Source organism: Plecotus auritus (assembly GCF_963455305.1).
Source record: "Plecotus auritus genome assembly, chromosome: 6".
Classification (NCBI taxonomy): Eukaryota; Metazoa; Chordata; class Mammalia; order Chiroptera; family Vespertilionidae; genus Plecotus; species Plecotus auritus.
This window is the reverse complement of record NC_137773.1, coordinates 35,525,949-35,633,222: the sequence shown is the minus strand read 5'-3', so window position 1 is coordinate 35,633,222 and position 107,274 is coordinate 35,525,949. Positions and strand designations below refer to the sequence as shown.

General features: G+C 40.1%; 2 protein-coding genes across 11 annotated transcripts; one reads left to right on the top strand and one right to left on the bottom strand.

Annotated features, from left to right (window-relative positions):
• Positions 1-29,930: 29,930 nt before the first annotated feature.
• On the bottom strand, positions 29,931-85,084 carry CDKL3 (cyclin dependent kinase like 3). Of its 6 annotated transcripts, none has more exons than XM_080672829.1 (13): positions 84,964-85,084; positions 79,991-80,170; positions 75,263-75,457; positions 71,145-71,323; positions 58,316-58,428; positions 56,334-56,473; positions 52,291-52,379; positions 45,815-45,968; positions 45,395-45,723; positions 44,127-44,220; positions 34,563-34,725; positions 33,181-33,278; positions 29,931-30,012 (listed from the first exon to the last, which is right to left on the bottom strand). In XM_080672829.1, exons 2-13 carry the CDS (start codon positions 80,153-80,155, stop codon positions 29,944-29,946), a joined length of 1,788 nt encoding a protein of 595 aa, XP_080528955.1. In that variant the 5' UTR covers positions 80,156-80,170; positions 84,964-85,084; the 3' UTR covers positions 29,931-29,943. The 6 variants fall into 6 exon arrangements, with proteins under 6 accessions (XP_080528955.1, XP_080528953.1, XP_080528956.1 ...); XM_080672827.1 differs by lacking the exon at positions 84,964-85,084 and adding an exon at positions 80,589-80,735; XM_080672828.1 differs by lacking the exons at positions 29,931-30,012; positions 84,964-85,084 and adding exons at positions 30,918-31,013; positions 80,589-80,735.
• Positions 85,085-85,118: 34 nt separating this feature from the next.
• On the top strand, positions 85,119-106,193 carry UBE2B (ubiquitin conjugating enzyme E2 B). 5 transcript variants are annotated; one of them, XM_080672840.1, is made up of 7 exons: positions 85,119-85,200; positions 85,513-85,581; positions 87,707-87,787; positions 89,883-89,908; positions 93,911-94,000; positions 97,285-97,373; positions 99,173-99,722. In XM_080672840.1, exons 2-7 carry the CDS (start codon positions 85,538-85,540, stop codon positions 99,299-99,301), a joined length of 459 nt encoding a protein of 152 aa, XP_080528966.1. In that variant the 5' UTR covers positions 85,119-85,200; positions 85,513-85,537; the 3' UTR covers positions 99,302-99,722. The 5 variants fall into 5 exon arrangements, with proteins under 5 accessions (XP_080528966.1, XP_080528962.1, XP_080528963.1 ...); XM_080672837.1 differs by lacking the exon at positions 85,119-85,200 and adding an exon at positions 105,712-106,193 and having other exon boundaries at positions 85,398-85,581; positions 99,173-99,311; XM_080672839.1 differs by lacking the exon at positions 85,119-85,200 and adding an exon at positions 105,712-106,192 and having other exon boundaries at positions 85,408-85,581; positions 97,312-97,373; positions 99,173-99,311.
• Positions 106,194-107,274: the final 1,081 nt, after the last annotated feature.

Sequence of the window (107,274 nt, the reverse complement as noted above, 5' to 3'; positions counted from 1 at the left end):
GCTTGGATATCTTAGGATCAAACGTCAGTCTGGCTGTGAATCTCTTTGGGGTTTGTAATGTTTTCACATTCCACTGTCCCTGCATTCACAAAAATATTTTGCCTCCAACCATATGCTAGATCCCATGCCTGGGAGAGAGAGGGGGGGGTCTTCCAAATAGACAAGGTATTCTGACCTGGTGGAGCTTGTATTCATTCTCCCAACAGTACTCTTTAAATGATCTGGGGATAGATAGGCAGAAGAGAGATTATGATGTCCACAGGATCCGAGAGAAGCTTTGCATTTAACCTTAAAGCACCAGGCAAAAGCTGAACCTGGTCCCCTGTCTTCTAGACTCCCTACCCTAGAGGGGAGTGCTCGCTGCAGCTCTAAGCGCATCATCCTGACCAACAAGCTGAAGAAGGCCCTGGGGGCCCAGATCAGCCAATGAGGGACTTGAAAATTCTTCGTTCAAGACAACCTGCTTGGCCGGGCCAACTGGCTTGGCCTTACCGGGCTGGAAATTGCAATTCTACTTTCCCTTCTTACCTCCCAGTAGTGTGGCCCAGGAGAAAGTAACTTAGATCTACTCCCCCAAAAGGTTATACCTAATTTACTAGTCTGGGGGGAAAGTTATTTTAGCTCAAGTCTGACCATTTTTTGCAATTAGCATCCCCAAATAATACAGGAGTAAGAGTTAAGACCATTTAGAATGAATGAGGAAAAAACGCATCACTAGGTGCCCACCATTATAAAGACATGTCCAGTGTGCTGTCTTATTCTTCAGGTTTACTGGTACCTATCTCATAGGGCAAGAAGCAGACAGGCACTCAGAACAGAGAAGGGACTTGCCCACGGTAGTGATCAGGATTTAAAATTTCATACTCCCAAGTGCAAAGTCTTAATCTCTCGCACACAACTGATCTCCAAGGACTGAAATTTGACAGGGTCTATATAATTTCCCTTTGCTGGAGTTCTTATCTAGAAAGGTAGGATGATACTAGTTTTGTCGATTAAAAAGTATTGAGCACTCTCTATGTACTAAGATTATAATGAGTGGGTTTTTCGAAGGTGCTGTGAGCTCCCTGTTGCTAGCTAGCAATTAATGTAGGTATTATTTATTTTCTCTTGATGCAGATTACTTGGCTCACTTACCACCCCAAAATGGAGGGAAGATATAATTATATATACTTAAAACAGCCTGCCAAGTAATTAGATGCCATGACTTAACTTCTTAAGCAATGAATTCTAGGAAGCTCTTATTAGCATTCAAACAGTGGAGTAAAGCCATGATAATAAACAATATAGAACTAAATCAGAATGTCTTTAGAAGAAATCTAAGATGTTTTCTTACTCTGTAGAACTCAAAGTACCTCATGGATCTTAAAACTCAGCGTGATTAATCTGGTTTTGACTAATTGGCCTGACTTTCTCAATTCTAGAGCAAGGGAATACTTTGAACAAATTTAAAAATGAACAACATATTTTTTTAAAAACTCTTGGCAAAAATACAGAGTGAATAAAGCAAATGTGCTTTGAAAAAGAATCTTTGCTCAGAAGACAAATTCATTATGCAGCAAGCCTGAGTGTGCGTATGATATTTAAACATAGCTATAAATAAAAATCATCTGATGATGGGGGTGGGGTAAGAGCAAGATAACCTTGACCAAATAGCTTCATAATAGGCACTCTTTAGCCAAGGTATAAAAATTGACATTAAACATAGAGAAGGAATGATATGTATTTTGTCCGCCATTCTCTTGGCCTTATGTGAGGTTTATTTTGTTGTTCCTTCCAGGTCCCTGACTTCTAAAGTTACTGAGACAGAAAGTAGAGCTTTGTAGGTGAAGAAGTGGCTCTGGAATCTTCTTTGAATTCTGGTTCTGTAACTGCCTAGGTATGTGAAATTTGGCAAGTTACCTAACTTCTGAGTCTCAATTTTCTCTTCTATAAAGTGAGGATAATTGTAATAGTCAAATTACACGGTTCTTCTGAGAATTAAGTGAAATTATAAATTTAAAACACCGAACAGTATATAATAAATGACCAGTGAGTGTTAGATATTATTTCTAAGTGGTCTCTGATTCTTTTTCTCCTCTTTATATTTTTCTTTATTGATTTCAAAGAGGAAGGGAAAAGGAGAGAGAGAAACATCAATGATGATAGAGAACTATTTATTTATTTAAATATATTTTTATTGATTTCAGAGGGGAAGGGAGAGGAAGAGAGAGATAAAAACATCAATGATGAGAATCATTGATCAGCTGCCTCCTGCATGCCCCCTACTGGGGATTGAGCCTGAAATCCGGGCATATGCCCTGACTGGAATCTAACCATGACCGTTCATAGATCAATGCTCAACCACAGAGCAACACTAGCCGGGCGGTCTCTGATTCTAAATATCCCTTAATGCCAATTGGAGTCCCTCGATGCCTGCTATGAAATACATAGTGGTCTTTGGAAACAAAATAATGGTATCATAATGACACAGAGCCATTGGATGAAGTGGAGGGAGAAAATTCAAGCAATGAGAGGTAGAGATTAAACAAAAAGAACACCCCTCTTTTCCCTTGCTATCAAGCAAACATTCAGAAGGCTTGTGCAGAGAGAGTGTCACAGGATTAAATCCAAGAATTAACACAGCCAGTTTTATGCTCTTGTTGGCTCAGAATCTTATATGTGAAAAGGTTGCCATATCTGATAACATGTTCTTTGCACCAAGACCTTCTATCCCCAGAAGCCCCAAAATAAAGACCTGAGCAGAAAACATCTTAGTGGCTCTGCCTGTGAGAAACCTGCCATGATCTGACCAATTAGAACTGCCCAACAATCAAAAGATTTCTGGATTCAGGATATGTAATGATGTTTGCATCTCATTGGTATCTATCCCTGTTCCTCTCCTTTGTGGTTTTCAGAAAAATTAAACTTCACTGCCCCTTCACCTGGAATTAGAATTTTACAAATGTGGCCAAAATGTTGTGGCCAGGAACTCTGCCATAGAAATAATATTGCCCTTTCCCCCAGCTACTACAGTTTGGCTAAAGAAAAATTAAAACAGAAATTACCATGTCCCATGGTAATGTCCCTGATGTCCAGACATTATTCTCAGTCACAGAGGAAATAAAAAAAAAAAAAGTCTCTGGAATGGAAGGCAAAGTTCATCACTCCAGAAGACTTGGTAAACATTCAGAATACTGCCACCAACTTTGTACCTATTAAAAATCTTATCATAGGAGTATGTTTATTGACTTAGAACATTATTCACATTATATTATTAAGTGAAAAAGTCCCTTATAAAACAGCATGTGGATATAATCCTAATTTTATTAAATATGTATTATAAATACATGTTTATAGGAGACTTCAGAAAGATACACAGTGAGGTGTTAACATCAGTTGCTTCTGGTGAGTGGGATTGTTTTCTATTTTCATTTTAGTTACTTGATTCAACTGTAATGAAAACATATTACTTTTATACTTGTGCAAAGAAAATCTTCAAAATACCTGAGTAAACTTGACAAGGTAACTCTTTGGGGAATTACAGGCCCAAAGAACATGTAGCAACAGTTCTGTTAAATTTTCACTATGCCCTAGAATATTACTCAAGGGCCCGCACTTGTGAAAAGACGTCTCACCTCTCCTGTGGCCTTCTCACATGGTTCCTCACAAAGCATTTCAATATGACCTTTTTTCCTGCCTCGCCTCTCACTAAAAGCTCTTCCCTTCAGCTCAATCAACCCCTTACTCTTCCAGACCAATGCTGTGCTCATCCATTTCATTCCTCCTTTCACCTCTTTGCTCAGCCTGTCCCTGTTCTCCAGATAGTCTCTTGTAGCTATATTAACCCTGCTTGTCATTCAAGACCAGTTTAAGCTCCACACCCGTTGAAGAGTCCTCTTTCCTGCCTCCAGGTCTCTCTGGATTGGGAATTAGAAGACCAGCAGGAAACCCCAAGAATTTGATGCAACAGAACGGAGACCTGGCACTTTTCTGAGCTGAAGAGTGTGAATGGAGGACTTCTTGGTGAACCATGTGAGGTGTTCCCTAAAAACTCCCAGAAACACTATGGCGGAGGGGGGCATTTTGCAGGGAGCCAGAGGGGAAAATCTGTTTACATTTTGTTCTTTATTTTCCAGATTACCCAGTAAACCAGTGCTCTAGCTTGACTCCAGGTAAGATTTAGAAATCAGATCCCCAAAGCAGGTGAATTTGCAAGCATAGAGGCATCTGAGCAATGGTTTGAAATTTATTTGCAAAGATAGAAAGATGGGGCCATACTGCTCTCCAGTCTAATGGAAAGAAACATTTTGGTGTATCCCCTCACAGAAGTGTTAAGCTGGTAGAGGGAACACTGGGCAGGGAGACATCCTTGACTACCAGGTACTCACTAGTATGTGATCATCCTTAAATTCTGAGCATGGTGGATGGTAAGGGAGTTAGGTCCACAAACAAAAGAAGGAACTGAAAAGAGATGGCCGATGGATAATTGGTTCTTAGAGGAAGGATGCTAATCAGTTATCTCCATCTTTGGAGGAACAAACAAGAGGAAATGAACCTCTGTCAAGTAGTAACAATTATAAGGCCAGCACTTATTAAGCACTAAGCACTTACTATATGTCAAGTACTTTTCTAAGTGCTTTACATGTATTCCATCATTTATTCCTCACAATTTATGAGGCAGGTACTATTATCCTCATTTTAACAGGTGATGAAACTGAGGCATAAAGGGATTAAGTAACTTGTATAAGTAAAATAACATGTAAGTAGAGTTATTGAGGTCAAACTTAGACAGTCTTACCTCAGTGACCAAACTCTTAACTACTAGACAGCATTTAGCATCAGATCACAAGTGATTTTCATGAAAGGAAGACTCTGACCATTGGACCATCTAACACTTTCATTGCCTAGCAATCTCCAAGGATAGAGCAATAACCAGGATCCTTAAAGTTTGCAGCTTAGTGAGTGGCCTGTGGTCCAGCCCACCCCATCAATCCTATTCCCTAAATATATCTATCCCATACCCTCCTCCACTGTCTTCTGCTTGTACCATCCCCTTCTGCTCCCTTTTCTTTCCCTCTCTCCCTCCCTCCCTCCCTTCCTTCCTCTTTCTTAAATCCTCACCTGAGGATATTGTCCCATTGATTTTCAGAGGGTGTGGAAGAGAGAGGGAAAGACAGAGAGAAACATCCATGTGAGAGAGACACATAGATTGGTTGCCTCCTCCTGCACGAGCCCCAACCAGGGCCTGGGCTGGGGAGGAGCCTGCAACTGAGGGCGTGCCCTCAAACCCTTGTTAGTTTATTTTGTTGTTCCTTTCAGGTTCGCAGGCTGACACTCTATCCACTGAGCCAAACCGGCTAGGGTTGCTCTCTTTTCTTGATGTACCCTCTTTCTTTTTCTCCTACGTCTCCATTTGTCTAACCTACTGGGATAGCCCATAGGTACAGTTTCGCTCCTCTTTGGGCATCAGAATAAAAAAAGGCTTGCCAAAACCGGTTTGGCTCAGTGGATAGAGCGTCAGCCTGTGGACTGAAAGGTCCCAGGTTCGATTCCGGTCAAGGGCATGTAACTTGGTTGCAGGCACATCCCCAGTGGGAGGTGTGCAGGAGGCAGCTGATCGATGTTTCTCTCTCATCGATGTTTCTGACTATCTGTTCCTCTTCCTTCCTCTCTGTAAAAAATCAATAAAATATATTTAAAAAAAAAAAAAAAAAAAAGGCTGCTGGTCCCTGGGCTCATCCCAACTTCTGCCACCAACAAGCTGTCTGATCTTGAGCACCTTCTTTCCCATCAGTTTCCTCATCCAACAATGTAAAGACTGAGCTATATTGGTGAGTTCTAAGTTATGATTCATGGGTGAATTCAGGGGGATCCATCAATTCCCAAAGGATAATGTATAGGAATTTTTTAAATTAATATTCTTACTGAGATAATTTTAGATTCCCATGCAGTATAAGAAATAATCTGAGAGATGCCAGTTTCCCAATGATGATATCTTATAATACTGTAGTACAATATTACAACTGAAATATTGATGGTGACAATCCACCTATCTCATTCAGATTTGCCCAGTTTTACATACACTCACTTTTTGAGGTGTGTGTGTGTGTGTGTGTGTGTGTGTGTGTGTGTATTTACTGCTATAAAATTGGGAATTTTCTCTTGCATGTGCTTTTTTTCTGGGGAAAGGCTCTTAGCTTTCATCAGATTCTCTCCAGTATCAGAGATGCAAAAGGTGGTTGAATTCCCAGCTCTAGGAATTCTATAAGACTACACCCAAATGTCTAGCTTTCTATTCCAACAGCCACATTTAATTAGCACTTACCACATGGCAGATGTAGGAATACATGTGGGGAAGAGGTGATGGGAAGAGGTTCAGAGAAAGCAGGATAAACCCAAAGGTGCATAAAACACAGTCAACTGAGCTTATGCCCCAGCAAGGGACAGATAATCCAACAGGTAAACAAATCATTTGTTAAACAGGTACAGAAGGAGAATGGCCTTGTTGCCTGGGGCAGCTTGGGAAATATTTTCACAAAACCTGATGCTTGAGCTACATCTAGAAAGATAATCCAGAATTCTTCAGCTAAGAAGAGAAGAAATATTAAAATCACTCCATCTTAAATCATATCTATTCTTGATGTTTTGAAGAAAACAGGAAACCATGCCCACATTTGTTTATTTTACGATGTTAAAGTGTCAAATTCTTTAACTCCCATGTGTTGGTGTTGAGCCCAAGGGATTTTTTCCCCCTGAGTATATTTTCCACTGTCTTGTCCAATTTGGATACTAGATCCTGCCTGCTCAGCTTGAGAAAGGTATTTTATCTCTGGCGCCTTGATCACATCAGAGCTTATATTTAAAGCATGAGTGATGAGAAGAGACTGAAGTAAGTTCCTGGCTCTGTCCCATCCCTAGATGCACCCTGGAGCACCCTCCTTCTCCCCACACCAATGCTACAGTGGTTGGTGGGAGTCAGAGTTGGCCAGAGCCGTAAGTAAAACATCTTTGCTCTCCAATCAATTCTCCAGTCACTGGGATCTCCTTTCCCACTAGCTCATCAGAAAACCTCAGGGTCTCCCCCATGTCTGCCCTCCCCATGTTAGATGGTTGACTGCCTTATATGAGCTCTGGTTCAGACACTTGAGGGTCTCTTTCTCTGTGGATTGCAGGTTCCACATCAGGTTCTTCAGTTCCCAGTACTATTTTCAGGGAGATTGTTTTCAGTGGAATCCTCACTGCATAAGGTAGACCAAAACCCTACTCTTGGGCACACCCTTTGAAGAACCCCCTACAAGCTCCATTCAAGGCACCACTTCTTCTGACTTCTGTGTCTTCATGCTAGTTATTTAATGCCCTAACCCTCAGTATCTTCATCTATAAGATGGGGATTATAATAGTACCATCCACACAGGGCTATTTTAAGCTTTAAATAAACCCATGTAAAGTTCTTAGCACATAACAAGTACTCTGTCTATATTTGCTATTATTCTTAACATCATTTTCATAATAAAATTTTTATTGTAAAATAATTAAGGATCACTATAGAAAATTTGTGAACTACTGACAAGTTTAAGGAAGAAATAATCATAATATCCAGGGATGAGTGTTATGTATTGTTTTGATGTGTAGCCTTCCCAGCTTTTGTGTGTGTGTGTGTGTGTGTGTATGGGTTCATGTTAAGAATGTCTGTTCTGAAACCTGATTATTTCAACTGATATATCATATACTTAAATACTCTTAGTACATAAATACTCTTATTCTGAGAATGGCAATTTCCCCAAGCCCTTTCCAACCCTAGGGATCATTGAAAATGTTTGGCCATTTGATAAGAAAACAGCTCACTGCTGTTTAACTTTGTGGCAAGGTACTGACTCCTCTAAAAGCTGAGAGAGAAGGCATTGGCCTCAGAGAATTGTACCCAGTCTGATAACTTCAGTGACATTTCCCCAGTGGCTCAGTTGCTTTCCCATGTCCTAAAAGAGGTGACACAATTGGAAGGAGGAGTGAGGGGGGCCAGGATGGGAAACAAGCCCAACTCATCACAGTGGAAGCTTGTCTCCTGATCCCAGCCCCTGCCAGTGTCAGATCACTCCCTGATGAAGCAGGCATTATCTCTCTTCCACCTCCCACCCGAGAAAAGCCAGTATAATGCTGCCCTTTGTTATTTGAATTGATAAATTCAAACCTCTTTCTCTGCTCTGCAGTAAAAGAACTTTCTATTTTGGGCTTAGTGACATAGCCAAAACTAAGTGGAGAGCAGCAGGCTGCAGCATGAGTTAATAGTTTTTCTTCAAGGGAGAGAATCCACAGGCAAACAGAGGACTTTCCAAAATACATTTTCTGCATAGCAACATGCAGCCTATTTGCTGTCTTTCTGCTGACAGATATATTTTAAGGTTCATTGGAACACTGTTTCTCTGCCTGAAATTCCCACATTGACCTAGGGTCCTGGGTTTCAAGAAGCCTCCAAACTGTGTTCCAATGACCCATCTGCTGCCAGCCTTGTTTGGATACAAAAAGTGGATGCAGGATTTATAGGGAACCAGGCCAAACAGAACCAAGAGTTTTCTTTTCTTCTTTGCAGTCCCTGTTCTTCATTATCATAGCTGTTACAGTTTTTTAAAAATATATTTTATTGGCTTCACAGGGGTCCCGAGGGCCCTGGCGGCAGTGGCGGTGGCAGAGGAGGCCACCTGGGCCACGGTCTCCACTAAAAATTATGTGTGTGCGTGTGTGTGTGTGTGTGTGTATGCATATGTATATGTATATGTGTATATATTATTGAGTTTACAGAGAGGAAGGGAGAGAGAGAGTTAGAAACATCGATGAAAGAGAAACATCCATCGGCTGCCTCCTGCATGCCTTCCTTCTACTGGGGATGGAGCCCGCAACCAAGGTACATGCCCTTGACCAAAACCGAACCTGGGACCCTTCAGTCCGAGGGCGCACACTCTAACTACTGAGCCAAACCATTTAGAGCATACCTGTTATAGTGTTGATTAAATCCCCAGCGAAGTAAATGCTTTTATTTCTTTATGTTTATGCCCATCAAGATAAGAACCAGGATAGCATCCCTGAGTTTGATAAGAGCAGGCATGTTAAAAGACATCTCACACAAGTCCAGATATCAGTAAATGAGATTCTTAAAAAAACACCCTGTAATCCTGCTGATCAAGTCCTGAGCCAACCTGCCTTTGCCCCTTGGTTAGCATCCTGTGACAGACATAAGAAGTGGCAGTCCTCACTCAAGGTCAGCTGAAGAGGCTTAGATTGAGTCATCCAGGACAGCTCCTTTAAATGGGTCAGATTTAAAGTCCATCAGAAATTCTCAGTGACCATTCAGGTATATCTAAACCTTCTTAAATGTGTGTGGAGGTAAATCAAATACCTAAGTTATAAATAAAGAAAGCTGTTATTTTCATGCTGATGTTTCCTCAGCTTTCAAATGAGGATAATGACAACACAAACTTCTAAAAGGGAACAGAAAGCTTAATTTATGATTTTTCAGGAAATCATCAATGGAATTTTCAGATTTCAGGGAGTAAGGTAGATGCCAGAAATCGAACTATTACTGTATTTCTGAAATGTGTTTGTGAATTTAGAACTACACTTCAATACTTATAGTAAGCCTGGATAACAGTCAATCATGCCAGGATGTGAGCCACACTGAATACTATTGTCACTATTATTCTCGTGCACAATCCTATAGAATAAAACCCTAATATGCAAATTGACCTAACAGCAGAACAACCGGTCACTATGATGCGCACTGACCACCAGGGGGCAGACGCTCAATGCAGGACCTGTCCCCTGGTGGTCAGAGCGCAGCTCAGCCAGAAGCCGGGCTCACAGCTAAGGAGCAGCGAGCAGGTGGGCAGTAAGGAGCGAGGGGTCCTGGACTGCGAGGGGGCACAGGCCAGGCTAAGGGACCCTCCCCCCCCCCAGTGCACGAATTTCATGCACTGGGCCTCTAGTTGTAAATAAGTAAGGAGGTGGGCTTTGAAACAACACAGGGAAACAAAAGTACAAATCAGCGGGATGCATTAATTAACATCAGCGGTGGGAAAACAGTGACCACAAAGTGGGCCTGTGACATAAAAACCATAATGTAAGCTTGGCATTAGAAAGAGGAGCAAAAGTTAAAACCTGGAGATGGCTGCCACATGACAGAAAGATCCAGAGGTTCACAAATGGCCTGGCTGCTTCACCCAGGACAAGGTACCCACCATCCAGTGGGGCCTGGCTTCTCCTTCTCAGATGCCTCAGCATAGCCTCATCCCCTTCCTTCCCTCATACCAGAAATACAGCAACCCCACAGTGCCTGTTCCCATAGTGTCTCTTGGTTAGATCTCCATTTCTATGTCCTAAGAGTCACTAGTTCACATCATTGGCTTGTTGATGCTCTCTTTAAAGAGATCTGGAGTGGCTTCTATCTCATGTGAATCCAGAGTCAGCATTGCTCCCTGCTGTCAGCCAGGCCCCTATTCTTTTATCATTAAGAATGATGGAGACCACCCTAGCCAGTTTGGCTCAGTGGACAGAGCGTCGGCCTGTGGACTGAAGAGTCCTGGTTTCGATTCCATTCAAGGGCATCAGGCTCCTCCCCAGCCTGGGCCCTGGTTGGGGCTCATGAAGGAGGCAACCAATCAATGTGTTTCTTTCATATCAATATTTCTCTCTGTCTTTCCCTCTCTCTCTAAAAATCAATGGAAAAATATCCTCAGGTGAGGATTTGAAGAAAAAAAAACAAAAAACAATGATGGAGACCAAGAGTAAATTTTAAGTGTTCTCACCACAAAAAATAAATGATAATTATGTGACATGATGCAGCTGGTAATCATTTTGCAATATATAAGTATATCAAATCAACATATTGCACAACTTAAACTTATACAATATTGTATGTCAACTGTATCTCAATAAAGCTGGGACAGAGATGGGGGGTAAGAATGATGGAGACTAGAATTAGCTCCAGGAGCTCACTACAAGGTCTCAAGACTGCATTTGGATTCTCAGGCTACCCTTCCTCCCTCCCTCCTACTTAATTTCAAGTCTAAGGTATGCTATGTTTTTTTTTTGTTTGTTTGTTTATTGGATTTTAAAGTCTCTTTCTTCTGAGAGGCTCAAAGTTCATAAAAAAATTTCAGGGAGCAGTTACTTAATAATGATCAAGAAGTTATTTTGTCACCAGATGACTAAGCAAGAAGAAATAGACCCAAATTAAGTCAAGGAAGATTTCAGTTGACACCTGATGAAATATTTGACGAAAGATGAAACACAGGCTGGACTAGGCCACAGGCAAGAAAATGGGAACTTCATATCTTTCCAGAGCCCTTCAAGGAACAGACAGAGCAGGAGACTGCATAGTCTAGACTTGAGGCAAGCCTGCCTGCAAGCAGGGGAAGGCCAAGGTTCCTTTTGGATCTGGTAACACTTCAGAAGAGTGGCCAGATGCTCTAGCAAGCTGAATTTTTATTAACAACTGAACAAGAACCTGTTCCTAGAGGAAAAAGGAGGGCTGAGAGCCTGTCTAGGATTCCAAGAGCTCAAATTACCTGCTAGGTCTACCCCTGGAGCCCTAAAGCCTGGTTCATTTTCTTAACCACTTTTAGGGGGCCAAAGAAGGGGAATCTTAAATGTTAAAGTCCATTTAGTGGAAGAAACTTTCAAATAGTCAAATAAATCTTGCCTGTTGTGTCAAAGTCATATTTGTCAGTTATCCATGCAGAACTACTTATGAAAATTTTCTCCTAAAGAAAACTTCCTGAAGGTATTGAACAATGCCAGAAGACAGGGGTCACTGCGGTTCCCGGTGAGCTCAGCAGAGCTCAGAGCCAGCCCTTTCCAGATGAGAAAGTTTCCCTTTGTTGCCTCAGCCAAGAGCTAAGGAATCCTGGGTCCACATACCAGGCTCCTTAAACAATGATGAATCTACTTCACTTCCTCCTTTATTTCCTAACTAATAGTGTCATTCCAGTTTCGGTATGGAGGCCAGAAAGGGCTGACGATGTCACCACTTCCCCATAGGGGTTCACTCAGTCATCTTAGCAGGTTGCTTAAGAGGTAAGCCACCCTCCCCTAACTTCCTTTTGAAAGCCCAAACTAGAGATTATGGTTCTTAAATGAGGCACTCAATTTATTTTGCAACTGTTGAAATTTTTCAAAACAAACCTCCAAGGTATAGGACTTGGGTGGATGTGGGGAGTTGGCCAGCACTACTGAGACCTGGCTTTCAGTATGAGCCCTGCTGCATTCAGGGCCTTTGGATAACCTTTCAAATGATGCTATGACATTTCTCAGCAATAACATTTTCTAGAACTCTATACAAAAAGAGGAAAAGGGGTAGCAGTTGTTACAGAAGATTCTGGCCTCAATTTCACCTGCTCAGAAGAATTAGAGCAGTGTTGCAACCACACCAATAAGACATATACCCTCCTGGGCCAGGCCCACGTCTCCACCACTTAGGAATGAAGTTTGGAACAACCACTGGGTCTCTGGGGAACATGGTTGCCATTCATCCCCATTTCCCTCTTTTTCTCCTCTATCATGAGAGATTATTTATATTTTACGGGAAGAAAAAGTATGATGTATTCATTCCTCATTGCTTCAGAGAGAATCACTGTTGGTGATTGAATTGAACTCTGATGTTTCTGACACAAAATCCAACATTTAGATAATCACCATCTCTTTGCAAGCCTTTTGAAAAATATTGGTACATCTGTGTGATCTCATATCTTTAACATTTTATTTCATCATTCCTGAGAAATCATAGTACTCCGGGCCATGGAGTGAGGGGCTGGTTACATGGAAAGTCCTGCCATGATGAGATTACTAACTTAATGGAAGAGACGAGCTGGAGGAGAAAAAGCTCTAGGAACACAGATAAAAGGCACAGGCAAATGAATCACTGCTCTACAGAGTTAGTGTAGGCTTGAAGACATGTGAGGGACTGAATAGTGTACTATGCATTAAGAAGAGAAAATACCAAAGGTGAAGTGATTTAGAACTACAAATTACCAGTTATAAAAATAGTCACAGGAATGTAAAGTACAGCATAGGGAATCTATAGTAATAAAAGCATAATTGCTAATTAGACCGGATGTCCTTCCGGGTGAAGCCAGGGCTATGAGGGAAGCCTGGGTCCTGGGTGCCGAAGGGAAGCTGGTGCCGGCAGCTGGGGGAAAAAAGGCCTACTCTTACATGAATTTTGTGCATTGGGCCTCTAGTATAGTTGATAATATTGTAATAATTATATATGCTGTCAGGTAGGTACTAGATTTATTGAGGGGGTCACTTCGTAAGTTGTATAAATGTGTAATCACTATGTTATACACCTGAAATTAATATAATATTGCATGTCAACTGTAATTGAAGGAAAAATTTAAAATAATAGAAATTACTGGGTATGCACAAATTTCTAAAAATAATTCATCAGTATTTCTCCTTTTTTGCTATAATACTCAACTCAAAATCTAAACATTGCTAATTCTGCCCTCTACTTACAGTGATTATTTTTAAACTTTTTTTTTTAAAATATATTTTATTGATATTTCAGAGAGAGGAAGGGAGAGGGATAGAGAGCTAGAAACATCGATGAGAGAGAAACATCGATCAGCTGCCTCCCGCACATCCCCCACTGGGAATGTGCCCGCAACCAAGGTACATGCCCCTGACCGGAATCGAACCTGGGACCCTTGAGTCCACAGGCCGACGCTCTATCCACTGAGCCAAACCGGTTTCGGCGAGTGATTATTTTTAAAAAGATGTATAATTTTGCCCAGCTGGCATGGCTCAGTGGTTGAGTGTTGACCTATAAACCAGGAGGTCATGGTTCCATTCATATGCCAGCTTGCAGGCTTGATCCCCAGTGTGGGCCGTGCAGAAGGAAGTCGATCAATGATTCTCTCTGATCACTGATGTTTCTCTTCTCTCTCCCTCTCCCTTCCTCTCTGAAATCAATAAAAATTTAAAAAATAAAAAATAAAAATATGCATAATTTCAAACATATTTAAAAGTAGGCGCTTTGTAAAAGCTAATAATTATTCACTAATTTATATAGTGAAGAGTATAATGATCACCCAAGCACACATTATCCAGCTTCAACAATCATCAACTCTTGGCCCTTATTTTATCTGCACTCCCAATGACTTCCCCCATTCTGTGCTATATCAAAGCAAATAGTAGGCATCATATAATTTCATCTATAGATATTCAATATGTAGCTCTAAAAGATAAAAGTCTTTTTTAACATAATCACTCCCATACTTGAAATTAATAATTTGATAATATCCAGCCCTAACCGGTTTGGCTCAGTGGATAGAGCGTCGGCCTGCGGACTGAGAGGTCCTAGGTTCGATTCCGGTCAAGGGCATGTACCTGGGTTGCAGGCACATCCCCAGTGGGGGGTGTGCAGGAGGCAGATGATCGATGTTTCTCTCTCATTGATGTTTCTAACTCTCTATCTCTCTCCCTTCCTCTCTGTAAAAAACCAATAAAATATATTTTAAAAAAATAATTTGATAATATCCAGGTAATCATGTTTTAGGAAGCAAATAAAAAATGTTAACCAGTGGGGAGATGTGAAATACTGCCATTCCCACAGGCACTGTGGTTGAACATGGCATGTCTCTAGCTTTGCAGATAAAACCTCAGAAAGTGATGAGATCTCATAGTCGATCTAATTTTTTTAGAGGTCCTTTTTTTTTTTTTTTTCTCCCAGAGGGAAGGAGAGAGATAGAAACATCAATGATGAGAAAGAATCATCGATTGGCTGCTTCCTGCACATGTGCCCTGACAGTGAATAAAACCATGACCTCCTGGTTCATGGGTCAATGCTCAACCACTGAATCACACCGGCCAGGCCAACCTGATTTTTATTATGTATTTATTCTGCACTTCAGGATGAGAAATTATGAGATGAAATCCCCACTTAAAAAAAATTAGAGAGCCTGCCTCCTATGAGTGATTCCCTTTGGACAGTGGAGACCATGTAATTAGCCAATGTCATGATGTCATCTCACATGTTGCCTCAGAGCTACACACATAGCTCAGGAATGTGAGTGAGCAGTGTGGGCAAGGGAATTACTTGCAGACCCAGAGCAATGTGCAGAAGCAACAGTGTATGAGAGTTTTCCAGTTCCTAATTCTCTTGGCTTCTGTTCCTTTGGAAATACTTTCGGAATTTATTGGACATGTAATAACATTTAGTGGCATTCATAAGGGTTAGAAGAGGAAGTAGAGTCATGTAAAAAGGATTTTCGTTCTAAGGAATATATATATATAATATATATAATATACATAATATACAATATATAACATATAACATCATATGTCATATATCATAATATAATATTAGTATAATATACATATAGTATAATCCAGATTATACTATATATATGCTCTGTAATCCTTTGTAATGGATTGTAATGTTCCTTTAAGAATATTACACAAACATAGGTTGGCTTATGTATTTCCCAAAGACTTTTAGGAAAAAAATTCTCTAAACCTAAATCTATTTTTAAAGCTTTCAAACAAAGCACTTTCTGTAAAGCTAATTTATGTGCTTTGTGTCTCAATTTTTGAGCATGGTGTTTTTTTCTTTCTTTCTTAAAATTAAACAATCCCAACTAGGCTTGCAGGAGGAAATCACATGTTCTTTAGTCTGTGCATGCATTTTCATTCCTGTCCCCCACTACTGCAATAGCCATCTATGGTTTTTAGCCTTTTCTCTTGCCCCTTTCTACTGAGTTGTCTTCCTAAAGCATATGTTTATTACTGCCACTTCACTAATAGGCATTTAATGCTTCCATCACCTTCCAAAACCCCCCAATTCCTTAGTATAGCATTCCAGGTTCTCTGAGATCTGCCCTGTCTTATAGGAACCACCTTATTTCCCCCTGCTCTCCACTCTACACATACTCTGTTCTCCAGCCATCAACTAGTAAATGTTTTTTTTTACTTTTATTTTTTTTAGAATATATTTTTATTGATTTCAGAGAGGAAGGGAGAGGGAGAGATAAAAACATCAATGATGAGAGTGACACATCGATTGATTGTCTCCCACACACACCTAGAATGGGGCCAGGGATCGAACTTGCAACTGAAATACTTGCCCTTGACTGGAATCAAACCTGGGATCCTTCAGTCCGCAGGCCGACACTCTCCACTGAGCCAATCCGGCTAGGGCAGTAAATGTTTTTAGAACATGGCCCATGTTTTTCCAAACACTGAACCACTGACTTCACTTTCTAGAATAAAAGTATAGCATACCCTTCATGTCAAACTACTTCGAATCCTGGCTCTGTCACCTACCAGCTAGGTGACTTTGATAAAATCACTTAATCTGCCTGAGCCGGGAGTTTGAAGACTTGGTTGTATTAAGCAAGTCAAATGCTTAGCACAGCGCCTGGCACATAATAAACATCCAGTATATGATAGCTCTTATTTCAATTTATTAAGATCATTCTATCAAGAGACACTACCCCTTGAAGCCTTTTTAGTTCCCCCAGCTGAAAGTCTTATCTCCTTCCTCTAGGATCCCACAAATCGTTCATACCTCTTTCTCAGCACTAATCACTTTCTGTCTTGTATTACTATTGTTATTTAGATATGCATCTCTGTTCCACTTTACTAAATCCCTGCCATGTACTAAATGCCATGGGGAATAAAATATGAAGGAAACTTGGTTCTTTGCCATACACATGCTCACACTCTAGTTAGCAAACAGAAACAGACATTGACAACTCAAAAATAATTCAGTGATGTTTGTTGAATAAAGCTGTGGCTCATTATGATATCAATATTATGATTTTGTTTCCCTGAGGGTCTTTTACAAAAGAATCTCCAACTCTGAGCTAGATTTTAGCCCAGGGACCATTTCTCCTACTACTAAATAGAATATTCCTCTTGAGAGCAAATACAGTGAAATACAATCGAACCCAGCTGAGTTTAGGGGACTCAAGAGAAAGGCAATATCAGTGATGTCAGATTCGAGTGATACGATCAAACTATGACTTCCCCTGTTCTCAAAGCTTTTGCCAAAATAAATACACAGTGTTGGACCTAAAATATGGCACAAGGCTAAAGCACTTCTAGTCTCCTTTTCCTGATGATGCCGTTGTGATGTGCATTCTTGGTGTATGTATAATTCAAGGGCAGACCGGATGGTGAAGGCTGCATGTCCATGCTGCCTCCTCTCACTCTACCTATGGATAGTCAAGACCATGAGGTCAGTGACTACCACTGGGTTTCATCTTGGGAAAGCTGGCAGTCCTGACTACTGAAGTCCTAAATCTTTTTTTTTTTTTTTTTTTTAAATATATTTTATTGATATTTCACAGAGAGGAAGGGAGAGGGATAGAGAGCTAGAAACATCGATGAGAGAGAAACATCGATCAGCTGCCTCCTGCACACCTCCCACTGAGGATGTGCCCGCAACCAAGGTACATGCCCTTGACCGGAATCGAACCCGGGACCCTACAGTCCGCAGGCCGACGCTCTATCCACTGAGCCAAACCGGTTTCGGCTGAAGTCCTAAATCTTTATTGTACTAAATGAAACTATAAGTCAGTGCCAGGTTGTCAGGGTCAACAAGACTTCAAGTGAGACTGCTCTGGATGCTGCCTCACCCAAATACCTGAAGATAAAATAACACCTACAACAAGAAACAATGCAACTGGACAGCATATTTTGACCGTGTGAACTGGGTACATGTCATCAAGACGGCTCCTAATGAAATAATTGCTCTGGGCTGCCAAAAACAGGACTGGCTTGTTCTTCTGGGCAGAGCCAATCACCCCCTTTCTCTTGCCGCCCTCTACTCCACGTTGGCTGAAGACTATGGTCCTGTGGCAGGCCTAGGCTGATTTCTTCACTCTATCGCTAAAGCTCTAGCTCTGTGGGTAACTGTGGAAGAGAAAGCTTTACTCAACTATGGGCTGTTTTGTGTTTATGAAACATTAAAAAATTAAATGTATGGTCAAACAATGGGCCTAAATGTTTTAAAGACAGTTCATTCCCAGAAAGCTAAAAATATTATAAAATCCCTAATTACATCACACATTTTAATCACAGTATCAAACAGTATTTCCAGCATTTGTACATACTTTCTCTTTTTTCTTTTCTTCACAACTGAGTATGCCATCTGGCATGTGACTAAGAATCCAGATGAGGCTAAAGATTCACTGCTCTTAGTGCCCCTAAGGTGCTCATTTTGTCTTAACGATATCACATTCATGAGAGTCAAGCTTCTAATCACTAGCACCAGCAGCTTCATTTTTCCACTTCAAATAAATTCTTGGCCCTGGCCTGGTAGCTCAGTAGGTTAAAGAGTCATCCCAATATGCCAAGGTTGCAGGTTTGATGCCTGGTCAGTCAGGGCACATATGAGAATCAACCAATGAATAAAAGGAACAATTCTAATATATAAAAACCCAGGGTCCGTAACATCCAAAACAACCGAAGGCTTGACCGACTGGAAGTCAGCCCTGCAGTCAGTGCTGGGTTGCCATGGCGACCCAGCACTGACTGCCGAGGGGGCTGCAGATCAGGCCCGGGAAGAGAAAGGCAGGATCTGATCCACAGCCTCCATGGCAGCTGTTGATCAGCTGTTGCCTCTCTCTTTCTCTCTGGGCTTCGCTAGCAGCCACGCCTCTCTTTCTCTCCGGGCCTCTGTGGGGGCTGCTAATCAGCCCTGCCTCTCTGATCAGGCCCAGAGATAGGCCCAGAGATGCTGCCTGGCATAGAAACCAACCAATCAGAACCAAATCTGGGTGAAGTGGAAGGAGCCCATGGCTGCCTAGGAGGTGGAGCTTTTGACGCTGACTGACATAGAAACTGACCAATCAGAACCTAATCTGGGTGAACTGCGAAGGCAGAACCGAAGGTGGGGGCTGAGGAGGGGTTTTAAGGGCAACAGCTGTTTGGTGTAAGGTGTAAGAAAGCGGTTCAATTTTTTAATGACCGGTTTGGCAGTATAGTGCATATGGCTGGCTATCAGTCTGGATATAGGGATTATGTATTTTTGTCTGCCAAGAGCATCTCCTCCTGCTGAAAAAGGCTCCCCCGCATTTAAGCAATCCTATCCTATATAATCTATCTATACTAATAAAAGGGTAATATGCTAATTAGACCAGGTCAACCGGCCATCTTCCGGACATCCGACTTCCTTCCGGACAAAGCCATGGTGGTGGGGGCTGAGGCAGAGAGGGCAGTTGGGGGTGAGATCAGGCCTGCAGGGGAGGGCAGTTGGGGGCAAGATCAGGCTGGCAGGGGAGGGCAATTAGAGGCAATCAGGCAGGCAGGTAGGTGAGCGGTTAGGAGCCAGCGGTCCCAGATTGTGAGAGGGGGCAGGCTGGGCTGAGGGAACCACCCCCCCCCATGCACGAATTTCATGCACCAGGCCACTAGTAACTTGATGTTTCTCTCTTTCTCTCCCGTCCTCCCTCTCTCTCTCATCCCCTTCTCTGTCTCTAAAATCCAATTTAAAAAAAATCTAACCCTTTCTTAAAAAATAATTCTTATTTTTTATGTATGTTTTCATTTCTTTTAGAGAGGAAGGGAGAGGGAGAGAGAGAAGCATCAATGATCAGAATCATTGACTGGCTGCCTCCTGCATGCCCCCTACTGGGGATCAAGCTCACAACCCGGGCATGTGCCCTTCCAGGAAATGGAACTATGACCTCCTGATTCATAGCTTGACACTCAACCACACTGAGCCACACTGGTTGGGCAATAATTCTTATAAGAAAGAGAAAAATATTCAAATTGTCATATAAGTACCACTGGGCCAACAATGAGAGCAACACTTTAAGACTCTGCCATGAATGCAGTAGAGGATGTCAGACTGCAGTAGCCCAAATGATAAAAGAGAGCCTTAATATAAGACAGGTGGACTAAGGAGAAGTTGTAAGATCAGTGAGTACAAAATTAAAATGAGTGAAATATGAGGGATGCTTGTTCTATTAAAACGACCTTTGTATAGCACCTCTGGGTTACATCCTACTTCCATGTACATTATCTGATTTGGTCGTCACCTTACTTTTTCATCTCATCCCACACCCTTCTTCAGTTTCAGGGAAGAACAAGGTGGGTAAGATGACAGAAATCAGTATTTGCTTAGCATGAAGTATTAGTAAACAAAGAAGTATTATCTATATCTTACTTGATTTAATACATATTGAGTAACTACATAACCATCTAATGGGTGTTAAGAGGAAAGATTTATTACAGGACTTCTTTACATAGGTATATAAGAGGGACAAAACCCAACATTATCACAGAGTTAAATGATTATCAATGATGTACACACCAGGCATCTTTGGACATGGCTGCTGGTTTCCATAAGTCGCCTGAAGAAGTCTAGATTCTCAGCCCATCAATGGAGCGAGCAACTGCCCTTTGCAGAATGAGATCCCCACACAGGTTAAGCAGAACTTCACCCAATGCCTTGCCAGAGTAGCCCATCAACAATTCTTAAAATATTAAAACAGAAGCTTGATTCAAGAAGAATGTAAAAATATGAGAAATATGGATAGTTGACCACTGATTAGATAATTGGTGGTATTAAAAAACTGTTAATAACTGTAATAAAGGCACATAGTTATCTATATAATAAAAGCATAATATCCGGGTGTCCTTCCTTCCAGACAAAACCGCAGCGGGTGGGGGCTGCGGCAGAGGGCAGCAGAGGCCCCCACTTACCCCCCGCCCCCCCCCAACAGCTGGGGGCAGGGGCCAGGACCAAGGCCCTTGCACGAATTTCGTGCTTCAGGCCTCTAGTATATATATATATAAACAAACAAGCATGCAGTACCTATTTAGTCAGGGGCACTGACCTCTTAAAAAAAAAAAAAGAAAAGCTATTTGGCTCAGTGGATAGAGCAGTGGCCTGAGGAGCGAAGGGTCCTGGGTTTGATTCCTGGCAAGGACACGTACCTTGGTTGCAGGCTCTGCGCCCTGGTTGGGGCGCATGCAGGAGGCAACCAATGAATGTGTTTCTCTCACATCGATATTTCTCTCTGTCTTTCTCTCTTCCACTCTCTCTAAAATCAATGGAAAAATATCCTCAGGTGAGGATTAAAAAATAAATAAAATATAAAATAAAAGACTGTCTTTTAAAAAAAGAAGAGTTCTGGAAGACTCCTACTCTTCTTGGATTAACTTCCAAGAACAATACCCATCTTTACCCAACCCTCAGCTTGTAAGAATTGCTTTATATGTTAAAATATTTTTATGAAAAAATATTTCTATCAGGTTTAAGTAATGACAATAAAATCCTTTGAACCCAAGGGACATAAGAAACCTAACATTACTAGCACCACTGAATCGCCAGGCACACTCTCTCCAATCACATCTCTAGCAGATAGAGCTGCTATTCTGAATTTTGTGTTTATTATTCCTGGCCTTTCTTTATAATCTAATCATATAATTGTCTATTTTAAGGTATAGTTTTTGTTGTTGTTTTGTTTTGTTTGCTTGTTTTTGGCTAATCCTCATCTGAGAATATTTTTCCATTGATTTTTAGAGTGGAAAGGGAGGGGAAGAGACAGAGAGAGAGAAACATTGATGTGAAAGAGACACATTGATTGGTTGCCTCCCACATGTGTTCCAACCAGGGCTGGGGATCAAGCCTGCAACCGAGGTGCCCTTGACTGGAATTGAACCCAGGACTCTTTAGTCAGTGGGATGACATTCTATCCACGTAGCCCAGTGGTCAGCAAACTTTCTTTTCCTTCCTTCCTTCCTTCCTTCCTTCCTTCTTTTCCTTCCTTCCTTCCTTCCTTCCTTCCTTCCTTCCTTCCTTCCTTCCAAATTTTACTTTATTGATGTGAGAGAGAGAGAAACATTAATGTGAGAGAGAAACATCTATTGTTTGCTCCTGCACATGGCCCGACGGGGGATAGTACTGCAACCTGGTTATGTGCTCTGATCAGGAATTGAGCCTACCGCCTTTTGTTGTACAGGACGATGCTCGAACCAACTGAGCCACACTAGCCAGGGCAACAATAGTATTTTCTTACTTAATCCCAATACAATAATCAAAAGCAGGAAATTCACATTAATATATTACTACTATCTAATTCACAGAACTCATTCAAGTTTTCCCAGCTGTCCCAGTGTGTTTTTCGTAGCAAAATACTCCAGTCCAGGATCATATGTTTTATTTAGCTTTCCTATCTCTCTTTCTTTCAATATGGAATAGTTCTTCAGTCTTTTCTTGACTTTTATGGCCTCCACCATTTTGAATATTACAGCCCAGTTATTTTGTATAGTGCCCCCAAATTTTAGTTTTTCTAATATTTCATTATGTTTAAATCCAGGTCATGTATTTTTGGCAGGGATATCAGAGAAATAATGTTTTTTTTAATTGTATCCTGTCAGGTGGTAAATGACATCAATTTGTCCCATTAATGAGAATGTTCACTTTGACCAATTTACTAAGGTGTTTTCTAACAGGTTTCATCTCTATAAAATTACTATTTTTTCCTTTAGAATAAGTATATCGTGGTAAGATACTTTGACACTCTGCAAATATCCTGTTCAGTTTTAGCATCTATCAATAATTCTTGCCTGCATTAATTATTAGTGTGATGTCTGAGAATGGGTTTCATTTTAGCTATTTTTAGGATTTAAGCTATTTTTGTTCCCATTTTCCAGCTGGGAAAACTGAAGCCTTAGAGCACCACACATATATGCCCCAGCGGAGAAGTGGTAAAGGCATGATTGGACTCTATTACTCATCTGTACTCGATGGCTTTTAATAAAAATAGAATGTTCATTTAATAAATATTTTTAAAAAGAAGCCCCAGGAGTTTATAGGTATAGTTTCAATAAATAGTCTGATACTACCAGATATTGTTTGGTGGATAGAAATGAAAGAAACCAACTTTTCAAACTCGAATCTATCAAACAATAATCCAAGGAAGACTATTGATGGCAGGCAGAATTATTCCATAATAAATCTTGCTTTTAAAGTTTTTCATAAGGCATCAGATTCTTTCAACATTGTAATAAACAGTTTGATGTAATAATTATTAGCCACAAAGAAATTACTCAGGGACGCCCAAAAGATAATGGCTGAAATTTATATAAATAATCTATAGATTGGTTTATATGTCCTAAGACTTTAGAGTCATTCATCTGAGGAAACCCAACTCCTAACATTTTAAAAAATATATTTTTATTGATTTCAGAGAGGAAGGGAGAGGGAGAGAGAAATAGAAACATCAATGATGAGAGAGAATCATTGATCGGCTGCCTCCTGCACATCCCACTTAAATGTTTGAAAGATTGAGCCCCATAACCCGGGCATGTGCCCTGACCGGGAATCGAACCGTGACCCCCTGGTTCATAGGTAGACGCTCAACCCCTGAGCCACACAGACCAGGCCCTTGCATGCATTTTTATTGCATCTCTCATCTAGAGGAGCAAGAAGCATTGATTTAGAGCAAAAAGCATTAATACGTTAGTACCCCATCTCCATAGCTAGTTCAGTCTAACAGGGGACAAATAGTGTTGTCCAGTTACACCAGGGCAGAGACTGTCTCCAGGTCCTGAAAATGCTGGGCCCTTAGCTCCCTCTGGAGGAGGTTAGGACTATTTGACTTCAAAGAAAACCAGATTCACCTTTACTCTTTGGCAAGAGTGGCATATAAACTATGTAATAGCCACTGGATACCTACAATCTATATACCGCTATGCATTAAATGAAAGCTAATTTGTAACAGCAAGAACCTTAAAATTAGCTTGAAAGTCAATCTCAGGCAAACTTCATTTCACAGGTTCATTTATTCTTTTAATACTGTTATGTATCCATTTAACTAAGCAAAGAAATCATTTCACTTATTCTAAGCCGAGAGCTAATTGAGAGACTTGCATAACACTGAGAGTACTTAACACAATTTCCCACTCTATAGCAAGTATTAAGTGTATTAATTTAAGACTTTCCTGGTCCCCTGACACACAGTGGCTAAAAAATAGGAATGTGGTGACTGTAGGTGGAGAATGTGAAAATCTGACCCATATTCTGTAACTCACTTTGCAGAGCATTATTTCTATTTACTCTTTCACTTGTCTTATCTGAATTTCCTTGTCTTCTTTCTCTTTTTTACTTTCTGAAAAACAATTTTTCTAACTTATCTGATATTCCATGGAATTCTGTTCCTAACATGCATCCTTCTGTTATCTTTCTGTAATTAAGTTTCAATTCCTTCATTAAAATACTAACAAACTGGAGAACCCAGATATCGACCCAAACCACTATACTCAATTAATATTTGACAAAGGAGGCATGAACATACAATGGAGTCAAGACAGTCTCTTCAATAAATGGTGTTGGAAAAATTGGACAGATACATGCAAAAAAATGAAACTAGACCACCAACTTACACCATACACAAAAATAAACTCAAAATGGATATAGGACTTAAACATAAGACGGGAAACCATAAAAATACTAGAGGAATCCACAGGCAGAGAAATCTCAGACATATGCCGAAGCAATTTCTTCACCGATACCACTCCTAGGGCAATGGAAACTAAAGAGAAAATAAACAAATGGGACTACATCAAAATAAAAAGCTTTTGTACAGCAAAAGAAACCATCAACCAAACAATAAGAAAGCCCGCTCTATGGGAGAACATATTTGCAAATGTTATCACAGATAAAGGTTTAATGTCCAACATCTGCAGGGAACTTATACAACTTAATAAAAGGAAGATAAATGATCCAATAAAAAAATGGGCAACGGACCTAAATAGAATCTTTTAGAAAGAAGACAGAAGGAAGGCCAAGAGACATATGAAAACATGATCAAAGTCACTAATTATCTGAGAGATGCAAATCAAAACGACAATGCGGTACCATCTCACACCTGTCAGAATGGCAATCATCAACAAATCAACAAATGACAAGTGCTGGTGAGGATTCGGAGAAAAAGGAATTCTTGTGCACTGCTTGTGGGAATGCAGACTGGTGCAGTCACTGTGGAGAACAGTATGGAGTTACCTCAAAAAACTAAAAATGGAACTCCCATTTGACCCAGTAATCCCACTTCTAGGAATGTATCCCAAGAAACTAGAAACACCAGTCAGAAAGGATATATGCACCCCTATGTTCATAGCAGCACAATTCACCATAGCTAAGATTTGGAAACAGCCTAAATGCCCATCAGCAGATGAGTGGATTAGAAAACTACGGTACATCTAAACAATGGAATACTACGCTGCTATAAAAAAGGAATTCTTACCATTTGCAGCAGCATGGATGGACCTGGAGATTAACTGCCTCCCACACACACCCCCACCGGGGATTGAACCCACAACCCAACATGTGCCCTGGCCAGGAATCAAACTGTCCACACTGGCCAGAGCCTGGGTGTTCTTAATAAAGTTTAAATCAGACTATGTCACTGCTGTGCTCAAAACCCCCAATGCTTCTCATTTCACTCAGAGTAGAAGCCAAGACATTACAGTAACCTACGCAGCCCTACACAGTATGCCTCTGGCCCCTCTTTAACCTGATTATGTCAATGAAAGAAAAATACCACATGATCTCACTCATTTATGGAAAATAAAGAACATTATAACCTGATGAACAAAAAGATAGATACAGAGGCAGTAAAGCACCGAACAGACTGTCAAATTACAGCGGGAAGGCTGGGGAGTGTTGAGGAGGGAGGGTAAAGAGATCAACCAAAGGACTTGTATGCATGCATATAAGCACACCAATGGACACAAGACACTGGGAGGGTAGGATGAGGGCATGCAACAGTGGGTAGGGGAGGCTGGGGGAAGGTCAATGAGGGGGAAAAAAAGGAGCTATATGTACTACTGTATGTAATACTTTAAACCAGGCGTCCTCAAACTACGGCCTGCAGGCCACATGCGGCCCGCCGAGGACATTTAGCAGCCAACTCGTCCCGGGCCCGCAGTGCGCATAGGAATTTGTTCATAGTTTTTTTTTAAAAAACTATAGTCTGGCCCTCCAATGGTCTGAGGGACAGTGAACTGGCCCCCTGTTTAAAAAGTTTGAGGACCCCTGCTTTAAACAATAAAAAATACTAACAAACTGTAAGCTCAGCTGATCTCCTTCACCTGTAAACTCCATGCTGGATCACTGCTACTTAGTCCTTGAACAATGAATAATAGCCTGCTATAGAGAGCATATTCTACCAATAAAATCATCCCATATTTTTCAAGTGATTACTATATAAGGTGCTTAATAAATTCATTCATTAACAAAACAAAAGTTTTGCTACATGCTAGGCACTGTTCTAGGCATAGGGAATACAGCAGCAAACAAAGCTCTAAATCCCCACCTTCAGGTGCTTCCTATTTTCGTGGAGGGAAACCATTAATAAACAAAATAAGTAAAATACATAGCTTGCTAGGTAGGGAAATCCTATCTAATAAAGAGGAAATATGCTAATTGACCATCACTCTGTCACAAAGATGGTTGCACCCACAGCTGAGGCCAAGTTCCCATAAGGAGCCTTAACAAGCAATCAGCAGGGACCTGAGGCTACACCCTCCCCCGCCCCCATGGGGCTTGACAGGGGACCTAGGTCACGCCCCCTGCCCTGGCATCAGGCTGGGGCACCTCAGGTCACTCCCCCCACCCTGGCGCCAGACCAGGGGACCTGAGGCCATGCCCCCCACCTGGCAGGGCTTGACAGGGGACCTCAGGCCGTGCTCCCCACCCAGCAGGGCTTGACGGGGGAACTCAAGGTGCACCCCCAGTGCTGGGTCAGGGGAACTCGGGCTGCGACCCCCGCCCAGCAGGGCTGGACGGGGGACCTGAGGCTGTACCCCCCTGCCAGTGGGGCTTGACGGGGGACCTGAGGCTGTGCCCCCCTCCCGGTGCCAGGCCGGGGGAGCTGAGGCTGTGCCACCCCGCCTGGCGAGGCTTGATGGGGGACCTCAGGCCATGCCCCCCCACCCAGCGGGGCTTGACAGGGGATCTCAGGCCATGTCCCCCAGCTGGCAGGCCTTGACGGGGGACCTCAAAGCATGCCCCCCGCCCCGGTCTGGGCTGGGGGACCTCAGGCCATGCCCCCTGTCCTGGAGCCAGGCCAGGGGACCTGAGGCTACGTCCCCTGCCTGGCGGGGCTTGACAAGGGTAGGACTGGCCAGGTCTGGATCTAGCCCAATGGGGGCGGGGGCCGGCCAGGTCTGGGTCTCACATGATTTTGAGGCGCATGTGGGTGGGCGGGGACTTGACTCTGGGTCCTGTGGTGCGCCCCAGACTCTGACAGGAGAAAGGTTTTCATATACATTTTACTAGTTTTCTTTCATCTTTGACACTTCTATTATAGAGAAAGGGCAAATAGCAATATTAAATTATTTCCTCTAATTAATCCCCTTTTAATGGGCATGAATTTCATGCACCAGGCCACTAGTATTATATGAAAAAGTAAAAGGGGGTTATGAATGGAGAAAGTTGTAACTTTAAGTAAAAGTGGTAGAGAAGTCTTCATATATGAGTAAAAACCAGTAAAGAGGTTGTCATGACCAACAGGAAGGAGGTGAAGGAGGGAATCAATCATGCAGTCACCTGGGGAGAAATTTCTAAGCAGAGGAAATAGCAAAAACTAAGGTTTTAAGGCAGGAACATAGCTAGGAACAGCAGAGGTCAGTGGGCCTAGAACAGAATGAGCAATAGGGAGAGAGCAGCAAATCAGGTTAAAGAGGGGCCAGAGGCATACTGTGTAGGGCCACGTAGGCTACTGTAATGTCTGTGGCTTCTTCTCTGAGTGAAATGAGAAGCATTGGGGGTTTTGAGCACAGCAGTGACATAGTCTGATTTAAACTTTATTAAGAACACCCAGGCTCTGGCCAGTGTGGAGAGTTTGATTCCTGGCCAGGGCACATGTTGGGTTGTGGGTTCAATACCCAGTGGGGGTGTGTGTGGAAGGCAGTTAATCAATATTTCCCTCTCACATCAATGTTCTTCTCTCTCCCTCTCTCTTCTTTTCACTCTAAAAATCAATAAGAATGTATTCGAACAAAACACCCAGGCAATGAGTTGGTAAAAGAATGAAGGTTAAACAAGGGTATAATCAAAGAGATCAGTTAAGATACTACTACAAAATATAAACAAAAAATGTTGTGAATAGCAGGAGGGTAAAAAGTAGTCAAATCCTGGAAATACTTTAAGGGTAGAGTTGAAAGGATATGGAGCATGAGAGAAAGAGAAAAGTCATGGATTATTACAAGGTTTTTCTCCTGAGCAATTGGGAGAATGGAGTTGCCCTAACCTGAGATAGGGAAAACACAGGCAGAAGTAAGAGATTAGGACCTTAATTTTGGACATGTTAGGTTTGAGATACTTATATATTTTAGTGGAGCTGGCGAATGGGCAATTGGAAATCTGAGTCTGGAGTGTAGGGGTCAAGTCTAGAGACAGAGAATTGAAAGTTATCTATACTAATAAAAGGGTAATATGCTAATTAGACTGGATAGACCAGACGTCCTTCCAGACAAAGCTGAAGTGGCTGTGAGAGCCAAGGAGGACCGGCAGCCATGGTGGCCGGCAGTGGCAGCAGCAGCGGGGTGATGGGGACGACGCCTTCCCCTGATCAGCCCGGTTGCCTCTCGCAGAGGGGGACATCCCCTGAGGGCCCCCGGACTGTGAGAGGGGGCAAGCCAGGCTGAGGGACCTCCCCCCAGTGCACGAATTTTTGTGCACCGGGCCTCTAGTCAGTATATAAATGGTATTTAAGCCTGGCTTGTGTGGCTCAGTGGTTGAGCATCAACCCATGAACCAAGAGGTCACTGGTTTGATTCCTGGTCAAGGAACATGCCTGGGTTTTGGGTTCAATCCCCAGTAGTGGGTATGTAGGAAGCAGCCAATAGATGATGTTTCTCTCTCATCAATGTTTCTACCTCCCTCTCTCTCTAAAAATAAATAAAAAGAAGAAATTATAAAAGGTATTTAAGACCATGTATCTGGATAAGCTCACCAAGGGAGTGTAGATAGAAAACAGAATAGGACTAAGAACTGAGCCCAAATACTTGATGTTTCATTCTCTGTCTCTCCTCCTCCCTCCCACTCTCTAAAAATCAATGGAAAAATATCCTCAGGTGAGGATTAAGAAAAAAGAAAAAATAATTAAAAATAAAGTAGAACAACAAATTGATGTTTCTCTCTCTCTAAAATAAATAAAAATTTAATTAATAAATAAAAGATTATAATATTATAATAAAATTATGCTTTCCTTTGTTTTTCATGTCTACTTTTAGTAAATAAAAAAAATCAGGTAGTGTTCTGGTAAAACACCAGATAATCCCATTTTATTGTTTTTTTGTTTGTTTTTTTAAGAATAGGACAATTGAGAATTTTGGCACTATTCTTCTTTTGGGTTGTATATAATTGGGTTTTATTAGATAGAAAGTGTTTGTAGCACATAAAAAGCACTATCTGATGGAACTAGAAAACTGAAAGAGTGCAGGTAGTTGTTTAAAAGGATAAAAGAATTTAACATTTAAATACCATATAATTTATAGATATTTTATAAATATTATAAATACTTCCACAGCTGACTAACAGAACATATGTTTAATCATTTAATGTTAATGAACAGCTTTTAAAACAATGGGTCAGATATTTCATGAAGAACTCACTTCAGAAAGCCTGAGCATTCTAGGGAATAATTGACATTTAAAGTTATGTGGCTAGCAGAGGGCAGAGATCAGTATAAGTACAGTGTGTGTCATATGACAGGATGTGTTACCTACTCAGTAATCATGGCAAGTAAAGAGGCAGGAAGACAGATGACTTTAATTCCAAATCAGAGCATCACATCAACAGAATTCTTAGAAGAAAGATGAAAACAGTGAATGGTTTGCTAACAAAATGAAGTTGGATGATGCTAATGCAGATGAATGGCCTACTTACAGCTCGTTACATTTCTATTGTATATAAAATAAAAAGGGAAGACTTGCCAATTTGGATTTTAAGATTTAGAAGACGCTACCCCCAAAAAATCTGCTCCTCTTCAAATTCTTCTCCGAACAATGGCCATCTCCACCCTAAAATTAGAAACCAAGCCAGTAAGAACCAGAGATAAGAATGTAAATATATATTGCCAAAACTTTGCCTATTAATGTTAAATTATATGTAACAACATAGTCTATCAAACTACTAAATGATAGACATGCTGGTCAAGCCAAAAGATTTGCTTCAATGCTTTGCTCAATTTCCATCCTTATTAAACACAACCTTCATGATACGTTTAAATGCTGTTCCAGAATGTTCAGCGTAGAATCAAACTCATGTTTCATTCTTATCAAATATATTTGTTTGCTAAGAAATATCTGGTGCTCCCAGACATTGGAATCTTATTTTATTACACATTAAAATTTTTGTCCTTCTGTAATTACAAAGTTTTGAGCCTAAGCTAAGAATGACCACTAATCAAACATGACTGAGATAATCTATCATCAAAATTATATGACTTGCCCGGCCGGTGTTGCTCAGTGGATTGAGCATCATTCCATGCACCAAGAGGTCACTGGTTCGATTCCCAGTCAGGGCACATGATCTGGTTTCAGGTTTTGGGCTTGATCCCCAATTGGGGGCGGGGGAGGGTGCAGGAGGCAGCCAATCAATGTTTCTCTCTCATCAATGTTTCTATTTCTCTCTTCCTCTCCCTTCCTCTCTCTCTAAAATAAATAAAAACATTAAAAAATAAAAATAAATAAAAATTATATGACTTAATATAAGCTGTAGTTTTATTAGGATATACCACTCAGGCAATTTTTTAAATAAATTAATGTTCAAATTAAGAAAACATAAATAATTTAAAGATTAATAAATTTAAAAACAAATTTAGGTGAATATACATATAACTACACAGAATTTATTATATATTTGTAGAATTATCTAGTAGCATTTTTTGCATATAATATTTAAAAAAGTATTTTAAAAAACCATACAGTGATTCTGGGATTCCCTGAATTTTCAGCTGCTGCATTTTCTACTCTACATCTGGCAGGTTCTTCTTCTTTTCAGTTTGTGCATTTCCTGTATTCTAAAAAGTAAATAGAAACAAGGACCTTAATTGAGGAAATGGTGAGTCTTTGGCTAAAGAAATACTTATAGCCACAGATAAGTACTTGTGCTTTGCACCTGGAGGCTGTTTCATAAGGTGCAGGGAGACTATCTAGCAAAGTATTCTTCATTATCATCATGAAACAGAGCTGAAGGTAGTTTTTGTATGGGCACTTAACCTCTCTTCCTAATACACTCTTTAGCAGTAATTTATGGTTTCTCTCTAGATCATAGAGTCTATTCAATGCATGCATGTGCTATTTCAGTATCCATTTAAGATGCCTAAAAGAGTTTAATGTACAACTGGGAAGCGCCTGGATCTGATTAGGTAATTCAAAAACAAGTCAGTGACAGAGCCAAGAATAAACAAATAAGTTGCTAGTACCTCTTACGTTTTTAAAGACATGTGATATTTTTTTTTTGCTCTAAACTAACAAACTACCAACTCAAAATTTAGGAAATATTCTCAATTCTGACATTAATTTATTGTAAGTGTCTGAAATAGCCTTAGATGCAATTTCAGTCACTTGTCAAAACTGCATTTGAATGGGCAATACAAAAAAATACAACCACCATTGGTAACTTCTGGTTATTACTTTTTTTTTTTTTTGTAATTATTTCTAATAACTTCAACTGTTTCAAGGTCATTCTTTAAAATGCCATCTTTTTAGAAGTTCTACACCATATGAGCAAGAAGGAATTTTCCCTTCCTATTTACTTTTGTATTTTAAAATTACAGAACTATCTTAAGAGTTCTTTTCTTTTTGCATTGGCATGTAATTGTAGTTCCAGAGGGGCTCTCGAAGGACAGTGGAATAAATACATAATAGCACATTACTAACATGCCCAAACTCAGGAGTTCTAACTCACCAATCATTCAAAATATGTGCAAATGGTGTGCTGTTCAACATCAAGTCACACAAATTTAAAGCAACTCTATTACTTTTTATAATTAACTAAAAGATGACCACTAATGGCTTTCATGTTCTATCTAGAAAACTTCTCCATTCTGCAAAATAAACTGAGAGTTCTTAACAAGTTCTAGACCAAGAATAAAGTATACTAGTAAATGTCACAAGAAATATACCTAACAGTGTCTGATAACTGTTTTACTTGAATGTTGTAGAGATTGAACAGACTTAGTTAAAATACCTTCTTAAGTAGTTTCAGATCAGAGTTTCTTCATTTTTCTAATTTACTCAAATTTCCTTGATAGGTATGTGCTAATTTTATCACGAATAATAATGTAACCAAGCTCTGGTCTGTGTGGCTCAGTTGGTTGGGTGTTGTCCCATGCACTGAAAGGTTGCTGGTTCCATTCCCAGTCAGAGCACGTGTCCGGGTTGGGGGCTTGATCCCAGGTAGGGGGCATGCAGGAGGCAACCCTCTCACAACAATGTTTCTTTCTTTCCTTCTCCCTTCCTCTTTCTAAAAATCAGTGAACCATTATTTTTAAAAATGTAATCAATTTTATTTTAAAAATAAGAAACTGAGATAACAAAGTTGCTGACCTCACGAAAATAGAAGGCTATGCGATTTAATTCAGTGGGTGCTCTGCACAATCCCCTTCTTTTAAAAGAATACTTTTAGAGAGTATTCATTTGGATGTTTAGGGCTTCAGATTTCCAAATAAAATTCAAGACTCTCTCTGGTGGGTTAGGCCGGGACATTTCAACAAGATTAGCTGATAGCTAGCTAAGGGCAAGTATTTGTGAAAATAGGACAGCAGGTAGACAGAAGATATTTGGGAACAAATTGGAGGGGGAAAAAAACAGGAAGAGGCTCAAGACAAATCTGTTCTTATGGCCAGTATAACCATAAGTTTATACCATTATTCATTTCCTCTGGCATAGGTTACTTGCCCAATGCTTGGTAATACACATAACACATACTCCTTTTCCTGAGTACAACATTCTAATCACTTCAACATTCAAATAAAGGCTGGTATTCACTACCCTCCCCCCAAGAAAATTATAAAAACTTTAGTAAGTAGTTATTCTGGAAATATATATATATCGGTTTCTCCAAAGATTACAGAATGTTTAATTTTTACATAACTTTCCAATGATAATAACTAAGTTTACACACCAAGTCAAGGATTCTAAACAGCATTCCTTAGTTAAAGCTATAAACAAAAAATGTTTTACCTCTTGTTTTTCTTGATTTGGGTCCACATTAAGTAAAGTTGGTATTTTAGATGAATCTGTTTTCTTTGATTCCCTCTTCGGCACTTTTATCTGTTTAACTTTTGCAAAAATATATACAACAATGACAACTTACTATTCTTACATTAAAATTTTACTTTCCTTTTTAAGAGTTTCAAATGGAAATTCTGATGACCACTTAGGTCAGTTCCTCACTTTATTGTAAAGGAACTGAACAAATTATGAGTTGTAATGGTAAAATGCACCCATCATAAATTATTTGTTTTATAACTTTACAAATAATATGTCATTAAAAAAAGACATGTGTTGCCCCGGTTTGGATCAGTGGATAGAGCATCAACCTGCGGACTGAAGGGTCCCAGGTTCGATTCCAGTCAAGGGTACATGCCTGGGTTGCAGGCTTGATCCCCAGTGGGGGGGGGGGGGGGTGCAGGAGGCAGCCAATTGATGCTTCTCTCTCATCATGGATGTTTCTATCTCTCTCTCCCCTCTCCCTTCCTCTCTGAAATCAATAGAAATATATATTTTAAAAAAAGAAGACATGTATTTTTAAAATTCTGAGTATAATTGTTAAATAGATCGAATAATTCCTCTTGAACTGTACAAGTACTATATTCTTGCTATTATATTAAGTTTTCACAAGGTGTCACTGTTCTTCAAAGAACATAACATTTACTCTGCCAAAAATGAGTTTCATTTTAAGAAATGAATACCTGTTATAAATCTTTTTTTAAAATATATTTTATTGATTTTTTTACAGCGAGGAAGGGAGAAGAATAGAGAGTTAGAAACATGATGAGAGAGAAACATGGATCAGCTGCCTCTTGCACACCTCCTACTGGGGATGTGCCTGCAACCAAGGTACATGCCCTTGACCGGAATCGAACCTGGGACCCTTGAGTCTGCAGGATGACGCTCTATCCACTGAGCCAAACTGGTTAGGCCCCTGTTGTAAATCTTAAGCTACTAATTCCTTGGATTCCTGAAGCTCATATATAATTCCTGCCATTATATGGGCAAATAATCATGGGTAAACATAGGAAATTGATTTGTTCCAGATCATATACTGAACCAAAACCACTTTCTTCAAATACTGTTCTAAACATTTCAACAATACTGAGCTAATGAAATATTTAACTTTTAAAGTTTTCTTAACATTTCTTTAAAATTTTCTCCTTTAAATCTCACCCCTTATTTGATGATGGTGCGGGGGGGGGAGGGAATCCTCATATGCTGAAAATATTTTTCACAGTAATTTACTATTTTCTACCTAAATCACATTATAACATGCAAGTTATGTTACAAAAAAGGTTTTGTGGAAGATTACATTGGGAGATTTATAATGCTACGAAACAATTATGTACCTTCCATTCTTTTCATTTCATTTGATTGTATTATGAAAGGCAATTTTGGGAAATGGAATTCTTTCCTATCAGGTCTGGAAAAATTCAGCTTCCTTTTATTTCCACTTGCCATTTGGTCACTTTGACTTGTCCGCTCACTAAATATACCTTTTTCCATTTGGCTCTAAACAAACAAATAAGCAAGAATTAATTTGAAGAAAAATGTGTAACTATTCAATGACAAGCCTAGAATTATAGCCATTCAGATTGTATAAGGAATGCATAACAATGCCTTCTAAAAGAGAATACCAATAAATATATAAACAGATTAAAGTTCAATAAAAGTTTCATAAAGCAATCATTATTTTTAGTATATTGAATATTCTGAGAATAATAGTCTTGACCATGAGAACCATAATCTTAACTTTTAATTTTTAATCCTATTCATTATACTCTGACTTTGGACAAATTGCTTCAGTTCATTTTATTAAAAATTTACTTTTCTAGCCCTCACCAGTGTGGCTCAGTTGGTTCAGCATCATCCCATGCACCAAAAGATAGCAGGTTCAATTCCCAGTCAGGGCACATGCCCATGTGGTGGGTTCAATCCCCAGTAAGGGTGCATATAGGAGGCAACCGATCAATGTTTCTCTTTTTCTCCCTTTTCCTTCTTCTCTCTCTAAAATAAATAAAAACATATTGTTATTTTTAAAAACTATTTTTCAATTTAAAAATAATGTGCTCTGGACACTGGGAAAACCCAAAAGGAAAATAAATTACTTGTAAACTCAGCATTCTGGAAAACCTTTTATGTTTTCTGATGTTGCTCACTTGACAACAGATGATAAAAACTTTCCAAGGTTAACTGAACTGTCTGGCTTCAAGGTGAAGGCTGAAGGAGCAGCTTTCTCCAGACTCAAGTGCTGGCAGAGGCCATTGTTCCTCTGCTCATTCCCCCCAGAGCTGGCAGGCCGACTTCATCTCTGAGTCTCCATCAATCTAGCTAACATGTTTCCCAGCCCTGGTGATTCCCTGAAGTCCCACTCACCCAGCTTGTAGGCCCATCCAAGTTGTTTCCATTCAAACAGCCTCTCTTGCCTCACATTTCAGACTTTCCTAAAATCTCACAGGTAGCATCTGGCCTCTGTGTACCCCATATCTTTGCTAAGTGGCCCCACGCCTGCCTCTAGTAGCAGCCAGCCTCGGATCACAGCTTGGCTTCTCCTGGGCACCTCTAAGCTCAGCATAAGTAACAGCTATTGGCAGATTGCTCGATAGCTCATGCCGGGTGGCCCCAGGTAGGGCACAGGTGGTAGCTGACCCAGTGGATAGCTTCAGACCACAGCAGATTACAACCCAACCACCTCCATTAGTGATACACTCAAGGGGCAGACTCAGTGGGCATCAAACCCCACTGAAGCAAGTCCTTTTCCCTTAGTTTCTGCTGGTCCTGGAAGCTGATTGGCCCGGGGAGTCAATCTCTCCCAGTGATGTGCCAACAGCAATCAAGGCTCAACTACAATAGGACATTGCACACAGCCCACACAGGGGCGCACCTGGAGTGCTAAGCTTGGGTGACTGGGGAGGCTTCACCAATGGGCCCTACAGGACACCTACCAAACAAGGCCACTTTAACAAGTCCAGGAGACATGGCAGCCCTACCTAATACATAGAATCAAACACAGGGAAGCAGCCAAAATAAGGAGACAAAGAAACAGGTCCTAAATGAAAGAACAGGAGAAATCTCCAGAAAAAGAACCAAATAAAATGGAGGCAAGCAAACTACCAGATACAGAGTTCAAAACAATGGTTAAAGGATACTCAAGAAACTTAGTGAGAACTTCAACAGCATAAAAAGTAATATGAAAACCATAAAAAAAGAGCCGATCAGAAATTAAGGATACACTAACTGAAATGAAGAATAAATAACAGGGAATCAACAGTAGAGTAGATGAAGCAGAGAATCAAATCAATGACTTAGAATACGAGTGAGCAGAAAACACCCAATCAGAATAGTAAAAAGAGGATCCAAGATGGCGGCGTAGGTAAACACCTAAACTGCTGCCTCGCACAACAATTTCAAAACTACAACTAAAAGACAAAACGTCTATCACCCAGAACCACGGGAGAGCTGGCTGAGTGGAAGTTCTACAACTAGAAGGAAAGAAAAAACAGCATTGAGATGTGCACAAGCGCTGAAAAGCTGAGGTACGGAGGCGCACGAATTGGGCTGGCGACGGGTGACTGGGAGCGCTGCTGTTTTCAACCCGAAGGGAGATAAGCTTCCGTTTACTCCAAACTCCAGTTTCTGGGGAGACACAGGAGACCCAAACTCCTACGGGGAGAAGCTGGACTGTCTGCCGTGGGGTCGGAAAGTGAGGGAGGCTTGCTTGCAGGGCTGCACGCAGGAATAATTGTTTATTGTGCTGGGGCACGGGGTGTGGGACGAGGGGACACGGTTGGAGACACAGAGCCGGCTTACTGGCAGCCATCGCTGTTTGCCACGCCCTAGCCTGGTCACGCCCTGAGACCCCGCCCCGCACAATCTACGAACCCACCCAAGCTCCAAGCAGCGGCTTTAGCATGTGAATGGCCTGCCCTATCGCAGCCTAACCTAGCAAACTTGCAGCCTGGGTCAGACAGCTCCAAAACCTCCAAACCCCAAGCAAAGAGGAGAAAACTGTAGTTCTCGCTGTAGCTCCTGCTGGGTGGCCTCAAACAGTAGCTGACCTGCACCCCATTGGAGATCCAGAAGCCAGTGTACCTAGTGGTCAGTGTGAGACATCAGATTTCAACTCCTCACATCCATAAGTGACACATTCAAGAGGCAGACTCAGTGAGCACCAAAGCCCCAATGAAACAAGTCCTGCACCATAAGCGTGTCTCCAGCGCAGCAGTTCTTCCATTATAGACACAGCAGGTCTTCACAGCCAATTGGCCTGGAGGTCAATTCCTCCCAGTGTACCAACAGCAATCAAGGCTTAACTACACCAAGACTTTGCACTCAGCCCACAAAGGGATATACCAAAGGCGTCCACCTCAGGTGATTGGGGAGGCTGAGCTACTGGCCCCTATAGGTCACCTACCACACAAAGCCACTCCATCAACAAAAGGAAGCAACAAAATGCGGAGACAAAGAAACATGTCACGAATGAGAGAAATGGAGGAAAGCAAACTACTGGACGACATAGAGTTCAGAACCACATTTATAAGGTTACTCAAGAATCTTCTAAAAACCGCTGAGGAACTTAGTGAGACCTTTAAGGATCTTAATGAGAATGCCAAAAAAATGGAAAAGGACCAGTCAGAAATTAAGCATACACTGTCTGAAATAAAGAATATACAGAAACTCAACTGTAGATCAAAGGACCCCAAGAATCAAACCAAAGATTTGAAACATGAGGAAACAAAAAACACCCAACCAGAAAAACAAAAAGAAAAAAGAATCCAAAAATATGAAGATAGTGTAAGGAGCCTCTGGGACAACTTTAGGCGTACCAACATCCGAATCTTTGGGGTGCCAGAAGAAGAGAGAGAGCAAAATATTGAAAACCTATTAGAAGAAATAATGACAGAAAACTTTCCCTACCTGGTGAAAGAAATAGACTTACAAGTTCAGGAAGCACACAGAACCCCATACAAGAGGAATCCAAAGAGGACCACACCAAGACACATCATAATTAAAATGCCAAGGGCAAAAGACAAAGAGAGAATCTGGAAAGCAGCAAGAGAAAAATGGTTAGTTACCTACAAGGGAGCACCCATACGACTGTCAGCTGATTTCTCGGCAGAAACTATGCAGGCCAGAAGGGAGTGGCAAGAAATATTCAAAGTGATGAACAGCAAGAACCTACAACCAAGATTATTCTACCCAGCAAAGCTATCATTCAGAGTTGAAGGTCAGATAAAGAGTTTCACAGACAAGAAAAAGCTAAAGGAGTTCATCACCACCAAACCAGGATTACATGAAATGCTGAAGGGTGTTCTTTAAGAAGAGGAAGAAGAAGAAAAAGGTAAAGATAAAAATTATGAACAACAAAATGACATCAAATACATACCTACCAACAAGTGAATCTAAAAATCAAGTGAATAAAAATTCTGAAGAACAGAATGGACTGGTGAATATAATAGAATCAGGGACATAGAAAGGGAGTGGACTGACAATTCTCAGGGGGGAGGGGGTGTGAGGGGTGTGGGAAGAGATTGGACAAAAAGCTTACACCTATGGATGAAGACAGTGGCGGGGTAAGGGCATGGGGTGGGGTGGGGCATCAGGTGGAGGGGAGCTATGGGGGGGAAAAAAAGAGGAACACCTGTAATAATCTAAACAATAAAGATTTATTTAAAAAAAAAGAATAATAAAAAAAAAAAAGAATCCAAAGAAATTAGGATAGTGTAAGAAGCCTTTAGGACAACTTCAAACACACCAACATTTGCATCATGATGATGGAAAACTTCCCTACCCTGGCAAAGAAAACAGACATACAAGTCCAGGAAGCACAGAGAGTCCCATACAAGACGAACCCAAGGAGTCCCAAACCAAGATACATCATAACTAAAATGTCAAAGGTTAAAGACAAAGAAAGAATCTTAAAAGCAGCAAAAGAAAAGCTGTTAGTAACCTACAAGGGAGCTCCCATAGGATTGTCAACTAAGTTCTCAACAGAAACTTTGCAGGCCAGAAGTGATTGGCACAAAATATCCAAAGTGATGAAAAGCAATGACCTACAATCAAGAGTACTCTACCTAGCAAAGCTATCATTTATAATCAAAGGACAGATAAAGAGCTTCCAGACAAGAAAAATTAAAGGAGTTCATCACCACCAATCCAGTATTATATGAAATATTCAAGGGTCTTCATGAAAATGGAAATAAAATAAAGAAGCTGGGGTACAAATACGTATAAAAGACAAAACAGACTTTAAAACAAAGCCAAAACAAGAGACAAAGACCCAGCAACTCCACCTCTGGGTATTTATCCAAAAAAACCCAAAACACTAAATCAAAAAGACATATACATTCATATGTTATTTTTTTATTACACTTTAAAAAATATTTGTTTTTATTGATTTCAGAGAGGAAGGGAGAGGGAGAGAGAGATAGAAACATCAATGACAAGAAAGAATGATTGATTGACTGCCTCCTGCATGCCCCACACTGGGGATCCAGCCCACAACTTGGGCATGTGCCCTGATCCTGAATTAAATCATGACCTCCTGGTTCATAGGTCAAAACTCAACCACTGAGCCACGCATGCCAGGCAGCATTCATATGTTTATTGCAGCATTATTTACAATAGCCAAAATAAGTGTCCATCAATGGATGAGTGGATAAAAAAGAAATGGTGCATGCTGGCTGGTGTTGCTCAGTGGTTAGAGTACAAGCCTGTGCATTGAAGGGTCATGGGTTGGATTCCTGATCAAGGACACACACCTAGGTTGCAGGCTCGACCCCCAGCCCTAGTCGGGGTGCATGCAGAAGGCAACCAATCAATGTGCACCTCTCTCTCTCTCTCTCTCTCTCTCTCTCTCCCTCCCTATTTCTATATTTCTCTCTCCCCCCCTCTCCTTCTTCCCAGTTATACTCTAAAGGGCAATGGAGAAAATGTCTTCGGGTGAGGATTAACAACAAACAAACAGAAGTGGTGCATATATACAATGGAATATGATTTGGCCATAAAAAAATGAAATCTTGGTATCTGTGGCAATATGGATGAACCTAGAAGGTTTTGTGCTAGGTGAAATAAGTTAGTCAGAAAGACAATGCCAGATGATTTCGCTTATATTTGGAATCTAGAAAACAAAATAGACAAACAGAACAGAGGCAGACTCATAGATGCAGGGAGCACTTTGACGGTTGTCAGGTGAAAGGGGGGTTGGAGCAATGGGTGCAAGAGATCAAGGGATTCAGAAATGCAAATTGGTGGTTGCAGAATGGTCATGGGAATGTGGAGTGCAGCATAGGGAATATAGTCAACAATACTGTACTATATATGGTGTCAGATGGATGCTGGATATATTGGGGTGATCACTTTGTATTAGATAAATGTCTAATCTCAAGGTTATATACTTGAAGCTAATATAATATTGTAGGTCAACTGAAGTTTAAAAATAAAAGGCCATGGCTGGGTAGCTCTGTTGGTTTGAGCGTCATCCCAAGATGCCAAGATTGCAGGTTTGATGCCTGGTCAGGGCACATATAAGAAACAACCAATGAAAGCACAAATAAGTGGAACAACAAATTTATGTTCTTCATTCTCTCTCCCCCTCACAATCAATAAATAAAAATATTAAAAAAGACTATCCTTTAAAAAACTTTTTAATAAAAAGGAAAAGAAAAACATTCCTAGGTTAATGAACAATCTTCCACGATGTAATATATAGTATCCCATTGTGTAGATATACTCTAATGTACTTAACCAGTCACTTGCTCTTGGATGAATTTGTGTTTTCAATTTCTTATTATAATAAACTAGGGGCCCAGTGCACGAAATTCGTGCACTGGGCGGGGGGGGGGGGGCATTCCCTCAGCCCAGCCTGCCACCTCTCACATACTGGGAGCCCTCAGGGGATGTCCTACTGAGGCGACCAGGCTGACCAGGGGAAGGCACCAGCCCCATCACCCTGCTGCTGCAGCCACTGCCAGTCACCGCAGCCACCAAGGTGTTTTCATCAACAAAGACTCCAGTCCCTTCACCATGAAAAAATGACAACTTTCTTTAGGCATTTTCAAGATGTCTCTTTCATAGGATATGACATTTCTTTATTTTTTTTTTTATCCTCACCTGAGGATATGTTTCCATTAATTTTTAGAGAATGTGGAAGAGAAAGGGAAAGTCAGAGAGAAACATCAAAGTGAGAGGAACACTTTGATTGGTTGCCTCCTGCATGAGCCCTGACCTGGACTCCAGCCAGGGAGGAGCCTGCAACCTAGGTACATGCCCTTAATCAGAATCGAACGGGACCCTGTGGTCGGCAAGCCTAGGCATTATCCACTGAGCCAAACTGGCTAGGGCAGGATATGACATTTCTTAGCCCTCCAGCAGCGGACCTTCCTTTTTTTCTCCAGGAGTGTGGTGGAAAAACCCTAGATCACCTTTTTGGATTCTTATACCCAAGTTACTAAGAATATTACCAGTGGCAAACAGGGAGCTTAGCTAATGAGCGGTCAGAAAAGGTATTTCCTCTGTAGTTCACACCCATCGCCTCTGATCTCTGGCTCTGCCCCTGCCAAGGCCTAAAGCCTCCGGGCCTGGGCAGGGGCCCCCCAGCTCCCTCTGATAGCCAGCTCCACCCCTGCCAAGGCCTAAAGCCTCGGGGCCTGGGGTAGAGGCCCCCAGATTGCCTGATAGCCCAGCTCCGCCCCTGCCCAGGCCCCAAGCCTCTGGCCTGGACAGGGGACCCCCAGCTCCCTCCGATCGCCCTGATCCGCCCCTGCCCAGGTCCCAAGCCTCTGGCCGGGGCTTGGGGCCTGGTCAGGGAACCCCCAGCTCCCTCCGATTACCTGGCTCCGCCCCTGCCCAGGCCCCAAGCCTCTGGCCCAGGCTTGGGGCCTGGGCAAGGGACCCCCAGCTCCCTCCAATGGCTCAATCGCCTGGCTCTGCCCCTGCCCAGGAGCCCTTGGCTCAGTCCCTTCCCAAGTTGCTCAGGAACCACGGGAGCTTACCTCGGAGTGACCTGGTTAAAGTTCCCGGGACCCAGGCTGCTGGGCACTGTGTATACAAATTAACCTCCATCTTTGTTGGGTTAATTTGCATACTCACTCTGATTGGCTGTCGGCATAGCGGAGGTATGGTCAATTTACATGTTTGTCTATTATTAGGTACTAGAGGCCCGGTGCATGAAATTCGTGCACGGGCTGGGGGGGGTGTCCCTCAGCCCAGCCTGCACCCTCTCCAATCTGGGACCTCTTGAGGGATGTCTGACTGCACTCTCACAATCCAGGACTGCTTGCTCCCAACTGCTCGCCTGCCTGCCTTCCTGATTGCCCCTAACCGCTTCTGCCTGCCAGCCTGATCACCCCCTAGCCACTCCCCTGCCAGCCTGATTGATGTCTAACTGCTCCCCTGCCAGCCTGTTTGCCCCCAACTTCCCTCCTCTGCCGGCCTGGTCACCCCTAACTGCCCTCCCCTGCAGGTTTGATCGCCCCCAACTGCCCTCCCTTGCAGGCCTGGTCCCTCCCAACTGCTCTCCCCTGCTGGCCTGATCGCCCACAAGTGCCCTCCCTTGCAGGCCTGGTCCCTCCTAACTGCCCTCCCCTGCTGGCCATCTTGTGGTGGCCATCTTGTGTCCAATGGGGGCAGCCATCTTTGACCACATGCGGGCAGCCATCTTGTGTGTTGGAGTGATGGTCAATCTGCATATTACTCTTTTATTAGATAGGATAGAGTGGGGGCCAGCTGGTTTTCCCTGAAGGGTGTCCTGGATCAGGTTGGGGATTCCCTTGGGGTGTGGGGTGGCCTGGGTGAGGGGCCTGTGGTGGTTTGCAGGCCGGCCACGCCCCCCAGCAACCCAAGCAAAGGCCCTGGGATCTGGGATTTATTTATCTTCTATAATTGAAACTTTGTAGCCTGGAGCGGAGCCAAGCCTTCCGCTCCTTCTGTGGTGGCAGCCATTTTTGGGGGGATTTATGTATCTTCTATAATTGAAACTTTGTAGCCTTAAGCAGAGGCCAAAGCAGGCCAGGGCTGCGGAAACTTGGCTTCCTCCATCACTGGGGGCAACCCTAGCCTCCTGCTCTCTCCAGCTCCGTGGCTGCCGCCATTTCTGTTGGGATTAATTTATCTTCTATAATTGAAACTTTGTAGCCTTATGCAGAGCCCTGGGCTGGCCAGAGTGTGCGGAAAGCTTGGCTTCCTCCATCGCTGGGGAAATCCAAGCCTCCCTCCTGCTCTCTCTGTGGCGCAGCCATTTTGGTAGGATTAATTTGCAGACTCGCTCCTGATTGGCTGGTGGGCGTGGCTTGTGGGTGTAGCAGAGTAATGGTTAATTTGCATATTACTCTTTTATTAGATAGGATGATAACACTGTGGTTCAATTTTTGAATAGTACTTTCCTATGTTAAAAAATGAGAGAATGAACAACACTGATTATTTTTTTCTAGTGAAAAGTAAAATGTTTTCTTTTGGCAATTGCTTTAATCTATAAAGTAAGGTATTAACATTTTTGAGGTGAAAAAAATAAAAAGTCAAGCCATGGATACAGACAATAGTACAGTGAAGGCCAGTGAAGTGGGGAGTGGGGTACAGGGAGTCAATGGGGGGGGGAAAGGGAGACATCTGTAATAGTTTCAACAATAAAGATAAAATTTTTAAAAAGTCTTGTGACTTTTAAAGGTGAAAAATTTAATACACACACACCCTCCAAGTAACACACTGAATACACAAATCAAGTTAAAAGAAATTAACTAAAATTGTGAAGACACTAAGGAAATGATGGCTTATTTTCATCTCAGGAGGGGAAAAAGGAAACTAAAAGTATATTAAAAAAATATTAGTACCCCAGAGATGGAGAAAAGGGCAAGGGGACCAGTTAGAGGAATAATGTTGAAAGAGGCCATAATTTAATGATTAGCTTCTTGCCTTACTTGAGTGGGACCTGTATCCTCTTGCCTGTTATTAGCCATAACGTGTCCAATAGATTGTGAAGAAGTATGTCTCTTTTTTGCTCTTTCAGTTAACCTATTATTTAAAAACAAGTAAATAGTTATTAGAACTCCCCAGAAGCACTTCTGTTTTAGATTCAACAATGAATAAGTTATACCATTCATTTTGCCAAAATACAATTGTCAGTCTTTAAGTGCCAATTGCTCTAAGTAGAGAGGTGAAAACAGAGGAGAACAACTCAGTTATGACTAACATCACTGGTAACTATATTGTAGGGTTATTCCAATTGGCTCACTTGGTGCCTTCTATCTGATCTGAACCTGGATCTTTGAATTTCTGGGTTTCTGAATTTCTGAACTTGCTGTCCAAAGCTGGTTTACAACCATGGTTATTGCAGCAATAGTTTTTGGGTCACCTCAAGAACAACTGAGCTCTTGCTGTCTGTAACCTGCTGAGCCTTTCAACTGGCATAGACATGTCCACCTAGACACGTCCACTTGCCCACCTCTGCAGAGCACTAAGTTTCCCAGTGTATAGCCCAAATCAGTCTGGTAGGATCAGCTTGGGATATTGAACCTAGTCTCCTTCCTTATCTATATATATAGTAGTTTCCCTAAATTTAGAACTGGCCCTGATGCCTTACTAGAGAGACCTTGCCATCCCTCACACTGCCCTTGATTAACAGACTGATGCACCATTCTCTCAATCTGTATTAGTAGCTAAAACTAGCCCAATATGTTGGTTTCCTCCCAAAATATTTGACCTTGAAAGACTATTTGACTATAAAAGGTTATTCTCAACTACCCGCTCTCCATTTAGAGAATTCGCTCTAATACAAAAATAAAGCTTACTTTGTTATACCAAGGCAGGTCAATACCAGGACTTAGGACATATCACCTTTTTTTCTCTCCAAATGAGAAGAAATGTTTCTAAGGTTTTGTGTGTGTGTGTGTGTGTGTGTGTGTGTGTTTTGTCTGTTTAGTTTTTGTTTGTTTGTTGGAAAATTGAGGCTTTTCCAAAAAGCATTAGTGAAAAATTAAACTTCCGTATAACCGAGAAAAGTTAATTTCTTCTACAGTATTTATAAGAAGGACTCAGTAATGGCCCATTGTATGATTATAATTTCAATATGTCTTCAAATTCAGTTTACATACAGATACTATGAATCTGATTCTTTGAAATACTATTATATAGGAACATTGTATTACTTAGGTCCATTTCCTTCAGTCTCTTTTCTGTTAGAACTCACCTTGAATTGGAGTGGGAGAGATTTGAATTGAGATTGGAAGCCATCAAGTTACTGCTAGTTAGGTTGATGGGTGGCATCATCATATTACCTCCAGCATGTGGATTGTCTTTCATGCCAATAGAGTTAGTGCTGGGATTGGCAGGGTTTGGTGGTTCATTGATTACAGATTTTATATTTTGAGACACAGTATGAGCATTTTCAATTGCATCTGATTGACAATGTCCACTTTCATACTCTGTCTTTTTTGGTTCTAAGGTATCTACTTTTCCTCCTTTGACTTTAATAACTCTGGTTTTTATTTCCTTGGGCTTTTTCTCTTTTTCCATTTCCTGGAATAGATACACCCAAAATCTGAGTCTGTAATTTTTATCATTAGTGTGCTTAACTATGTCACTGATTAAAAAGAAAAACAGTTTTTACCTTTCCCAAAAGTGAAGTACGTAGAAGTGTATCAGTATACATTGTTTTTCTTTCATCTTTCATAAGTTCATTTTCTTTAGAATTCTCCTTTGACTTTATGAATGAATTGACTTTTGCTTCTTGTAGTAATTTAGCTCTTAGTTCTGGTATGAATCTGATAAAACAAGCAATATTAACCAATAATCTTTTTATTTATGTAGATAATTTTATCTTTAATAGACCATTTAATCAATTAATTTACATTTCAACCACAGAATAAATTAGTAATCAAGAATGCATGCCCAAAATAGCCCAATATTTATTTACCTAATACAAATTTCTTCCTGGTAAAGACCCATCTTTCAATTTTGCCATGGCAATTTACTATATAAAACTTTTACAGCGAGAACCAAGATGGCGGCATAGGTAACTGCCTGTACTCGCCACCTCCTACAATCACATAAAAATTACAACTAAAATACAGAACAAGTATCATTCAGAACTGCCTGAAAGCTGGCTGAATAGAAGTCCTACAACTAGAGAAGTAAAGAAAGATAGAGACTAGTAAGAGGGGCAGAGGCAGGGAACAGGCTGGTCGGACACCCACATGTGCCATTTTTTTCATCATGAGGCCGTCCATGAGGAGCAAGGGATCCCAGCCCCACACCAGACCCCCAGCTCAGGGTTCCAGAGCTGGGAAGAAAAGTGTCCGAAACTACAGGCTGTAAAAACCAGTAGGGATTGTGACTGAGGGAATCAGAGGCTGCTGGAATCCCAGGTGTTCCCCTTAAAGGGCCTGAACACAAACTTACCTGGTCCTGCTTCTGAGCTCCAGTGCCAGGGGGACCCAGACACATATGGGGAGGGACTGGATTATCTAGCATCTGGGCAGAAACTCAGAAGTGGCTTTCTCCCAGAAGGGTTTGCTCACAGGGGTCATCCTTCCTGTGCTGGGACCTCCCCTGTTTCAGGGCTGACTGGAAGCTATGTCTGACTCTCCATTAGCCTGGAGCACAATGTTTGCTCCACCCTGGGGATTCCCTGAGACCCTGTCCCATCCAATTTGCAGCCCCACCCAAGCTGTTTACAGCAGCCTTTCCATATGAATGGCCTGTTCTGGCTCAGGCTTCAGACTTTGCTAAAATCTCTCTTAAAAGCTGCAGCTGGTGACAGCTTGCCCCAAACCTATCAATAAAAGGCCTAAGACCCAGCACTAGCACCAGCCTGCCTTGCTTCACAGCTGGGCCTCGCCTTGGCCTCCAAGCTCAATACAAATAGCAAATAGCAGCCATCTGAAGATCCCTTTGTAGCTCCTGCCAGGTGGCCCCAGGCAGTGGATGACTGCACCTTCCAAGAGGCCCTAGAGCCAGTGCAGCTTCAGGCCATAGCAGATTACCAGTATAACTCTACACATCCACAAACAACACTCAAGAGGCAGACTCAGTGAGTACCAAAGCCCCACTGAAGCAAGTCCTGCTCCATAGGGGTGTTTCCTATACAACAGCTCTCCTACCTTAGTCACAGCTCGTCCTCACAGCCAATTGGCCTGGAGGTCAACTTCTCCCAGTGATGCCAACAGCAATCAAGGCTCAACTATAAGACTGTGCACACAGCCCACATAGGGGCACACCTAGAGTGCCCAGCTCAGGTGACTGGGAGGCTAAGCCACTGGGCCTAACAGGACACCTACTACACAAGGCCACTCTACCAATTCCAGGAGACACAGCAGCTCTACTTAATACATAGAAATAAACAAGACAAGCAGCCAAAATGCGGAGACAAAGAAACATATCACATAGGGAGGAAAAGAAATGGAAGCAAGCAAATTACTGGATACTGGGGGGTGTACAGGAGGCAGATAATGGATGATTCTCTCATCGTTAATGTTTCTCTCTCTCCCTCTCTATTCCTCTCTGAAATCAAAAAATATATATTTTTAAGTGCCAAGAGTTAAAGACAAAGAGAGAATCTTAAAATCAGTTAGTTACCTACAAGGGAGTGCCCATAAGATTGTCAGCCGATTTCTCAACAGAAATTTTGCAGGCCAGAAGGGAGTGGCAAGAAATAGTCAAAGTGATGAATAGTAAGGAGCTACGACCAAGATTACTCTACCCCAGCAAAGCTCTCATTTAGAATTGAGGGTCAGATAAAGAGCTTTACAAACAAGAAAAAACTAAAGGAGTTCATCACCACCAAACCTGAAATGTTGAAGGGGATTCTTTAAGAGGAAGAGAAAGAGGAAGAAGAGAAAGGAAGAGGAGGAGGAAGAAGTGGTGGAGGAGGGGAAGGAAGGGGAGAGGGAGGAGGGGAAGGAAGGGGAGAGGGAGGAGGGGAAGGAAGGGGAGAGGGAAGAGGGGAAGGAAGGGGAGAGGGAGGAGGGGAAGAAGAAGAAGGGAAGATGAAGAAGGCTCAAAAATATGAACAATAAAATGGCAACAAATACATATCTATCAACAACTTAATCTAAAAATCAAAGTAAATGAATAAGAAATCTAATGAAAAAAATAAACTGGTGAATAAAATAGAATCAGAGGCATGAAAGCATGGAAGAGACTGATGAATCTCAGAGGAAAGGGAGGAGGGGGAGCATGAAGAGATTAACCAAAGAGCTTACCTATGGATACAGACAGTAGGGCTGGGGTGGGGCCGGAACAGGGTGGAGGGGAGCAATGGAGGAGAACAGGGGGACATCCGTAATACTCTCAACAATAAAGATTTTTAAAAACTTTTACAAAATAGACTTAGCGAAATTAGATTTCTTTTGTGATGCAAACTTTACTCAATACAAATTCTGCTTTTAATTTTGATAAGTATACTATTCTTTTTAAAGGAAGACTCAGGTCCCTTTGTCCTTTTTGTGGTTCTTTAAAGTAATAGCATTTAAAAGATAAACTGACAAGTTTCTGAAATCTTACTCTAGAAAAATATTTCACACCCTAGCTGGTTTGGCTCAGCGGCTAGAGCTTCGGCCTGCATACTGAAGGGTCCCAAGTTTGAGTCCAGTCAAGGGCACATGCCTGGGTTGTGGGCTCAATCCCCAGTTGGGGGCATGCAGGAGGCAGCCGATCAATGATTTTCTCTCATCACTGATGTTTTCCTCTCCTCTCTCTCACTCTCTCTCTCTCTCTCTCTCTCTCTCTCTCTCTCTCTCTCTCTCTCTCTCTCTCCTTCCTCTCTGAAGTCAATAAAATATATATAAAAGAAAAATATTTTCAGTACAAAATGTAACAGAATATCAACATTGAAGGGAGATGGTTTTAGTTTGACCTTCTTTTTTATTTTTTTCTTCCTGACACTGGAACCCTGGGTTGGGGGGCTGGGACCCCTCACTACTCAGTAGGGACCTCCACAGCTGAGATATCCCTCCCGATTTTTATTTGCCGCATTTGGATGTGGGATCAGCCCGTTCCGAGTCTCCGTCCCTTCTACCAGTCTCAATATGGCTTCTTCTTTAACTCCCTATTTGTAGAACTTCCATTGAGCTATATTTCAGGCAGTTCTGAATGATGTTTGCTCTCTAATTTAGTTGTATTTTTTATGTGGTTGAGGAAGAATTGGGTACCACATTTACCTAAGCTGTCATTTTGACAGGAAGTCCTATTGGTTGCTTCTTGTATATGCCCTGACTGGGAATTGAACCCACAAAGTTGGCATATTGGGACAATGCTCTAACCAACTGAGCTACCCAGTCAGGGCTATAATCTTAATTTTAACGTATAAATCAGAGATGGTAGCAGAACAGGAAAAAACAGACTATTCTGAGTCAGAGGTCCAAATGGGAAAAAAGTTAGAAATCACTGATTATTTATTTAATGTTATTTCTGGCCAATGATGGCCATTGCAAATGTTTGTAAAGAACTTAGCACACATCCTAGGATATAGTAACTGTGTAATTAATGTTAACTGCAATTATTATTTTTAAATATTTTTTTAAAATACGGAATGCTTCACAAACTTGTGTATCATCCTTGCGCAGGGGCCATGCTAATCTTCTCTGTATTGTTCCAATTTTAGTATATGTGCTGCTGAAGCGAGCACTGCAATTATTTTTATTATTATGACACCTGTAAGTCTACTACCGTGTTTCCCCGAAAATAAAACATCCTCTGAAAATAAGACCCACTTACAGGTTTCCTTCTGAGTGAAATATAAGGCATCCCCCGAAAATAAGGTCCCCAGGCTCTGTCTCAGAATGAAAATTAATTTACCGTAAACTGGTCACTAGGGCCACCCCAACTGGCGTCTAGCAACCAGTGACGTTACCTGGAGTCCTGACGTCACTGCTGTGTGGAGGCGGAGCGGAGGTCGGAGTGAGCGGTGAGCGCGGGGCGGGAGAGAGGAGGAGACTTTTGCAGATGCGTGTAGAAGAACAGGAGGATTAGAGCGGACGGGACACGGCGAAGGTGGTGAGTGCTGGTCTGTCTCTGGTGACACTACCTGATGCTCGCTGCCGCCTTCATGACTGAAGGTTCTCAGTCAGTGGCAGACCCTGCTCCAGCCCAGATCCAGGCCCCAGCAAGCCCAGTGACAGTCCCCAGGCAGGCCCCAGGGGGTAAATGTCTGATAAAGGGGTAGGGGGGATGTCTGATGAAGGTGTTCAGTGGCACAGGGGTGGGGGGAGGGGGATCACTTAAAATGACACAGGAGGATCAGAGGGGGCAATCAAAATGACACAGGAGGATCAAAAGGGGTTACTAAAATGGTAATCCCCCCTGATTCTCCTGTGCCATTTTGATTCCCCCCTCTGATCCCCCGTGTCATTTTGAGTGACCCCCCTCCCCCCACCTTGATACCCCAATTCCTTTTTTTTTACCCCTAGAAATGAACGCAAAAAGAAAAAGCTACTCCGTGGAATACAAGAAAGGAATCGTGGAAGACTCTTGGGGCCAAAATCTTACTGCTTTCTGCAAAGAGAAGATGTTGAGTATCCGATTGGTCTGAAAATGGCGAGCAGAGTATGGTAACCTCATTGAACAAGTGGACAAGGGAAATGCTAAAAAGCGCGTGTGGATCAGGTCGGCAACCATTATTTTCCGAGCTGGAAGACCTGATCTGTGAATGGGTTGTTGACAGGAGAGCAAAGGCTTTGGTTGTGAATAGGGCTCAGATTCAAGAATTTGCCCTTGCAATGGCACCACAGTTTGACATAGCCCCCGAAGACTTCAAAGCATCACAACACTGGCTGGATAATTTCCTTCAGCGAAGTGAACTGTCTTTAAGAAGATCTATAACATTGTGTAGGTTGGAAAATACTCAAGTTATTAAGCAAGCACTTGCATTCAAGTCCTTTATTGATGATGCTGACTTCTCTAAATACAGTCTTTCCAACATGATTGCTATGGATGAAACTGCAGTGTTTATGGGCCAATCATCTCAAACAACAATTGAACAGCAGGGTGCCTCCTTAGCATACATTCCCTCCACTGCTTACGAAAGTGCACGTGTTTCCTGTATTTTGGCAATTCGTCTGGATGGCACTAAAATCCCACCTTTAATCATTTCTAAGGGCAAGAAGGAAAAGATTGAACGTGTTTTGGGCGTTTTTATTCCTGAAACTGAAAAAGCCTGGGCCACACAAGCAGTTATAAGGAAGTGGGTCAATTTAATGCTGCCACTTTCTATGCAAGGGAGCCAAAGAGGTCTGCTAGTCTGGGATGCAGCCAGCACTCACTGCACTAAAGACATGAAGACATTTCTTCACGAAAGAAAAATAGATCAGATAATGATTCCCGCAGGAATGACGGCCTATCTCCAGACTCTTGATATTGCAATAAACAAGCCATTCAAAGACAATTTGCGCATGGAAATTAATGGCTACATTGAAAATAGAATGGAGAGAAATCAGCGTGGAAACTTTGTGAAACCTAAACTGCAAGAAGTTGTGACTTGGGTGAAGAATTCATGGGAGAAAATCACTGAGAGTTGCATTGCAAATGCACTGCGAGCAGGCTACCTTGACAAGAAGTACTCATTTAAAGACAGTGCTATTGCTAAACATGAGAGATTTGGTCCACTGATTCTGAAAGAAATGGAGTCACAAGAAATTCACCAGGAAATTCAGGAATTGGATTGTTATGATGATGTTCCAGAAGATGATGACATGATTGTCATTGAATAAATGAGTAAATTCTTGATACTGTAGGATTCACAGTTTTTCTGGTTTGTGTTGACAACTACCGTACTATCGTACCATATACAGGTAATAAATTTCCTTTATTTTCATTTAACAATAAATGTGTACCATATTCTTCTTCATGGAAAAATAAGACATCCCCTGAAAATAAGACCTAGCGTCTCTTTGGGGGCAAAAATTAATATAAGACACTGTCTTATTTTCGGGGAAACACGGTATATATCTAGTCAACATAGGAACTCAGTAACTTTTCATTAAATTGAATTTTTCTGTTGTGTAACAATAACCTATGTAGCAATTTTCATGCTAGTGAAATTTCCTAATACAAAACACTTAGAAGTCTACAGTCACTCAAAATGCTTACTTTTCAATAAATCCATCTCTAGTAAAATACTCATGACGCAAAAGATCAGCAGATGATATTCTCTCAGCAGGATCAATTTGTAAACAAGCCTAGAAAATAAAAACAAGATTAAATAAGCTCTTAATAGGGCTCTATGAAACAAAAGTTTAATTTATTTGATGAGAATAAAAGTAATTAATTAACCAGAGCTAATAGCATTCTTGAAAAGATGGAATTAGACCTCAGGAATTTCTGACAATGAGTTCTGATCATTTATTTTCCTAAGAAATTTGTACTTGTAAAGCATTATTAGGGGTTAAATGCCCTATGATTCTAGTCAAAACAGAAGCGTTTGTTTTAGCTGGCATTTGCAGAAATTTAATTAGGTTCTATTGACTCTCTTATCAGCCTAGAAAGTACTATACATTTTAAAATTTGGTAAGAGGCCCTAACCGGTTTGGCTCAGTGGATAGAGCATTGGCCCACAGACTGAAGGGTCCCGGGTTTGATTCTGATCAAGGGCATGTACCTTGGTTGCAGGCTTGATCCCCAGGAGAGGGTGTGCAAGAGGCAGCTGATGGATGTTTCTCTCTCATCAATGTTTCTAACTCTCTATCCCTCTCCCTCTCTCCCTAAAAAACAATAAAAACAAAATATTTTTTAAAAAAATAAAATTTGGTAAGAGGATAGATTTCATGTTACATGTGTTTTACTACAATAAAAGAAATTGACTCAAATGTGAAATTGAGTCCATTATTTACCTTATAATGTGGGAATACCTAGATCCTTAAAACTGCAATTAGCTAAACATATGTGTTTATTTTGAAAACATCATAGTAATCCATCAATAAAACTTACTAAGAAAAATACTGAAAGGTTTATGCAAGTCATAGCTTATTAGAGGCAGTTAAATTAGTCCTTCTATGAATATTCCTATCTAATAAAGACAGAATATGCAGATTGACCATAACTCTGCAACAAAGTTGGCAGTGCCCACAGCCAATAAGGAGGGAATATGCAAATTGACACGACAAGGCAAGAGGCCAAAGGCGGCTCCGGCTGGAGCGAAGGCGGAAAGGCAGATCCGGGCCGGAGCAAAGGCGGTGCCAGCAGCCAGGGGAAGGAAGGCCTATTCTTGCACGAATCTTCATGCATTGGGCCTCTAGTATAATTCAGAAAATTTAAAAACATTCCCTGGTTTGGAAAATGTAAAATATGATACTTTGAGAAACAAACAGGCAGTTCCTTTAAAAAATAAACATACAGCCCAGCTGGCATGGCTCAGTAGTTGAGCATCCACCTATGAATCAGGAGGTCACAGTTCAATTCCCAGTCAGGGCACATGCCTAGGTTGTGGGTTCTATCCCCAGTGTAGGGTGTGCAGGAAGCAGCTGATCAATGATTCTCTCTCATCATTGATGTTTCTATCTCTCTCCCTCTCCCTTCCTCTCTGAAATTAATAAAAAAATATATTTTTTTAAAAAATTAAACATACAGCCCTGGCCTTTGTTCCTCAGTTGTTAAGAGTGCCGGTCCACGCACCGAAGGGTTGCGGGTTCAATTCCCAGTCAAGGGCATGTACCCACGTACCTGGATTGCAGGCTTGATCCCCTCTTTCTCTCTTTCTCTCCTCCACCTCCCCACCCCTGACCCTGCTCCCTCCTTCTCCTCCACTCATCCTCAGGTGAGGATTAACAACAACAACAAAAAAGAGAGATTATTTCTAGTCTATTAAATCAGCAAATATTTTTCAAAATTATAACATCTAATGCTAGATGAAGAGTGGGAATTTATATCCAATGCTACATGAGAGAACTTGAGTATAAATCAGTAAAATCTTTCTGGAGAAAAAAACAGCAAAATACAACAAAAATTCTAAAAAGTATAAACCCTTTGCCCACTACTCACACTTTTAGAAATTTATCCTAAACAAAAATAAAGCAAATTCAGAAAGACAGATATAAAAGATGTTTATTGTAGCTGAAAACAAATGTCCAAAATTGCAAGATCAACTAAATACACTATGGTATGGTCATACATTGAAACACTATGCACCTACAGAAAATTATGATGTAGTTCCGTATTTGCTAATGGTAATATGTTTATAATATTATAATGCTAAGTGAAGATAAACAGTTTACATAATAGTATGTAAAGTATGGTACCTTTTAAAAAGCTTAAATATCTCTTTTTTTTACATAAACCAGTAACTTAGTCATTTATTATCAAGTATTATGTACTGAACATAATTGTATATGCTATACTTTTATACAACTGGAAGCTCAGTAAGTTTGTTTACACCAGTATCACTACAACCACATGAGTAATGAGTTGTGCTATAATCTGGCCTTATAATGATTACAACATCACTAGGCATTTTTCAGCTAGGTTAACAATCTAGGAATTTTTCAGCTAGGTTAACAATCTAGGAATTTTTCAGCTCTATTACAATCCTAATGGATCACCATATATGCAGTCTGTGGTTGACCAAAATGTTATGTGGCACATGACTGTATATATTTCCCATTGTACCACAACTCCCATGGCTGGAAACTGTTAGAGCTGACGTTTACATGTATCAGGTCTGTAGCCAGAGGCAGCACTTAAAAAGCATAAATTTCTAAGCATATATTTGTTGGGCAGTCTGTAAGTATCTAAACCAAAATGTTAATAGTAAGTAATATTTTCCTGGATTATGGGAGTTAGAAAAATCTTCTCTTTTTTCTCATATATTTTCTACTTTTTCTATAATCATTATATATTTTGTGTATAATTAAAACTATGAAATAAAAAAAGAAATTAAACTGAAAATGTAGTAAACAAATCTGATCCTTAATAAATTCTAGTCTCCAAGTACCAATAAAATATATTTTTTCCTTCAAGAATAGTCTTTAGATATTACATATGTTTAAGTTTATCTAAATAACAGCAACAATATCAACATTTGTTGACAGTTTATTCAAGGCCCTGTGCTCAGAACATTGCCACCATTACCTCATTTAATCCTCTAGCCCCAGAAAATAAATAGTTAATGTTGTTTTATAGCCTAATAAACTGAGGCACAGAGATTAAGTGACCTGCCCAAGGTTACAGAGCTAATTAGTGATAGAGCTGGGTTTTAAATGTAGTTTATGTATTCCAGAGTCCCTTTTTATAAACACTGCACTGTACTTGCTTTGAAATTTAGATAACCACTTTTTTTTTTAAGGGCTATACATTAGGAATAAGATACCTTAGTTCAGGGGTGGGCAAACTTTTTGACTCAAGGGCCACAATGGGTTCTTAAACTGGACCGGAGGGCCGGAACAAAAGCATGGATGGAATGTTTGTGTGAACTAATATAAATTCAAAGTAAAGGAGCGGAGGGGAGAGCAAGAGAACACTCCGCTCTTTCGGCTCCGCGGGCCAGATAGAACAGCCGAACGGGCCGGATCCGGCCTGTGGGCTGTAGTTTGCCCACGGCTGCCTTAGTTGATGCTGGGAAAGAAAATTGGCTGGATAAAAGAAATTAGTAGGAAGTTACTTTTCACATTAAACTCTCTTACCTTCTGAACTTTGCAGTGAGTGTATAGGTATATTTATTACCTAGTTTAAAACAAAATTTAAATTTTAAAATAATTTAAAAGTGCTATAAAGTTTTTCCCCTCCAATTCAAGTTGTATTTTGGCATTGGTGTGTCTTCAAACAATATTACAACTGTAGCTGCCAAAGGCATGTAGATACCTTAGGATACCACTGTACACAGAATAGATCCCTAATTTGGGTATTAAAAGATGGTTATAAACAGGGTAAGTCCTTAGAATATTTCTAGTTTATCCATAATTATCATTAAAATTGGGATAAACTAAAAATAATAAACATGATTATCCTAGTTGGCTTTCAGTTCTAATAGTCTAGATATTTTACTTTCTCTGAGCTTAACACAAAAACAGGAATATAGTAACTTTTAACAGATACCATTACTTTTATGAATCCTTTTAGAATTTCATTGAAGTAATATCCTAAAACTGTATTATAATTTATGCAAATTTCCCAGAAACAAGTCCTTAAATCTCATAACATACATGAACTATATCTGCTAACAATCCATTTAGCTTTGGGTATTTTTTTCTTGCGTTCTTGGGGTGTTGAACTTGAGGAAGGACCACCCCTGCAAAAACAGGACTCTTGGAAAAGAAATTCTGCAAGTGAGGTGTCAAATTACCTAAAAAGAGAAAAATATATAAGAAAACACAGAAATTAGTCTAAATCAAAATAATCAAATTGCTATGTGGTCTTTATTATGTTACTAAAAAGAGATAGTAACAATTACGTTATTTTAATTAATTAATTATTTTACTTTTTGTTTTGTTTTGTTTGTTAATCCTCACCAGAGCATATTTTTTCCACTGATTTTTAGAAAGAGTAAGGAAGGGAAGGGGAGAGAGAAAGAGAAAGAGGGAGGGAGAGAGAGACAGACAGACAGGCATCATCGATGTGAGAGAGACACATTGATTGGTTGCTCCTGCACACACCTCAACCGGGGATTGAACCTGCAACCCAGGCATGTCCCCTTGACTGCACATTGAACCCAAGACCCTTTGGTGCGCAGGCCGACACTCCAACCACTAAGCTACAGTGGTTTTTAAGTTGAACAAGGAACTATCTGAATATAGCATAAAAGTTAAAGTTTCCCCAGTAATCTGTTGATAGCACATAGACAGTACAGAATGTAAAACGACCAGGTTAATTTTCTTTTCACAAAATAAAATATATAATATGTAATGCTATCAGGATAAGCAAATCTAAACTTTTACATATTTCCATATGAGTATCTAAATGGATTAACTAGCAACTGTTAATCAAAAAAGCCTTACTCAGAAAAGCTAACATATTAAAATTATTTAGATATTGCAAAGAAAAAACAAGGCTATAGAGTAGTAGTAGAACTATAAATAGGAGTGGAGAGAGCTAATTTCTAGTTAGTACCAGTTTTGCTATACAACTAGTTCTGTGACCTTGGGCAACTCTCCTCCCACTCTGTGCCTTGGTTTCCTCATCTGTAAAAGACAAAATGGATCCCATCATCTCTAAGGTTGCTTCTAACATTAATCTCGTTAATCTCAGAACATTAAAGATGACACAAAAAAGTGTGATGCTTTAAGGCTCTAAACTATATCTTTAATCAATATTTATCCAGATTTCATGGTTTTTATAGTTGTTCACAGTACCTTTCTCATGATCCTGTAATTACATGTTTATGTATAGCTTCCCCACCACATAAAGGGCTCCTCCAGCTCCTCATTCATAAATATATATACATAAAAAATTATTGAAACTTCATGAGCAAGGATATCCATCAAAATGCTTGGTTGCTCAAACAGATAATCAAATAATTCAGTTTTCATCAAATATATTTTTGAATAAGTTATTTAGCTATTTGGTTATCTACTATAGTTAAAAAAAAAGTTTTCTCAGCAAATAATTGCCTTTCTATCTCCAAGTGCTTTTAAAAAGCATCTAAATTAAATCTGTTATTTAAAAGTCCTTGAGATATGCAAATATTTATTTCTTTATTTTAAATTTCAGAGAAAGATAGAAACATCAATGATCAGCTTCCTCTTGCACGCCCACACTGGGGATTGAACCCACAACCTGGGCATGTACCCTGACCAGGAACCATAACCTCCTGGTTCATTGGATCGATGCTCAACTACTAAACTATGCGGGCATGGCAAGATATGCAAATATTTATAGAAGCCAAAAATTTTAAACAATTTTCAAACAAATTGAAGAAGATTCCTATTGTACTATTTTTCTTATCAACAACCATCAACATATGGCTTACCTATTTGCATCCTGGCAAAAAATATTATTTGTAATAACAGAGAAGAATTTTCTACTTTTTTTTTTTTTATCAGCTCAAGGCATGCATCTGCTGCATCTATCAAAAGAATATGCTTCCCTGTTCTTATAATGAGAAAACTAAATTTGAAAATCAAGCAAATTTGATCTGGAAATACTTATTTTAGGCATTTTACAGTACGTTTCAATAATACCTACCTACCTACTTTTAAAACAATTTTATGAAGTAAATCCAAATCAGAGCTGCTAGGAAGAAAGGGATTTCCAGTGGCCATCTCAATGATCATACAGCCCAAAGCCCAGATATCCACAGGTCTGAAACAGATAAGAATCAATCACTTTTTCATAGAGAAATAAGATATCTTTCCTAAAAAGAACTTTTAAAATAACGTTAGGGACAAAGAAAAAAGAGTGGATAAGTGATATCATTTTTACAATTCACTGTAATAGCATATGGCAACTTTAGTATATACATTAAATATTATCACATTTTACTAATATCGCTAAATAGATTATATTTAAACTGCCTGAGAAGTCATGTAGCAGTCCAGATAAAAAGTAATTCTAAAATTGTTTCAAATACTTATACAAGAACATTATGATAAACTAGAGGCCTGGTGCATGAATTTGTGCATGGGTGGGGTCCGGCTGGCCCATCCCAATGGGGGCCCATTGGGCTGGGCCAGCAGGGGAGAGGGGCCACAGGCAGTTGGCTGGCCGGTCCTGTCCCTGATTGGGGTATTGGGGGCCGACTGGGTGCCGGGCTTGCAGGGGTGAGCCAATCAGGGCCCGGATCAGGCTGGTTGGCTGCCACAGTGCACCATAGCCACCGGTCATTCTGGTTATTCTGGTCGTTCTGCCATTCCGGTCACTGGGCTTTTATATACTAGTATATAGATGGTTTATGAATTAGAATTGGATAATAAAATCATCTTGTATTTAAAAAGTAAAAACTAAAAATCTTGTCACATTCAGAAAGAGATATAAATAAACACTACAATGAGCTCTATTTTTTTACTGATACAACTGATTAAAAATTGTAAGTTTTGATAACTGTTGGTGAGGCTATGGAAAATAAACACTCCCATGTACTGTTCTGGGAATATAAACTTACACAATTTCTTGGAGGGAAAATTGGAAAAAGCTACCAAGATAAAAATGTACATACATTTGACCAAATAACTTTATTCCTAGAAATTTATTAAAAAATTTACTCGTGAGCCTGATAGCAAGGCAAATATCTTTATTTCTGCAGCTGTCTGGCTCGCGAGTATCCTTTGAGTTCTGCCAGGAGCCCTGGTTTGGGTCTTGCCTTATTTCTAACAGGGTTAACAAATGTAAAGGGGAAAGGATATGTTTTTAAAAACTGTAATAACTTACCCACATTTTATATCCTATCACTGATGAGTCAAAAAAAAAAAAAACACAACAAAACTTCAAATAGAACATATGAAGGGTGGATAATGCACCAGACACTGTCTATTTTACTTCCCTCCACTGCCAGATGCAAAACTCAATAGTGTAAGAAGAAAAGGAGATGGGACTTAACTCAGTTCCTCAGGAAATCCACTTCCTGGTACTGCATGGCAAGCTATAAAGGAAAAAGAACAACGCTAGGGAATGGACAAGTTGAGATTATTTAAAATGACGAGTTTAAAAATGTGATTGAGTTCAATCTCTTTACAGGGCAAACAACTGTTCCCTGGCAGAGTACTTTCTATGGAATCATCTCTCAGTCCTCTGGCCTGCATTTCTGCCGTGACTCTGCTGGCCCAAAATGTAAGTCCCATCTGCAGTTGACTGCATAGAACTTACTTTTTTGTTCTTTATCTATAAAGAAAATTTGTTATTTCTCATGCATTGGAAAAAATAGAAGTTTTTAATGAAAATTTTACTGAATGAATTTGCAAATTCTGCTTTAGCAATCTACCTTTAAATACACATTCTGTGGGTTAGCTATTGGGAATAAAGTGATGGCTAAAAAGAATTTACTCGCACATGTACACAAAGATAAATGATAAAATTTCACAGCAACACTGTTTGTGGTAGAAAATATTGGAAACAACTTAAATGTCCATCCATACAGAAATGGATATATAAAATTTTGTACAACCACACAATGAAATATTATTCAGCTGTTAAAAAGGATGACATAGGTCTATATGTGTGCTAATATAAAGTGATCTCTAAGATAAACTCTCAAGTGAAAAAAACAAGTTCATTAAAGAAATCAAAGAAGTTATAAATAAATGGAGAGATATTTCATGTTTCCCAACTGGCTCTATAGATTTGATGCAACCCCAATCAAAATCCAATGTGCATATCAATAAATTGATTATAAAATTGATATGGAAAGGCAATAGACCTAGAATAGCCAACACAATGTTGAAGAATAACAAAATCAGAAGACACTATCTCATTTTGAGACTTATTGTAAAGCTACAGTAATCAAGACAGTGTGGTATAGATTAAGAGAACAGAATAGAGTCCAGAAATACACTCACACAGTGTGGTATAGATTAAGAGAACAGAATAGAGTCCAGAAATAGACTCACACAAATATACTCAAATGATCTTTGACAAAAGAGCAAAGGCAATTCAATAGAAAAGGAAAGTCTTTTCAAGAAATGATACTGGAACAATGGACCGTCCATATGCAAAAAAACAAAAACAAAAACCTAAACATAGATCTTAAACCTTTCACAAATCCTGGCTGGGTAGCTCAGTTGGTTGGAGTATAGTCCTGATGCACCAAGGTTGCGGGTTCGATCCTTAGGGCACATATAAGAATCAACCAGCCATAGCCGGTTTGGCTCAGTGGATAGAGCATTGGCCTGCAAACTGAAAGGTCCCAGGTTCCATTCCGGTCCAGGGCACATGCCCAGGTTGTGGGCTCGATCCCCAGAGGGGGGCTTGCAGGAGGCAGCTGATCAATGATTCTCTATCATCATTGATGTTTCCATCTCTCTCTCCCTATCCCTTCCTCTCTAAAAGTCAATAAAAATATATTTAATAAAAACACACAAATGTATATATATTAAAAAAGAATCAACTAATGAATGCACAAATAAGTGGAATAACCAATTGATGCTTCTCACTTCCTCTCTAAAGAAAGAAAGGAAAAAAGGAAGAAAGAAAGAAAGAAAATTTAAAAATTAAAGGCTTTCACAAAAATGAACTAAAAATGGATCATAGACCTAAGAGTAATATGCAAAACTATAAAACTTCTGGACAATAATACAGGGGAAAAAAATCTAGATTCCCTTGGGGTTGGGAATGAGTTTTTAGATATAATACCACAAGCATAATCCACAAAAGAAAACAACTGGTAAGTGGTACATCATTAAAATTAAAAACGACCCTGGCTGGTATAGCTCAGTGACTGGAGGCAATGAATCGATGTGACTCTCTCATATCTCTCTCTCTCTCTCTCTCTCTTTCTCTCTCTCTCTCTCACTGTCCCTCTCTCCATCCCTCCGTCCCTTCCTCTGTCTCTCCCTCCCCTCCTTTCCATTCTAAAAAAATACCCTTGGGTGAGGATTAACAAAAAAATTTTAAACATCTGCTTTGTGAAAAACACTGTTAAGAGAATGAAAACAGAAATCAGAGTTGGAGAAAATATTTGCAAATTATGTATATGATAAATGACTTGTGTCCAAAATAGACAAAGTACTCTTAAAACTCAAAAATACAAAAATAAATAATCCAATTAAAAAGTAGGTAAAATATCTGAATAGACATCTCACCAAAGAAGATATAGAGATGGCAAGTATGAAAAGATGCTGAACATCATGTCATCAGGGAATCATACCTAATAATAGATAATCATGTAAATTGACCGTACCTCTGCTACGCCCACAGCCAATCAGAGTATGCAAACTAACCCAACAAAGATGGAGGTTAATTTGCATACATAGGTGCCCTGCAGCCTGGGTCCCAGGAACTTTGTCAGCACCCAGGTCACTCCGAGGTAGGCCCCCTGTTGATCCTGAGCAACCTGGGAAGGGCCTAAGCCAGGGGACTCCTGGGCAGGGGCGGAGCCAGGCGATCAGAGGGAGCTGGGGTCCCCTGCCCAGGTCCCAAGCCTCCACCAGAGGCTTGGGACCTGGGCAGGGGTGGAGCCGGGCTATCAGAGGGAGCTGGAGGGGCCCTGCCCAGGCCCTGAGGCTATAGGCCTGGCAGGGGTGGAGCTGGCGATGGGAGGGAGCTGGGGGCCCCCTGTCCAGGCCCCAAGTCCAGGCCAGAGGCTTGGGGTCTGGGCAGGGGCAGAGCCGGGTGATCAGAGGGAGCTGGGGGTCCCCTGTCCAGGCCAGAGGCTTGGGGCCTGGGCAGGGGCAGAGCCGGGTTATTAGGCGATCGGAGGGAGCTGGGGGGCCTCTGCCCCAGGCCCTGAGGCTTTAGGCCTTGTCAGGGGTGGAGCTGGCTATCAAAGGAAGCTGGGGGGCCCCTGCTCAGGCCCGGAGGCTTTAGGCCTTGGCAGGGGCAGAGCCAGCGATCGAAGGCGATGGGTGTGAACTACAGAGGAAATACCTTTTCTGACCGCTCATTAGCTAAGCTCCCTGTTTGCCACTGGCAATATTCTTAGTAACTTGGGTATAAGAATTCAAAAAGGTGATCTAGGGTTTTTCCACCACACTCCTGGAGAAAAAAAGGAAGGTCCGCTGCTGGAGGGCTAAGAAATGTCATATCCTGCCCTAGCCAGTTTGGCTCAGTGGATAATGCCTAGGCTTGCCGACCGCAGGGTCCCGTTCAATTCTGATTAAGGGCATGTACCTAGGTTGCAGGCTCCTCCCTGGCTGGAGTCCAGGTCAGGGCTCATGCAGGAGGCAACCAATCAAAGTGTTCCTCTCACTTTGATGTTTCTCTCTGACTTTCCCTTTCTCTTCCACATTCTCTAAAAATCAATGGAAACATATCCTCAGGTGAGGATAAAATAAATAAAGAAATGTTATATCCCATGAAAGAGACATCTTGAAAATGCCTAAAGAAAGTTGTCATTTTTTCATGGTGAAGGGACTGGAGTCTATGTTGATGAAAACACCTTGGTGGCTGCGGTGACTGGCAGTGGCTGCAGCAGTGGGGTGATGGGGCTGGTGCCTTCCCCTGATCAGCCTGGTCGCCTCAGTAGGACATCCCCTGAGGGCTCCCAGTATGTGAGAGGGGGCAGGCTGGGCTGAGGGACCACCTCCCAGTGCACGAATTTCATGCACTGGGCCCCTAGTTGTAAATAAAAGCAGTAATAAGGTAGATCCACCACACACCTGTTAGAATGACTAAACTCTACACCGCTGATAACACCAAATGCTTGAGAGAATGTAAAGGGAACTCTCATTCATTACTGATGGGAATGTACAATGATATAGTCATTTTGCAAGACAATTTGCTAATTTCTAACAAAGCTAAACATAGTCTTACCATACAATCCAGTGATCAATGCACTCCTTAGTATTTACCAGAGTTGAAAAACTTAAGTCCACAAAAAAACCTATACATGAATGTCTATAGAAGCTTTATTCATAATTGCCAAAACTTGCAAGTGCTTATGTCCTGTACTAGGTGAATGGATAAACTGTCATATATACATACAATGGAATATTATCCTATACAATAAAATCCTAATATGCAAATTGACCGAACAGCGAAATGACTGGTCGCTATGATGCACACTGACCACCAGGGGGCAGATGCCTAATGCAGGAGCTGCCTCCTGGTCGTCACTGGGTTCCCACAGGGGCAGCACCACGCAGCCAGAAGCCGGGCTCATGGCTGACGAGCACAGCAGCGGTGGCGGGAGCCTCTCCTGCCTCCACAGCAGGCAGACATCCCCCAAGGCCCGAGGGATCCTGGACTGCGAGAGGGCACAGGCCAGGCTGAGGGATTTCCCCCCCAGTGCATGAATGTCATGCACCGGGCCTCTAGTCTATACATATAAAAGAGTAATCTGCAAATTGACTTAACGGTGTAACATCTGCTCGACCAGTCACTGAGGTGCACTGACCACCTCTTGGTCCCTTCCTCCAGGCAGCAGACTCCCATTGCCTGATGGTGAATGGGGAATGAGGGTGGGTGGCGGTGGGGGGCGGGGCCAGCTGCAGGCAGCCAGCAGCTCGGGAAGATGTCCCTGATTACAGGCCAGGCCTAGGGACCGTACCCGCACTCGAATTTCATGTGCTCGGCCTCTAATCCTATCTAATAAAGAGGGAATATGCTAATTGACCATCACGCCCTCACAAAGATGGAAGTGCCCACAGCCAATAAGGAGGGAATATGCTAATTGACTGCCACAACCTCAAAGGTGGCAGCGCCCACAGCCACAAGATGGTGGCACCCAGTCCCCTCAGCCCTGCTGGGGCGGCAGGTGCGCAGCATGGCTGGGCCTGCCCCCAGGCGGGTCTGGCTGCTCCGCGCACCTGCCTCGGGAGTCCCCCAGTCCCCTCAGCCCCTCAGCTGCCCAGGGCCGGCCCGAGGCTCCAGGCAAGCCTTGGATGGTGGCTGCCCAGCCACCCAGGGTCACCCGAGGCTCAGGTAACCAGGCCCAGCCGAGGCTTGTGCTGCCAGCAGTGGCAGCAGCAGAGGTGTAATGGAGGTGTCGCCTTCCCCTGATCACTGGGTTGCCTCCCGCCCCTGAGGGCTCCCAGACTGTGAGAGGGGGCAGGTCAGGCTGAGGGACCCCTGCTTCAGTGCATGAATTTTCATGTACTGGGCTTCTAGTTTAATGATAAAAAGAAACTATCACCCTCACTGGGTGGCTAAGTGGATGCAGCATCATCCATACACTGAAGGGTCGTGGATTTGATTCCAGTCAGGCATATACCTGGGTTGCAGGTTCAATCCTTGGCCCCAGTTGGGGCACATGCAAGAGGCAATTGGTAGATGTTTCTCTCACATTGATGTTTCTCTCTGTCTCTATGTCTCTCTCTCTCACACCCTTTCTCTAAAAATCAATGAAGATGTCCTCAGGTGAGGACTAAAATAAAGAAAAAAAAAAGTAACAAACTATCAAGCCATTTAAAAAACATGGAGGAATCTTAAATACACATTGCTCAGTGAAAGAAGCCAGTCTGAAAATGTTACATAACGTAAACTTAAACTACCGGTACATGACATTCTGGAAAAGGCAATTGTATAAAGACACTAAAAAGATCAGTGATTGTCAGGGGTTCAGGGAGTACAAGGCAAGGATAAAAAGGCAAAGCACAGAAGATTTTTAGGGCCGTGAAACTATGCTGAAAGATACTGTAATGGTGGATACATGGCATTATACATTTGTTAAAACCCATACAACACAAAAAGTGAATCTTAATGTAAATATGAACTATAATTAATGATAATATATGAATATTGGTTTATCAATTCCAACAAATGTACTAAACTAATGTTAGATGTTAATAGGAAAACTATTCTGTGGGGGGAAAAGTAAAGGGAGGTATGGGAACTCTGTACTTTCTGCTCAATTTTTCCATAAACCTAAAACTGGTTTAAAAAGTAGTCTATTAATCTTAAAAATTAAAAGAAATGATAAAAACAAGATTGTGCACTATATATATAATATGCTAATATTTGGTTTAAAAAGAAGGAGGAGCATGTATGTGAGTGTGTGTGTTGCTAGATAATGATTTTAAAGAATAAGTACCTTTTTAAAAATATATGTATTTTATTGATTTTTTACAGAGAGGACAGGAGGGATAGAGAGTTAGAAACATCGATCAGCTGCCTCCTGCACACCTCCTACTGGGGATGTGCCCGCAACCGAGGTACATGCCCTTGTCCAGAATTGAACCTGGGACCCTTCAGTCCGCAGGCTGACGCTCTAACCACTGAGCCAAACCGGTTAGGGCAAGAATAAATACCTTAATTGTAGTGTACAGTATACAAATTTTCAAGTTCACATAACAACACAAACTAGAAGATACATTAGGAACTTATTAACTTGCTTATTTCACATATTTTAAGAACTTAATAGAAATTTGTAAATTTTAGTAAGAAACAGTAAAATTAAGACCAAGTTTTAGCCTTCAAAGGTTTAAGTAAATTATTTTAAGCATTTTCCCTACAGTATGAAATTTCTACTCACCTTTTCCATTTCCAACAGAGGCACTAAAGACATTCTTGTAATTTCTTGGAGAAATCAGTTCACTTTTTCAAAATGTATTTTTATTATTGATTTCAAAGAGAAAGGGAGAGGAAGAGAGAGATAGAAACTTCAACGATGAGAGAGAATCATTGATTGCCTGCCTCCTGCATGCCCCCCACTGGGGATCAAGCCTGAAACACAGGCGTGTGCCTTGACTCAAACCATGACCTCCTGATTCATGGGTCAATGCTCAACCACTAAGCCACGCCGGCCGGGTGAAATTAGTTCACTTTTCCCCAGCTTGATCCAAATTTTCACAGTTCAATTTAGTAAGGTAAGGCATTATCTGCAGAAATGTAAAGCATTATATAGGCAGGCCTTTCAAAGAGCAATAGAAGACAGAATTCATGTAGTGGACTGTCATTGCAGCACTAATCTTAAAGTGTCCCTCCATTATCTGAAATATGAACAAGTCTAAGATGCAGGGGAAAAGTGAGAATTAAAAACAAGCAAGGGGGTCCAGCCAGAGTGGTTCAGTGGCTGAGCATCAACCCACGAAGCAGGAGGTCATGGTTCAATTCTTGGTCAGGTCACTTGCCTGGGCTGTAGGGCTCCATGCCTAGTAGGCAGAGTGCGAGAGGCAACCAATCAATGACTCCCTCTCATCATTGATGTTTCTATCTCTCTCTCCCTCTCTCTTCCTCTCTGAAATCAACAAAAATATTTTTTTAAAAAAATAATAGTAAAACTACAGTGAAAATAGAGAATTTTTAAAACAGAGAAAATAAATGAAACCAAAGTCTGTTTTTTTGTAAAGATCAACAAAATTGACATTTAGAATGACTAATAAAAAAAGAGAGAAGACACAGATTATCAGAACCAGAAATGAAAGTGGTAACACTACTAACAACCTTACAAAAATAAAAAAGATTATAAAGGAATACAATGAACAACTGTCCACCAACAAATCAGATAAGTTAGATTAAGTGGACAGTTCCTGGAAAAACACAAACTACTAAAATTGGCTTAAAAAGAAATAGACAATATAAATCTATAAGAAATGAAAAAACTGAATTAGTAATCAAAACACTACACACAAAAGAAAGCCCAGGTTCAAATGCCTTCACTGCTGAATTCTACCAGCATTTAAAGAAGAATTAATTCCAATTCTTCACAAACTCTTTCAAAAACAAAAGAGGATGGAACACTTCTCAACTCAATATTAGAGACCAGTGTTATCCTGATACCAAAACCAGACAAAAATATCACTAGCAAACTATAAACTGATATCTCTTATGACTGTCAATACAAAAATTCTCAACAAAATACTAGCAAACTGAATCCAACAACATATAAAAACAATTATATGCCATAATCCAGTGGGATTTATCCCAGAAACAAATGTTGGTTCAACATGCGAAAAAACAAAATTCACACGATCATCGCAATAGGTATAGAACAAGCATTTGACCGACACCTTTTCATGATAAAAATTCTCAACAAACTAAGAATAAAACTTTTCCAACCTGATAAAGGGCATCTCTGAAAAACCCAGAGTAAACATCATACTTAATGGTAAAGGATTGGATGCTTTTCCCCTAAGATTAGGAACAAGACAAGTCTATCTGCTCTCACCACTTCTATTTAACATTGTACTGGAGGTTCTGGCCAGGGAAATTAACCTGAAAAAGAAATAGAAGGCATCCAGACAGAAAAAGATGTAAAATTATCTCTATTCACATACGACATGGTCTTATATATAGAAAGTCCTAAGAATTCCACAAAACAATTATTAGAACCATATGACCCACAATTCCAACTCCTAGATATACACCCAAAAGAAATGAAGATACATGTCCATACCAATGGCCTCAGCCATGTTATTCATAATAGCCAGAAAGAGGAGACTATAAAAACGGTCATCATCTAACGAATAAACAAATAAAATGTATATCCATAAAATGCATATTATTCAGCCATAAAAAGAAATTAAATCTTTAATTTCTATGACACGCATGAACCTTGAAAACATTATGCTAAGTGAAAAAGTCTTAAAGGACCAGATATTGCATAATTCCATTTATAGTAAATGTCTAGACCAAGCAAGTTCATAGAGAATGAAAGTAGATTGGTGGTTGCCAGGGCCTGGAAGGGTTGGGAGGAAATGGGGAGTGACTTGCTAATGGGTACAAGGTTTCTTTTTGAGGTGATGAAAATGTTCTAAAGTTGATTGTGGTGATAGTTACACAAGTCTGTAAATATACTAAAATCACTGAATTGTACACTTTAAATGGGTAAATCTTACGATATGCAAATCATATCTCAAAAAAACTGACATAAAAAAAGGCTAGATTCCCCTGGCTGGGTAGCTCAGTTGGTTAGAGCATTGTCCTGATAGGCCAATGTTGCAGGTTCAGTCCCCAATGAAGGCACATACAAGAAGCAACCAATGAATGCATAAATAAGTAGAACAACAAATCAATGTTTCTCTCACTCTCTCTCTTTAAAAAAAAAAAAAAAAAAGATGCCCTGGACGAGTGGCTCAGTTGATTGGAGCGTTGTCCAATACACCAAAAGGTTGCTGGTTCAATTCCTAGTAAGGGCACATACGTAGGTTGCAGGTTCCATCCCTGTTCACACAGCACTTATGGGAGGCAACCAATCAAAGTTTCTCTTTCACATCAATGTTTCTTTCTTTCTCTCTCTCTCTCTCTCTCTCTCTCTCTCTCTCTCTCCCTTCTCTCTCTAAATTAATAAAAACATATCCTCAGTTGAGGATTAAAAAAAGACTAAACTAAGTAATATACTTTTGGGTGATAAAAGTATAAAGTACAAAGACATGTAAAGTAACTGATTATAATAAAAGTCAATATCATGGTTACTTTGGGGGGAAGGGAAAATGATATAATTGGAATAGGGCCCATGGAGGGTCTTCTGAGGTGGCCAACAAAATTTTATTTTTTGATCTAGTGGTAGAGCTATACATTTGTTGTGTGAGGTTTTCTGGTATCTGTGTTTTGTTTTACAATAAAAAGATTTAAAAAAACACTCATGAACAAATTTATTTTAAATACAATGTGAATGAAGCCTCACAGAATCCAAACTTGCCATGTACAAGGGAGCAACGCTGTCTCTGTGAAGTACAGAGATTATACTTATCTGCAAGAAACTTATCTTTCAGCAAGAAATATTTTAAAGAACAATAGCTAGAGTAGAACTAGGTCATATTAAATATTAACTGGTACAAAACTTATAGACAATGTACATGAAGGTTTAGAAAGGGATATGGAATATGGGGCAAGGAATAAGGATTGGGGATGTATCAGAAAAGGAATTTAAGCTACATCATGAAGAGAGAATAAAACTGGGACAAGATTTGATGGAAGCTACATTCATTGAGAATTTACTATATTTTAATGTTTTTTATTTGTTAAATCATTTAAACCTCAGAACAATTCCATGAAGCTGATCCTATTACTATTTGCAATATACAGATAAAGTAATTGAGGCAGAGAGATAGTCTGAGTAAGGCATCAGTGATAAGTACAGTAGAAAAGGTACTTTGGAGTGACTTTGGGTAAATTAGCTTACCTTTCTGTGCTTCAGTGTCCTCTTATATAAAACTAGAGGCCCGGTGCATGAAATTCATGCACTTGGGGGGGGAGGTCCCCCAGCCTGGCCTGTGCCCTCACAGTGCAGGAGCCCCGTAATCGATCGCTCCAAAGTGGTAGGCCCCACCTACCCATCTGGGGTTCCTCGATGGACTGCCCTAAAGAGGTAGGCCAGAGCTGGGAGTCTCGCCTCCTCTATGCCACACATGCAGCATCAAATCCCCATCCAACCGTGTGCGCCTGCTGCGCACACAGCCTCCTGGTGATGGACTGTGACATCACAGTGTGATGGCGTGAGGGTGTGACGACCATTTGCATATTAGCTTTTTGTTATATACGATGAGGAGGACAATAGTAGCACCTTCACCATAGAATTATGAAAAGCAAATGATTTAATGCATGTAAAGCATTTAGAACAGTTTCTAGCAAAAAGTAAGTACTCATTAATATTAGGTATTATTTCCCTGGCTAGTGTGGCTCAGTTGGTTGTAGCATCATCCTATACACCAAAAGGTGACAGGTTCGATTCCCAGTGAGAGCACATACGCAGGTTGTGGATTCGATACCCGTTTGAGGCATGAACAGGAGGCAACCCATCGATGTTTTTCTCTCTCTCCTTCTCTCCTTTCCCCTCTCTTTCTCAAATCAATAAAAACATATCCTCAGGTGAGGGTTTTAAGTATATATATTAGATATTACTATAAAAACAGAATAGAATAATGGTTTCTAGGAAAAGCATGCAAGAATATCCCTCTCCATTTGTTAATACAACTAATACAGTTGTACAACGTGGTCCCTTTATGTTCTTTGAGATTCGTTATTTGCATATTAGATTGTTGTTTCATATACTGCTTCTACTGTTTCACAATAAATTGAGACCATGCTACCTTCTGAGGCATCCAGAACAATATAATTTTTAAAAGTATTATTTGCCAATCTTTGCAAAGGGAGTGCCATATTCCAGAAAATAGGACACTTGTCAGTTCCTAGAGTAACACTGGCAGAGTGAGGTAAATGATTTTAAAACCTTTGTATAATGTGGAGGCTAAACATAAGCAGATAAGACAACTCTGCCAAGGATACAGTCTGAAGGATGTCTGCATAAGTCTCCTGGGGTTTGGGCTACTTAGCCCCAGAGGTCAAGCATGGTAACATCAATAGCCAGCATGGCAGGTGCCTATAGACCTCTCTGTTCTATGTAGAGGTATCCCTTTCTTAAACCCAACTCAGATGCAGAAGGCTGAGGGTGTCAGTAGTAGGGGTGACAAATTCACCACGGTTAAAAAAAAATAAAAAGAGAGAGAGATGAATGGGAAAGGCCAGGCAAGATCCTAAAATATACATACTTTCCATAAGAGGTGTCTTTTAATACTAATTCTGGAGCTCTATACCAGCGTGTGGCCACATAGTCTGTATAAATATCCCCAGGAGCTGCTAGCATTCGTGCAAATCCGAAATCACAGAGTTTAATAATTCCTGTCTGGGATACTAAAATATTCTCAGGTTTTATATCTCGATGAATGATCTAAAAAACAAACAGAAGATGCAATACATTAAAATGGGGTTTCATTACCTAGAGAAACTCTCAAAAATTATACAGAGAAAATCTAGCCAATTAAGGCAGTAAAGCTATTTTCTTACCCCGTGCAAAAGATTAATCACACAATGCAAAAGCTAAAGTTATATATTTTCAATTTTTGCCCCATACATTACCTCAAAATGACAGGGAGCCCCCAAAAAAAAAAATACAAGTATAATACTAAAAAGGTAAATCACATTCCTAAAAGGAAAAGTAATCAAAAGAACTTGAAGTTTTTAACTTTCCTTTAACCCCATGTCACATCCCACGTACTACCATGTCTCTCATTTTCTTCACAATAAATCTCTTGCTGACATCATCTCTACTCATTCTTCACTTTATGATCATTCATTCACTACTCAAAGTCATGAAATCTGTCTTCTGCTGAAATGTTCCATTAAACTGCCTGAGCCAGCATCAACAACTTAATTGTTGCTAGTCCAACCGATAGCCCTCAATACATTATCTTACTTGATATCTTAATGTAAAAATGTTGCCAACCATACCTTCATTCTTGATGTCTAGGACCTAAAATTTTCCCAGGCTCCTTCTGTCTCTATGATAATTCTCTATCTGTCCCTTAGATGCAGGTTCTGATCCTAGGTTTTCTCTTCTCATACATCATGCTTCCTGGGAAATCTCATGTAGTTTTTTTTTTTTTTGGGGGGGGGACACCACTTTCTTCACTTGGTTATGGGGACACCATACTCTCTTGGGCTTCTTCCCAACTACTGGCTATTCCATCTCAACCTCACCTACTTTTATAACTTTAGTAACTATCCAAATACTGGTATTTCCAACTTTCTCTGTCTAATTTCTATTTCTAGATATCTCTCCTGGTTTCCACAAGGAGTGGAATTCCATAAGAAGTCCCACTCAGCAAATCCAAAACTAAATGCATCATCGCCCCCAAAGCTATTTGTTCTCAATAGTGCTTTTGCTTAGTGAAGGGAACCAACACTGACCCATGTCTCAAGCCAGAAACTAAGGTATTTTTCTTCCTCAGCTCCCATATACTCTTAACTTACCTACTTCTCTCTCTAGTTCAAGTCCCCTCAGCTTTCTCACTGAAAATTACACTACTAACTAGTCTCCCTGCATTCAATCTGATCCCCTCCAATCCTCTATCCACAATGAAGCCACAGTATTACTTTAAAATCATGTGTGATTATGTCATTTCTGTTTAACATCTTTTAAGGATTCCCCACCCCACATGACAAATTTGTAACTCCTTAAAACAGCTTATAAAGCCTTGTAGGATTTGAACCCTACCCATCTTCTCAACCTTCTACAACCTCTTTCTTTTTTAAAAAAAATATATTTTTATTGATTTAAGAGAGGAAGGGAGAGGGAGAGAGAGAAATATCAATGATGACCGGGGATTGAGCCCACAACCTGGGAATGTGCCCTTGACCAGAATCGAATCTGGGATCCTTCAAGTCTGCAGGCCGATGCTCTACCCACTGAGCCAAACTGGCGAGGGCTACAACCTCTTTCCCTAGAATATTAATTTCCCAATTTTCCAGGATTTGTCTAATCTATGCATTTGTGATGTTTGTATTAGATGTTCCTTCCATTTGTTCTCACATCATTCTGCACTTACCCATTACAGTATTTGTCAGGCTATATTATTAAATGCCTATTTATTTGTAACTCCCACCAGACTTGTAAGCTCCATGAGGGCAAGATATATGTCTTGTTTAAGCTATATTACCGTGCCCAGTACAGTGCCTAAAACAAATAAGGCATTTTAAAACTTTATCAAATGAATGAAGTATGTTCTCATCACTGGAAAAGTATCATAGCACAAGTGAAAACATCTCAGTGACAGAAATCTGGGATCTTCCTTTGTTTATGTAATTTAATTGCTATGTCTTTGGGGTTGGCTCTTGTTCTGCCTCCGTCTCCCTCCACAAACGGCCAAAAAAATTAGCCTAGGGTAATAAGTTAGAGCCATCTTAAAGGTACCATTTATACAACTACATTGATCTATTTTTACTTCCACAACTTCTCAGGATGAATTTCAAGGCTCTGGCAAACCTCTCGCCTGGGCACCTGTGCAATCTTATCTCCCTTTGCCTGGTCTCTGTAAGTGCACTTATTGCCACTCTGACGTCCCCTGCCCAGGTTTTCCTCTATTATAGTGGTATCCCATCAGAATATATTTCCTTTTCTAGTGAAATCTTAGTTACAGTTCAAAACTGTACTTACATTAGTTTTAGCTCTTCTTAGAAGTCTTCTACTCTCAGTCTAGTCTAGCCCATACTGTTTTTTCCCTTTTTCAAAAAACATTTTTAAAGTCTACAAAGCAGTATAGGACTACAGATAACATGACTATTCCTGACTCTGATACAGTGCTAAACACTTTATACCTACTACCTAATTTGATCTTTATAAAAAACCTGTGAGGTACTATCGTATCATTTCACAGATAAAGAAAATGAAGCTCAGTGAAGTTAGATAACATTTCTGGGCCCACAGAGGAATGGGGCTGCCACCTTTCATTGTGCAAGTTGTGAACTGCACAAGTTTTGTGTTTATCCACAGAAAAGCTGGTGGGTGAAAATCCAAGACAGACTGATAACAAAGACTGGTGCTTTTAACTTCTGCATTATGCTGCCTCCCCATGGATCTAACTGGATAGGAAATTACAATCTGAATTCCAGTTGCTATCCCAACAGTATTTTTCAAAGCAGTAAAATGTGATACACTATTAACCTGACAGAAAATTAGAAATTAGGATATCTGAAAAAGCCTGGAATATATATGTGTTATGCCTATATCACTTACTAATAAAACTACTTTTAAATCTTTTACTGTTATTTCCTGAATACAAATCTAACTTTCCAGAAAGTAGAGCTCATGGTGGGAACAAAATATCTCCTTAATAACTTGAGCTAAATACGTATATACTAGGCCAGTGGTCGGCAAACTCATTAGTCAACAGAGCCCAATATCAACAGTACAACGATTGAAATTTCTTTTGAGAACCAAATGTTTTAAACTTAAACTTCTTCTAAAGCCACTTCAAAATACACTCGCCCGGGCCGTGGTATTTTGTGGAAGAGCCACACTCAAGGGGCCAAAGAGCCGCATGTGGCTCGTGAGCCACAGTTTGCCGACCACGGTACTAGGCAATGCTAAAGGCAGCACTAAGAATCAGAAGAGTTGATTTTCTTTCCTTTCTTGATTTTTCAGGAGTTAAACAAGGCTCTATATCCCTTAGCTAGTTTCTTTCTTTCTTCCCCTAAAGGCATCCACATGAACTGGCCAAGTTTCCAGTTCCTACCTTCAAACCTCCCTTCATTTGAGCTAACCTAGCTTTCAACATTTTTTTTTTTTCAACATTTTAAAATGTGCCCCAATTGACTTTTGATTCCTCTATTCCAAATTATTAATACCATACTTGGTCTGCCCTATAATTAGAAATATTGTAAGCTCACTATGTTTTTTTGGTTCTGCAACTAAGTTATAAAGTACTGACCTCATTTTCAGGATGTCAATATTGTACAGAAAAATAATTTTAACAACTTCATAAAAACAGAACAATATTTATTTATTTTATTTTTTGGGTCTGGCAATGGCTTTTATTTTTATTTATTTTTAAAAGAATCTTTATTATTGAAAGTATTACATAGGTCCTCCTTTTTTTTCCTCATTAACCTCTTCCAGCCAGCTCCCATACTCTCTCCTCCCCAGGCCCTCACCACCCTAGTGTCCTTGTCCACGGGTATGCATACATGCATACAAGTTCGCTGGTTGATCTCTACCTACCCACACTCCCCTGCCTTCCCTCTGAGGTTCAGCAGTCAAAACAGAACAATATTTAAAGGGCACTTATCATTCATATACATTCTATAGTTTGTCTTATTCTGCAGCACTTACATTATTATTGTGAAGATATTCAATTGCTCGAATGATTTGGAAGAGGTATTTTCTAAGTCGTTTACTCTCTAGTCCATGACAATAATGTTGTAACTCATCTAATACTGTGTGGTCAATAAATTCAAATACCAAATGAATTTTCTTTTTCTGTCTAAAAACTTCAATCAGATTGACCAGGTTTTCATGATGGAATTGCTATTGACAAAGAAACATATTTTTAATAAATTATTTCATGTACAATAATTTATACATATAACAACTATATCATTTTAAAATGAAGCAGAAATATTCTCAGCTTCTTTTCCTCCATGCATTTCAACAGAAACTTTCCAAGTGATTTGCTTACATTCCTATTTTAAGAAAATGTTAATCTATTTCATATTTATAGAACAAAGGGAAATGTATTGCTTTACTTCAAGTTAGCATTTGCTTGTTTTTTATTAAAATAATTTAAAGTTAATGTACTATCATGCAACTTGGTATGCTTCTATCTTTTTTTTTTAAAATATATTTTATTGATTTTTTACAGAGAGGAAGGGAGAGGGAGAGAGAGTTAGAAACATCGATGAGAGAGAAACATCGATCAGCTGCCTCCTGCACACCTCCCACTGGAAATGTGCCCACAACCAAGGTACATGCCCTTGACCGGAATCGAACCCGGGACCCTTCAGTCCGCAGGCTGACACTCTATCCACTGAGCCAAACCGGTTTCGGCTTGGTATGCTTCTAAAGAGATATCTTCCTATCTTTTAACTTGATTTGTGGTTAAATTTAACATCTGAAATTTAAAAGGTCCCTATATTTTCAAATGAGCATTGTGTTCAATGCTACTGAGTATGTGATCTGAATGTATATAAATTATTCTCTTGAGTTTGATCCTAAACTCTTGGGAGTAAAATCTAAGTTCCAGGAGGGACATTATAAATTCATCACACTGTAACAAAAGAGTATCAGAATATCTAGAAACTGTCAGATATGTGAAATACCTATTTATAGCCATAAGGATGTTACATAAATATACAATTATTTGTGTGTACATTTTTGTTCTAGTCTATTAAGCATTATGCTATTCTATTTGAATAAAATAATAGTCTATTATTCTATTAAGCAATAAGACATCTTTTTAGACTGGTATAATAATTTTAAAATATCAAAAATGGTATGTATGAGCTTGAAAAGGAATGACATTTGAATATTTTATGCTGCTTATCCTATTTTGTAACACATTGATTTAATTACAATAAACTCTGAGATATTTAACTTTTTCAAATGACCAAAAATATTTATTTATTTGGCTGAAAACTAAGGGGTATATTTTCAATGTTAGATTCATTAGAAAACTATACTTTATGAAAATTGCCTTTATTCTGAGGAGATATTAGCAATTTCTCTACTTACCTATATTAATATGTAAACCAGTCCTTAAAACATGACTAATAGAAAAACATGTCAAAATACAATGCCAGATGCCTTTCCTACTTTTGCTCTCAATTTTCCTGGTGGGCAAGATGCCAGAGTGCTGCTGCAACAGCATGCTGGCAGTAGCAAAAAGAAATAATTGCTTTTGGACATTAATCTTTCAACTAAGGAAAATTATGGGTTTTCTATCCAGTCTTTATTTTAAAGTCGAAAGCAGTGAAGGGTTAATGTAAGTTAATAATTATTAGGGAAGATCCCCAGGGGTAATGAATCAGTACACTCTCAAATAAATCATGAAACCCCTAGAAATGCTCCATTACCCCTTTTCAAGTTGTTTGTTTTTCTTCATTACTAGACAACTTTTATACAGATATTTTCACTAATTACTGTCATTTATTTAGTGAAATTCTACTAATTACCGTCATTTATTTAGTGAAATTCTAGAAGATAAAAATTTAGTTCAGATTAAGTCATTATGACTATCTTTTTAAACTAGGAACTGTTATCTAATCCAAGAAATATCTCTTGTAGAATTAGGTTAAACTAAAAATTCTCTAAGAAATAAACCAGTACAAATAGTTAAGGTGTCTCAAAATAGTTTGCATAATAGTTGTAATAGCTGTAACATTCAAATTCATCCCTGTGCTCTTGCCATAACATAATTGACTTTTAAAAATTACTAAGTAGAAAATAATAATCAGCTTAAATGCAACAGAGTTGAAGAAAGAGTGGAAGATATTACCTGGGGAAAGGTCTTCTAATCAGATTACTCACTTACAGTGCATAATAGTTGCCTTACAGTATAATTATGTTTTGGGTCATCAGAATAAGGACTAGTATCTTACACAAAATTATAACATCTTTACTGACTTTAACTTTCCTTTTCATTGTCAAGAAATAGAGCAGTTCCAACAATACACAGACACCTAATATATTTCTTCTATTTTTAATTGATCCATCATACCTAATATACACTTACAAAGAAATAGAATAATATTACTTTTGTATCAGATAAAATGAGTAAAAAGAGTATCTGTTTTCAGTAAATAAAACATCTAGACTACATTGTCAAAGTCATAAACCTTAAAGCATCTAGATAAATTCCAATTTATAAAATACATATATACTTAAATCACTAGTTTTGTACTCAATCACCAAGGGGTCTTAATGCTCCTTTCTTTACACTCAGGAGTACTTTCCCCTAGACCCGTGGTCGGCAAACTCGCGAGCCACATGCGGCTCTTTGGACCCTTGAGTGTGGCTCTTCCACAAAATACCACGGCCTGGGCGAGTCTATTTTGAAGAAGTGACGTTAGAAGAAGTTTAAGTTTAAAAAATTTGGCTCTCAAAAGAAATTTTAATCGTTGTACTGTTGATATTTGGCTCTGTTGACTAATGAGTTTGCCGACCACTGCCCCTAGACTGACTGGTCATACCTACACAAAATCCTATCTTCTGCCCTGATCTCTCCTGATATTGTTCCCCATCTCTAAGAGCCCAACTGGCCATCTTTACTTAAATGTACTCCTGTCACCTTAAATTCAACATTTCTTTCTGTTTTGTGTTGATCCTCACCTGAGGGTATTTTTCCCATTGATTTTTAAGAGAGAGTGCAAGGGACGGGGAGAGACAGAGAAAGAGAAACATCGATATGAGACACATAGATTGGTTGCCTCCCGCAAGTGCCCTGAATGGATCAAACCTGCAACCAAGGAATGTGCCCTTGACTAGAATCGAACCCAGGACCCTTAAGTCTGCAGGTTGCTGCTCTCTCCACTGAGCCAAACTGGCTAGGGCAAATTCAACATTTCTAAAACTGAACTAGCTCCCAAACTATGTCTCTTGGAGTGTTTCAAACTTCCATGATAGTACTCACTGAACCTCGAAGAAATCTTTGTGTCTTCTTTTGCAGTATATCATGTTTTAACTTTGTTTTCCATTCAAATTGCCACAATCCTGTAGGGTTTCTCGTGAAATTTACCAGTATTCCTGAATTAAATTCACATAACAGGCCTCCCTATTGTTACTCTCGGAGTCCTCCAATCTTTTCTAAAAAATAGTGCCACATTTGTATTTATAGTTTCTTTACTCTCAATTCAAAACCTTCGTCCTCTTACAAATTCAAATTTTAACTCCTTAGCCCAAAAGACAAGACTTAAAAACCGCCCTGGCTGGTTTGGCTCAGTGGACAGAGTATTGGCCTTGCAGACTGAAGGGTCCCAGGTTCGATTCTGGTCAAGGGTACATGCCCGGGGTTGCAGGCTCGATCCCTAGGAGGGGGCAAGCAGGAGGCTGCCAATCAATGATTCTCTCTCATCATTGATGTTTCTATCTCCCCTCTCCCTTCCTCTCTGAAATCAATAAAAATATATACTTTAAAAAAAGACTTAAAAACCTACGGCCAACTTACCTCTCTAATTCTACCTCTATTTCGGTACAGAAAATTCTACAGGGCAAATGCCTTTGCTCTTTGTCCGTTCCACTCTGCTCCTTTTTTTAAAATCCTCACCCGAGGATATTTTTTCCATTGATTTTTAGAGAGAGTGGAAGAGAGAGGGAGAGAGAGAGAAACACCAACGTAAGAGAGACACATTGATTGGTTGCCTCCCGCATGCCCCCGACCAGGGCCAGGAGGCTACAACCCAGGTATATGCCCTGACCAGAATCAAACCCGGGACCCTTCAGTCTTCAGGCTGAGGCTCCATCCACTGAGCCAAACTGGCGAGAGTTCCACTCTGCTCTTTATCTTTGTCCTGCTTTAGCCTCTCTGAGCTTATGCTGTTCCACTAACCTATCATACAACAGTTTCTCCCTCTTACATAAATTCTATGCATCATTTAAAGCCAAAGTCATGTCCCAATTCTTCCAAGAAACCATCACTACCCTACAGGACTTTGTGTTAATCACTTGGCACTTCTTATGAGCCACTTTTTATTTAGTATTATATGTCCTCCTGTCTCTCTGATTAAATAATAAAAGGCCTGAAGAGCAGGTACTGTCTTTTACCTCATTATAGTCTTAGCATCTGGCACAATGCCTTGCACAAAGTACACATTTTTATGAAGTATTATACCTGGATATTTCAGAATAATTATTTCACAATATTTGGTATAACTTTTGTTATATTATACATAAGCACATATATCTTGTATCACTATAAAATTACAAAATGTAGACAATTAGGTAGGGTATAACACTTGTTTTTCCATTACCTGTCTTAATACATGTGTTAACTGAAATATTCTTTAGTTTTTTTCCATAATTATTTCTCTCTCAACTTAAAGAGCAATTAAGGCAAAAGAAGCAAACCTTTAGAAACTTTATTTCTCTCGTTGCAATTTTGTTGACAGATTTTTCTGGTGTCTCATAAAATATCTTAATGGCCACTATCTGCCCGGTATCCTTATGTTTACACTTCATGACTGTTCCATAACTTCCTTCTCCCACTTTTCCAAGAGTTTCATACATCTCCATTCTTAAGCCCTGCTTCTTCACAGAAATAAAGAAAATGTTAAACATTTTTATTATATTTATTGAAGCTGGACAATGCAGTTCCACAATAAACCCATACTTTAAAATACAGAAACATAGAAAAAAAATAGGAATCTTTTCCACAGACACCGTTTGTCTTTGGAAACTGCCAGCCCGGTAAGTTGTACTTGTGGGGCTCCAGCCCTCAGGAGAACTTCGGGAGCCTCCTGCTGCCTCGGTTATTCCCATCAACACTAAGTATTAAGATTCCTTCACTACACGTCACAATCCACGGGGCGGAGGGCTATCCTCACACTTCCGGTCATGCCCATCAAATATGAGGTACCCGCAATACTGCAGTGGCCCACAGGTCAGTCCCCGGGACCCAAGAAAACCTCGATCCTGCCCACTCCTCAAAGCAGATATCTTAGGGTACCGGATCAGTGTCGCACCCCACGCCCGGCAGACGACCTCGTCCGGGCAGCCGCCATCGCCTCAGCCCATTCTGTAGTCCCGAAGGTCCGGCCCCGCGTAGTCCCACGAGCTCCCCACCACCCGCTCCCATGGCAACGGGCCGCCGGCCTCGCGCTCGGAACCTAGTGCGCAAGACCGGAACACAGGCCGGACTGGCCTGACCCAGAAGAGAAATGAGAGGTAGCGGAAAAGACAAGTTCCCGGTGTGCACTAAATGGAAGCTCGTTTAGGGGTGGAGGTGGGGATTAGTGGTTGCCAACGATCAAACTGGGTTCTCCTCACGAAGTTGATTTAGAGTGGAGATGGGGAGGGGGGGGTGCATCAGCAATTCTGACGGCAGCGTGAATGACTGCAAAGACTCTAGAAAGAGGAACCGCGGCGGAGGCTTGTCCAACCAGCCTCGCAGGTGTCCCCAGGCTAGAGAACACCTGCGCTTCTGCGGGGTCCTAAAAGGATGGCTGGTGTCATTAAGTAGCAGAGACTTATTGTAAAAGGAGACTTCCAAGCAAGTCTAGTGTAATTGTAGTTTTCTAAGTTACCGAGTTATGTAAATATTCCATAGACGAGTTTGAGTTCCGCTGTCCACATTTCATCCTTAAAATGGAGAGAAGACGCTTCTTACATCAAGAACATTTCTGCAGTACGCTTAAAAAATTCGTTTTCAAGCTCATAGTTATCCTTTTTAAGAAAACTATGTGTCAAAACTGTAAAACTTCCTTTTTGGGAAAGGAAATATTTCAACGGGTTCTATCACACATGGATTAACATACAAGGGTATGGGGGGGAAAAGCTGTTACCTAATTGCTTAATACTAGAATGAGGTCCTGCTGGCCTTCCAGCCTCCAATGAAAAACAAGGATATCACTGGAGCAAGTGCCCTCTTTCTTAGGGATTTCATTTATTTTTGTCTGTAAAAATAAATTTAAATGTTAAAAGGCCAAATCTCACTGTTTCCCTAAATGAGTAAATACCATTATCCAATAAATTCTAGTCCAGTTGGTTCCACCCACCATGCATATTAAAATTATATCTGGTGAGCTTTTAAAAAGGCTCCACCCTCGACCCTAATTTAAATGAGAAAGGGTAAAGGAATTGGTATTTTAAAGCTTCCGAAATGTTTCAATGCTGCTCAAATTTATAGAGAGAGGAGTGGGAGGGGAGGGAGAGGTGGTCATGGTTGTCTTTTTCTTTTAATATATTTTTATTGATTTCAGAGAGGAAGAAAAAGGGAGAGAAATAGAAACATCAATGATGAGAGAGAATCATTGATCAGCTGCCTCCTGCACGTCCCCCGCTGGAGATTGAGACTGCAACCTGGGCATGTGCCCTGACTGGGAATCGAACAGTGACCTCCTGGTTCATAGGTCGACATCCAACCATGCTGATTAGGCAATGGTCATGGTTTTGAAACTGGACTACCAATGGGTCTGGGCTGGGACCAATGGATCCCGGCTGCCTATCACTACTTGATCCAATTAAGTAGAAACTGGGTTGAATCATATGAGTGTTTATTCTAATAATGCCACAGTATGGGAGAGCAGCAGGTCATCCATGAAAATCTGCTCTGCTTATGTTGGTTAGGACAAAGATTACATGGGCAAGTGGGCAAAAGGAATTGGGAATGTCTTCCTGCCATAGCAGGCATGGGGAAGAAGGCAAAAGGAATAAGAATGGGTATCATAGTTACTAGTTACAGGCAATGCAGGGGGTTTCGAAGGGTGGACTCTGTTGTTTCAACTGGGTTGTTAATTCTTTGATGAATGGACTGCATTCCCAGGTTAACTCCCTTGTCCCAGGGTGTACAACTCTCAGCCATTTAGAATGTGCTTTCTCCAATCAGAACAGAACAATTATGGTTAACAGAGCATGATTAATATTTCTGCCCCTAATAGTTTTTATCACTACCAAAATATTGAGAATTTTTCCCTTTTAAAAAGTTATTCCGTGTGGTTCTCGTTAGAGCATCAGCCCAGAAGTGTCTTGGGTTTGATTCCCAATCAAGGGCATGTACCTGGGTTGCAGGTTCCATCCTGGGCCCTGGTACCTTCTGGAGGTAACTAATCTGTCTCACATCGATGTGTTTCTATCTTCTCCCCCCTCCCTCCCTCCCTTCCACTCTCTCTAAAAATCAATGGGAAAAATATCGTCGGGTGAGGATTAACTAAAAAAAAAAAAGTTATTGAACCCTGTTATAAAATACTTTGTATCTATGAATAAGAATATCATAGTGGGCTCAGACTTTTTAAGTATATTCATTAAATATTTGTTGTGGACTAAATATTTGCAAGGGACAAAGCATGAATCAGAGTCCTTGCCCTTAGTGATCTCACAATCTAGCACTACAGAATCACTACAGTATAAAATTATAACTTTTAAAGGGAGGGGGGGCAGAAGAGATTAAACAAAGAACTTATATGCATATATGCAAAACCCATGGACACAGACAATAGTGCAGTGAAATCTTGGGGAGACTGGCAGGAGCGGAGGGGGAGTGGAAATGAGGATATCTGTAATACTTTCAACAATAAAGGTAAGTTAAAAAATAAACTAGCTACTGTGAACCATAGGCCCCAAATGGTATTACTTGTGCTAAAAGCCCATGATACCAAACCCAGATTTAATACCTCATCTAATTGCAGTTTCAACCTCCGCCAGAAGCAGCCTTGACTAGAAAATTCCAGATAACCAGTCTCAAGATTTCGTTTCCTGGCAATTGTTGAGAGTTTGGCTCAAATAAACTCACAAAAATTCTTCACAGGTTTGAATGTTCCTTATGTTGACAAATGGCTAAATGACATAACAGACTTTTTTTTTTTAAGTTTCTCTTTAGTATTTCATTGCATGTAACCCTACCAGTGTGTCTTCATCCTTGGTTATGGGAGGATTAGGATTGCTATGGCAGGAAGACAAAAAAAGTAAAAATAAGGATATTCAGCTTTTGATTTAGAGAATCACATTTGTGAATGCACAGCAGGACCTATCAAAAGTTAGGTCTGGCTAACTTGATCACAAAGGCAGTTACTAAAAGCAAGAGATAGTCAGGGTTTGAAAAAAGGGAGTGTTGACATAAGAAACGTCCAAACCTGTACAGAATTTTTATGAGTTTATTTGAGCCAAAGCGACAATTGCCAGGAAACAAAATCTCTTATCAGATTGAGAAAATGCTCCTGAAAAATGGCAGTTTTACCATTTATTTTATACATCAGAATCAGAGAAGATGTAAGGGGGTTATATGAAATCCATTGGTGATTTCCTCAGATCGAGGAAATCTCTGAGATTGGATAAAAAGTATATCAGAGACTCAAATACTTCTTTTACATTGGTGGGTTCAGGATAATGAACACTTACAGTACATAATCATGGTACTGTAGAAAAGATAACAATGAGGGGTTCAGTGGTCTCAAGTTTGGTGCGAGATTATGCCCCAGGGGTGTGGAAAAAGGGGATTACTCTGACATAACAAAGGTATGTTATCATAGATGCAAAAAGACAATAGGCCTAGACATGACTACCTTCCATGGCTCCCTTTTAGTTAGGAAGTTTTCATTTCAGACCATTCTCTATGGCTACTTCAGGTCTCTGAGATTGTAAAGCTTGCCATGCAGGCCTCCCCTAAATTTGTCCGTTTTAGTATGTGGCTCCTTTTTTGTCCAGGAGATACCAGGAAAGTTAACCCTCTCTGGTTCCACTGAACTATGGGCAGTTTGGGGCAATGCTAAGGCCCTCATCCTATCCTCTCATTCTGGTTTGGGCTGAAGAATTACCCTAATATATATGAAAAGGTTCAGGGTCCTCTACAAGAGTCAATAACTTGGAGCTGCTCTCCCACCCCCTCCCCGCCCTGCCTGAAGCTGTGGGGAGCATTTCTGGTACATCTGCATCTAAAAAGCCAGTGTGGAAGACCTGAAATGAGTTATCTAGGCTAGATATAAAATCCCCATCCATTTCTCCATGATCTGTTCCCCAGATCTGAATCTACACCATTCTTTTACCTTTGCCCATAATTTCCAACCCTGGAAACCCCGCTGCAATGCTCCTAAGGAAGTACTTCAGGGGATTTTACTTTGTATGGGTCTCAGCATTCAATACCTCAATAAAAAAATAAAAAAATGGTGGTCCCATCACTTTATGTACTAGATTTGATAAGCTTTTGAACCAAAGAAGATTATAATTCCAAACTATTTTTAGCTCTGTTTTAAAGAGACTTAAGCAAAACATGCTTTGCTTCCCAGAACCTCTTCCTCTCCCATTGCCCTCCCTGTTGACGGGACCAAATGTTTGGAAAACTAATATAGGTGTATGCCCATCCGGTCAGTTTAACTACCTGCTTCAAATACCTGGCCGAGACTCAGATCCAGCGTAGCTCTCACTTTACCAGTTCTAATCACGTCATAGGGGCACGTGGTTCTAGATACTTCGCCACCTCCCACTCAGGGGTGGATTGTTGACAACGCCGCCGGTAGATCACGTGGCCTTACGTCATCCCACCTCCTTTGCCTGAAATCTCAAGCCCCGCTTGCGTCCCCCTCTCCCCACTCAGTCGGATCTAACCTAGCGAAAGGGGACGCAACAGGGTATGTTTCGGTTTTGTTGTCTCTTAACCCACAATATCTAGTCTGAACACAGAGAATACTAATTTTCCAATTAGTTTAAGGAGCCAAAATGGTAGAACCTTGTTGAAAAGCTACCACAGGAGCTCTCACACGTGCCCTCCCACTTTTCTCCACCCCTCGCGCCGTGGTACTGGCGGAGGGCGGAGGGATCTGGAGGCGGCGGAGGGAGACGTCATTGCGGGGTTGTTTGTGCAGCCTCCGTGGCGGTGACCCGCAGTGATTCGGCCGCCGTGCCGGGGGGTGGGGGGGCTGCGCGGGACTCTTTTCTTTCAGACGGACCGCGGGGCAGCTGTGGAGCATGTCGACCCCCGCCCGGAGGAGACTCATGCGGGATTTCAAGCGGTAAGGCCCTTCCCCTCCGCCTGGACGACGGCTCCTCCCCAAAGCTGCGGGCCTACCGGACGGGGATCCGGGACACCTTCCTCTTGGGATTCTCAGAGGGCCGGCTATGGGCCCCGGGGAGCGACGGAAAGCCAGTTTTGACCCCCCCCCCCCCGCCCCGTCGTTCGCACTCCCTCATTCTTGTTTTCTCACTCCGATATCCCTCCCTCCCCAAATGTAAAAAAAAAGGCTATGGACACCTAGGATTCCCCACTGCCCGCTTGGGCCAGCTGCCTGACTTGTCGCCCTGCCGTTGAAACCTTACCCCCGTCCCTGAACCCTGCGGTACCCCTTCTCTAAACCCCAAAAGGGAGCCCTTGCAGAAGCTTTTTCCTCGCTGACTCCACCAATGAGCTTTGTTCCGCGGTCCTGCGGTCTCCTCGGAGGGGCAGGGTTGAGGCGAAAAGCACCCCCCCCCCCATTCTGCAGTGAGGGTGGGGTCTGCCTCGCGAGGTCCGGAGGTGGTTAACCCATCCTCCGAAACCCGACTCTTCCCCCCCATCCCTCCCTCCCCCCGCCCGCTGCAAGGACCTTGAGAACTGGCTTAGACCTGGGACTGGAGCTGGCAACTCTGGCTGCCAGTACCTTCTGGAACTCAGCTCCGTGGCCTGCTGTATAAAGCCCTATCTATAGTCTCCAAGTCTGGAAAATGCCTTCCCTGAGACAGGCGCTAACCTGATACTCCCAGGGCCTCCTTTTGTAAAATAGGGTTTTGTTAGGAGATGTAGGGGGTGGTGAGGAAGTGACTTTTTTTTTTTTCTTCAGTTGTTTACCTTTTACTTTGAGGTTCGGTGGGGGAAAAGTAATAGAAAACTTAGCATTGCAGTCCTCTGTTTTTCTGAGACCTGCCCTGATTGAGACGAAATATGTAGTATAAAAACGTAGAGCAGCGGCTCAGGAAGTGACCTTTCAACTTCGCCATTGGAAAGTCTTAGGTGAGACCTTGGAAGCCATTGTTTTGGGCTTTGACCAGTTTATCATTGAATATATTTGTAACTTCTCTTAGCCCGTTACCTTTGGTGGGCGTCAAGCATCATAATTCCTGTAAGGCTTCTGTTCATGGCCCAGTCTTCCTGAGGCTGACTAAAAATAACTGTTTTTATGTGGACTAATTTAAAAGTATCATACCACATGACAATCACTGCATATATATATATATATATATAGAGAGAGAGAGAGAGAGAGAGAAAATAAAGCGTTTTTTACTGAGTCTTTGAAAGGAGATGCCCTATTTCATGTAAAAGTCGTCTTCTAGAGCTTGAAATCAGTAGATTTCAAATTAGCTGAAATTCAGATGAGTGAAATACAAATAATAAAACTTCCAGTTCGTGCCTATTGTTACCCTGATTTGCTGTGATTCTCTGCTTTATTCTGAATTGAATACAGGGTACCTTTGATAGTTTTCCAAGGGTCTTCAGGTTACAAGAATTTGACTGACAAATGTTGGAAGATAGTTTTGTATTGAGTCTCCTGCTCTCAGAGGTAGTTTTAGTGTTAGTGCAGAGCCTTTAAAATAAGGACTGACGGAAAACCAAACAATCTTTGATTACTCTAAAAGCCATTGCTAATTGAAGCAAATGGGATAAAGTAGCTCTCCTGCCTGAAACTACTTTCCTAATCAAATTGAATCAAGTGTTTTCAGTCCTTCAGTGGTCACACTGAGGATTTTTTTGTTTTGAGGAGGAGGAGGAGGCTTGGTGGCCATGTTGCACAAATAGCCATCCTTAGCACTCACACAGTCTGCATTACAGCAGCAAAATTGATGGTTCTGTTAAAATATTTTTTGCACTTGAGGTTTTTTATTTTTGGTTGAGGGAAGCCTAGATATCTTAATCTTGATGGTAATTGAAGAGGGATACTCCCAAGCCCTTTAGCATTTTAGGTGATTTGTAGTGGTATCTAATAAGTGTGTACCTGGGCGATTTTTTATTTTTTATTGTCAGATGGTTTATTCCATCTCAGCACAAGAACAAGGAAATAGGTTTTGTTTGTGTCTCAAAGCAGGTAGTATATAGCCTATAGGTGTTTTATTTGGCCTTCTTAGTGGCCCAACTGTTCAACTTTTAAAACTACTACGGATTTCTAGATTGCAAGAGGACCCACCTGTGGGTGTCAGTGGCGCACCATCTGAAAACAACATCATGCAGTGGAATGCAGTTATATTTGGGTGAGTTGAAAGATAAAACAACTGATAGGCGTGGTGAGTTTTTAAAAATGTGCAACTAGGAAAAGAGACTGAGGTGGAATGGGGACCTTACAGAAACTGCAAGGTAAATTAGAAAAAACATTCCCATAAAAGTTTTATCGGTTACATAAAATTTATTTGCATTTTGGTGTTAATACATAAGATTTTATAGCCCTAGTTGGTTTACTCAGTGGAAAAAGCATTGGCCTGTGGATTCAAGGGTCCCGGGTTCCATTCCAGTCTGGACACATGCCCAGGTTGCTGGCTCCATCCCCAGTAGGGGGCGTGCAGGAGGCAGCCAATCAATGATTCTCTCATCATTGATGTTTTTATTTCTCCCTCTCCCTTCCTCTCTGAAATCAATAAAAATATATTTAAAAAAATACGTAAGATTTTATAATAACTTTGGGTTTTACCTTATAAAAGTACCATTTGAAACTAAAGGAGAAGAGATAAATGATTTTATACAAAATATGCCAAGCAAGTGTTTATGCTTGTATTCTGTTGGAACTATAAAAAGGCTAGGAACAAAAAACATTGAGAACTTACACTATGGCAAGATTTTAAATGAAAAATGTTTCGTAGCCCAATATAAAATATAGGCATACCTCAGAGATACTGTGGGTTTGGTTCCACACTACCACAATAAAGCAGTTTTTTTTGGGGGGGGGGGGCCCTGGTGGAGGGCCTTACTTTCAATTCATAAAAAAGGCAACATCTGTGAAGTGCAATAAAATGAGTATCCCTGTAGCTGAATGAAGTCTTACATTCTACATATATATTGCATATATGCTTTTTAATTTAAAATTTCCTTATGCCTTTTCTTTCGTCTTCCCAGAATTGATCTTTTTTTTAATTTCACTTTTTTAAAAAAAACTAGGGTTTTGTGCTAAAACTTTAATTTTAAAGGGGAGTCTTTTCATAAACAATTTTGAGTTGCCTCTGAATTAGTTAAAAGTAAGGGTCTAGTCCTAACTGTTTTGGCTCAGTGGATAGAGCATCAACCTGCGGGCTGAAGGGTCCCAGGTTTGATTCCAGCCAAGGGTATGTACCTTGGATGCAGGCACATCCCCAGTAGGAGGTGTGTAAGGGGCAGCTGATTGATGTTTCTCTCCCATCAGTGTTTCTAACTCTCTATCCCTCTCCCTTCCTCTCTGTAAAAAATAATAAAATATATTAAAAAAAATAAAAGTAAGGGTCTACCTTAAAAAATAGTGGGAAAAAGAGGGCAGTTCTCCTTCTAAAGTGATTATTTTAAATTCAGACTGTATACGTGCTTCTTTGAGACCGGAATATGCCTTGCAAGTAATTAAACTTCACGCTGCTGCTTAGGAAAAATGAAATTGGGGTATGGAGGCAAGGAAAAGATTTGAGCAAAAGAAACTGGCTTTCTTGATTTAGTTATGTCTAACCAATTTGAACTAGAAATTGCTCTGTTGAAAAATAGAACACACCTGCCCTGGCAGAGTGGGTCAGAGCGTCATCCAATACGAAACAGGTTGTGGATTCGATTCCCAGTTAGAGTACATACCTAGGTTTCAGGTTTGATCCCCAGGCAAGGCTCTTACAAGGCCCGGCCAATCAAAGTTCCTCTCTCACATAATGTGTGTCTCTCTCCCTTCCTCACTAAAACTAATGAACGTCATATCCTTGGGTGAGGGTTTTTTTAAAAAGCAGAACATGCTGCTTTGGTAACATACTTAAACTAAAGGGTATTGATTTCCATCTTACTGATGTAAATTAAAACAGGACCTTTTCTCTTAAGAATGCATATATTTACAAAATAACTTGTTGGTATTTAGGAACTGAATTCTTTTTTGCTAAAATCATGATAAATTTTGTTTTTTGTTTTTTTTGTAAAGCTACCCTAAAAGGAAAACTTAAAAAATAAAAGTTACATTTGTAAAAATTTAGGCCTAAGATGATACTAAAGTAACACTATCTTAAAAACTCCACAAATTGTCATGATGAGCCCCTCTTTCTGTTTGAGTTTATCCTTTCCACTCTTGAAAAATCAGGGAAAAGCAGAATGAAAGAATGAAAAACGTGTTTTAATCAGAAATCTTCTTGTTTTCAGACCAGAAGGGACACCCTTTGAAGATGGTAAGTCATTCTCCTTATGTTTTCTACAGTGTTAAGAGGCTTTTTAGAACTAGGAAATTATGCCCTAATTGATTTGGCTTGGCCTGCAGACTGAAGGGTCCCGGGTTTCATTTCCATCAGGAGCACATACCTTGGTTGCAGGCTCCCCTGGCCTGGGCCCTGGTCAGGGGTCTTGCAGGAGGCAACCAATGGATGTGTTTCTCTCACATCGATGTTTTTCTCTTTCCCTCTCTCTTCCACTTTTTCTAAAAAATCAGTGGAAAAATATTCTTGGGTGAGGATTAACAACAACAAAAGTAGGAAATTATAACACAAATGTATCTACTTAAAACTATTTTCTATTTGATCTATTGTTAATAGGTCAAATTAAAATTAAATACTGCTACATAGTTTACAAGACTTTTTCCTCCCATCAGCTTGATCACCTTTGTTGCCACTCGATTACCTTATTATTTGGCTATAGAACCTTAAGCCTAGATCATAGGGTCTGTGTTGATAATAGTTTAAATTTGGATGGCCTTTGTAGCATGCTAACAGTGTTCCTGTGGTAAACACCAGGAGAGGGTAATTGTGCTTTTTTTTTTTTTTAACTTTGTCATCTATATTGATAGGATGTTGAGCTGAAGTTGTTCTTAAATACATAAAGCTGCCAGTAATTTCATATATAACTGGCATTCAACACCTGTAAACAGCATTCTTGCATACTTCTTAAAAATACGTTATTTTTTTTTTTAAAAAAAGCAAATTTCCAGTTCTAAAAAAGAATTGTTAAACACGTTTGTTTTAATTATCAAAATGGCTTCAGCATTAATGCAGCAAAGATATTTGTACAAAGATATTGATTGCAGCACCATTTTAAAGGAGATAACCTGAATGCCCAATAGAGGAAATGGTTAGCAAATTATGACATAGCTAGACTCTGGAATATTATATACCTGTTAAGGAATAAGGTAAACCTGGACAAATGACAGCGTTACAGAATAATGTATGTTGCAATAAGTACATACATGCAAGTGTGTCTGTTATGTTAAAGGGTTATGTACCACACTGTTAATCAGGGGTTACCTCTAGGCCAGGGTTAGGAATTAAATAGAGGTACTTAAGGACGTAAGCTTTTTACTCTACACCAAAGTATTCTCAAGAGTGGTCCAAAAACCCTTTAAGGTCCCTAAGACCCTTTCAGGGGTTCAAAGTGATCAAAACTGTCTTCATACCAGTACTAAGACATTTGCCTTTTTTCACTTTATTGACATTTGCACTGGTGGTACAAAAGCATTAGTGACTAAAACCAGAACCTAAGCAGTTTAGCGTCTTGGCACAAACCAAGACAGTGGCACCAAACTGTACTAAGTGGTACTTTTTGTATTTTAAAAAATGCCAGTTTCACTTAATCTCTTGGTGAAAAAGTGGAAATTATTATTATTATTATTAAATCCTGACCCTTGAGTATACATCCTTTTAATATTCTGTGTGATGAAGTGGGAAGTATGTATACAGCACTTTTCTTGTATACCAAATATGATTATTTGGAGGAAAAACACTTATGCAATTGTTTGAGTTGCAACTTGAATTACTACTGCTTTTTTCATGGAACATTCTTACTTGAAAGAATGACTGACAAACTGATTATTTAGGTGTGAGTATTTGGCAGGTATATTCTCAAAAGTGACTTAAGTGAGCTGTTAGGTCAAGGAGAGCAGCTGAAAGTGAACCGATATTTTCCAAATGTGAGTGATATAAATCTTTATAGATATAGTTTCACATTCTACATTGCAACTAACCTTTAAAAACTTACCATTTCTTTGGTGTAATATAAAGAAATACCTAGTTATCTGAAAAGGCTATGAAAATACTCCTTTCCTTTTCATTTACATAATTGTGTGATGCCTGATCATCTTCATGTTCCTCAACTAAAACAGCATATTGCAACAGATTGAATACAGAAGAAACTAAGAGAATCCAGCTGTCTTCTGTTAAGACAGTCATTAAAGAGATTTGCAAAAAATGTAAAACAATACTTCTCACTAACTTGGTGAGAAGATATTTGTTGTTTTTTCTCATTAAATGTTACTTAAGTAAATGTGTAATGAGTTTATAGTTCTTAATGATATATATTTTAAGATTTTTCTGAGTTATAATTTCTAATAAACACATATTGATAGTTACAGCCAGTGGTATGCTGGGGGCAGCTTGTACTGATTTGTGAGAACAGATTGTTAAAAGTTTTGGGAATTTTTGCAAGCTGATTATTAGCCAATATTTTAAAATGAAATTATTTTTTATTTTTGTTGGAGATACCATAAAATGGTATGCTATTGCATGCATCTCTTTCCAGCTTCACATTAGTGACTTCACATTGAAGCTTGGTGGAATGAGAATGTAAAAAGGGTCCTGAGCCCTAGCCGGTTTGGCTCAGTGGATAGAGCCTGCTGACTGAAGGGTCCCTTTCAGTCCTGGGTTTGGTCAAGGGCATGTACCTCCGTTGCAAGGCTGGATCCCGGACCCTGGTCAGGGCCAGTGTGGGGGGCAACCAATCGATGTATGTCTCTTTCACATCGATGTTTTCATTTACATAATTGTGTGATTGTCTCTTCCATTCTTTCTAAATTTCATTGGAAAAATAACTTCAACTGAGGATTTATTAAAAAAAAAGGGGGAGGGGGTCCAGAGACCCCATAATAGGGGGAGAACTTAAAAATAGCTGTTTCATATTTGTGTTTGTTTGAAATTTTTACATAGTACATTTTTGTAATTAAAGAGAAAATGTAAGCTTTAAAAATACATAGGTATAAGGCTGTCTTCACTAATTAACTATACATTTCATAGTACCTCTATTAATATATCAAAATATGAAATAGATACCACCTTTTATTTTGCTTATATCTTTGGCCTCCCTAATTCCAAATTTCCAAACAAAAAATTGTAAAGAGGTAGAATTTGAGTATCAAATATGACTAGTGAAGAAGATAAAAAGTAAAATATTTTACTAAATACATGCCTCTTATGTTAGTAAAAGCCAAAAGCTTAGAATTGAGGTTGGTTAAGGTTTTCGTTGTTTAGGTTATTTTAAAAATTTTTATTTTTTAGTTATAGCTGGCATTTTTTTTTTTTAAAAAAAATGGCATTGGTGACATAAGGGAAAGAACTTTGTAGAGACACCTGGAATGGTTTAAACTTTCATTGACTTCGTTAGGAATAAGTTTTTCTAATGGGTCTTAATTAGAGGGAGAACCTCTCTAATCTACTCACCTTTAAGGTGAATTTCCTCAAAATAAAAGGACTTCGGATAGTGAATAAACACAAAAGAAGTCTAAAAACAAAACAAAACCCTAAAACCATTAGTAGTGTTATTTCTGTGAAATGGATTTGGAATTGGAGTTGAGAGTTCTTTTCTGTTCACTGTGAAGATATTTACTTCGTTAAAATGCATAATTTTTAAAAATGCCTATGCTTCTATTGACCAAAAAATACTGATATAGACTGACCAGAATGTACTGTGTTGGTCTGTAACCAACAAGAGTAGGCAGTTACACTTCTGTTTACCAGTACTGATTCTTGGCATATTTAAGTGAAGGGATTCTTATGGGACAGAACAGACCTTTCACATTAGCTCCCAAGTTTCCAGTCTGAGTCCTTTGTTATGTGGTAGTCACCAAATCTTAAAAATCTTCAGGGCATCCTCCCCTCTTCTAAACTATAATAAACTGTCTCCAGATGTGCATTTTAAATTTGGTAGCTAGAACCAAATTGCCTTTTTAAAATGTAACAGTTATCATTCCCACCAATAGTATGTGAAAGTGTTAGTTTCCTATGCTTGCCATTGCTATGTGTTATCAGTCTGACATAAATTGAAGTATATTAGTATGTTTCATATGCTGAACCAAAATTCACATGAATTTTTATGTGGTGCAAAAACTAGTATGGGTTGAAAATTCATTGATGAAGAGATTTAAAAGTTATGCTTGTCTGTACTATAATTATTTTGGTTTGTTTTCTATCTAGGTACATTCAAACTAGTAATAGAATTTTCTGAAGAATATCCAAATAAACCACCAACTGTTAGGTTTTTATCCAAAATGTTTCATCCAAATGGTAAGTAGCAATTTTGTTTGACTTTGCAAAAGGGGAGGGGGAAAAGGCTTGTTTCCTTCCTTCTAGGTCTTACCCCATAGTTCTTTCTTTAAGGGCCCACTTCCAGATGTTGTTTCCAGATCAGTATTAGTCACAAATCTTACCAAGGTTTCAAATTTGAGATAAATTTGTTTTTGTTTTAATAACTTCGGATTTTAAAATAATATCTATTTGTAGAACTGTGAAAGATGTTGAAAAGAATTTGTCACTTAAAATTTAGCTTTTAAAAAGATAAATGCTTGTACAGAATTGGTATGTTCTGAATAAAGTTTAAGTACCTAATTTTTTATATACTATGAACATTTTTCCCTTATTAAATATTTCTACACCATTTTTAGTGGCTACAAAATGTTCTGAGTTTGCCATAACTTACCTAATCAGTGTCCAGTTGTTGGTTTTCAGCATTTTTGATATTCTTGAAAATAAATCTTCTCAAATACTACTCCTGAATATTTCTTTAGAATAAGTTTTTAGAAGTAGTATTACTGGACCAAAGGTTTGTGTGTTTTTAAGGCTTTTTAAAATACAGGTTTACATTTTTTTCTCATTCCTATTTTCACTTTGAGAAGTTTATTATTTTTATAAATGATTGCTGAGGGACCCTTTTGTAGTTAAATTTGTTCTTCCCTGACTTTGTGCTATTTACTTTTAATATATTTATATTCATGGATTATAAATTACTGTCTGACTTATTTTCCAAAATATTTAAGCTCTCTTTTTGTAACCTTTTGCTCATTTCAATGTGATCTTCCCCATCAGTTAACTTCTTTTCAGGAGGCACATATTCAGACGTCTTTCTGATTGCATCTAGTCTAGTAATACAAACTGCATGAGTGGGCTATAGGCAGGTAGAGCTCCCTACTCAGAGGAGTGTTATGTTTGTGTATCTGGAACCAGTGTGACTTCCCAATAATAGATTTAATTTCTTTTGCTTTTTCCTTCCAGCTGCCATTTTTTTTCTTTTAAAGCCAAGACAGGTTGAATTTTACTTTTTGTTTCTGTTTTGGGGAAATTTCCCAAGTTGCTTACTATTCTGCTGTTGCTTTATCCTGGCTTAGACTTTATATTGAATCAACCCAAATTATAGTAAGGGGGGCTCTGTAAATCAGGGTGGAATAGACTGTAGAATGTGCAGGGAGTATATGTGTATAGGTGTAGGATTAATAGATTTATGGGGAAACTATATTGTTATTTTTGATCATTTAATATTAATAGCATCGTCTCCCTTTTTTCTGCTATCAGTACTTTTTTATTGTTAACTTCCTGGTTTACTTTATTAACATTTTTGTTGAAATATAATTCATATACCATGCTCTTCACCCATTTAAAATATACAGTTCAGTGTTTTAATAATTTTTATTGATTTCATAGAGGAAAGGAGAGGGAGAGAGAGAAACATCAATGATGAGAGAGAATCATTGATTGGCTGCCTCCTGCATGCCCCCTACTGGGGATTGAGCCTGCAACCCAGGCATGTGCCCTTGACCGTGATCTCCTGGTTCATAGGCCAGTGCTCAACCACCGAGCCATGCAGCTGGGCCAATTTTAGAACTTTTTTTTATGACTCTCCCCCAAAAATCCCATGCTTGTTAGCAATCCATGGACTTATTTTTTGTTTCTATAGATTTGCCTATTCTGGAGATTTTACATAAATGGAATCATGTAATATAAATGGTTCTTTGTGACTAACTTCAGTTAGCCAAGCTATCTTTCAGGGTTCATCTATGTTGTAACACATAACTACTTCATTTTCTTTTATGGTGAATAATATTCCATTGTATGGATATAGTACGCTTTATTTATTCATCAGCCCCTAGGTTCCTTGTTTACTTTTTTATTGCTTCTCAAAAATAGTTACTAGTTCAAAACTTAAAAATCATTTTATACTTCCATGAGATTTACAAAGGTGTGATGATGATAAATCATTTTATACTCATGGGATTTACAGAGGTGTGATGATATTTGCTTTGGGTTTCCTAAATGTGATGTTCCTTTGGATTTATAGTAAGTAAATTGACAGTTGTTTTTAAGCTGAATCTGGTCTAAAGCTAACAGTTGGAAGTACCTAGCCCATGGATAGTAATGGATAAGAAGGATAGAATCGAGGATAGAGCCCTGTGGAATGACAGCATTTAAGTATACTTTGCCTCGTCCCCTCCCCCCCAAAAAAAGCTGCATTGCTGTTTTTATGTAAAGTGATCTGGCTTGCTCTAAAGACTTCTAAAAATTGTTAATTACTTTTATTTTTTAATTATAAAAGGAACGTATACTCAGTGCAAAAACAATTCACAAAATACAAGAAAAGGTAAAACAAGATCTTTCATAATCCTACTATCTACAGATATCTGCTAGTTACATTTTGACAATCTTACAAATGTTTTTGCAACTGCATATACCTCAAATGAAGATACCATTTTTTACTGTAAATGGAATTATATTATCCTGTATAAATAATTGGAAAATTACGGTATTAAGGTAATACACGTATTGTGGATGTCTTTCTACATTAGTTAACATAGGGTAGATGTGTATCATTTCTGTTGACTAGCGTGGTAATGGTTATATGAATGTAGCATTTAGCAGGTCCCCTCTTTATGGGCCACAAGGTAGTTTCCAATTTTTCACTCTTATAAAGAGTATTATAGTGAACATCTGTAAATATAACTTTGTATGTTCATGATTATTTCTTTTAGAGTAATTTCTGGGAGTGAAATTGCTGTGTTAAAAAATAAACTTTTGCCCTAGCTGGTGTGGCTCGGTGGCTAGAGCTTCGGACTGAAGGGTGGGTCCCAGGTTCAATTACTGGTCTGGGCACATGCCTGGGTTGTGGGCTCAATCCCCAGTGTGGGTGGGGTGTGCCGGAGGCAGCTGATCAATGATTCTCGCTCATCATTGATGTTTTTCTCTCTCCCTCTCCCTTCCTCTTTGAAATCAATAAAATACATTTTTAAAATAAATAAACTCTCCCTCCACCCCAAAGCTTCATTTAAGAATATTTAGAAATAGGGAATTTAAACAGATTTGCTGTATGGAGTGCTGAAAAGTTTTAACTCCCACCCAGCCTCCTCATGAGAAGGTAAAATAAGAGACCTTATTTAGGACTGATTTTCCTGTGAGAATGGGGTTTAGTTATTGCTTAATATTCAAAACTTCTGTCTGGGCCAACCATTCTATTTGTGGTAAAGATTTCTTTTAATAGGTATGACAAAGTTAATATGTAACCACTTTTAGTGTTGTCTTTGCAGTGTATGCTGATGGTAGCATATGTTTAGATATCCTTCAGAATCGATGGAGTCCAACATATGATGTATCTTCTATTTTAACCTCAATTCAGGTAAGTGTGTATTAAGATGCATCATAATTTTTCAAGACTCTGTGGTATCCAATCAGCTCTATTAGGCATAATCTAAAGACCAAGTGAGCAAACTTAACTTTCCCAGCACTGAGGTGGCAGAGCTCAGACAAAAAGCCCATGATTTTCAGACGACTAGTCTGTTTTTTCATTAGTGACTACCTTAGATCAAATCCACAATTATTTTCCTGTTTATATGTAAGTTAATGTTCTCACAGGCCAAGTATTATTTGTGCCCATGAAGTATAGCCAGAGGTTGTGGAGAAGAATAAAAAATCTCGGGGAAAGATAAAAGGTGATTGCTGGAAAAAAACCATAGGGACCTCAAGAAACTGCCAAGTGCAGGGAATTGAGAATACTGCCCTATCCAAGAAATTACCTATACTAAAAAACGGTAATAATGCTAATTAGACAGGATGTCTTCCAGACATCCTTCCGGACAAAGCCACAGTGGCAGGGGCGAGGCAGAGGCAGTTAGGGGTGATCAGGTGGCAGGGGCAAGCAGGTGGGGGCGATGAGGCCGGCAGGGGAGAGCAGTTAGGGGCGATCAGGCAGGCAGGCAGGTGAGCGCGGTTAGGAGCCAGCAGTCCCAGATTGTGAGAAGAATATCTGACTGTAGTCGGACACCCCCTGAGGGGTCCTGGATTGGAGAGGGTGCAGGCCTGACTGAGGGATACCACCCTCTCCCCTCCCGCCGCCCCCCCCCCCCCCATACGAATTTTGTGCACTGGGCCTCTACTGTGTGTGTGTGTGTGTATACACATACACACACACACACATATACACACACACACACACACTCTCACACTGAGTGGCCAGATTATTATGATCTCTGAACGCATAATAATCTGGCCTGTGTGTGTGTGTGTGTGTGTGTGTGTGTGTGTGTGTCCAGTACATGAATTCATGCATGGGTGGGGTCCGGCCAGCCTGGCCAGGGGGAGGGGACATGGGCGGTTGGCTGGCCTGCCTGCTGGTCGAACTCCTGGTCAACGGGATGATTTGCATATTAGCCTTTTATTATATAGGATATACACTGAGTGGCCAGATTATTATGCGTTCAGAGATCATCATCTGGCCACTCTGTGTGTGTGTGTGTGTGTGTGTGTGTGTGTATGTATGTATACACGTAAAAGAAAGCGTAACTATTTGCCAAAGCACTCTGGCAGAATATTTCACAGTGGACCTTAAATTATAGTTTCCTGGAGGGGTGGAGAGAGGTATGTTTTAGTTATGTGGATGTGAGAGGAGCAGAAGTAATGTTTTGGTTTGTGACTTTTTAAGACTTTGCTTTAATTGGGGCCATCTTATAAACATTGTTTTTAACCTTCCTATTTCATCACTTTGCTACTAGATATGTTTTATTGATTAAAGGAAACAAGATTAACTTATAGTGAGACATTTGCCAAATAATTACAATAATAGAGCTTAACATTGGAAAAGGTTTGTTGCTAAGCTATTTATAGGTGTTGTATATTAACCAAATCAAACTGCTTGCTTCCTAGTTTAATGTGTTAGTAAGCTGAAGAAGATAATTCTTTTCCAATTTATTCCAAAGGTCTTAAGGTAATTGAGAGTGATCTGTTTTAGAAGCTTTTCTCTAGCAGTAGGAATCTTCTCTCACTGTATTTATCAAGCCATTTCTAAAAAGTATTTAGACCTAAAAATATGTAAGACATACTAATTTCTGCCATTTTATTTAACTTCCGTGCTCCTTATCTGACCCGTTAATGCAAAGAACAACTCTGCAAATCTTTTTTTTTTTCTCTCTTTCCTTCTAGTCTCTGCTGGATGAACCAAATCCAAACAGTCCAGCTAATAGCCAGGCAGCACAACTTTATCAGGAAAACAAACGAGAATATGAGAAAAGAGTTTCAGCCATTGTTGAACAAAGCTGGAATGATTCATAATAGACAACTGGTCTGTTAATCTTTTTCATCATTGTTGTGTATAATTTACCTCTCAGTAGAAAGGCTAACAAATTTTAAGTGCCACCGGTTTTAAGGATTCTGCAGAAGAAGAAAAGTCCTTCAGTTTAGAAACTATAAAAGCTTGTGTATCTTGATTAATGTACTTTTTATTGCATGGTGTGAACTAAGTTATTGCTTACATAAATTTGTAATATATCCTGTTTGTATTTTTTTCCAAGTGTATAATGTTGGTGTGGAGTTTTCATGACAGAATATACACATTTTGTAAATCTGTACTTTTTTCAAATATTGAATGCCTTATTTTTGAATTCTTTAGATTTTTAAATTGGAGAAAAGCACTTAAAGTTTTTTATATATGAATATTACATGTAAAGCTGTTAAAATACATAACTTCAAGAGACTTTGTCACTTATTTCCTTATCTATGTAGGAGGGGTTAATAAGTCTCTAGCTCTCCATCAATTGATAGTTTCATTTCCAATTTCAAAAGAACAGATTTATATTTTATCAAATTCTTCAAATTTGATTCTAAACACTTAAAATCTCAAACTTTATTTTGAATTCACCTGTATTGGTTTCAATTGAGCAATTATAAATTGGTTTGTTCTGTCCAACTCTGTACTTAGGCCACTTGTTACTATTTCTTCATGCTCTACTTACTGTTAAACTGTACCTCTTGTGATTTCACAATTTGCACCTCTAACATGAGGAATTAGCACCTTTACCTTTAATGAGCAGAGAGCTGATGCAACTTATTTGCTGCTTGATAGCACTTTAAAAGACTTTTGATAATGAAGAAAGTAAAACCATAAACATTAACCAAACATCCATACCCCCACTATTACCAATGAATAAGAATTAGTTGCAGTTGACGAGCAAGACAGACATTTTTTAATCTTCTAAATTGTATAAAACTTGTATTAGTTGCAGTTGACGAGCAAGACAGACATTTTTTAATCTTCTAAATTGTATAAAACTTGTACTGCATCTAGTTTACTGGATGCATTTAAAACACGGTATTGTAGAAAGCTAATACAAAGCTATGCCTTCAAGTAGGATAGAAAATGGAAAATATACAAGTAAATTCTGTTGAACCACTTGCGTAGTCTTTCTAGTAGTTAAAACAGCTATTTCAGTAATCCCAAGAGTTTTCTTGTCATATTCCTACTAGTTTAGTAAGCTCAGAGCTTCTTCTCTATTAGAAGACTGTAAGGTGGCAATATCTATAGCTTTTAGTAAGCAAAGTTTAACACTGGAAGGATAAGTGCTGATCGTTTCTTTTAAAGTTATTAGTGGCAAATTTGGGGGTAAGTGTATGGTCTTAAGTATTTTGATACAAGTGAGAGTTCATTCACTGGAATTAATGGCCAAAAAGGGGGGAAAGGTGCTTTATTTAAAGATACTATTTGGTCATTTTAAATGTGTGATGCTTTTATATTCAGCTCTGAAATTATACTTTGAATAGACATTTATTCCAGTGAGTGAAGTGACTCTGATAGTAAATACACAGTAGCAATGAGAGTCTTCCCTCTTACTTCATTACATGTTACTCGGATACTGATTTGCAATCTATTTTTATCAACCTGTTTTCCTTTCCCTATTTTAAACTGAAACATTTTAAGTATTGATAGAAAATTATAAGGGAAATTATCGAAGAAAATACGTGCATGGGTAGGGTATCTAGGCCTGGCTAGTGATCAGGGCTGATCAGGGCCTTCCTGCTGCTGGCTGGGGCCTGCCTTCAGGTTGCCGGCCAGGGCCTTCCTTTGTTTTGTGCCACCCCCTGGTGGTCAGCGCATGTCATAGTGAGTGATCGAACTCCCAAGGGGACACTTAGCACATTAGCCTTTTATATATATATAAATTATATATATATGTATATATAATTATATCTTACTTGGCAAGGAGTCAACTCTGACTCCTAAATTCAGTGCATACAACTCAGACCTAGTCTACATTTCCATTGGAGAAAATTCTTGGGAACGGCTCTGAATTACTCCTCATAGTTTTTTCCTTCAGCTTAGGAACAGCTTAGGCTAATGAGGACAGTGCAACAGCTAACACACAAAATTACTGTTTGTGCATGGCTAAAGATGGTGGTGGTTTTATAGCATCCTGGACATTTCACATCCATGAAGTGGGAATTGGGCTCTGTACCAGACGACGTTTTTCTTGTGTTTTTTCCTTCTGGAGAGGGATGTTGTCATGGGGAAGTTGTCACCGCTAGAAAGGCCAGATTTTTATTTCTTTGGTTGAGTACCAGATGTAAACCTTCAATTTACAAGGTTATGTCATATTAAAAAAAAATTTACTTTTAAACTACACACAAATTTTATAAATGGTATGGCAGGAGGCTAGAATTAAGTTATTGGTTTAGGTATGAAGGTGGATTCATGTTCAAATACATTTGTGACGAAATTCCTCTTTAACAATACATTACACTGTACAAGGCACTAAGAACTCTGACATACATTGCATCTCAGAGTCAGTAATCCTGAGGTGTAGGTATCAAAGACTAGCAAACTAGGTACAAAGAGATTAAGAGACTAGCTCTAGATCAACCAACTAGCTAGTGATAGAGCTGGGATTTGAACTTAAATATTCCATCCCAATTTATGAAAATACTTTTGTTGATTGTTGATTTAGAGGTATGTACAGACTGGTATCTGTCCAATGCAAAGGTTTTCCTGACCACCATTTTCCACTGCTTTTTCTAACAAAGTCTTGATATAGGGACATTTTCAGGTCTCTGCTATAAGGGACTATGATTTATCAATAGACCAAAAATTTTTCCCTTCCTAGAAATATCCTTGAGTCTGTACACCCCACCCCTAAAAACGTAAGTTCCATTAATATGATAAACTTCTAGAACTGATCTAAATATTATAAATATAGGTGGAGGTAGTAGGAGGAAATAGCTATTAAAGGTACCTTATTTAGTAACATCTTTTGTGCTCAATGAATAAGCGGTCAGGGCTGATCAGGGCCTTCCTGCTGCCGGCTGGGAGCTGATCAGTCTACTCCTTTTTTTAAATTGTTTCAGAGATCCTTAAACCTCAACATGGCAAACCAGATTTTCTGGTGATTGTGGGTGCTCATTTTTTCATTTAGAATTCTTTAAGAAAGAACTTGGGCTTATAGCACAATTTAGTTACATCTAAGGTATTTTGATCTCTTAATTCTTCCAAGTTTCAAGAGCAGAGACTAAGTTTTGAGATCTTGGTGGTGGTTATTACAATTCGTTTATGTTGCATTCAGCAATGCAAAGTCCCAAAGAAACCTGTTGTGGGGATTACGTATGTTAATAGAAAAGTCAATGGTTGGAAAGCTATTAAAGGTAAAGGAAATTGTACATAGGACTGGGTCCTTGTGCCAAGATGTGACCTCTTCAGTTCCCATGTAGTTAGGGAAAATAGCTGTTTTCAAATAAGGGGAAAGATTACTTACCAGTTATTCCAGTATATAACATAGAGCAAAGATATGTTGAAAGAATTGACAGTTTTCTTCTATCCTTTCAAAAAGAATACAGAAATACGTGCCATTCTTTCAGTGATTTCTCTACACCTTCACTACAGCTTTTTTTTTTTTTTTTTTACCTTTTATTATAGAAACTAACAGCAATAAAAGAAGATAGAAAATATATTGACCTTGCGTAGGTTCATCATCCAGGTTCACATTTTTCTCTTTTTTTTTTTTCCATTTTCTTTTTTTCTACCTGACTTTTTTTTCTTTCCATCAACGTGTATCCCCTCTATGGCCTCTTCCTTCTCCACCCAACCCCTCAGACCTCCAAAATCACCACACTGTTGTCCATATCCATGGGTTCTCTCTAGCTTTTCTTTTTTACTTCATTTTTACACCATACCCCAACACCACCAGCAGACAAGTAACCATATGATTTCACTCATATGTGGCATTTAATGAACAAACTGAACTACCAAGCAAAATATAGACAGCATTATAGATAGAGAGCAGTCTACTCCTTTTTAAAAATTGTCTCAGAGATCCTTAAACTTCAACAAACCAGATTTTCTAATCAGCGTTTCCAGCCATGACCCCTTAATTGAGGTAATCTGTACTTTCTCCCTTCTTGGGTCTCATAGTCAATATCTTCAACCACACACTCATAAACCATGAGTGATATGGATCATTTCATTTCCTTAGTTCTTACATATGTTGGTCATTTTCTCAAGCTGCTTTAGGAGGTATAGGACCCTTACTCTGAATTCTCGCTCTGACATATTGCTTGCCTCCATTTCATTTAGTTTCTTTTCTGGCGAACCCTTTTCTTTCCTTCGGGGGTTTCCCTAAATGGGGTTTGTCTTCCCATTTTTGCTGTCTCTTTCTGGCCCTGGGCTCCCTACTTGGGGTCCGAGGGGTTGAAGCCCCTAGTGATGCAATGATCTGGCACTTGCTAGACCAGAGGCTGGGTCTGCCTTGAGTTTCACACCTTTATTGTCTCTGCTCTAAGTTGTACCCCTTTCTCCCCCAGCTCTGGTCCCTCAGTTGTCCAGATTTTCACGGTGGGCGGGGGTGTGTGCACAGTTCATCTGGTGTGCAACTTCCTGTGATGGCCCAGAGCCCTCTGGCATGCAATTCATAGTGTGACCCTGGCACCCAAGACAGGATGACGCCCTAGAAACCCCTGGCAGCGTACATGCAGCATGGTCCTGTGACCTATGGCTGGGCACACCAGGTTGAACCAGCAGCTCTGACCTGGGCCAGGGGTAGAGCATGGGCCAGTTGACAGCTCCACAATTTGAATGAAAAAAGCATGCCCTTCTGCAGCCCTGGGGTTGGAACCTGGTCTGATGGGGTGATTGTGGGTGCTCATTTTTTCATTTCATGTAAGTTAGTTGTGACATTTCATATATTCCCAGCTTGGCCTCAAAGGTAAAACAAGGCAGGAATGAAGTTGTGAGAGTTCACTAAGTGCCAGGTGGAGTTTTTCCACTGAATCCTCCAATAAAGATTAAAGGGTCATCCCCACTTTGCTGATCCCTACCCTGAGGTGAAATAACTTGGGAAGCATCTCCTAATTCACATCTATGAGGTTCAGTTAAATATTCTTAATAAAAAAGAAGTGTCAAAGGGAAAGGAAAATGCAGCTCTAGAGGATGAGATTTTGGTGCTAGCATTCACATCAAAGCAAGGAAGGGCTTTAGGCCCACACAGTTCAAGGTTGACCTTACTACCCTTCACTAAACCAGGGGAGTACCAAGACTTGCTTTAGGCCCATAACGGCATATTCCTCTCAAGCAAATAGGTTGGAGGGCCATAGTCAAGGATATTTTTGGTTCATTAGCCTACTTTTCCTAGGCAAAGAAAGATGGGACTTGGGCTACAATTACCAGGGTTATATTTTAAAGAGGCATCCTTTTCTGACAGCACTGCTGGAAAGAAACTCTGGTTCACATGGTCTAGAATAGATAAGAACTCCATCAAATGGGAGCTTAATAGTTTCAATTTTTACTATTTGATTTCTAAGGGCATCTGTTCAGATGGTTACCCCAACTCCTCAGCTGGTGCTCTTATCCAAAGGCCAGGCTTCAAGCCCACCTACATGTCACAGGAACACATGCAAAGGACTCTGCCCCTACGGCTGGCGTTGTGAGAAAGCCCAAACCAGAAAAGGGCAGCCAATACTGCCACCTCTAGCCCTGGGAGTCAGGACTTTGAAGGGACAAACTTTTTTTGCTTTTCACTTAAAAAATAAACAGGCATTATCACTTGCTCTATTTTAATGAAAAGTGAGCCATGTGAGATTCTGTTTCTCCACCAAAGAATTTGTGTATCTGTGTGTGTGTCCATGAGAGCAGAGAATTTTATTTTTTCTTAATATATTTTTATTGACTTCAGAGAGGAAAGGAGAGGAAGAGAGTGAGAGAGAGAAACATCAGTGATGTGAATCATTGATCAGCAGCCTCCTGTACAACTCCCACAGGGGATTGAACCTGCAACCTGGGCATGTGCCCTGACTGGGAATCAAAACCGGGACCCTTTAGTCCGCAGGCCGACACTATCCACTGAGCCAAACCAACTAGGGCACAAAGAACTTTTTTAGTGTGCACTCTTATTTGTTGAATGAAACAATATCCATTATGAACACAATTCTGCTAAAGTTCAAAAACTTGTGCCTCTTAAGATTTGTCCTTAGCCCTAGCTGGTTTGGCTCAGTGGGTAGAGCGTTAGCCTGTGGACTGAAGGGTCCCAGGTTCAATTCTGGTCAAGGGCACATGCCCCGGCTACAAGCTCGGTCCCCAGTGGAAGGTGTGCAGGAGGCAGCGGATCAATGATTCATCATTGATGTTTCTCTCTCTCCCTTCCTTTCTGAACTCAATAAAAATATATTTTTTTAAAAAAGATTTGTGTTTACTTTTATTCCTACAGAACCAAAAGGTGTCCCTAAACTGATCAAGAATGACTAGATGACAGAACTCCGACCTAGAAGTTGACAATCTCCTTCCAGACATGAGTACCCAGCAGAGAATTTAGAGCTGGACAGCTGGTAAACATTAAGTTATCTGACATACAGGATAATATAAACCTCATTTCAGATGCAACACTGTATTTTCATGGTCATTTACTACTACAGATAGCAAAGCATCAGGGGTGGTGATAGTGTCATTCCTCCCAATGCCTGTGGAATAGGTAAGCCACAGATCCAAGTGGAGCCTGGGAAAGTTCAGAGGAAATCTTTCCCCTGCAGAGGTAGAGGATTTATCAGGTGGGCCACAGACTCTAAGGAATGTTTCAAAAAGCAACTTTCTGGTGCTCGCTTCGGCAGCACATATACTAAAATTGGAACAATACAGAGATTAGCATGGCCCCTGCACAAGGATGACACGCAAATTCGTGAAGCGTTCCATGTTAAAAAAAGAAAAAGAAAAAAAAAAGCAACTTTCTGGATAACATGAAAGGGTATCACTATTAACTGAGCACCTAAACTGTTCTTGTGCTTCTCACAAGGTATTGAGATTTATGTCTTTAACAGAAAGGATCCTCTTTTAGTAATTATTTGAATGTAATATTACACTATGTCTCTTCCTAAGATATCACTTGATCCTCACCCCATCTTGGGGAAGACTATATATATGAAGAGGCCACTATCTTGTAGCTTATATCTGGTGCGAGCTCCTGTTTGAAAGCTAAGAGTGGACCACCTACACCACAGGAGTGCTGCGATGCAAAAAATTGGATTTCAATGCCAGAAAAACATGAGGATAAAATGATAAAATCTTATTTAATTTTATACGTAAGATAGCCATACAAGTCATAAAGACGAGAAGAAAAAGAAGTTGCTTAAACTGAAGAAATAATGAAAAACACATCAAAAAATGGTATTAGAAAATTTGATTTTGGTTAACCAGAGAAGTCTTCAAAAATAAGCTGATGGGGATGGGGTGGAGAAGTTTATCAGTCAGTACACAATTTAAGCTTGCTGTATGCCACAGATATATTCCTGATGGGATATTAATTTATTGAGACATTATATCTTACAGAGAAAAAAGAATCCATCCTGAAAAACCCATGGAAAATACATTTTAAAAGTCAATAATCAGCCCTGGCTGGTGTGGCTCAGTTGGCTGAGTGTCATCCTGTGCACCGTGAGGTCATCAGGTTCGATTACCAGTCAGGGCACAAGCCCAGGTTGTAGACTCGAGCCCCAGTAGGGCGTGTGCAGGAGGCAGCCAATTGATATTTCTCTCTCCTTTCCCCTCTCCAAAATCAACAAAAACATTTTTAAAAAGTGATAACCACACTCTGATTTTTCCACTTTATAATTTGATTTTTTAAGCCTCACAAACTTGTGCCAATCAGAATGAGAGAGACTAGGCTACATTTAAGGAAAAGAAGAGGTTAAGGCTCATTAAGCATGTGCTTGGCCCTCCATCTTAATCCTTGCCATAGCTCTGGTAGTAATTTCTATGATCTCCATTTTTCAGATAAGGC

Excerpts from the sequence above, each read along its gene's own strand:
- CDKL3 (XM_080672827.1), bottom strand. The coding sequence starts at position 80,717 with ATGGGAGCGGGTGGTGGGGAGCTCGTGGGACTACGCGGGGCCGGACCT. Across the intron at positions 56,474-58,315 it reads TAAAATTGTTTTAAAAGTAG|GTAATTTGACACCTCACTTG; the intron begins GTAGGTAGGTAT and ends TTCTCTTTTTAG. Across the intron at positions 44,221-45,394 it reads CTCTCCCACTCCAATTCAAG|GTTAACTGAAAGAGCAAAAA; the intron begins GTGAGTTCTAAC and ends TTTAAATAATAG.
- UBE2B (XM_080672837.1), top strand. The coding sequence starts at position 85,538 with ATGTCGACCCCCGCCCGGAGGAGACTCATGCGGGATTTCAAGCG. Across the intron at positions 94,001-97,284 it reads CAAAATGTTTCATCCAAATG|TGTATGCTGATGGTAGCATA; the intron begins GTAAGTAGCAAT and ends TTGTCTTTGCAG. Across the intron at positions 97,374-99,172 it reads CTATTTTAACCTCAATTCAG|TCTCTGCTGGATGAACCAAA; the intron begins GTAAGTGTGTAT and ends CTTTCCTTCTAG.